This window comes from Manis pentadactyla, chromosome 9 (assembly GCF_030020395.1).
Source record: "Manis pentadactyla isolate mManPen7 chromosome 9, mManPen7.hap1, whole genome shotgun sequence".
In the NCBI taxonomy this organism is placed as follows: domain Eukaryota; kingdom Metazoa; phylum Chordata; class Mammalia; order Pholidota; family Manidae; genus Manis; species Manis pentadactyla.
Genome location: NC_080027.1, coordinates 123,168,449 through 123,290,344, shown reverse-complemented (window position 1 = coordinate 123,290,344; position 121,896 = coordinate 123,168,449). Strand labels below are relative to the sequence as shown.

At 46.2% G+C, this 121,896-nt stretch overlaps 2 protein-coding genes and 2 non-coding genes across 13 annotated transcripts; 2 read left to right on the top strand and 2 right to left on the bottom strand.

Annotated features, from left to right (window-relative positions):
- Positions 1-1,679: 1,679 nt before the first annotated feature.
- Positions 1,680-61,227, bottom strand: PIK3C2B (phosphatidylinositol-4-phosphate 3-kinase catalytic subunit type 2 beta). Of its 6 annotated transcripts, none has more exons than XR_005029704.2 (34): positions 60,493-61,227; positions 49,559-49,650; positions 40,469-41,488; positions 37,229-37,329; positions 36,504-36,658; positions 36,077-36,197; positions 33,145-33,256; positions 32,916-32,995; positions 32,468-32,531; positions 30,868-31,014; positions 30,210-30,243; positions 29,076-29,271; positions 27,911-28,033; positions 24,418-24,585; positions 23,863-23,974; positions 22,580-22,722; positions 21,108-21,296; positions 19,811-19,904; positions 19,552-19,646; positions 18,915-19,095; positions 18,013-18,120; positions 17,308-17,400; positions 16,327-16,456; positions 15,376-15,512; positions 11,968-12,137; positions 11,329-11,485; positions 10,892-11,001; positions 9,807-10,005; positions 9,256-9,380; positions 8,107-8,224; positions 6,505-6,586; positions 6,069-6,137; positions 4,267-4,395; positions 1,680-3,713 (listed from the first exon to the last, which is right to left on the bottom strand). XR_005029704.2 is itself a non-coding variant. In XM_036909672.2 (34 exons), the coding sequence occupies exons 3-34, from the start codon at positions 41,399-41,401 to the stop codon at positions 3,525-3,527; spliced, it is 4,902 nt and encodes a 1,633-aa protein (XP_036765567.2). In that variant the 5' UTR covers positions 41,402-41,488; positions 49,559-49,650; positions 60,493-61,220; the 3' UTR covers positions 1,682-3,524. The 6 variants fall into 6 exon arrangements, 5 of the variants coding, with proteins under 5 accessions (XP_036765567.2, XP_057364066.1, XP_057364065.1 ...); XM_036909672.2 differs by having other exon boundaries at positions 1,682-3,713; positions 6,031-6,137; positions 60,493-61,220; XM_057508083.1 differs by lacking the exon at positions 49,559-49,650 and having other exon boundaries at positions 1,682-3,713; positions 6,031-6,137; positions 60,493-61,220.
- A 6,482-nt stretch (positions 61,228-67,709) lies between these two features.
- On the top strand, positions 67,710-67,782 carry TRNAK-UUU (transfer RNA lysine (anticodon UUU)). Its single transcript has one exon. It is a non-coding gene; the product is annotated as a tRNA-Lys (tRNA).
- Positions 67,783-68,054: 272 nt separating this feature from the next.
- TRNAK-UUU (transfer RNA lysine (anticodon UUU)) lies at positions 68,055-68,127 on the bottom strand. Its single transcript has one exon. It is a non-coding gene; the product is annotated as a tRNA-Lys (tRNA).
- Positions 68,128-74,343: 6,216 nt separating this feature from the next.
- Positions 74,344-111,180, top strand: MDM4 (MDM4 regulator of p53). 5 transcript variants are annotated; one of them, XM_036909677.2, is made up of 12 exons: positions 74,347-74,485; positions 88,173-88,285; positions 89,899-89,973; positions 91,646-91,779; positions 92,782-92,837; positions 96,438-96,505; positions 97,234-97,333; positions 99,476-99,636; positions 100,844-100,990; positions 102,458-102,538; positions 104,501-104,550; positions 104,654-104,948. In XM_036909677.2, exons 2-12 carry the CDS (start codon positions 88,208-88,210, stop codon positions 104,733-104,735), a joined length of 1,032 nt encoding a protein of 343 aa, XP_036765572.2. In that variant the 5' UTR covers positions 74,347-74,485; positions 88,173-88,207; the 3' UTR covers positions 104,736-104,948. The 5 variants fall into 5 exon arrangements, 4 of the variants coding, with proteins under 4 accessions (XP_036765572.2, XP_036765571.2, XP_036765576.1 ...); XM_036909676.2 differs by having other exon boundaries at positions 104,501-111,180; XM_036909681.2 differs by lacking the exons at positions 104,501-104,550; positions 104,654-104,948 and adding an exon at positions 102,704-103,035 and having other exon boundaries at positions 74,348-74,485.
- Positions 111,181-121,896: the final 10,716 nt, after the last annotated feature.

Genomic DNA, 121,896 nt, shown 5'->3' with positions numbered 1-121,896 from the left:
ACAGGGTCCACACCTTTGTCACTTCAGTAGCCACCGTGCCTGGTGTCCCACCTGACCCGCAGAAGGCCGTTGGTGCTGTTGATCAGACACCTCAGACAAGTCCCAGCCATCAGAATTACCTCCCAACTTAAAAACCTGCCTGTTTTGACCCTTCAAGTCCAATCTCATCTTTGCCCCCCCAAACCCCAGCAAGTTCAGTCACCCCATTTTTTTGCCTCCTTCCGTTGAACTCAGACAGCCCTGCCTCCTGGGCTTGTGGTGCTCCTCTCCTCTTCCCCCTGGGCCGCCTCCCCCGTGCCCCCAGCTCTCATTCCCACTCCCTCAGGGTGGTTCAGGTTTTTTCCCCATTTGGCCAAGTTCCTTAAATTGCCAGATTTAAATTCTAACTTTTAAAAGGTCCGCTGGGACTTGTCCAGAACTGCAGTGAACCTCAAAACCACCTAGAAACACAACAGGTGGGGTAGCGCTTCCTCCTGTTTACTCGAGAGAGTCCCTTGGAAGGCCCACAAAATTTCCCAGCTTGAAATATGACTCCTCACTGGAGATTTTTGAAAACTTCTGGGTAAAATGCTTGAACAAGTATCACATCACCTTTATTTTCCATTTTGGGGGTTCAATTCCAGGCTATGGCTCTGCTCTTAATAGTTGCAAGGCATCTCGGAGGTTCAGTTTCCTCTCTTATATAAAGTGGAGTCGGTTAGACATCACTAGGCAGTGAACTCCTTGAATGCAGAGTGAACTCCTTGAACTCCTTAATTGCATCTTTGTAACCCTCAGCCCAGTACCTGGTACAAGACGCAGGGCACAACTCCCAGGGCTGCATGCTCTGTGAATGGAGGCATGCCACTGGGACATGCTGGTAAGCACAGTAAATGTTTGTTGACAGAATTAACAAATGAATCATATCTACATTCCAGGGTAGTTCAAATGAAAAATGACATCATTTCTATTAAAACACTTAAATATTTATGTTTAAAACATAAAAAAAATTTTTTTAACTTTGAAAACAAGTACTATACTTAGTTTTTAAATATTACACTAATTTAGTATAATTATGCTAATTTAAACTTTGCCTAGAAAGAGTGGCATAAGGAGTCAAACCTGGGTTCAAATTCCAGATCTGAGTCTGACTGGCTGTGTCTCTAGGCAAACTACTTCTCTCTCTGAGCTTCAGTTTCATCTTCTGCAAAATGGAGATAATAACACTCACCTGATCAAGCTGTTGTGATACCAGATAAAGCTGACAAACGTAAGATGTCCAGTGCAAAGACAGCAGCAGACTCACAGACTCCAAGAAGGGACTAGTGGTTACCAAAGAGGAGGGGTGGGGGAGGGCCGGTGGGGAGAAGAGAGGGAGATGGGGATTGAGGGGTATTCAGTAAGCATGGTATGTGTGGGTCACGGGGAAGGCAGTGTAGCACAGAGAAGACAAGTAGTGACTGCGGCATCTTACTACACTGATGGACAGTGACTGCAATGAGGTATGGGGGGGACTTAATATGGGTGAATGTAGTAACCACAATATTTTTCATGTGAAACCTTCATAAGAGTGTATACCAATGATACCTTAATAAAAAAAAAAGTCCAGTGCAGCACACTAGTGAATATTAAAGTTACCATTTGTAAAACCACTACTATTATTATTTTCATCTTGTACATCTTATGTTTTAATCTAAACATTTAAACATCAACCACGTGTTGCAAATGATAGTTTTGTTTTTGTCAAATGTCATTTATTAGAAAATACAATTCCACAAAAAGGAGGAGATACAAGGACATGTGGGAAGTGGGTACAGTACACAGACCTCTTTAGATCAGGGGCACAGAGGGTCAAAGAGAATGAGCTACAGGCCAAGAGCCAGTGGCGCATCTATGGTCCATTCATCTGGAGAAGTTCCACCCCTGTTCACCACTCCCCTAGACCCTCCCCACAGGAGCCATTTTATCCTTGGCATTTTTCATTTAAAATATATGTTTAAACTTCCTCACTGTCCTGTGGCTGCACTGAATGGAGCTTCTTTCTCCAGTTACGGAATGAGTCGGCAAAAGGGGTCATTTCTGATCCCTGGGGCAGGGCGGTGCAGAGTGCGTCCTGCTCCACTCGCCTTCCCAGCTAGGGCACATCCAGCCAATTCTGGTTTAAGAAGTTCATACGAAATTCAAAGGCTCACCCCTCTTTTTCCGAAGGAAGACACCCCTTTGAAGAGAAACACAAGAGTGAATTTCAAATCCGTCTGGCAGGGAATGAAGAGTATTAAGAGATGGGACCCAGCGTCTCCCCTCCAGCTCAGCCCCAGATCAATCGCTGCTCCAATCAAACCTCCTCGTGACCAAATAAAGTCACTGGAAAAAACCGTTTTGATGGAATCCCCCATCTCATGTCCCTTTCCTTCAGTTAGGGCATTCCTTTGGCTCCAGATCAGATGATTTATGGCCCCATAGAATGAGGGAAATTCTTGTTATAAAAAAAAGTGACAGAAATGGAGTTTGAGAGAGAAGCAGCACAAAAGAAAGTGGTGTGACAGGTGACAGGGCCAAGCTGGCACCTGCAGCCAAAGGGCCTTCCCAGGGCCCAGATGCCCTTGGGTGAAATGAAATCTAAGGGCAGAGGCAGCATATTATTCCACCAGAAAAAGATGAAGGGAGAGACCTATGGGGGAGCACCCCCAGCGTATTCACGGGGACCAGATGTCCCCAGCAGGGCCGAGAGAACAGAAGGGTAAAAGACAGGGCAGGTCCTAGCAAAGCAGGGGAAGCCGAGAGGAAAAACTCCTCCCGGAAGAGCACAGGTCCCTGACCCTGGCCCTGTGCCGAGCCCCACACTGAGGGCCCTTCTGTACACACGCAGGTATCACACAGCTCTCCTTTGGAGGCAAAATCAGAAAGGCCCACTGGCGCAGGCCTGGGTCCAGCAGGCGCAGCCCTCTGTCCCTCCGCGACCTGCCCTCGGAGGGAGGGCCTTGACCGAGGACCCACTGGGCCCCTCCCCAGATAATTCCTACAGATAGAAAAACAAAAACAAACAAAAACCTACGGAAAAGTCCAATAAGAACCTTAATCATACAAAAAGTCCAAATAGTCTTCCTCGTTTGCCATCTGAGGCATATGTGAGTCCCTTCTCACAAGGCTTCCTGTCCAGTTAGGACAACGTTACTATTTCATTTTTTAAAAATAAAAATAAAGATATCCACCCACCCTCCCCCAAAATACTACTTCACACAGCCCACCCCACGCACCCAAACCAGGCATTGCTCCCTTGACACAAGGTAAACTTAAAACTTTGCTGCAACCTCACAGCCTCTGAGGGGCTGCTCAGCACAACCAACCCAAATTCAGTCTGCAGAGGAGGAGAAGGCAGAGGGCATCTTTCTCTCCCTGCCTCCTATCCCAGAGGCCTGATCCATGGCCAGGGGGGCCCACCGAGGGCTCTGCCCCTTCATAAGGAAGGACCAGGAGAGCTGGGGTGAGTCCTCACCCCCAGCTCCACCCCCAGCCTGGAGCCCTGGGCTGGGGCTCTGCTGGGCTCACAAGGTCTCATGGTTTCGAGATCCCAGCGCAAACCAGCCAGTCTTCTCCTGGGCCAGGTCCAGTTCTCGAAGGCAGATGTGCACCTCCCCAAGGAGAACATTCTCCCAGAATCCTTGTTCGCTCAGCACGCTGAGCTGTAGCTCCCGCTGCTGCAGATCTCCCCTGGGGATCCCATCATACACCAGCTGCAAATGCAGGGAGTGGGAAAGACAGGGAGGGAGGGAGAGGGGCCTGAAGCAGCCAGAGGCAATGTGGAGGAGGAAGATGCTTAAGTCTGGGGTGGTTTCATCTGGCCGCAGTTAAGACTACTCTCTCTCCAACAGACAGAGTCCAAAGGGATACATAAGGCATACGGAACCCAAGAGAAGCTTTAGAGAGCTTTATTCTGGGTTCAGAGTTCAAGCAGGTGAGGGCTTTATTAGGCTCACTGTTCATTCTCATCAAAGGACCAGCGAGCTCCCCTCCCCACAGGACAGGACCCGGGTCCCACCCCAGCTGTGGAATCCCTACCTTAGGGTCAGCAAACTTTTTAATGTAAAGGGTCATGGGAAATATTTGAGACTCACAGGCCATGTAGTGTGGTCTGTGTCACAACTACTCACCTCTGCCGCTGCAACACAAAAGCAGCCCCACAGAGAATGCTTAATGAACAGGTGTGGCCATGTTCCCATACAACCTTACTCCCCAGAGCAGGCAGTGTGCCAGCCCCAGCCCCACCCGAGCACCTTGCCCACACACCATCTCATTGTAGGTGGGGTTGCAGGTTTTCCGGGCCACTTTGGTTTTCTTCTTAGTAGTTTTCTGAGGGTCAGGAAGGAGGTAAATCTTCACATAAGGGTCAGGGTCACTCCCATCCTGGAGCACTTGCTACAAAGGGAATGAGAAAAAAAAAAAGATTCTTGGAGCTGTTTCCTTATCACCATTCCTATGATCATACCCCGATCAACTTTCATGTCCCACACCTGGATTCTTTTTTTAATTTTTTTATTAAGGTATGATTGATATACACTCTTATGAAGGTTTCGCATGAAAAAACAATGCCACACCTGGATTCTTGCAATGCATAGTCATTTACCTGTCTGCTTCCCAGCTTACTCCTTTCTGGGAGAAAAATCTACCTCGATAATGATAAGTCTCCAGTCTGTACTTTTTTTATGCAAATGCTCAGGACATGCCATAACTTGGTCTGGTTTGAAGGAACCCTCATGTCCCCGGATATCTTCCTGCCTTGCCTAATGTCTTTGTCTATTTTGACATTTGATCCAATTAATTCCTAAGAGGTGGAGAAATGAGTCAGAGATTAAGTTGCATGCTCAAGGTCAGCCGATTAGTGATTCACCCAGCCTGATTCTTTTAAAACTGAAGTGAGATCTTGTCATGCCTCTGATTAAAATGCTCCAATGGTTCCCATCTCACTATGGGTGAAAGCCACAGTCCTAACTGTAGGAGTCAGGCCCTGGTCCGCTGTGCCCTCTCCAACCTTATCATCCACTATTCTCCCCTGTGCAGGCTCCTGACTCAGGGCTTGGTACTCAACTGCTCCCTCTGCCTGGATCCTCCCTCAGATGTATGTGCCTGGCTCCCTCCCTCACTTCCTTCCATCTTTGCTCAAATACATCCTAGGGGATGGTGGCTTCCCTGCTGCTCTAGGCAAACTGCCACCACCCTCATCCCCTCCCAGTATTCCTTCCCTGCGTGCTTCTCACCAGAATACTTAACACTATCTGACTTTTTTGTATTTTACTTATCTGTCTGTGTCTATCTGTTCCTACTAAGAATGTAAGCTCTTGTATCCAGGGCTAATGTATCAGTACCTTGGCACATAGTAGGCACTTGATGAACATTCCTTGAACAAATGAATATATGAATGAATGAATGGTGTTCTAAGAGTAAAATCCAGGTTTCTAATTCCAGTGCTTCTCCTGTCACATACCAACGCCCCAGCCAGCAAAAGTCCAGCACACCGCAGGTATTCAATGCAAGTTCCCCTCCTCTTCCACTCACAATGCTCTTAGAATCACAGCAAAAATTGAGTAATTATACACTGCCTTGGTTATGCTTGGAAGGATGTCACTGTGCCTGCTTTATCCCTATAACCCAGTAATAAGCCCCTAGAGCCTCTCCCTTACAACCACCACCATACCTACCATAATAATAATAATAATAATAATAATAATAATAATAGCAAGCACTATGTTAAGTGCTCTAAGTGCGTTACCTTCTGTAACACCTCCAAACAACCGTGGGACAGAGAGAGGTGGACATTATATTCATTTTAATGAGGCTCAGAGTAATTAGGCTGCTTGTCAAAGACCACAGGTAGTAAGAAGCTTTGTCTGGCATTGTTTGGTGACACCATAGGCCTGGCATGGCAGCAGGCCCATTGGTGGGCACTCAGTAACCCTTGTGGTTACTCTCATGAGGGGACAGAAAAGGTCTGACCAGTCCAACAAGTACCAGAAGAAAGATAAACAGTCACGTAGGGGCGGCGCGGGCACTTACCAGGCCCCGAATATGCATCACCATGATGAAGAGCTTACTGTTTTTATAGGAGATGGACAACTTCACCTCCCCTCCTGCCTTGCCCATGGGCGGAGCCCACGAGCTGTCTGCAAAGACAAAGGAAACAGAGAGGGTCAGGAGTCCAGCAGATGACTCTGTTTCCCTCCCTGGGCTCCCCAGTGTCTCCACATCAGGCTCCTGATACCCCATGGGCATCTGCCAAGTGGCGTCTGTGAACATGATTTAGAGGTGGGTTGGGATGGGTTTATCCACTCTGAGCATGTAATCATCAACTGAATAGCCAGTTGCTGGGGAACCTGTGCAAGGAGCCACAGACCCCACAACCTCAGCAGGAAACCTGGTTTTCTGGCCAGTAAGTGAAGGAACAGACAAGGGAAGAGCTGGGGGCAGGAGGAATTACCCTTGGGAATGGGCCAGAGGGGTCACAGAAATGTCACAGAGAAGGCTCTGTACCTGAGGACTTGGGAGCCGGGCTAGTGCCCGCGGCCTTTTCATCCCGGGGCAGGGGGTGGAAGAAGGTATACACCAAATCACTCTGGAATGGAACCAGAAAACAGGGTCATTCTTCAATAAGACAATGGCCTGGTAAATAAAGGAAAGGGACTGCTCCAGATTTAAAAAGGCTCATGAAATGTAACAAACAAATATAATATACAGTTCTTGCTTGGATCATGGCTCAAACAAACCAAGTGTAAAAAGAATTTGGGGGATGACAGGGAAATTTTGAATATAGACTATATACTGGATCATGTAATGACACTAGTTATGAAAGAATATGTCCTTATTTTTCAGAGATGCATAGTGCATATTTAGGGGTAGCATGTCATGATGTCCATGATTTACTTTAAAATATTTCATATAAAAATAGATGAAGTGAATATGGCAAAATATGAACAGCTTAGGTTACAGATATCTAAGGCATGCACTGTGATGTTTCTCTTCTGTATGTTTGAGCATTCTCACAATAAAAAGTTTAAAGAAAACTAAAACTAGGTCACATCAGGTCAAAAGCAGTGTGTTCTTCTCTACTTGTCTCTCCCCTACAGACCCACACACCTCCCCTCCAGCACTAAGAAATGCCTGAGTTAGCCTTGGACACAGAACACGAATCCTACTTTTGATAGGGATAACAAAAATAAAAACTAAAATGTGTGGAAAATACCTACTCTAGCATTAATAGTGGAAAAAAATGGACATAATCTAAATATCTTTCAAGAACCAAATGGTTAAGGAGATTATAGTATTGGAAATCGATGTATTACTTTGGTACAGGTATTTTAAGTTATGCTTACTATAAATGCTAAGTGGGGAAAAAAGGAATATAGAATTATATTTAAACTACAACCACTGTTAACATTGTAAAAGCCAAATTTGAAGCCAATTTGCATATGGACCAATAGGAAGGAAAAAATGGAAATTGATTTAGATAATTTGTCAGGGTGATTGGACACCTGATGATTCTATTTGTCTTTATACTCAATAATATGCCCAATGACAATAGAATTTGTTTAAAAAAATAAAACCCAGGTGGATACAGGCACTTGACCTGCTCAAAATACTCCTTTTCTTCAAGAACCCCTTCCTTCCTCAGGTTCTGGCCACTCCGAGCACTCTGGGATCGCATCCAACACGGAGACGTCTCTCCATCTTTAAAATACTTTTAAAGTCTTTTTAAAACTTTATTATGAGAACTTTCAAACAAGCAGCTTAAGGAGCGCTTAGATATCCACCACCTAACCAGTTCATATTTCGCCAAATTCGCTTCATCTCTTTTTTCATTAAGTCACTTAAAGATGGAGCATTTGAAGCTTGGTATTAGCTTCTTTCATTGCGTTTAAGCGCAAGACTCGGTGACACTTGAACCCTGACCCCCACACTCCCCTCCCGCCTCCAGACAGACCCAGGAGGGCCAAATCCCCTCCCTGATTGCCAGCGCCCCTAGACCCTTCCACCCACTCCCTGCACCCGAACACCCCGCTCCCCCGCCCCGCACCCCACACTGCAGCCTTCCGCACCAGCACCTGGCACAGACAACAAACGGGCGGGACCACCCACCTCCGCCACCTCTGGGGCTGCGTGCGTCAAGTGCCAGACGTAGCCGTTTAACTCCTCCCTCCGCCTCTCGGCCACCGCCTCTCCCCGGGAGCGGCCAATCCCGAAGCGAGTCCGGAAGCTAGGGGGCGGGCGCAGTGGGAACGTAGTGCGGAGGCGCAGAAAGTAAGAGGCAACAGGCTTTTGTTACCTGCGAGTGCATTTTCCGTCGCCGCAGCCGCACTTCTCACCAGCCTCCCTCCCCGGCCCGGCCTCCCCTCCTCCCGCAGCTCCCAGGTCTGTACCAGCCGCCCGCGCGCGCAGCATCTCACACCGCGGTTCCAAAGACCCCTGACAAGGAAGCCAGACTTGGACACAGTCCTGTGGCACCCCGGAAGTGCTTGCGGGGCTGTGGAGCCCGATTTTCCCCAACAAGGTGAACATTCATTAAAAAAAATCGGTTTTTAAAAAAGTTGTACTGAAGTACACATAACATCAAATTCGCCATCTTAACCAGCTTTAAGTGTACAGTTGGGCGGCATTACAGCACGCCCTGCCCTGCAACCATCACCAACGTCCATCTCCAGGCCTTTTCATCTTGCGAAACTGAAACTCTGCCCAGTGAACAACTCCCCATTCCCGCACCCCTGGCTGGCAGCACTCTGCTCTGTCTCTGTGAACTTGACTACGTGCTGCACGGCAGTGGACACTGTATTTGTCCTGTGACTGGCTTCTTTCACTTGGCATAATGTCCTCGAGGTTCATCCATATTTTAACATGTGCCAGAATTTCTTTTTTTTAAGGCTAATATTCCATCGTATGTGTATACCACATTTTGTTTACCTATTTGAAAAATGCCCTTACTCTGTAAAAGATTAGAAACTGGGAAACATCTCCAGATTGGGTCAATCCCCTGCCTTCAGACCCAGGTTGCTCTCCCTGCAGCAGGTGGGCTCCGGCTTATCTCAAGGCTGTTTTAAGAGCCCTTGAGCACCGGCAAGCTTGGTCAGCAGGGGGCGCACTCCTTATCAAACTCATTACCAGGCCAAGAAAACCAAGTCGATCTTTACTCTGAAAGGTTATTTTCCCCACGCCCGCAGTGCTGGCCACTCCTCATCCGGTTTCCCCGCCCTCCCCAAGGCCCCTCTGTGCATAGGGCAAAGGGGCAGCTACCTGGGCAAGAGGTTAGAAGGAAAGAGCAGCCGCAGTTTATTGTGTAATTCCTGGAACTCCTCAAACGTCCGCTGGATATAGGCGGCCTCGTGAGCGTTCTCTCGCATCACCTTTACCACATAAACCTGCAAAGGTCCAAATCTCAGTGTATACTTGTCAAACCGTCTGTGCTCAGTGAAGGAGGAAGGTAAGACACACCGAAGTGTGTGTGTGTGTGTGTGTGTTGGGGGAAGTACACCTTCCAGAAGGAAGAGGATAAATGTCTCTAATGGAGACAAAGATAATAGTACCTATGCAGGAATCTGAAAGCAAAGATTTCCTGCCCGTTTTGCAGGACCCTTGACTCGGAGGGAATAAGCATCCAATTCAGCTCTCCTAATTCGAGGTAGGCCCCTTGGGCAAGGGGTCGGGAGGTGGCCTGCGACTGCTGCCAGCACAGGACACAGGACACTCAGGTAACTTCAGCACCCACCATGTGCATGTGAGAAACCAACCCCAATATGCTGGGACTGTGGGGAGCAAGAGAGAGCCGGACTGGAGAAAACACTTACGTAGCCCTTGGGCTGGAAGGTCTTCTCATGGCGACAGAGGTAAACATCACTGATGCGGCCAGAGCTCTTGAGAGTGTGTATTCGGGGGGCAAAGGAAAGGGTCAGCCGGTCGTCTGAGCCCGTGAACTTCATCTGAGCCAGGTTATGGATGAAAAAATTGAGCTTTGTGGCTACACTGCCCAGGCTGGACTCAATCAACCTGTTGGTGCAGGAGGGTGGAAAGAAAAGGATGTACCATGGATTCGAGTCCCCCTGCACGGACAGGGCTATCTCAGGAGTACCCCATACCTGGGACTAACTCAGCTCAGATCAAATCGTTTTACCCGTGTAATATCCTCTATTACTGCCAAAGAATTATCTGCATGCAATTTATTCATCTGAGTCCTGGGGTCTTACCTCCCCTCGCTGCCCTCCTGAACCAAAGGCATTTCAGAGTTCAGCCAACGTAGGAAGGAATTAGAGATTCCACTGGTCACCATGTAAATGTCTAAACACTGTTGTCAAACTGAATTTCAAGGTGCAGTACAATACAACCTCACCAGGCACTGTGCAGTCCAGAGATTTCAGCTCAAAAGGAAAGGTGCTATATTAAACCAATGGAAGCAGTGCATGCTAAAACGGAGACATCCTCTACACAGACAAAACTGTAGATATTAGAACACAGACACTTCCCTGCTTTCCTACACGATGTGCCTAAACCTATTGTCAAACATGGGAAAATGGAAGTATGGAATTCCATGTTTTGATATGGGAGAATGTTCTGATCAGCAAAGTGAAAAACTACTAAAAATCCGTATTTGCCCCATGAACAAAGTCTTTGACCAAGACTTGGTGAGGATGCAAGAGTCAGATTATAATATGTCTATAAATAAATATTAGCACCAAAGTGCAGATGGGAAATTGAGTCTGAGAAAAGTAAGTGACTTATCTAAGTCAGAGGCAAAGTTGGGATGACAGACCCAGGCTGTCCACTCTCAGCCCTGCCATCTGAGCTAAGCCTTTCCTGTCTCCCTAGCCCTGCTCCTCCATCAGGCAGCCTGGAAGTTAATTTCTCAGGGTGAGCAGCATGTTTTATGCAGTGTTACCTAGTGAAGTAGGTGGTGGCATTGGCCTCTGTGTCCTGGGGCCTCAGGGCATCATACACATATTTGAGGTCCTCCAGGTCTGACAGTTCAGGGATCCCACAGGACAACATCTAGAAGGAGAAACAAGAGAGGGTGCCTGTAACAACCAGGAATTCTTCTTTCCCCACCAAGGCAAGATTTTCTATAGCTACGTTCCTTAACCCTCCTAGAGGGTGGCAGACAGATGCTGTGGGCAGTGGCTGAGGGCCACGGGAACTGAGGCTGGAGCAGGAAGTCAGACTCCTGCACAGACATCACTGACCCGGTAGTCTGGGCCCTGCCTTTATCTACAGCTCAGAGAAGTTGATCTCCAGAAATCCTTTGAATCAAGACAGGAGCATCTTAAAGATGGTGCCAGATGGTAAGTGGAGGGTTCAGAAAGGCACGGAGCTCCTCACCAGGCCCAGAAGGTTGAGGAAGAGGTGGGTGTGCTTGCGAATGAGGTTGTAGGCTTGGCAGCAAAGGTCAACAAAATCATGGAAGCGGCTGGAAGGCTTGTCACCCCCGTTGATGACATACGCCATGTCCGAGGTGAAGACAAAGGGGGCACGGTCCCTGGGCCAAGGGGAACATACAGGCAGAAGGTCAGCATGGAAGAGGAAGCCCACCTTGCGGGCTGCATCAGGGGATGGTTCCCTTCATCACTCACTACCTGCATGAAACTAGACAGACAGGGCCCTCTTTTTTTCTTTTCCTGTCTTAAGATCCCCAGCGACATCCTTCCCTGGTTCCCTGGATGTAAGTTAGTAATACTTTTTCCTGGGTATCTAACAGTATTCCCTCTTGATATGGTTTGGGCTCCTTTCCCTTTACTCAGCCCTCCGCAGGGAGGGAGAACAGCTGGGCCCAGCCTTCTGCAAGGCCCTGCAAGGACGTGACCTCTTTGCCAGTCTTCTCTTCTCCAAAGCTGCTCAGCTCAGGGAACACACTCTGAAGTGCAGCCGCTTCCTTCGTGGGCTTGTGTCCCAGCTCTGAACTGTTTCTGCTGATGACCTCCTGGTCCTACACACACATCCTGGCTTCAGGAGACGACTTACCGTTTGATGTTGCCAAACATCTGGGCGTGGCCCAAGAAACGTCCAAAATCTATATGGAACATGTGGCCAGTCGTCTTCAGCATAATGTTGTCATTGTGTCGGTCACAGATGCCCAAGACATATGTGGCCACACAGCAGCCAGCACAGGAATAGATGAAGTTCTCCACAGCCTGGGATAAGAGAAGGAGAGGATACAAAGCTGGCTGAGAAAGACTCCAGGGGCCACAGCCGGACTGAATTCAGCCAGCCCTGGCCTTTCTCTCATGAGCCCTGCCCCTCCCTGCCTGTTCACCCTTCATCACATACTAACATACACACATACACATAGAAACGTCTCTCATATCTTATGGGGTATAAGGAAATCAAAGGCTTATATGTGTATCTCCACCACTTTATCTGCAATTCACCTTCTTCTGTGCCTTTCTTTCTTAGGGAAATTGATTCAAAGACAGTGAAATCATCCTGGAGCCTAGATTTAACCAGCCCGGACAGGAAGGCTAATGTTTACAACTTCCCCAGCTAATGGTGACCACCTTAAGTCAAGCATAGCACTGAGACAGCTAACTTAAGGGTGCCTTCTTGCTCCTGCCCCCTATACAACCCCCATTCCCAATTCTTGGTAACAGCTACATGCTGATCTAATTAAAGTCACTTCATTCCAAAGAAGAGCTAAGGTAGCTTAACACTTCTAGGGAGTATTTTACACTTGAAAATCAGATGTCTCTGCTTGGTGAAATGTGTTAGAGATATTTTTCAGTTTAAAGCAGCAAGGGAGGAGGTAAGGGGTTATATCCATCTCATTTTATCTGGTCAACATCTGTCCCCTTAACTAACTTTCCAGGAAGTAAAAATACATGGAATTATCAAATGGACACCTTTCGTTTCCTAAATGCTCTTTGGGAGGCTCACAGAATTGCCAAGAACTCAAGAAAGTCGTCATCTGCCAAGGGCAAGAATTATCGTAGCCAAGTGGGAATGTACAATGCCAGGAATAAGACAAAGCTTCCCAAGTGCAGAACACGCACCCTCTCTGCCTCCCTCTGCAAATGCCCACCCATCCTTCAAGGACCTTGCAAAAGAGAGGGGGTGGGTTTTGAGAGATAGGCAGGGGGAGAAATGGTTCTCCAGGTAAAGGGAATAGCATCACATAAAGGCAACGAGGAAATGCAAGTAGCCCCTTAAGCTAAAGCATAAGCCACCATGGGATGGTGAAGGGCTATGGACGGGACTACAGGGCAGGCAGGGACGGATTACAAAAGGCTTCGCATGCAATGCTATGGATGTCGGACTTATCTTTTAGGATGGGGGAAGCTTTGAAGAACTTAGAACTTTAGAGACCTTCAAAGGAGTGACTGAGTGGTTTGCATTTTATAAAAAAGAACTCTGAAATCAAGCAGAGGATGGCAAGGAAGGAGGAGAAGCACTCCAGTGGTTCAGAGGACAGAGAGCAAACAGCTGAAAGGAACAGAAGGGGATAGACTTGAGAGCTATTGGGGAAGAAAAATCAACAAGGCTTGACACCGTAAAGGTGAGGCAGACGAAAGCATCAAGACGGCTCATGGCTCTGTCTTGGGTGACTGCACAGAGAATCATACCATTTACTGATAGGAAACACATAAAAAGCAGGTTTTAAGAAGAGAAGGAGAGACGAAAGCTCAGTGTTGCCAATACCGATTTTGAGGCATGGATGCACCACAAGTGGAAGGAACAACAAGCAGGTGGCCGTCAAATGTACAGCTCAAGGGAGGGATGGGGCAGTGGCTTTGGAAGGCATCGTATCAGCCTAGCGGTGGTAGTTAAGCAATGAGAGATGATGAGCTGGCACAAGAAAAATACAAAAAGTGTACAGCAGGCCAGGAATTAAACCCTGGGAAATATAAACATTTAAGACCATATAAAATCATCTAAAAGAAAACAAAATCCCTGACCCAAAAAGATATATACACAAAGATATATGCACCCCTATGTTTATTGCTGCACTATTTACAATAGCCAACATATGGAAGCAACCTAAGTGTCCATCAATAGACGAATGGATAAAGAAGATGTGGGACACATAATTGGAATGTTACTCAGTCATAAAAAAAAAAAAGAAAGCCTGCCACTTGCAACAGCATGGATAGATCTAGAGGGTATTATGCTCAGTGACTTAAGCCACGTGGAGAAAGACAAATACCACATGATCTCTCTTATTTGTGGGCTATAAAAAACAAAGCAAAACAGAATGAATGAAATACCAGTAGACTTATGGACACTGAGAAGGGACTGGTGGTTACTAGGGGGGAGGATTTGGGGTGGGTGGGTAGGGAAGGTGAGGAGGATAAAGAGGCACAGAAATTCTCCATCATAATGTAGGTTGGTCAGGGAGATAGTAGGGCAGCATGGAGAATACAGCCAATGATTCTGTAACATCTTCCTATGCTGACAGATAGTAGCTGCACTAGTGGGGGTGAGGATTTAATAATATGGCTAACTGTTGAACCACTGTGTTGTATACTTGAAACTAATAGAAGATTATATATCAATTAAAAAAAAAACCTCTACTCCCCCCCCAAAATAATCTAATTAGATATAAACAACATTCTGATTTAATTTGGCTGTCCATTAGGTTTTCCCTCAGAATGTTAATTTATATAACTTCAAATACTAATTTATATTGATCAATGCATAGTGACCTAAATACAGTGATTAATTAATTTAATTAGTATTTGGATCCCCTTGGAAGTTAAATTATATAAAGCATTCTGGCTTATAGTCAGTCTCTTAGGAGTTTGGTTATTACAACTTATTCCCTCCTCTAAACGTAATTCACCCAGAGACTAGAGCTGGGAAGCTGTGGACCAGCCATGGACCGGAACAAGTCCCCAAGGTCTGCACTTCCCAGGAGCTCCACCTGAGGAACCGATCAGCACCTTTTCTATCATCTCTGTCTTATATCAAACCTTAATCTTGGCTTCTAATTACAGCCTTGCCACAAACCAGCTCCATAACTAGGAACGACTGAGTAAATCTCAATTCACAGCTATGAAAAGAGGCCTTGGATTAAAATAATCTCTAAGGTCTCTTCTAACTGACTCTTGTTCTACAAAGTACCACCACACCCCTCGGTGGGCATAGGGGGAAAGGAACAGGATCCATGCTTAGGAGGGATAAAGGCAATTTCTCAAAAACTGGCCCCCTTCTCCAAAACTCAGTGAAGGTTTCTCACTTGAATACCAGGGGATTTTCTCAGCCTACCAATGACCATTTGACCACCCCGAGATACTTGGAAGCACCAGTCAAACAAGAAAGAGCATTTCTTTCCTCCCAACATAGCTGAGCCTGAGCAGACCTAGACCTGGTGGTGACACAGTCCTGTGCAGGGTCAGGCGCAGCTCCCCAGCCTTGTCCCCCTGCCCCCAGTCCTACCTTCTCGTACTCGTCCTCTCCGGGGTTGTGTTTCTGCAGCCAGTCAGCCAGGGGCCGGTCCTTGAAGGAGCCGGTCACCCCATGCTCCCCCTGAATCTTGCGCAGGGTCTCGGCATTAGGGATCATCTCCACCATCCCTGTGGGAGGAGGCGTTGGGGTCATCTCCAGAGCAGGGAGAAGGGACTGTCGGGAGAGGACTACAGAGCTTTTCTGGATGCTTCCCTAGAAATTCAGTCCAAGGACATCTGGACAAAGCCTGACAGTAAGGGGGAGCGATGTCATTCCCCAGGTTCCACAGCCCATGCAGACTCCTCATTTCAGAGCTCCTGCTCCTTTTTTAACTTCTACTATGAGGATATTCCAATACACATAAAGAATAAAGAGGATGGTATCATGAATTCAGATAACCATCACCCTGTGTCAAATGATTATCAGTCTTTGGCTAATCTTGTTTCATCTTTTTCACTCATCCAACCCTGCTTTACTCCCTAACCCTGACTGGACTGTTTTAAAGCAAATCCCAGACATGTCATTTCACTCAAAAATATTTCAAGTGCAACTAACAAACTAACAAGGTCATAACCACCACGCCATTACCACATCCAAAAAATTGACAAATCATTCTTTAAGCAAATCTAACCCAGTGTGTTATCTAAATTTCTCCCAATTGTCCAAAAAATACATTTTTATAGTTGGCTTGTTTGAATCAGGATCCAAAGTCTATATATGTTTGGTTGTTAGGTCTCCAAGTCTGTTTTATTTTATAAGAGTCTTTCTCCCTGCCTTCTTTTTTAATGGCATTCCACAACTTCTAATGAAATAATCTTGCTTTTGTCATTTGTCTGGAGAAGTACAACAGTTTATGTTGGGGGATGGGCAGAAAGGGCAGAAAGCAAAGAGGTGCCTGTCATCCTGGCGGCCAAGCCACAGCCCCACCTGCTCCCGACTGACCTCTCCCCCGGCCGGTGGAGAAGCAGCGGAAAATGACCATGCGCATGTCCAGCCCCTCCTGCACCCAGATCTTGCTCATGATTCGAATCATCTGCAGGGTGAGCATGTCCTGACGAAGGTCGTCCCCGCACTGGATGAAGGAAGAAAGTGACGAGCACCCATCCCACTGCCTCCCTAGCTCCCAGATCTCCCAGGAGGGCAGCCTTGGCCCAAACACCAGGGCCAGGGGCCTGCCCAGTTTCCCCGCCTCACACCTCTGACTCGCTCCCTCAGCTCACGGCCGGTCAAGCAACCAGAGATCAGCCAGAACCACATTTTGCCCACTTGGTGTTCCAGCTTTTCCCTCAATCCCACATCCCCATCTGAACTGAACTCGGGTTCCTCTTCTTCATGAAGCCCTCCTGACTAACAAGCCTTTTGTAAACTGGAATGTTTACACCTTGGATTTGGAACGTACAAACAACAAATATATATTGTAAGTTACGAAGTTATGTACGTGCGTGCGTTTCATCTCTCCTACTAGATTATATGCTCTGAGACTCATTTACTCCTCAGAGTCACGGATGTATCTATTAGAAAGGCCCTTAGGGTTCATCTAGTCCAACCTGCATCTGTTATCTTAGTTTCCTCTTCAGTATTGTTGCCAGTAGTCATTCAGCCTCTGCTTGAATACCCCCAGGACAAGCAGATCACCACCTTATCATTGCATCGTTGGGGTAGTTCTGCCTCTAGAAGGCAGTTCTGCACACTAAGCTGTCAGTGCCTTCCTACGCCTCTCGACATCGTGCTCCCAGTCCTTTGCTCCTAGTTCATGCAGAATTAGTTGACTGCCTTTTCCATAAAGAGTCTTTTGGATATTAAATGGCGGCATAGAGTGACAGGCAGAGAGCTGCCTGGTGGCTGCTTCTGCCAACCTTAGACTCCCTCCTCCCCTGCCCTCTGCCGCCGGCGTCCCACCGCGCTGCAGAGCAGTGTCCTCACCTTGAAGATGACACGGATGTTCTCGCCCAGGGGGTCCACATTTTGGAAGGACAGCTTGAGGGGGACTGCGTTGGAGTTGAAGTAGGAGCAGTCCTGCTGCGGCAGAGAGGGTGGCGACGAGGGTCGGGGAGGTCCACGCCCAGGAAGGAAAAGCACATGGGGTCAAGCTGCTGCCAGTCCCCCTGCTCGCTGCTCCTTCCCACTTCCTCAGGAGCCCCCATCCCTTCCTCCCTCCCCACTGCCATCATCCCGGCTCCGCTGGCCGGGACCTTAGCTTTGGCACCCGACCTCTCACCCCTTCAGTTCGTTCTGTACCCATCTCACTAGTTGCCCATCCGTACCTCAGTTCACTCCTCTGTAAAATGGGGCTCACAAGACTACCAACTTTGTAAGAGTGGTGAGGATGAAATGCAATAACCAGAGTGAGGCACTTAGAAAAATGCAGGGCACAGGGACCGTGCTCACAAACGAGAGATGCTGCTGCTGTCAGTATCACCAGCCTGGCCTCAGAGCCACCATCATCAGGAGAGACACTCACCAGCCCCAACCCACTTCTGCCATGCTGCACAGCTGTCAGGCAGAGGTCCACAGGCATTAGGGGCGGGGAAGAGGCCCCAGGTATGCCTTTCTTCCTCATATTTCTCAATAATCAGCTGCATGAGGACCCTCCCCAGTCTGAGAGCCCCAAAGCCACCAGTCACTCACCCTGGGCACAATGCCCTTCACCAGCAGACTGGGGCTGAGTGGCAGGCGGCAGGAGCCATTGAGGGCAAAGAACTGCCTCACCTCCTCCAGGCCTGTGCGGAGGATCCCCTGGGAAGGAAGGGAAGGGGAGAAGTGGGGTGAGGTAGGGGTCCCATTAGCTCCACTCGGAACCAGGCCTCTCGCAGGGGTGGATGCCCAGTAATGGCTGGTATAAAAACAACCACCTGAGAGGTGCAGACAACCTCCAGGAGACTATGAAGAAGGAGAACCACCCAACCCGTACCCCAGCCCAGCACAGTGCATGCAGAGCAAGCCCGACAGCCAGGGAGGCCGGGCAGGTGACAGGGCCATGTGCCGCAGGCCACAGTGAACCGAGAAAGCAGGCTGCATCTACCGGGGAGGTACTACTCAGGCTGCTGCCAAGAAAAGCCAACAATCGGGACTTTAAAATCTCCTAATTTTTAAATGTTAGCAACCAGAAATGCTGCTGGCCTAATACAGCCCCTCTGTGCCAAGAGGTACAGGTACCTCTGGGTGACAGCAGCCCTGGACTATGACTCACGACAGAGGGAACAAAGCATGACGGGATTTCAGCCTGCACTTGCCCCCTCTGGCTAAGTGCTCTTCTGCAGTGAACAGCTTACATAACTGTGCTTAGCCTTTAAGGCAAACAGTTAAATAACTGTAATACTTTTCCAGCCAAACAAAACACATCCATGGGCTGTACCCAGCTCGCAGACTGTCACGTGTGGCCTGAAAGTTACAGACAGAACCTCCTCCTTCCAGCCCCTAAAACAGAGGTTGTCAAGTGTCATCTGGCTGATCAGGATGCCTAAGAAGTTAATGACCGGCTGCAGAAGCCCGGAACCAGAAATGGGTAAAGGCAGCTTCACCGCACTCACCTGCCGTGCAGACGGGGCAGCCTCCCGGACCTGCTGGGCCAGCTTGGCCAGGGTGTTGACGAGCCAGCACTGGCGGTTAAACTCCTCTCTCAGCCCCTTGCCACAGCAGCAGAGCAAGGCTGCCAGCAGGTATTGGTAACGAATGCTGAACTGAGAGTCCTTGAGGCCGTCCTTCAGCAACCTGCGAGGAGAGAGAGTGGGGAGTCAGGACACCTGGGGGATCACAGGCCAGGCGTGCACGGCAGGAAAGGGGTCTAACCAGCTCCAGCTCCCTGGAAAACCCACCCCAAACTTGGGAGGGAAAACAGACTGTGTATGCCTAGTTCATACAGAGGTGCTCCTCTGTATCCCAGTCTGTGCCCACTTTGTGATTAAGAGGAGTCCAGAACCTCTGTGCATCTCATTTCTCCTTGATATTTCTGCCCTGTGTGGGTGGGAAGGAGGGTCGGCGACGATTGTCACCATGCCACATGGGACTGGGAGTCCCTGAAGGAAAGGTGCTGGCCAAGGCCACCTGCTACGTCGGTGCCACACTGGAACCCAGCCGGCTCAGCTCCCCACCCGTGCGTGCCTAACAGTGAAATACTTGCGAGTGAAGGACACGTGTCCACCTCCCACCTTTCTGCACATAGTTTACCAGAAGAAGTAGTGAGTCACTCTCAAGTCAGAGACAGCTCGTTTCAGGAGGAAGCGCACCAAGGGGCTGTCCAGGTAGCACTCATACTTTAGGGCCTGTTTTTAGGAGAAAGGGAATCCGAGGCTGCAGTGACTCCCTGCCATCTACACCTGCCACTCACTATCCCTCGACGACCTTGGGCTCTACGGGGCAGAATGCAGACAGACTGGGGCTTGGGGGGCGGGATCATCAGAAGGGGAGGGAAGGCTAGTTTGCCAACCTGCACCAGCTGGGGCAAGTAGTCGAGCAGCTCGGCGTCCGACAGGGAGCCAATCCACTGGACGGCCATACGGCGCACCTCCTGGTCCGGGAAGCTGCAGAACAGAGCCCAGGGACCCGATAAGCCAGCCACAGCCACAGGCCTTGCGGGGCTGGAGTGAGCAGGTAGCCTCGCCACTGTGCTTCAGAGGCATGGGTGGAGAAAGCACAATATGCCCCACGGTCTGCAAAAGCCACTAGAAGAACCCTCAGCACCTTCTCCGGACAACAGCGCTTGAGAATGGCCCTGCCCCTTGGTCAGAGCTGGCCTAGGGCCACGGAGGGATGAGGGGGTCATCTGTTTCAGTCCATATGATTTGAAGAAAATGGGACAAGGTCCTCAACCCCACTCCCTAAGATCTCTTCCTTGACTCCCTAAATTCCCAACATCAAAAAGCCCTTGTCTGAGTCGAAGCATTACTGTCTTGGTACCACCCTTTAACGCAAAGCTTGCCACCTGAGTCAGAGAAACCCGTGGAATTTTATATCAGCCAGTACACTCTGGCAGAATTTAGTTTAGCAGAAATTAGCAAAATCACTGCCCCAAAAGATCCTGAAGGCAAGACACATGGATCGAGTACCCTTTAATTACTAAGGGTGGTGAGAAAAAAGCTGAGAATACTGGGTACCATCTGGAAAAGGCAGCTCAGGGGTCTGAGACTGGGAGCCTTGTGTACTCCGGAGAACCCTCCAGAGGAAGATGGGAGGGAGGATTGTTAAAGTGGAACTACATGGTAAGGTTTGAGCTACAAAGAGGTGTGCATTTGTCAAAACTCGGCAAATGTACGGGTAAGTGTTGGGCATCTCCTTATATGTAAATTCTGCCTCCAAAGAAAAGTGAACAAATACTGAGCACTGAGCTCAAGTTAATGATACACATGGTGAGTATCTGGGAGACAGTTATGGTGTCTATAATTTACATTGAAATGCATGCAAAAAGTAAGATGGCCTGATGGATGGACGGATGGATACCCACACAATAAAGCAAATAGAGCGAAAGCTAACGGTTATCTAGGGGGTGGGTATGTGGATGGTTACTGTAGAATTTTTAATTCTGCTGTATGTGTGAAAAGTGTTAGGAAGATAACGTAGAGGAAAATTGAGACAAGGAAAAAAGCAAAAGAGGAGAAGCAGAAAAGCCTTGAGTTCCAAGCTCACTTGACTCTTTTGTCCAGGGCTGGCTCAAGTCAGGGATGGGCAGTGCCAAGCTCTGGCTTCTGGAAAGACGCGTGGTCGGGAAAGGTGGGCGTTACACTCACGTGGCGTGCAGGAGCCCCAGGGCATCTTGGCGGTTCATGTGGGTCCACTGCCTCAGGAGTGCATAGATGTCGGGCAGGCAAGCCCACTCCCAGCTGGGGGCGCTGGCGAGCACCAGGGGGAGTGAGCTCACCTCAGAGTGGCAACAGTATCGCTTCTCCCACAGGCGCTTCTTGTCCACATCAGTGAGCCTGAGGCGGGGAGGGGTGGTGGGGAGGTGAGAGGGCACAGAGGGCGGGGTATCCCCTCTCCAGGGGACTGCTTCACACTGTCCCACTCAGTGCTTCCCCAACTGCTGCACGTTAGAATCACCGGAGCAGCTCTGTAAAATCCCCGCCCGTGGCCACAACCCAACACTATTGAGTTGGGATGCGGGGGAAACCAGGCTTTGGTATTTTTAAATGCCCCCTGGGTGACTGCAATGTGTGAAGTCAAGTCTGGGAACCAGGGCCCATCTCATCTTTGATTCTGATTTAGGGATATCTCCGAATGAGGCCCAAGGCACAGGCCAAGGGCACCATCCACCCCGAGGATGCCCCTGGGCGCCGCTCCCAGGTGGAGCCACCAGAGGGCAGTGGTCCCCACAAGTCAGGGCCGGGCAGCTGAGCGGCCTCCCCGGGCCTGCTGGAGCCAGCTGGAGGTTTCCTAGACCCTACAGCTAATGAGGCTTGCCTGAGACCAGGTATCTAATGGGAGGAGGGAGCTGGGGGCCTAAGCAAGGGGTCAGCAGAGGAGTGGGAGCAGGGTCTGCAGTCACTCAGCTATTCCAGCTCCTAGCAGGGGCCTGGCAGGGAGAGATGAGCCCCACCTCTCACTTCTTCCGACCCGCCACGTGCACAGACACATGCAGAAGCCAGAGAGATGATATACAGAGAGGATGGGCAGGGAAGGAGTTCCCACCAGCATCTCCACCTCTGGCTCGTCAACCCCCTTAGCCAATCCTGGTGAGAGACGCAGCCCAAGGATGAGATCAGCTTGGACTCGCTTACCCCTGAGAGCTGCCAGCTTGCCTTGACACCTGATCCTTTTTGGAAAGTGACAGGGCCAGAGAAAGGCAAAGGCTGTGGGCGTGGAAGGGGCAGGAGGTGGGGGCGGGGTGGTGAGCATGGCAGCCAGCTGCCCCAGCGGATAGCAAGCAGTAGACAGCTTCTCTGGGGTGTGGGGCAAAGCTCTGAACCTCCCGGCAAGTCGCGGCCAAGTCCCCATTGTGGGGATGGGCATTCCCAGGTCCAATGTCCTGCCCCTGACCTTCCACTTTGCCTAGTGTCAACTCATGGAAAAGGCCTGGGCACTGCCCTAGCAGAACCCTCTCTCTCCACCGCTGCCTGCCTAGGAGGCTCTGCCCACCCCACCCCACCTCTACACCCTAAGTAGGAGGACAGGGACCTGCAGGGGGGTGAGAGATGGTCAGCTAGAAGGTGACAGATTGGTGGGGGCCTGAGCCGCACACAGGGAAGGACACCCCAGGCCTCACCAGTACAGGGACTCCTTCCGCATGATGTTTTTAAGCACACGCTGGTCTTCCTCTCCGAGGCTGCCAAACTCGTATCGGGGGCTGAACTTGTCGCCAGGGGGGCTGGTGAACTTGATGTCAAAGGCCGAGGTGGGGAAGTCAATCTAGGGGTGGCATCAGAGAAGCAAGGGGATGACAGACAGGTGAATGGGGGCTGCCACCCACAGGGTCACATGCCAGCGTTCCTGCCGTTCTCCCTGCCTCCCCCTCAGCCTTCTCTGTGAAATAACCCTGTTGGACTGGGTGATCTCTGAAGTCCTTTCTGGCTGTAACATCCGGCAAGAAGTGAGGGAAACAAAGAGAAAACAATGGGCAAGTGAGGGAGAGGTGGGCTGAGATGCTCTCGGTGAGGGACTGGCCCCAGGCCAGAACTCCGCATGGAAATGTTACCAGGCTGAGCCACTGGGTGCCTCCAAGCTGAGGTCGGGGGGCCTTCAGTGTGCTCCTGGAGGTCACCAGTGTGCTGCTTGATTGTGGGTGGGGGGAACAGGACATATACCAGGAGAGGGCTCTACCAACTCTAAAGCCTGCATGCAATACTGGGCCCCTTGCTCTATGCCACCAGATCGATGTCCATCCTCCTAAAATGGGCATCAGAGCTGAATGAGCCAGTTCTGAACAGGAGGCCTACATTCCCTCATTCAACAAATGTTTACTGAACCCTAGTAGGTGCCAAGCGTTGTTCTAGGCCCTGGGCACAGAGCAGTAAGTCAGACAGAAACATGTGCCTCCTGGAACTCTCATTCTGTGTCATCTTATTTAATTTTACATCCACTTTGATACTCCACATTCCATACCAAAGCAGCTCATGACTGTGGGAAAGGGGAGCTGGAGGACAGTAACTAGACCTTGGCCTGACCAGCGCCTTCTTCCCCCAGGGAATGGGTCCACCCTGCAAGACAGACTGGCTGGGGGAGCGCTTCCCCTCAGGGCCCAAGGGGGCGGCACTATATCAGATTTAGGCATAAGTGGGTTCAGTACAGAGACCCAGGAGCTGAGCCCTGGGACGGGATCCTGGCTTCAGGCTCCTTGGAACCAAAGTGAACCTCCAAGAGATGCAGCAGTCCAAGCACTTGCTGCCACCCCAGCTCTCCCCATGGGCATGCAGCAGTTTCAGTCACACCGCCATCCCATGCCCACAGACCCAGCACTTCCTCCTGCGGCCCAGTGCAAACCTCCAGGGGGACCTGGCTCTCCAGTGGTCCTGCTGGGTGCGTAGTGTGTGGACAGGGCTGGGGTCTCACCTGCAGGATGACACTATCCGGCTGGTGGAAATTAGGTGCACTCCAGCGGGCACTGGGGTTTTCCTGAGTTGCTGGCCATAAGCCAAGAAGCTTCCGGCCACAGGTCAGGACTCTGAGGAGGCGGGAGAAGGGGATGAGCCACAGACCCAGAGGCTGCGGAGATGGGTTTCCTCCTGCAACCCCTATCCAAAATTTTGCCTTTTTTACTTAAAACCACAACTTACCTCCCCTCATTCTCCCCTTAGCCCATGGCCTTTTCCTTCTTCCAAGTCCTATAAAAGCCCACCTCATCCAGGAAGCCTTTCTGAGCTAACCACACACTGGTCTGGATGACCTGGTAGCAGGGAAGCCTGGTAGCTCTTGGTTATAGTGACCGTCCTGGTCTGTAGTCTGCGCCTGGGCCCCTTCCGCCAGGGCTGGGACCTCCAGACCCTACTGGTGAGCCCTAGATGGCCGGACCCCCAAGGGGCATTGGCTGGCCCAGCAGTCAGGCCCCTTCCTCTCCCCTGGCTTCCCTTCCAAAGCCAAGAAGCGGCTGCCCTGGGGCCCACTTACTGCCTGAAGTTGAAGAGTGGGGTGGTGACCCAGCCCAGGGCCTCCGGCACCCTCCGCTGCTTATTGGCCTCAGAGGAGCACCCGGGCGGGGGGATGGGCAGAGCATAGAGAGTGGCGCACAGAAGGGTCTCCCGAGGCAGCCGGTTCACCTGCACCGGGAAGCAGATCCTGAGGGCACAGAAAACCAAGTCAGGAGGTGCCACCCTTGTGGCTTCATGGGATACACGGCCCAGAAGTCAAGCTGAGGCTGAGAATTCAACCTCCTTTTCAGGATATCGGACGTGCTGCTGGAAGGCTTCCTGCAGAAGCACCGCCTGGTGTTTCTGCAGCCTCTCAGCAGAGTGAGGCACCTTCCGATTCTGAGACTATCCATGCTGAGCAGACAGAACTCATCAAGCCAAAACCATCTCGGAGTTCAGGGGACTACATGTCCTGAACTGGAAGCCATACTCCTTCCCTTGTTTGAAGGCTTCTGCAGAGGGTCACCAAGAGGCGGCTGCTTTTGCCGATCCTTTTCCACGGAACGATCCCCATCCCTCACCCCGCTTCCTGCTGCTTAAAGCAACCGGAAGCAGCCCAGTTCTCTGCCCTCGGCTCATTCTCCCCACACTCCTCCCACCTGTCTGCCCTCTCTTGTCCCCTTCTTCTCCTCATCTCCAGGCCGAAGGATGGTTTGCTCTCACCCCAAAACATTTTCAAAGCCAAAGGGTTAAAGAGAAGAGGTCCCCTGGGAGTGCGAATGCAAAGCGACACGGCCAGAAGATGGAGACACAGAAGTCTTGCCACCACCCACGGCCCCAGTGTTCTCCCCTGGGATCCTCTGCCTGAGTCAGACCCAGCCACTCCCTCCAAGCTCAAGATAAGCAACTGCAGTGGGTGGGACAGAGAGAGGAGGGGAACTGTGCAAAGAGAGGGAGGATCCATATTACCTTTTGGGGAGGCTGCGCCTGGGCCAAAGTCCACACTGTCACACCCTCCTGGCCAGCCCAGGGCCCAGCAGCTTCTATGCCAGAGGGCACAGAGGCAGGGCGGCCATGCCCCAGGTTAGAAGTTTCATGATAAAGCTGCCTTCCTGCACCGCTGCCCCTCACTCCTCCCGCCAGGGAGTGGCAGAGCCCTGCTCTACCCCAGCTGCGTCTACCCTGGGGGGCCCACAGCTATAATTAGGGCCCCTCCAGCGGCCAGCGGCCAGGCCGGGCCAGGGCTTGGCTGGGGCAGCAGAGCGTGGCTGCTGGGCCTATTTTGAGAGTTGGCTGATCCCTGTACTGCAGCAGTAGGAGAGAGAATCAGGTGACCCCATAGCAAAGAGGAGAGGCAGCTAGTCCTGATCCTTTCTTTTCACCCAAGAAGAGGCTTCCAGCATCTGGAAGAAGGGGGAGTGAGGATACTTCCAGCTGAAACCATAACCCCTAGGACCAGCCAAGGCCCCCTTCTCCTCAGTCCTTGAATATATCGGGCACTCCAAAGCCTCCCCCATGGTCCCTCACCATGGTCAGGTAGGATAACCAGTACATTTGGCTGAAGACCTGAACCTCTTCCCTACCTGAGAAACCCCTCTGCTCTCCTTTGCATGCCATTCCTCAACATCGCATCACAGGGGTTGCCTCCTCCAGGAAGGGCTCCTGGGATGTGTGGGTTCCGGTCCTGGTTCTGCCACTCACAACTGTGGGCAACTATCAAACCTGTGCCCCTCAGTTTCCTCATCAGTGAAAAGGGGAACCCAGTAATGTGTGTGTACATTGTCTGTGTGCTTTTTGCTATGTGCCATTGTGCCTACTGCACGGGCAATGGGCTATACAGATAGTATTTTCATGCACAAATGTCTCCATGTATCAGCCACAGTGTCGGTCACCTGGAACTGGGCAAGCAGGACTGAGAGGGCTCCCCCAGCTACAGTGATGACAGAGATGAAGAAGAAAGCACTGATCATGTGCTGGGTATGGTGCCAAGGACATGACTCAAAATGTACCAACTGCTCTCAAACACCTGAGGGTAGGTCTGTTACTACTCCACTTTGGGTTGAATGACCTGTCTGTGGTTATGCCTACAGCAAGAAGGGGAGGCTAACAGCACCCACAGTCTGTGCCTTGAACCCTGCACTGCAGGGCCTTCTCCCACATGCCTTGGTCTTGATAAAAAAGATGCCAAGAGGTCTCCTGTGGGCATCCGGATGGGATGTACTGAGATGATGCTTTCCACGAGGCTCTGGGCAGGGGCCCAGGCTTTCAGGGCTTGAGGCAGAGATCAGGGAACAGGGGAGCTTTTCTATTCCTGATACCCTTGGGAAAGGACCTAAGGCCAATTCTGGGAGGCCCATCTGGGCCGGAGCACTCTGCAGCATCCCTCCCTTAGCAGCAGTAGTAACTGAGACCAGAGACTCCCAGCGGGATGGTGAAACTGCAGAGCCATTTAAGGTAGCCATCCTCTGCCTCCAAAGTGTCTCTCTGGCTGTGGTGGTTGTTTAATTAAAGCCCTTAATTTACACCTTTTTTGCTCTAAGAATTACACAAGTGGGAAGATAGGAGAAAGGGTCTGCCTCCTCAGCTGTCCATCTACAAAAAGACCCACCCCTCCCAGCATTTCCACAGACTCTCCATCTACCTATTTTGGCATCCTTGGCCTCCCCAAGGACCCTCTTGGTCTCTTTAATCTGCACTCCAAGCACTGAAGCTGCAGGTCTGCTCTGCAAATAAGGATGTGTAGAGTCAGTCTGGGGAAGTAAAGCTGGAGGCAGCAAAGGAGGGGTATTGTGAGTGTCTGAAGGGAGAAGAGAGAGCGGCACAGAAAAGGCAGGGGACTTTATCAGGACACTGCTTGGCTGATGCCTACCTGCCCAACTGCAAATTATTGCTGAATAAATGGTGATTAATCCTATCTTGTACTTGTGGTTTCATATTGATATTTATAACCTATTTCATTTTAGTGCCACAACTGCTCCTAGGTTAAAGCAATGTCCCCACTTTACAGTTTGAGAAACTGAGGCACAGAGAGGCCAAAGAGAACCTAGGACTAGAGAAAGGGCAAGATACACAGCCTTACTCCTGCGGCTCCAAGCCTTTTATTCTTCCCTCTGGTCAACCTTCCCCTCTCTACCTATAAGGGAGAGATCACAGTCCCCTCTCCCTATGCTGTGGAAGCTTTGGAAAAAGGAGAGGATGAGAATCACTCAGACTAGTTAAATCTTTTAAGGGAGAGCAGACCCCAACAATGAAATATTATTAAAACTAATACTTAACATTTATATGGTCCTTTATGGTTTACAGAGGGCTTTTATGGATACTTCTTGTTGGAGTCTCCTAATAACTTGAGCAGTAGAAATGATACTTGTGCCCATTTATGAGTTAGGAAAATGGACACTTTAGATGTCGAATGACTTGTTAGGGTTTGTGACAGAGCCCGGTTTGATCCAGGCGTGGACCTGTGGTCTGAGTCTGGACATTCGGGAGGTGGAGACCTGCAGAGGTCAGGGCACCGGAGTCTGGGAAGGGCTTACTGCTGGTCCCAGATGATGAGGTGGAAGAGGTACTTGGAGAAGTGAACCCTTCGGGTCTGCAGGGGGCTGCACAGCTCCTTGCCGCCATGGCTGAGGGAGCAGGAGAGGTAGAAATCTTCATAGCTGCAAGAGAAAGGGAGCAAGTCAGGACACTCAGCTCCCAAACCCCATTTCAGTCACCCAACCTATACCAAGCTCCATCACTCCTGGTAAAACTCCTCTGTCTCTGGGGGCCTGTAACATGGGGTTCCCCGGCAGCACAGCCAAATTGGATTTGCAGAGGTGTACTCCACGAGAAGCAACTCAATCTGGATTGCTCTGCCCAGTTTCAGGCTCCATGCCGGGCCCGGGGTTTTGCTTCCCTCTATTGGGAACCAGCCATGCGGCGTCCCCCTGACAGCCAGCTCCCAGCCCATCCGGTGTCCCCCTGCGCGCGCGCATGCGCAGGCGAGAAGGGTGCAGGATGAAAACGACATATGCCGACATGAATGCCAACACACGGGGGTCCCTGTGGCTCGTGACAGGTGCCTGACAGAAGAGGTCAGAGAAGGCCCCGGTTTCCCAGGCTGCCTCCTTTGTTCTCCGCCAATCGCCCAGAGGAATACATTAAGTGCGGAACAAAGAGAGAAGGGGAAGGGAGGGGGCGGAGGGGCCGGAAGGGGCGGTGGGTGGAGCTGACCGCCTGTTCCCCCAGGCCTTGGACGCCGGGACCCTGCAGAGGCCTGAGGATTTCCAAATGAACTCCCCCTCCACCCACCCCTCCAGGCTGAGGGAACTCCAGACAAAGGGTCACCTCCCACCTCCCCACCTCCTCCCTTTGTGCATCTGCAGGGGAGCACAGTCATTGGCCACGGGGCAGGCACTGGATCTGGGAAGCGGCCATCTGTCGCCACATCTCCATCAGCAGGCCTTGGTGGGAGGGGGCAGGGATGCCAACGCAGCCAGCCCTGGGGAGCCCACGTGATGCCTCTCCTCCAGCTTCCAGGGACCTTCCCTCTTCTGAGACGTCCCAGCCTGAGTCCCCCTCGGGCACTTGGCCCTCTCAGCCAGTGTGCACCACCTGCCACAGATCCTAAACTTAGGACAGCGGGGTCACACGCAGACAGAAGTTATCTCCAAGTCCAACTCAGCCCTCTCCCTAGAGGCGACCCAGCCTTGGGCCTACCTGGTAACCCAGGTGATGGGGATGCGGTGGGAGGCATAGACAGTGAAGGCCAGGGGCCCGGAGAAATGGCAGGCCTCCTGGACCAGATCGTGCTTGTGGCTCCCGGGTACCGCTGTCTGGAAGTCTGCGTTGAACGTGTTGCAGTACAGCTCCACCAGGTCCAGGATGGCGGCGGTCAGGGCTTCCACGATCTTCTCTGTGAAAGGAAGGGGTCAGGAGGTCAGGAGGCAGGGCTGTGAGGCCTCACAAGCCCCGTCTCATTGCCATGCAGTGGCTAGGATGGGATACTCTAGGACGGTTGTCCCCACATGCCAGTTGTTTTCTAACAGCCGACACGGTGTCAACCCACCTGTGGTGAAATGAGGAAAAAGCAGGAGTGTGTTTTGAGCTTCTCAGAAAACGACAGGCATTCCATTTTAAACACTGTCCTTATTTTTACCTATTACTGTTTGTGTTTATTAAATGTCTTTTTTTTCTCCTTTTGGAAAACAGAATAATAATTGTCCATTACTTTAAAAAAGTCACTGCTTGGCAAAATAAAAACTGACAAATTCTATGTCGATCCCTAAAATAATCCATTGCAGACATATTATTGGTCTATGAAATCCAAAAGACTGGGACTCACAGGCCAAGAATCCAGAGATATGAGCTCCACCGGGCAAAGTCCTGCTTGAGAGACTCAAGGGGAAATCCTAGTGACACACTCTTTTTCACCTTCTCCCCAAGCCCATCCTGAATTGGAAACACTAGGCTTATGAGCCAAGCCCACCTGGAGAATAATTACAACCTACCCAAAGGACAGTTTTCCCACCCAGAACCCAGGGCTAACTCTCTCTCCCTACCCCCAGTCTGATATTATCCCACCTCATCACCATCTCCCAGGGACACCACAGGAATAACTGGTAAAAATAATGAGAAAACATTTGTAGAAAGAAATGTGCTCTCCAGCTGTGTCCCTGCCTCAAACAGGAAAGCACGCGTGCGTGCACACACACACACACACGCACACACACTCAATCACTCACTGGCAGACCTGGGCACATAAATTAAGGGGCCAGGGGGAGAAAAGGTATCTGGACAGAGACCACAATTTTTGGCCACCCCTACTAGATAGAGACAGAGCAGTTCCCTTACCTCGGTTTTCCCTCACAGCCAAGACGGTGGGATCCTGTTGGGGATAAAGGAGAAGGGGGGAGCTTCAGGGCCACGGCCTTGTCCCTCACAGATGGAAGATGGGCTTTCCCAGCTGCGCTCATCTGGACAGACTGGACTGAAATGTGAGGCACAAGGATCCCCAAGGGAAGATAGCATAATGGTGTGTGACGGACAGAGGGAGCCGGGCCAGGATACAGTCACTGTGTCCGCCCAAGTGAGACCCCTCTGACCCTTAGGCCAGTCCGCTACGGACCACAGTGCCTAGGCTGCTGACCCTTCTGCAGGGCGCACAGCCCTCACCATGGAGCCCCGGAGCCCCTGGCTCAGGGGAGACTTTGGTTTTGCACCGTGATAGGCAGGCAAACTGCCAGGTAATGTCTCAGTGATTGTGAATAAAGCCTTTGTTGGCCTGGGCTCCTTGGCAGTCAGTCCCAGGGCCAGACCCTAGCCCATCCTTGTTCTCAGGAAGAGGGGACACATTTGGCATCCGTTTCCTAAGAACTCCTGTGGTTAAACTGTTCACATGTAAAAGATGGAGGTGGAATGATGAGCCTGTTAATAAACATACCCCTAATCACCCAGTTCTACATGACTATCCCTCTCCTCCCTCCCATGGCTCAGGCTCTGGGCCCATTACCTTCTGAATTTTCGGTTGCATGCGGGAGGGGCAGGGGGGCAGCTGGTTGAGGGCACTGGTGATCTCAAGGGTTTCCACAGCAGCCAGGGCGTTGCAGATGGCTTTGACAGACTGCACCACCCTGTCGGCCTTGAGGGGGAAGTCCACCTGTGGGAGGCGGCAGTGAGGCTGGTGGGCTAGCGCGCTCAGCCCCTGGCCCCCACGGGGTTGGAGGAACAGGTGGGGAAGAGCAGGGGCTCATGATGCTCAGGGGTGACCAGAGGGGTCCATGCGTTGTCTTCAAACACCCACCTTTGGCCAACACTCACTCCTACCGAGTCACGTGGGCTGTGCGTGGGTTCCCCAATTCTTTCGGCCATCCTTCCTGAACCTCCTTTGGTTCACAGCCTCCCACTGTCAGCTATAGTCTACTTACACTACATACACCCATACAGAGTCTTTCCTCAGAGACATCCAATTTAAATAAAATAAATCTGCAGGGAATGGCAAGCAGGCCAGAGACCACACAGGCCCCACTTGCCTGCACAGCCTGGTTTCCCACACTACCACCTGGACTTCCCAGGCGGACCTCATTGCCGGACCACAGACACGCCAGGCCCCCATGCCCCCCTCTGCGCTGTGGCTCCTGCCCTTTTCTCACCAGGAATTCCCTCGCCTGCCTTGCCCTGATTACTTGCATACATTCAAATCAAGGGCCAGGCTTAAATCAAACTCTTTCCCACAGGTTTCACTGACCAGTCCCCTCTCCATAATTCCCCAAGAGCCCTTGATCAACTTGTCGCTGTTTTGTCTCCTAGCAGCTTTCTGGTATGGCATTTTTCTAACAGGAATACAAGTTCCCTGAAGGCTAAGACAATTCTTATGGCTTCTCTCTCCCCAGCGACCACTAGCACAGGGCCAGACCTGCCCAGAAAAGATGTTCGGAGAACTTCCCCATCATCAAAGTAAATGTTCAAGCAGAGGATCCTGGAGCAGGGATTCTGGCGGCCGGTGAGTAGAGGGCTGAACTACATATAAGGCTGAAGTCCCCAGAAGGGAAGAGGCCATGGCCACTGTCCACTGGGTCACTGAGAGGGGGATGGCTTTTGAAGGGCACTACCTGATTTTCTTTAGCTTCATGACATTTGGGGCAAATACTGCCATCACGGTTTTGAGGCTTAAAGCTCCCTGTGGGTCCACGTGAGGGGTATCTGGCCCTTCCCTATCTTTGGGACCCACCACCTGCAGATGGGTTTCCACCTGTAACACCAGCGCATAGAACCTGTCAAACCGGAGGGTCCTGAGCATTACAAACAGGATGCCCGCTCCAGTGCACGTTTGAAAGCAGCTGGGGTGACCACTCTATGTCTCTGAGCTTTGGAGACACCCTACTCCAGAGAGAGAGATCAGGGCATGACCCTGACCTTCCTATACGGAGGAGCAGGGCCCTCTACACAGTCCTGCTTTGTCTGTGAGCCAGGAGAATAAAAGGGGTGCTTGGTTGACAGCTGTTCTGTGTCTAGTCCACAGCCCCTTCGAGCTGGCTGATCTCAGGAGGACTAGGGGAGAGGAGGAGGCTTGGACCTTGGGCAGCTGGGCCAGAGCCGGGATTTGTACTCACATCAGCTAGCAGGAAGGCATCCACCTCGTTGTGGTAAGTGTCAAACAGAAGACTCAGGGCCTGCCTGGGGAGTTGGGGAAGGGGGAAATCACAGGAGAGGTCAGGACAGACCCAGTGTCCTGGGAGACCCATTCTCTCCCTCCCTCTCCACAGCTCAGGAATCAGCCTCTGATTTAAAGGGTTCCCACTCTTTCTCTCTGTCCCATGAAGGCTGAAGGACAGTGAGTCCTTTCTGCCTGTCATCTCTCACCTGGAGAATGATGGCAAAGTACTAGAGGGAAAAGATGTAACTCACGTTGGAGTGGGGGGGGGTCTTCACCTGTAAGACTCTTGGGCCCCACCCCAACACATGAATCCTGGGTCCTGGCAGAAAAGTGAGCAGGGGCATCTGCTGGGGTCCCCTCACGGCTCCCGCCTGGTGCATGCCCAAGATGGCACACGCTCTCACCTGCTGATGGTCTGTTTGACTGGCCTCTCTTGTAGATGGATGAGGTAGTTCATAGTGGAGGGGCTCTGGTCATCATCCACCTGGGTAGGAAGTACCCTATTCAGAGGCGTGGTGCTTTCATGCCAGCCCAACATTCCTACCCCACTCCCACTAGATCCGCTCCTTATCGCCCTCTGCCTACTCCACTTCCCCCATTCCTGGGCAGCCATCAACCTCCCCGGGCACGAACCGTCCGGGCCAGGTCATTGCGCACGGCTTTCTGCTCCAGCAGCTGTAGGCGAATGTCAATGTCAAACTTGCGGCAGTATTGAATGTGCTCATGGCTGCCCAGGGCGTGCTTGCTGGTGGGGGAGGGGGACAAGATCGTTAGCATCCTGGGGACACGGTGGCATGGCATCCTCAGCTTTGAGCAGAGAGAAACAGGAGGAAGGGGGAGGGGGTAGTATGTGTAGTACACCCCCTTACCTTGGTCCTGGGATACGTCATGGGAGAATGAGAGACAGAAACAAGTTGATCCAAAGGGAATCCACCTGATACGCTTAACCCTTGATCTGTATAAACACCGAGTTCCCTAGGTTATATCCTAGGGATCATTATCATTGGTTCCCACCAGAGGTGTGAACTTCTGGAGGGAGCAAGGAACAGAGAGACTTCTTGGGGGGCTACGTTGAAACCCCATTCTCCTAGCTTCGGTGTACAGGACATGTAGAAGTCCAGCCCGTGCTCGGGCTCGGGTGTGGAGCTCAGTGAGTGACGCCGACCCCACACTGCGGTCCCTAGTCTCCCACCCACTACCATTACTGACCAGGGTGCCGAGGCCACCAAGCAACCCACCCAGATCCCAGGTCTGTTATCCCCAAGCGCCTCAAAGGCTGCTTCTCCTCTCCCTCCGTGGGTCCTGTCTGTGAATGACAATGTCAAACTTTCTGACAAGCACCCACCTGCGTGCCATTCCCACTGCTCGAGCAGCCACAGGGGAGACTCCCGCTGCCCCCCAGGTTTCAGAGAAGGGATCCTAGGGAGGCCTTCCACGACCCGGCTTCTCCTCCCTCCCAATCACAGCCCGGTCAGGAAGGAAACCCAGAGGGGGCAGAGGGAGTCCACCTGCAGGTCAGCACGGCAGGCCTGGGCCAGCTCCCAGTAGCTGGGTAACAGAAGCCGGAAAGAGACTTCCTTCCTCAGCAGAACTGGGAGTCTAGGCCAGAAATGGAGGGGAGGGGAGAGAAGCAAAGACGAGCGTCGGTGCAGAAGCTGACAGAGGTGCACAGGTCTGGGTCCAGCTAGGACTTGAGGGGTTTCTGTACATCCCGAGGGGCCAAGCCTCTGATCTAGGCCCCAGCTGCTAAGACTGAACTGCAGTCAAAAGCTGGGGATGGCTCTGTTGGCAGCGCTCTGGGAAGAAGGAAGAGTGTGTGGGGCGGGGGGAGGTGGCAGGAAACCTAACCCTCCCCTGAGACTGTCTCAAGGTTCTTATCTGAGAGCCGCCTGCATCCTGGACCCACCACTCCTTCAGCATCAGCCCCTCCCTGCTAGGCAAGGGTAGGAAAGCACAGGGCTTCCTTGGGAGTTAATAGCTTTCTGAAGTCCCCAGAGGGTCCCTTCCACCCCTACCCAAGGCAGCTGTCTTGTGCTCAGGGGTTTGGACTTTTCTGTTGGGTGGGAGGGAAGAGAAGAGCCTCAATAAGCATGGGGGACAGGGATGCAGGTCCCGTGGGGACTTGCTTGCCCTCTGTGGAAGACCTCCTGTGTGCATTCAAGTTAGAGGGGAGGGGCATGACCCCACTCCCACTGACCCTGTTCCACCTGCTCCTGATGCTTCTGGACCCATCCCGGTCCTGCAAGAAACAAGCACCTGGCAGCTGACCTATCACCTCTGGACTCGGAGCTGACGGACTAGGGGAGCCGCAGGGCACATGACAGTGCCCATCTGATCCAGACCCCCATGTATTCCACTTTGGACCAGTCCCTCCTGACAATATTTATTGATTGCTCATTGGGTCACCCTCAGATTTAATCCTCACTACATTTTAGGGAAGAAAAGAGGCTCAGGGTTTCACAACTGGAAAGCGGCAAGCCAGGACCCAAACCACCTGTATTGGGGTGTCCCTGTCCCCTCGGTGCTCTCTGCCAAGAGACCCAGAGTCCGGGGCCCCTTATTTTCCCGGAGGAAAGCAGGTACACATGGAACATGTTAGAATGGTGCTCCCCAGAGTTGTGCCATGCGGGACCCTGCCCCTCTTCTCTCCCTCAGCTTTCTGGTGGAAGGCATAAAGCCAGAAAGGACCCGCAATATCCCTTAGACTCAAGAGACCAGCCAAGGACTGCTCAAGCCACAGGTGAACCATCCTTGCACCTAGACCTGGAGGTAAGAGAAAGAGCAAGTGGTCTAGTACTCAGCAGGCACTCCTAAGAACCGAGATACAGGCCGCTCCACGGCCCGCTTCCTCTCAGTGGCCAAGGGTAGTGGGTAGGGCAAGTGAAAGCTTGGGGGTGGGGGAAGCAGACCTCTAACCTTCATCTGCTGTCCTCCGGCTGGTTCTACAGCCTGCCACACAGCTGCACCCCTGAGGGGTGAACTCCCCTCCTGCCCCAGCACTCCAGAGCCCCAGGGCAAGTGGGACAGGGACCGCAGCAGCTGGGCCACATCAGACCTTCCAGACGGGCTGGTTGCTGCAGAGGGCACTGGGTGGAGAGGAGCTGGAGGCCAGCCCTTGGTGAGGAGGGCACATGCTGGGGGAAAGGCTGGCTGGCGGGGAAATAGAGAGGAATGGGCAATAAGATTGCTCCTCTAGGTTCCACAGCGGCACGTCTGCCCAGTCCTCCTGGCCTTGAAGACTAGTCCAGGGGCAGAAGAAACAACCCCACACAGCTCCCCACCTCCACACACACAGCCCTCCACATGCAGATATGACCTAGTCTTCGCCTAATCCCTGCTCCAAGCTCTTTCCACAGCAGATTTGGCTCAGGAAGCTGGCCAACCCTGCTGGAAGACAGAGCTCCTGGGGAAGCTGCAACGTGGCTGAGAGTGTGTCCAGAAAGCAGCAGTCCTGCCTGTGGGATTGGGGTGGGGCTGCCAGCCTAGGCCTGGAGCCCAGGGCCACCCCTGTGCAGCCCCCTCCCACTGCTGCTGCCTACCCGGCTTGTCCCGCCAGCTCACTCACTTCTGCAGGAACTCCTCGAGCCCACAGGGCTTCAGCACGAAGTCACCCACGTCTACATCCCTCAGTTCGTCATGGGTGTAGCACAGTGTCTGGTAGATGAGCAGGTCTACAGTGGAGGAGCCTGTAAGGGATGGGGCGGCGGAAGCCATGGTGGGGGGCAGTGGGGCCGGCGGGGCTCAGCGTCCCCACCCTGATCCCCCATTCCTGGCTAAGTGTTCACCAGCATAAGCACCAACCAGATCAACAGGCAAACACAGCGCTTGGAGGTGAGAAAGGTGATCAGGGCCCTAAAAACTGGCCCCAAAGGAGCTTCCCCGCTCACTGAGCTATAAGGTAGGGTGGGAATTGTAGCCAAAGGATCCTGCAATCCAAAACAGTCATCCCTGCCCACCTCAAGGGACGCTCACCCCTTCCCCCGCTAACTTACAGTTGCAGGTAAAAGTGAGAGGCTCCCTCAGGCTGTCACACAACACAGTCACCTTCAGGTTGACCTCGTCCCCAAGGTGCTCTGGGCTTGGGGTCACTGCACTCCAGACACAGCCAGTGAGGGTGTAGTCTTGGATGTCACAGCCAGATCGAAGGCTGTACAGGAAGAGAGGGAGAAGGACCCTCGCTGTGCCTTCGGGAGAGGGCACTCCACCGGTGTCCTGCACGGACCCTCCCCACTGGGGCCCGGGGGCCAGCTCTGTCCCCGCTCAGCCCCACAGGCCAGGAGGGGGCAGTGGGAAGGCAGCACTGAGAAACCATTCTCTGGACACAGTTGCCACGGTTGCAAAAAGTTTCCCAACAGTAGGAATAGTTCTAAAATGACAAAGCTTTCCATGCTTAGTTCAGTGGAAAAATTTTCTGAATCCATTTCCTTTCTTTTAGCTCCAGATAACACTCTTATCTCCAGCTGGGATGCATTTGCGCATCAGGGCAGCTGGGCCTGAAGCAACTGGGATTGTCTGTCAGATCCAGGTTTCAGGGATTTTGTCAAAAATGCGAAACTTCCAAGATTTCACAAACACCTGCTATAGGATGCATCCCACACCTATGAACTGAGATTTATTAAATGTGGTTCTTTGTCCTTCCTAGAGAAAGTTCTGGAAGGGGTGACCCTCCTCCCCAACTCCCACAACCTTTCCCAAGCCCCCATTCTGTAACTCTTACATATCCAGCATGTGGCAAAACGCAGCAACTTCCTCATCTCTCTCCTCTGAGACCTCAAACAACTCATGGCCATTGGTGACGGCGTGGGGCCGGGAGCCCATCTTTAAGAGAAGAGCATCTGACTCAGTGCCTTTTCCCTCCTGACCTCCCCTTTCCCACGGGCTGTCCCCAGATCTAAATTCTTAAACTCTAAGGGTCATAACTTTCTAGGCATTCAACATTGGGTGAAAGGGGTTACAAGAAAATAGAAGAAATCCAGAAATATGTATCGATCTGCTGTCCTAGGAGAACAAGAGCCAGGTTGAAAAAGAGAACTCAAGAGCCTCAACTGAGTCTGGAAACCCAGGTGAGATGGAGCCGAGCGCAGCCACACCTCCTTCCCGAGGGGCCAGGTGCAATAAGCTCCATCCGGCAGGCGGGCAGTGTGCAGCTTCCTGGTGGATCCTCCCAGAGGCACGCAGGCAGCTAGCAGGCAACTGTTTTTCCCCACTGCTGAGGCCAGGGTAAGTGTTTGCCCAAACAGTCCCCAGGGCAGCCGGGCCCTGGGTGAAGGCCTCAGCAGTCACATAAGCCCTCAGGACCCAGAGCAGAGAAACCGAGAGCCCGCAGACGGAGGTGATGATTCAGATACACATGCCTTCCCGGTCAATGCTATTTGAGGAAGAAAGTATCAAAGGAGAGCTCTGCGCAGGAGAGAACCTGGTAGAAGGCTTATTAGCTCCTTCTGGCTCTGGAGTCTTCTGGTTCTGAACAGCTGAAATGTCAGGGGACCTGCCTGGGCCCCTGCTTCCTGTCCAAGAAAATGCGTGTGGTGGTGGGGATTCTCTCAGACAAGACCTCCAACTGTTGCCCACTGAAGAGATGTCCGGTCACCCCTGAGGAGTTTCAAAGCAGCCCTCAGACTAGGCCGGCAGCCCAGGGGAGGAGGAAGTAGGCGGGTAGCTGGTGCATGACAGGTTTCTGCCTGACAGGCCTGCCCAGAGCTGCTAGGGGAGGCCACCCCCAGGGAATAAAGTTGCAGCTCGGATGGAGGGCCGAGCTGCATCCGGTAAAGGCCGCTGGTGCCAACAGCTGCTTCCGGGTAGTAGGCAATGCCTCACCTCTCAGCCTCCCCCGGGCTAGTCTCCTGCCCTCCCTGCCCTCCAGCACAAAGCAGCAACCGAGCTCTTCATTTGACCATCCAGATTGTTTCCTCTGAGTGACCCCTCTCTCTTTAGGCGTGCTCCTTGGGGTGAGCATGGAGGGGGCACAGAGAGGGGAGGGCAGCAGTGAGGCCAGTTGGCATGTGAGGCCCTGGCTCTGCCAAGTTCGTGCCTGTGTCCCAGTCAAAACAATAGTACCACTGTCAGCAATTAACCCACAGAAGTGAGAGTGAGGGAGCGATAGAGACAGAAAGAGGAGGGGAAAGTGGGGGTGGGGGAACAGTGACTACTGAAGGCCATTTTCATGCCCTTTCAGTGCCACTCACTGGCTGCACACAGACACAAATGGCACTTACGTTCGCCCTGCTGGCAGGCCCTGCTGGCACTGCCCGATGCTGGCTGGGGGCGTCTGCCAGGCAGAGGCTGCCAGTGGGGGTACCAGGCTGGCATTTGGAGCCAACCAGTTCCAGAGCTGGCTCCGCAGGCCCAGGATAAGGAGGGTCCCTCCGGCTGGAAGCCCGGCGAAGGCGGGGTGGTGGTACAGGCTGAGGACCCAAAGGGCCCCCGCTCCTGGTGGGATGAGCCCCCACCCCGAAGTGAGGCAGGGCCAGCCAAGGCCGCATTTCCAGCCTAAGAACCGGCAAGCGCTCTTTGCATTGCCCGAGCTTCTTCAAGGCGACTCTGGCCCACGCTCCTTCTCAGAACTCTGAAGACACGCGGGATGGGGCAGGGGGCGGGGAGGGAGTGGTGGGAAGCGGGAGAGAGAGGGAACGACAGAGGTGACCACCTACCCGAGTGGCTGGGGAACAGGCCCAGCTCTGTGTCAGGAACTCGGAGCTGGGAACAGGAATTTCTGTCCCTATAAATAGCGGGAGCAGCCCCACCTCTCAGAGCAGGGCCTTTAAAAAGCCCGGAGCTCCAGCGCTGTGACATCCCCGGAGCTGATTCTGCTTTGGGGGACTCTCAGCAGAAGCACAGGAAGGAAGGAAGGACCACGTGGGCTTTTGCAGAATCCTGAAGGATCCCCATCACTGGGACACGAGGTGGGAAAGCCCCAGAGTGGCTTAGACAATGGATAAGGAGGAAACAGGGATGGAATGAGGTGGAGTGCTATTACTACACAAGTCATCAGCCAGGGGGTGCCTCCTGCCTCCTGGGGCCAGGGTTTCCAGGGCTCAAGGAGGAAACACAATGTGGCCTCCGGGTCCCACCCAGGGAGAGGCTGCTGATACTCTTTCAAGCCAGAAAAACGACCAAAGGTGCTCTGGACCCCACCCCGTGCTTCTGTGTAGATACTTTGCTATTTTATACTGTGTACTGATACAAGTAAAATTATGATTGTCACACTGCACAGTTCTTCTAAATGTTTTCACTGTGAAAAGAGCTGAAATGGTGGTGATGGTTGCACAACAATGTGAATTTGTACTTAATGCCGCTGAACGGTGTTACTTAGAATTGGTTAGGATGGTAATTTTTATGTTATGTATATCTTACCGCAACAAGAGAGACAGAGTGGGAGACAGACAGAGAGACAGACACAGCATGAGATGGGCTAGAACGAGGGAGCTTCGGAACAAGGGACACCAGGGCTGTGCCTGGGTCCCTGAGGCAGGGTCGCTGAGGGATCTGGGCCGTAGTCTGCAGCAGGCCTGAGTTTCAGTAAGCACTAAACAGGTTAATATTGATTGAGCCTCATCCCAACGCAGCACTTTTTGGCAGAGCAGAAAAGTCAGCAGGAGCAACTCGCTCTAGTCCACAAGGCCATTCAACCACAGTCAGCAATGAACCCCCACCCCAGGCCAGTCTTTGTATCATGAAGCCGGCACACATGAGGAATTGGAGTTGCAAAACAACTGTCCCCAGGAGGGCCATTTGGCCAAAATACACAACATTCTGCCCTGAAAAGGAGCCATTTCCCTAGTGGGGTCCCTTTTCCTCCACACCACCAGGGCCTGGGGGCCTCACGGCCAGCACACAGGGGCGGAAAGGACTAAAGGGTGAGTAGATTTGGGCTTGGAATAGCAGAGAAGTGGGACTACTCTTCTTGTTTCTAAGAGCATGGGGGGTGGGGGGGAGAGAGACACAGTAAGGTCCTCACCGGAGCGGCAGAAATCCGGCGGTTCTTGCCAGGTGTAACATTGTTTCGATTGGCGTAGCGGGAGGTGTAGGTGCGGGGGGGCACCTGAGGGGGCATAGTCTTGCTTCGGGCCACAGGTTTTCCAGGAGTGTCCTTGCTGAAGTCCAGGTGCCCCCGGCCCTCCTTCCAGACCCTGGTGGCATCCCACAGTGTGTCTGCATCATAGGTTGACTTCAAGTTAAGCCGAGTAATTGCATCATTGATACCATCATAGTCCACAGACCCAAGTAGGCGCCCTGGACCCCCACCTCCTGGCTCCTCTTCCTCTTCCAGAATCCGATGCCCCAGCAGTTTGCCTGGAGGTTGTTCAACCAAAGAAAGTGTGTTGATGTCATTGGGTTGGGAGATCTTGGAAGATGAAGGGGACCCCTTTCTGGGAGGCAGTGGAGGGGTATCCCAGATAGAGACTCGGGGAGGCAGAGGAGGTGGGGACAGCTTCTTGGAAGAGCCATCTATATCCCCCAATCCTGGAGACAACGAGGGTCCCCCATCTGAGCCATCAAAAATGTAGAGACAGTCTCCAGCCAAGGAGCCTTTGGGCCAGGGATCTGGGCCAGGCTGGCAGCCCTGGGAGGTAGAGTGGTTGGGCAGCCCTTCCTGTGGGGACAGCGAGTTGTAACTGAGGGTAGGGTCGGAGCCAGAAAGCCCACGCAAGAGCTTGAGGTCCTTCTGCCCTCCTGCAGGCTTGCTGTAGAAGTCGAGGACGGGCTCATCCCAGCTGATGAGAGAGGGGGCTGTGTTCTGCTTGGCTCTGCTTTCCTCCTTGTCCCGCCGGAGCCGGGACAGGGCATCGTACTCCATCTGCAAGGCTTCAGCCATGGCCAGCTCTTTGCGGCTGATGCCCACCGACTCCAGGGACTTCCAGTGTTCCCCACTGCCCCGAGTCGAAGACATGGTGAGGAAGGGGGCTGGAGGAGACAGGAAGTGTCCTACTTCCCGCCAACGTCAGGCCTGCAGAGCTGCGGCATGGTATCTGGGCACCTGCAGGCGAGAGGCAAAAATATCGATCGACTCAGTCAGAAAAAGAGATGTATTAATAATCTCACTTAGGTGACATCACCTGGGCCACTGCCTGTGTCTTGAGTGCCTGTGACAGATGGAGAGACACTGAAAGATGGAGGAAAAAAGAGACACCAAGACAACTTTATTCATTTATCTATGACATCCACCCACCCTCTCATTCATCTGTACACCTCTCCATGTCTGATCCTCAACTCCCATCCTCAACTCTCTCACGTGTGCCCCGAGGCATAAAGGAGGCACCTTGCGTCAGTCAAGTGTGGAGATGGAAATGAGGACAGCCTTCATACACCGCTGGTGGTGAATGTAAAATGGGACAACCAATTTGGGGAACAGGCAGCTTCTTGAAAAGGTAAACATCCACCTACCATGTGACTCAACCATCCCACTCCTAGTTACTTACCAAGTAAAATGAAAGTGTATGTCCATGCAAAGACCTGTGCACCAATATTCCCAGCAGCCCTATTTGTAATACCCCAAGACGGGAAACCACCCAAATGTCTGTCCATCAGCAGGTGAATGGACCAAACAAAGTGATATGGCCACAGAACTGCCTATACTACCCAGCAACAGAAATGAATTATTGACACACGGAATAACACAGACAGATCTCAAAATACCTACGCAGAGTGAAAGAAGGCAGACTAGTAAGAATATGTAGGACTCCATTTATAAAAAATTCTGGAAAATGAAAACTAATCTAAAGCAACAGCAAGCACACCAGTGGTTATTTGGAAAAGGGTGGCAAGAGAGATGGATCACAAAGGAACACAAGGAAACTTTGGGGAGAATGCCTATGTTCATTATCTTGATTGCAGTCATGGTTTCACAGGTATACATTTGTGTCAAAACTTATCAAACTTTAAACTTTAAATATGTACAGTTTATTGTATGTCAATTGTGCTTCAGTAAGGTTGTACATGAAAAGGACAACAGAGCTCTGTGAAAGAGACCGTATCAGTACTCAGACTTCACTAAGATCCTCCCCAAATACACAAACATGGGCAGTACAACAAAGCTTGCCAACAGGTGAGACTCAGCCACCTGGTGGATTACAGGTGTGCCAAAATATCGATTCCCGTCGGCCCTCAGGAAGCTACCTGAAGGCGCCACCCCAGACCCAACACCTCTGGCTACAGGCAGCCCCCTTCATTTACTCCATTTACATCCTTTTCTTTAGAAGCCATGACATGAAAAAGTCACAATGGTGGTAAAAGGAAATGTAAACAGAACAAATGGTTGTAATGACAAGGTTAGCCTGGCCTGAGAACCCTGGCTGCACATTAGAAACACCAGGGGACTTAATAAAAATAATGATACCCATGTACTTTCTGGAGATTCTGATTCATTGGTTTGCAGTAGGGCAGTGGTATTTTTTAAAACTCCCCAGGAGATTCTAGTATGTCGCCAAAACTGACCTATGTGTACAGCCGTGTTTCAGACGAGGCTGGGAGAGGTGAGTGTGAAGTAGTCAATTCTGACCCTTTGTACCAGCAGCCGGGAAGTTCAAGATTCCATCAAACGATCAAAAATTGTTCATTCTATTATACTGCTGTACCCAGTGGGTAACAAACCTATGAAGTATGTTCTTCTTCACGATTAGGAAGTTGGGAACATCCATTGGAAAAGGGTTCAGATAGATTTTTGGGTGGCAGGTTCCATCAGATTGAAAATGAGTTAGGACAAGAATATCCCTTAACCTGAGGTGCCCACCGGGGCCCTGTTGCATCCACCAGGCACAGATGAAGAACCCTGACCTGCTTCAGTGAACCTCTGGGAATAATTTCCCAAAGATAGAACCGCCCAAGCCCAGCCTCAGGGCGGACAAGGTACTCTCTGCTGATTTCAACATCTTCTTACACATTATCCGCAGAGAGTAAGAGGGAGTCTTGCTACCTGAAATTTAAAGGAATTAGATAAGCAGTTAGAAATACGCAGAACTTAGCTAATCAGAGCTCAGGAACTGATCAAGAGAAAGAGGTCCTCGTGTTTTAGAGAGGAGACACTAGATAAAGGTTCCAAGAGGGGCGGAGCTGAAGCCCTTTCATCCAGGGAATGACTGTGACTGTGCTTTCAGCCCTGAGCTGGGACAAGCAGAGTATCACGGTTTGCCTTCACGGGGCACCACGGTGAAGAGGAAACCCCAAGGCCACTGGAAATAATCTCTCCCCATTTCCTGCCTCTCCTCCCACTGACTTACCCACATTGGTGTTCGGGCTCCCTCCCTGCCTTTTGGTCTTGGGGGAAGCAGACACCGCCTCCTGCTGAGGTTCAACCCTCCTGTGCTCTTGCCCCCAGGATGGCCTCCAGGATAGAGCACCGCTGACTTTCCCTTCCCTCTCCTGCGTCTTCACCTCTTCTCCTTATCTGGAGCTCTCTCCTCAGCATATAACATGTTCAAGCTTCCTGCAGCCTTAAGAAGAAAGAGAAACAAAACAAAACCCTGCCCCCCAAGCACGTTCTCTTGACTTGTCCTCCAGCTAATGCCCTCTCTGTTCTCCTTTCCCTCCCCGGCTAAACTGTACTAGAGCAGATGACACAGGAGGGTCCCCAGTTCTCCCTTCCCATTTATTCTTCAATTCACTGTACTCTGGCTTCTGCCCTCAGCACCCCCACGAAGAGCCGCCCCAGCGACAATGCCTGGGCCGCCCAATCCCACAGGCATTTCTATTTGCCTCCACATGGCTGTGCCGTTTGGCTCTACGGATCATCCCTTTCTTCCTAAACCCTGGACCCGCTGGTTTCCATGACACTATTTTTTCTTATTTTCCGCCTCCTTCTTTGTCCACCTCTGAAATGTGGGTGACGACTCAGGGTTCCGTTCTCAGCCCTCTGTGAGCACCAAGCCCTCTGTGTGGCCAGTCACACCTGCTCCCGTCTCCTGGTCATTCCGCTCGGATAAAAGGATTCCAAATGTGTTATCTCTCCCCTCAAGTTGATATGCCCATCGTATCTCAAACCCCAAATGCCCAAAATGAACCATCTCCTTCCTCCTTCCTTCCCCCAGCGGCTCCCCACCTGGGTGAACAGCCTCCCAATCACCAGATGAGAAGCCAGCAGTCACCTGGATTCCTCCCCCCCCTCAGCTCCCCCACCACCAAGGCCTTCTCCTCTTCAATACTTCCTTCCATTCCAGCCTCTGGCGCCCTAACTGAGGCCCTTGCTTCTCCCACAGGCCTGTGACAGTCGCCTTTAACAGCTCTCCCTCCTCCCCACCTTTGAGGCGTCTCCACAGAGCAGCCAGAGGGCTCTTTCCAAAGCATAAATCTGACCACCTCACTGTAACCCCTTCAAAGATTCTCTGCTGGCTTCCCTTACAAGGCCTTCATCACCAGCCTCCACGTCCCTCTCATCTCCAGCCATTCATTACCTTATATCAGTACCTCTGTGATTTCGCTCAATGGCTTCCTCCTCCTGGGCACACCCTTCCCAGCACTCTTTGCCCAGGAGACTCTAACTCACCCTCCTCAGACTTCGCTCGGACAGCAGGTTCTTCAGGAAGCCTTCCCGGTGCCCCAGGATTGGACTAAGGGCCCCTTCTTTCTGCTCCCAATAGCAACCTATGCATATCTCAAACATAATCTTAAAATATTTTATTCAGAATTAAATGTGTATGGATCTGTCACTTCCCATTAAGTGCCTTGAGCTCCAAATTCACCTCATTTCCATTGAGAAACATGTACTTGAACTGAGATTAAGGACAGACCTTTCTGTTGGTGAGAATCTTTAGACACAGAGATGGGTCATCAGGACGCAAGAGGTCCTTAGGGTCCTTCAAACCCAGGACTGGGTTTCAACTCACTGGGCCAGGTTTGACATCTGTAAGGGCAGGTGGGTGGATGGACAGGACCATCACATACAGTGCCTTCCGGCTCTGGTATGCTCTGATTCTGACCTATTAATGCCCACCAGTCAAAGTTCTCAGAGGACTCCAAAGTCCTATCCCAGGGCCAGGGCCTGAGCCTGCAAAGAAAGAGAAGAATGGCTGGAGGGTGATCAACAGGCTCAGCTCCTGAGGCTCTTCCCAGACTGGAGTTAAGAGGAGTAAAGCCAAGCTACCCCTCTCTACCCACTGTCCCCCTGGCTCACTGGCAGGACACCACCAGACTGTCACTCATGCAGAGAAGGAATCCCAGCTCACTGACAGATCTTATGCCCTGCGCCACACTGGCAGCTGCTCCTTCCAAAAGGCTCAGTGCCCTGCTCCCTCTGAAGCTGAGGGATCCCTGGTGAGGAAGCAGGACAGGCGGCATCCCCCGCAGGACCGGGAGGACCACCCTTTAGAGCAGAGCGATGGTTCTGAGCAGCAGCCAGCCACAGAGGAAGTCCAGAGAGGGAAGGAGGGAAGGCAGGAGCAACAAGCCCCGACAGCCTGGAGCTGGATCGAGCTGGCTTCCTTTAAGAACTCAAGACTGGATTTAATTCTCACTTTCCAGGACAGGCCGGGATCCACAAAGTATTTTGGGCATCAGAGTCTCCCATTTCCTGCCTCCCCCTATATCCCACCCCAGTCCAGTTCCCTCCCTGCCAGCCTCTGATGATTTGACAAATTAGGAATTGTTCCATTCGTTCAGTTCTCAAGGGCTACAAGGGTTCTGTAAAAAAGGAGAAATCCACCTAGGTCCCAGCAAAGAGGTGGCATGGAAGAGGGCCTGGGTCTTTGCTATTCAGCAGCTCCTCCAGGGAGAGATGGCTGGGGCCAGTACTGCTGTGTCACACAACTGCAGGGAGCACCCACACATTGCATTGTGTGAGTGACGCCCTCTGACCACAGCAGAGAGAACCTTGTCAATGGCCCCGGATCTGTGCACCTTGGTGGCTTTGGCTAGTGCTCTTCTAGGATGGCTTTCTCAGAGAGCAGAAGGAAATCATCTGCAAAGTCATGTTCTGCCAGTTTCCTTTCACCATGCGTGCACTGAGTTCCCATTTCCCCACATTCGTGTGCTCTTTCTCTGCTTAACCATTTGGAAGTACGATGCGAACACTTCACCTCTAAATACTTGAGCCTGAATCTCTGGAGAACTAGGACATTCTCCCACATAAACACAATGCCATTAGCACTCCCTCTAAATTTAATGTTGACATAATAATAGCGTCTAATACATAGTCGACATTTGAATATTCACAATTGTCATCTGGGATGTTTTCAAACGTACAAATTCCTAGCCCCTCTCCTGGAGCGTCTGATTCAGAGCAGTGAGTCTCTGGACTCTGCATGTTTCAAAGTTCCTCAGTGATTCAGATGCGCAACCAGGTTTGACTCTGCCAACTAGGGTTTCAGAGCTCCCAGGAAGATATGGGGGAAGAGATCCCCAAAAAGCACCAAGTGGGCAGCTGGTGAAGAGGGCATGTTTATGGCCGAGCAGGTCAGTACCAGGGTCTAAGCAGCACCAGGCACCAAACTCAATCCACACAGCTGCCAACACACGGCTGGAGGAGAGGAAGCAGGGTCAGGGCAGAGCCACACAATGGTTCCGAGTCAAAGGGTGGAGAGAACAGGGAGGGCACTCCCTCCCGGGGAGCTGTGCCAGTGGGAGGGGCCCCAGGGGCCAGCAGTGATTCCGGCTGTGGGTGGAGAGGGCTTCCTGCTGTCTTCCCGGAGGGCACCGTTATCTGGACTGCTCTACATGGGACAGCCTAATGGGTCTGTGTCATCTTCACCCACATCCTGAGCCACAGAATTAGATCCCAGCAGGTATTGAGTACCATCTACGTGCCAGGGGCCATGCTAGACCTAGAAGTATTCAGATTAGTACGGCACAATTTCAAGAGTTCCAATCTAGCAAAGGTGATAGACATATCCACAAATAACTCAATCCCCCCCCTTTGGAGCACAAAGTGGGGAACCCTTGAATGTATCAGCCCATGTTTACTAGGCAGGGAAAATGAAGAGCTATCAAGCAAGGTGGTGAAAAATAGGGAGGGTCTCAAGCCCCCAGCCTTGGGCATCCCATCTCTTAATAGTTTTTATTGAGGGAAGACAACTCAGTTCTAGGACTGCCCTAGGAAGGGACCTTCAGCCCCTCCTCAAGGGTCTAGGGGTTGGAGACCATAAGGACTTACACCCTTTGACTTCCACAGTTTTCTCTTCAGAGAGGACCACTGCCCCTACCAAGCCCCGAAGCCCACACTCACACCCAAAATCCCACTGGATTTGCAGCCAGGGACCCATCCCCCACACCTCACTGCACACACCTGGTACCCTGCTCCCCCTCCCCCTCCCCCCAGCAGCTCCAATAGGGAAGGTCAGCAGGCCCTGTACCGGGGGCTGGAGTCCTCCAGCAGGGAGGTTTATCACAAAGAACAAGCAGGCTAGCTCCTGCCTCACACAGATGTGCCCCTGACCCCTGCTTCCATATTTGGCACAGGGGGAAGGGATCGACGAAATAGGGGAAGGGGATAAAGAGGTACAAACATCCAATTGTAAGATAAATTAGTCACAGGGATGAAAGTACAGCAGAGGAAATATAGTCGATAATATTGGACTATCTTTGTATGTGGACAGAAGGCAATTATAATCATTGTGGTGAACGTTTAGTAATGTACATAATTGTCGAATCAGTGTTATATACCTGAAACCAATGTAATATTGTACATCAACTGTATCTTGGTTTTTAAAAAACCTATAGGTTTTATTAGCTTTATAAGCTTTATGGATGTCATGCCCATCACTGAAACACACTCATCTCCAGGGTCTGTCTCTTACCTGACCTAGGTAAGAGTCCCTGTGTGTGGCTCTCACCTAGTTCCCAATGTGGGGAGACAGAAAATGACTGCTTTTGTTTTTTTCCCATTCATAAAGACCCTCTCCAATGTCCTCTTAGCCAAATTCAAGCAGCTCCACAGGTTCAGTCTTTGCATTGCTACTTCACTGTCCACCTCTCGATTCCCTGGGCTTTCCACTGTGGGTGTGAGAGTTAGTAGAGGGCTCTCTGGTTTGAGGAGAGCAGAGGGACAGGTGCTAGGAGACCAGGTGACATGGTTAAATAGAGTTGAGTTTGCATTCAGAGCATCCCCGGTCCCGACTCTGAAACCATTTGCACAGTTGGTTCTGTTCACACACAGACAGAATCCCTGGAGGCCACGGCTCCTACCACCCACCCTGTAAATTCGGGATCTGAGCATGAAGAATGACAACGATGGAAGAGATGAGACAGCTCGTGGCTCCTGTCAAGACTTTCCTTCCTAGAGTGGGTGATTAGATGGCCGGGCCAGTGGCCAGGCACTGAATGGAACCTTTGGCAAAGACGAAAGAAAGGTCTTGGCAGTGTGTGGATGCCCAGCCCAGGAGCCATCCCTGGAGCTGAGCAGCCCTAACTAACCTCTCTCTGTCTGGCCCACACGTCCTGCGTTCTGCCCGCAGCCACCACAGCCCTAAGAACTGGCCTGGCCAGGTTCCCTGCAAGAATCATTCTTCCAGCTTCCTCAGCCCTCCGGAGAAAGGCAGTGGCACAGGATAGCAGGGAGAAGAGGAGCGCCTTAGATGACGTGCCCACACCGATCTGGGCCTCCCGCCGAGGGGACTCCCTGTTTACGGACGACGTTCACATCTGCCCACCCCACATCAGAAAACAGCCTCAACACTTCCACACGGTCCCATCTAGGAAACCCGGGTCTCTCCGAAGGTACTGTAGACCCCACGGAGCATAAAGGAAGCCCCTCTGGAAGGTGGACATGGGAAAATGGGTGGAGTGGGGATGGGACAAAGCAGCCCACTCGGTCCTTGCCTCTCCCACCTTTTCTCCCCTCCTCAGCTTTGCCTCTTGCACTGCTTCCTGCAAACTGACAGCCCGTGCAAGGCCCAGACTGACGCCTCTGCGTCCTCTCCCTGAACCCACGGTCCAGTTTCCCCTGCCTGTGCCCTTTGGAATCCGGTTCCCCAGGATTCCTGCGTAGGCTGGGAAAACTCCCTGGAGGAAGCCAGCCCATTAAGCAGAATCCAGAAAGCAGGTCACAGCTGCTCCCATCCAGCTGAGGCACCAAAGCCAGGACAGAACATACAAGAGGCTCTGCTTTGCCTGGGGGACTCACCGGAAGGAGGGGACGAGAGGCAGCGGTATCCGCCTCACTGTCCGGCCTGTGGCCCCAGGTCCTCACGCGCTGGGCAGGGCCGACCCATCAGTCTGCAAGGAGCAAGGAGAAGCACCTCAAGTTATGGTCCCAGCTCATGGCAAGAGGATGGAGGTGTATCTCGGGGTGACACCGACCCACATGAGAGCACCAAACCATGCCAGAGGCCACCCCCCACGACTTCTTTGCCACAGAGCATTGCTTTGATTTTTAGGGACCGTCTCCAAGTCACTTAATTATAACAATTCTTCGGTTGTTTTCTGACAGTGCCTTTCCTGGACATCTGAAAGGGTCTCTCGCTACTCCATGGCAGCGTCCTCCTGTCTGTTAGAGAGGAGTGAGCGAGGCCCACCAAAGGTCAGCGACTTTGCCCGAGGTCTCACGCTGGAGACACGGCAGAGCCGGGAAGGGTCCACAGACCCCTTGCCGCGAGGTCATCACATGGTGCCAACACTCAGAGACAACCTCGGCCCCACGCCTGCGCTCTCCCCTGACAAGGACACCACAGGGGAACTGGTCCCCAGAAGGATCCCACACAGAGACCGCAGTGCCGTGCTGGTACTGCCTGTGGGAAGGGAGGGGGCGGCCGGGCAGGGACATGCTGTGTGGACTGTTGGCAGCTGACAGCCACCTGCTCGGCTCCGAGGAGGGTGGAAGGAAGTCGAGCAGAAGGGTGAGCCAGCCCCTACCCCATGGCAGGGCGAGCTTGGTGCCCTGCTCCTGTCAGGGAGGCTCAGCACCGCCCACACTCCCTACCCACTGTCCCTAAAGCAGCAGTCCAGGCATGTGGTCTGATAATAAAGAATACCTTTGATTAATGCTAACTCCCCGAGTCAAGACAGTCTATAATCCTTCTCAGGGACCCCAAGTCATGGTGATCACGTCAATCACAGACCCCCACACCATCCCCTACATATCCACCACACACGCACTGCTTACCCCACACCCACTCCCTTCCCTGTGCACACCCCTATACCCTTGAGACCCCTCCCACCCCACACACACCCATACACCCCACACACTCCATGCACACCCTTACCCCTCCCCCCCACCTCCGTACCCAGCATACGTCCCACAGCCCCACACCTGACAAAGTGCCCTGTCCTCTCCCCCATATCTTCCCAGACACCCTACACCCCCACCACCTACACCCTTCTTATACACTCCCTCATCAGCTCCCTAAGGACAGGAGACAAGAGGAAGCTGGCCTCGATACCATAGGTCACAATCTCAGTGTCACTGGTAAAGAAGTCTGAGAAAAGCAGATGGAAGGCTGAACCCGGAAAGACTTCTCAGCTCCAGGGGCAGCTCTGGTCTTCCCAAGCAGGCGCTTCCCTGTCCACATTCCAGCGTGCTGCGGGCAGGCCCAGGCCGCCAGAGCACCAGGGAACAAGAATGCTGGGAAAGGGACCCCAGGCTGAAAAGCCCAGGAGGGCTTTGCCCCAAGGCCACCTAGTTGCTGGCAGGCCCCAGGGGTGGCCAGTTGTTTCCTAAATCAGGGCAAAGTGGAGAAGCCCTGGGGTCCCCACAGACCAGGGTGGGGAAAAGGGGAGCCAGCTCTCAAGCAGACCCCATCTTTTAGCCCAGAAAACACACACACACAACCACCACCACCAAACATCTCTTACTAACTTACACAGGAGTGTTAGAAGCCAGGGTGTTATTTCCCCCCAGGGTCCTTTGCATTTAAAAAGCAGAGTCTGAGAAGAGGGGTGCCCAACCCAGCCAATTCTGGAAGTGGTAGGGGAAATTTCCAGTGGCCTGGGAAAAATCCATCGAAGAGTAGGCAGGGTGCCTCTCCATGGCCTCCTCTGGTCTCTGCTCCCGAGCCCCAAGAATCTCCCGGCCCTCTCTCCAGAACGCAGTGCTGCCTGCCAGGCAGTAGGTCACGGATCCCTCCAATTCCCAGCCTGGTCTACTGTGAGCCCAGCCTGACCCAGGCGGCCACCAGGCTGTCCCCAATTGTCACGCAGTTCCACTCCCCTCCCCTGGCAGCAGGCCGGAAGGACATCCTGCTGGGGGCCAGCCAAGGACACTGACCCAGGGAAGATCTTACTCAGGCCAAAGGAGAAGTCCCACTTGGGATGCAGGGCCCTGAGAGGGCACTGAGCACCCAGAGCCTCCCAGAGATGGCCTCAGAATCTCCAAACCACAGGGAAGGGGACTCCTGGCTGGGGGAACCGGGAAGGGGCAGCAGGCAGGGGTCCTGATGGTGCCAGATGGCAGGGTACCCGCACCAGGTCTCCCACACCAGCCTGGCCACCCCTCCCGCTGCCCTGGTGGTAGGTCCAGAGTCCTCAGCCCCACTCACCTGCGTGGACTGGCACCTGGTGTGGCTCCCCATGCCCTGGTCCCTGTCCCACCTGACTCTCAGGGTCTCCAAAGCCAGGTGCTGCTGAAGGCGCCTTCTCTTTCTCCTGCTTTCTCTCTCCTCTTTCCACTATAACTCAAGATCCTTGGAAGCCTTCGCAGGCCAACCCTTTCCATCTCTCCTTACTTCTTTTACTCCCACTGTCTCCTTAACACTCTGATGTTGTGTGTGTGACATGAAAGATTAAAATGGTCGCCCTGGCATCTGGGACAGAAGAACTACACATTCACTTTGATGGTGTTGAAACAACCATTTTGCATCTCCATGCATGGATGGGTCTAGAAGACTTATTTTCTAAGTAGGAAGTGACGTAGCAGGTGGGGGAGTAGAGCAAGGAATCATGTCAGTTCCGTTTGGCATTGCTCTGACATGCCCTGATGCTTTTCTTTCTCTTAAGCCCCAGTATGTACAGGAAGGTCCCAAGGGAGACAGAGGGCTCCTAAGACAGAGCCCAAGTCTATACCCAGCGGAGAGGCCACAGAGAAGAGAGGTGGACCAGCTGCCCACCTGGCATAGTGTAGCCCACTCACATCCCATCAGCCTCCATGGGTCCCTGGCCCATGTGACCTTCCCTCAGGGTATACCAGGGTAGCAATAGTCAGAGGCCATTCTCAGAAGGGATTAGCTGGTATTGTTTGCAGCTGGATAGACACAGACAGGGTTTCAGCACATGCACAGGCACATCGAGGCTAACCTCCCATAGACACCTTGCTAGATACCTTTATGATGTATGTCAACACCACCACGAAGTCTGTCAATTACTACCTTCAGGGATATGTCCACTGTCCTGATGGTCATAAGAGTATCACACTTTGTTTTGGTGAAAGGGAAAGACAAGGGAGAGGTGGGGAGAAGCCAGGTGAAAATGAGCAGCACAGAAATGGAAGGAAACAGGCCTCGTTTCCCTCTGGTATTTTGTGGCAGGTATTGTCTTGTTGAAGCTTCACAACAATCTTTAAATGTGGATATTATTATCCTTATTCAACGGATGAGGAAACTAGAAAACAGGAAAGGGATTGAGTAACTTGCCCAAGGCCACACAACCAGTAAGGATGGAATCAACATTTAAGCTGAAACTTGTCTGAGGCTGAAATTCAGTCTTTTCCCCATCCTGCCATGGAGACCCAGGCACATCACCTTCTACCAGCTGATATTGGTGATTATTCTGGTACACCTCAAAACACTTCTTCACCCTCCCGAGGCACTCAAAAAGCAAGCAAATAAATACAAAAGCGGGAAAAAAACGGCCCACAGTTTTGCAGAAAGAGGGGAGAAATGATTTGTCTGAAGTCACATAGCTGGTCAGTGGCAGCAGGGGGACTAGAAGCAGGTCCCAGGCTCCCACTCCAGTGCTCTTTCCAGATGGAGCCACACCAGCCTATCGTGCCCATTCTCACAGTCCTCCAGGGAAGGAAATCCCCCAGCCTTCCTCTTCTAGTTGCTCTCAAAGGCGCCCATCCTTTCCAAGCTTGGATTACTTTAAGTGGAATACCCTATAGAAAACACATATCGGGCATCAAAAAATTATTTCTTCCTCTTGCCTGAACAATGGAAACAGCCTCCTAAAGTGAAATACCCTATAGAAAACACATATCGGGCATCAAAAAATTATTTCTTCCTCTTGCCTGAACAATGGAAACAGCCTCCTACCTAGTCTATGTCTCCTGCTGACCTCCCCATGGCCAGGATAGCCCTGCAGCGTAACTCCCATGTCACTCTTCTTAGGAAAAGGTTTCTGTCTCTCCCTGTTCTTATCAGATACTCAGGACTCCCCACCCTGAGTCCCAGCCCAGTCTCCTGCATGCCCCCCAAATGCTGATGGTCATTAACTGTCCCCAAGGCCTCAAGTTTCCCCACAAACCTCTACTCACACCAGGGCCTTCTGGAATACTCTCTGGCTTGCCCTCTACAAATGCCTGCTCTTCCACTCAGAGCCTTCTCTCGTCTCCTGTGACTGAAAGTGACTTTGCTGTCTTTCGAACATCTCTAAAATTTGTGATGTGTCCTACTGCATTTTTATTGTTTTGTATTATCCCTACTTGTGATTAGAATAATAGACTTTGATCCATGCAAGTGCTTTATAGTTACAAAGCACTTTTGCAGACATAAGCCCATTGATCTTAAGAATAGAAATGCCCTCTGATTTATCTGTCTTCCCCACCAGGCTCAGCACAGTGTTTCATTTTACACAGGACAGAGCTGTTAAACACTGCATTCTGAGGGTGGTTGGACCAATCCAAGGAGAGAGTTAACAACTCCCTGTTATAGGATCAGAGATTCTGAGGCTGGATGAGGAGGACAAAATTGTAATTGATTTTTCCAGGTTGATACCTAATAGTATTTATTATATTCTGAGTTTAGAGGGCCCCAAACTATTAAACACTCTGGTTCTAGCTTCCGTACTTCAGGGAGATGCTGCCTAAAGATTATATCACCTCTTGGGGCAGCCATCTAACACCTGACTACTATTAAGCTTATAGGATTACCCCACTCCATAAAAAGCGTCTCCATTCACAGGAATGTTTCGGTGCACAAGTGGTTGCCTCAAGGTCAGGGTCCATATTGAATTGAGGTTTATATCCCTAGGGTTTAGCACAAACTTGCTATTGAAGGATGATAAAATAATTCTAACAATCACCATTTACTAAACCCTTGCCATGCATCAAGTCCTGATCTAGGTAGCTCATTAATGAGCCCATTTCATTTTTACAACTGCATTTTTTTCCCTAGTACTGTATCTTCCCATCATCTACAGGAGGAAATGGAAACATTGATAAGTTGAATAACTTTCCAAGGTCAAAGAAGTAGTACATGAGAGAGCCAGGGCTTTGAACCTATGGACTCTGGCTCCAGAGCCACACTCAAGCACGTGCTGAAATTATACGGACCCTCAGTTGAGAATGAATGAATGTAAGAACGAATGAACAGAGGCACTGAAGGTATTCTTGTTGAATGAACAACTAACCAGCCATTAATTAACTCATTTTGTCTCCATTCTATATTATCCATAGGAATATCACAAGAATCTTTCTCCAACTTTCCTTAAATTCAGTCAGATTATAGCTAAAAATAATTCCCTGATCTACCAGTATTGAATCCTGTTGGTAAAATAAAGAAGCTCAGTTTAATTTATTCTCAGCGAACCAAGTTGTCCTATAGCATTAACTACAGAAGGACAGGGATGTGGTCCTGAGCACTGGGAAGAACAGCATGTATATTGTGTACACTCAGTGCCCAGTACGTGAATGAAGGGATGAATCAAAGAGAAAATTAAAACTACAGTGGCTCTGGCCAGATTAAACTACTTACACCTCACCTTTTGCCATTCACTTCACCTTTCCCTGCACTCCAACTTGTACTCACTGCTCAGACCTCAGCTAACTCCGAATTTCTTTCAGGAAGTCTGACCACCCCAAAAGCCCCACACTTGTGAGTTCTCAAAGCATCCATACTTCCCCACTATAGTCTACTGATTTCTGCATTCCCCACTCAGCAAACAGTAAGCTCTGGGAGGTTCTCTGTCCTGGTATTTGAAAATACCCAACTTCATGACGAAGCCCTCGAAAAACATTTGTGGCATGAAGGAATTCTTTTTAAATATTATCTGACAGACCTGCGTCCCGTTGTGACAATATCTTCTCCCACAGGCGACTTTGAGAACCAGTTCTATTGTCATCTGGCTCTTGGGGACACCCCATCTCATTCAGAACTTGCACATTGTTGACGTTTTTTTCTCAGGATCTATCTTTTTCTTTTTAGCACAGCACAGAGGGAATACAGGCTGTAGAGGTATCCTGGCCAAGATTCCAACGGTGGCTCTTCCCTAGTTAGTTGTACAATCTTAGGCATGTTTCTTAAGCTTAGCTTGAATTCAAACCTAATCTAAATCTCAGTTCTCCCATCTGTAAAAGGGGAAGAGACAATTTCCTCATTATCCTTTCCCGCAAGGGCAGCGGGAGCGGGGATTGAGATATGTTTGAGAAGCTATGGCTGGACAGAAGCCCCGTGGCTATTCTTCTCCATCACCCGCCTTTCTCGGTACTTGAACTTTTTGCTCAAGTGGTTCCTTCTTGCCTCCCTGGTTGGGATCATCTGCAACAGCAGAGTCAATATCACACATTAGACAATTTGTCAGCACTCTGGGACCACTCTATCTTTCAAAGTCTCTTGTCTGGGAATGGCATCTATCTTTTCTTTAAGTTAAAAACAAACAAACAAAAAAACTGACTTTTTGAGGAAATCTAGAGTGGAAATCTGACATCACGGCTATAATATTTTGAGGGAAAATACAGTTACCCTCTCCCAGGTGCCCACAGTATCTGATTTGCAAACAATCTCTCCTTACTTGATCAGAATTAAACGCACTCTGTGCTCCTGGTCACTTTAACTTCCCTTACCCTTTGGAAGCAGTATGGCAAGTCCTTCTGACAGACCTTCGGCTTTCAGAAAAGTGGGGCTCCGGCTAGATGTCTTGGCAGTGGAAGGGCTCCCCAGGACTCTTCTCTGGGTTCTAGGTGAGTCTGAGACCTGAGACAAGAAGAGCTTCTATCTATCCCTTCTACCTAGCAAAGCAAACGGTTGTAATTCTTTATAATGGGATCTCCTTGCTTCTCTGCTCTTCCCCTCTCCCTGTGCTTCTGGGTTTGCTGCCAAGGGAACCGACTAGACTGAGAGAGAAAGACAGGGCTACAGAGAATGCCTCCAGGCCAGTTTACTCCTCATGGGCCTGGTTCAGTGGGCACCCACCTCCACCCACTGTGGGCAGAGTACAGGGACGGGAGAGGAGATGCAGTGGAGTCTAACCTCTAGGACAGAAGCCCTGAAGAAGGCAGAAAACATAGTCAGAGCTGCTGAGAAGAAAAGACCTTTGCCCAGGAGACAATCTCAGTGACTAGGGTTGGCTAGGGTTAAGAGAGAAAGGTCCATGAGGAAGAGAGTTGAATGTTTTCAAGAAAGAGTGATACAGTTACGGTGAAAGGAAAAGCTACCAAACAGTCAAATGATCTTGGCTTCTCTTTGAAATACTATGGAGCCTCTTACAGCGAGTTCTGTGGAAGAGGAAGGAGTGGTTGTTAAAGACCCCTGCAGCCCCATGTTGTGTATCCCGCTTTAGGACCACTGGGAATCCCTGTCCTCTTCCTTCTCCATACTTTGAGGCTCTGCCCCAAAGCACAAATGGTGTTTTTGGTGTCTTTAATCTGTTTTTGCGATGAGTGAATCCCATCACTAATATTCTGAGAAGAGAATTTCCCAACAATGAAGCCACTGACAGGGTCGAATTCAGTTCTAAAGTGCGGAAGGACACCTTTCCATTGGTCACATTGTGATCTGTGGGACAAACAAGTTCCAGCGCTGCTAGTACCCTTGTGACCCTGGGAGAGTCACTTCTCAGGGAAATGATCTCCAAGGTCCTTTCCAGTTCTAAAGCTTTATGTGACCACAGGAAATGCAAGAAGAGTCTCCTTTCATTTTATTAAAGAGATGCAACATAGAGCAGATATAGAAATACCAAACAAAAGCTTTGCCTCAATTCTCCCAGGGACCCCCAAATCCCAAACCTCTTAGTAGGAGTTGCCCAGAAGGTAGCAAAATTAATTTGATTATCCCTGGTCTTCTCTTTACACTGAAGGTAGGAATCTGAATGAGAAAGCAAAGAAAGGCCAGTAAGGCAGGAAGCTAAGGAATTCACATACATGTGGCTTGACCTCAGAAAACTGGGAATTAAGGAGGCACCTGGGGCTAGGTGGGGGAAATTTGTCCTCCCAGGCCCCTGTTCTGATAGCAGCACTGAGGTCACCAGCACAGGGTATGGAGTGACATTGCCTGCTTCAAATCTCCCTGCTGTCATTTACCAGCTGGGGACACCAGTAAGTGTTAGTTATTATATGATTTGTCTGCTCAGCACTATTCTGACTATTGACAGTAGCCAGCCTTTGGGGGGCTGTATGTCTCTCCCTAATTCCCTACAAATAGCCTTAGCAGCCTTTCCTTTTCTCCCAGTTCCCATCATAACAACCCTATTTAAGGAGAAATACCCAAGGAGTAGTTACCATGGAATCATCACATCACTCTTTCCTCAGCCAGAAAGGAAAGGTTCCAGAACATTCTCTATTCCATATCCCTTTCCTCCCACCTCTCCCCTGATCCCCACTAGCTCTCCCTAACTTGTCACCAAGGCGAAACTTAGGATGAATAACCCACATTTGTACAGTACTTGGCAGTTTTCAGAATGTTTTTGCATACAGTATTTTTTTCAGTTCATGGTAAGCAGTAGTGTATTTTATCCTTAAAATAATCCTTAGAGCCAAAGTATTATTTGTTCCCATTTTACAGATATGCAAACTAGGTCTTAGGCAAGTTCACAAGTTGTCTATGCTCCCAAAGCTAGGAAGCAAGTCACACCAGGACTTCAAAGCCAGCCCCCCTCCCCACCTGGACACCGAACCCACCCACGGTTTTCTCTACTACTCTTCATTATCATGGCCAAGTTCACATCCTGGGAGTATGAGAAGCCTGAAGTTTATGGCCAGTTACAAATCTCCAAGGGAACATCTCATTTTCCTCAAAGAGAATATCTCATTTTTCTCCCTGCTGGCCCAGGGAAGGGCTGTCCAGGCTGAGGGACAATACACATTAGATATCTGCAATGTGCCAGGCCCAGGTGGGGTGAGGAGTGCACAGAGAGGAGACCACAGCTCCTCAAGAGTGTAGGGTATCTACTGGATACCACCTCATCAAGGCAAAGACCACAGGCACTCCAGGCCAGTGGGCTATTATCTAAAGGAGCTACTGAGGGACAAGCCTGAGGCCCCAGGTAAACCGAGCCTTCCTCACCCCAGCACACCCCCTGGCCCTCCCTCACCCTTGCTTCCAGGGAGAGGGAGATGGACAAGCTCTGTTCTGGCCAGGGCTGAGAGCTTGATCAAATTCACACACACACACCCATGCACACTCAGCAGTAAATTCAGAGCCATGGAAATAAAACCTTGGGCTCACCCAAAGGCCAAAGGAGAAGCAGCCATGGCTTCAGTCTGTGGCTCCGGCTCAGAGCCACCATCTCCTCAGACACTGGCTGTGAGGCAGAGCTATAAAATGTGCCTCGACTTAATTTTTCCATTGACACAACCCCAGATGAGACCGCCAGGCTCTGCAGGAGCTGCAGTTCAGAAGCCTTATAACCTCTTTTCTCTGGGATCCACAGCTAGTATTGGGAGTGGGAGGGGGAACATCATTTGGGGATCAGGTTTACCACCCCCTGGACCATTTCTCTTCCAATATCTTTCCAAGGCCTAGTGCAGCAATAGGATAAGTTCTCATTCGGCGACCGATACGGGGTTGGAATTCAGTGCAAATTGCTTACATCTGCTTGGCTACATCGCAGTCAGGTAGTTTAGAAAGAGAAGGAGGGGCAGTGCTGGCCTACTTCTGGGAGGCTGGGTAGCTGTGCTGAGGAATCTGGTGCCATGCTGGGACCAGCCAGCCCAGGGTACAAAATTCCCCAACAGCATTGAGAAAAAAATACCAGGGCAGTGGGAGACAATAGAGATTCCATCCTAGGCATGGCTGGTGGGACTGGGGCAGGGAAGCTACGAAGACCCCATACGGGGGCAGAGATGGAAGGAGAGAAAGCTGGCCTTAGGGAGCAAGAGCAATAGCAGATTGCTTACACACATCAACACACACACACAACAACAACACACACACACACACATACACACATTCTCTCTCTCTCTCTCTCTCAGCCAACTCGGGTGTGTACACTAACGAATCTCATACATTTGGTAACCTCTTCCCAGAGCCCAGGAGCCCGCCAAGCCCCTGGGGCTCCCCACCCTACCCCACCTCACCCCAGCTTGGCAGCCTCCCTTGGGCTTGCTGCTGCGATCGCTCCCCAACATCAAAGCCGCCGCTGTGGGGAGCTGCAAATGAGAGCACAGGCCCGGAGAGCAGCGCCTCCCTTGAGGCCCCAGGAGCTCAAGCTGAGGGTCCGGGTCCCTCTCCGTCTCCCGCAGGGTCTCCTTTTGCTGCGGTGTCCTTATAAGGGAGAAGCCAAGTCTGCCATTCGTCTGGCTAAAAAAATGTATATACTTCCCAGGCCATGTGCTGACTTTTCACCCACTACAAGAGAAAGCACCCCCCACCCCCACTTCTGGGCAGGTTTTGTGTTATATTTCTCATTTTAACCGAACGAACCCCGAAACCATTGGCTGGTTCAGATCGCTTTGCAGCTGTGAGCCAGGAAGTGTGGGAACGGGGTGGGACGGGGACACCCGGGGGCCCAAGAACCCCCGAAACTGCGAGAGTGGGGTGGCGGTGGGGTCGGCAACCTGCTGGGCACCGCGGGCCGGAGCTCTGGCGCCCACGGCTCCGCGGCTCAGCCAGCGGCCGGGAACCCGCGACTCCTTCCATTGTTGCACCTCGGCTGTTGCCATGTTGGAGGGAGAGCCCCTTGACCTCGGCTCCCTCCCCTCCGCGGGCAGTCTGCAGCCCCCGGCCTGGGGCTCTCCCCGGCGGCGCGTCCTACCTGTGCTCGCCAAGGCTTTCCTGCGAGACCCGACGTGTCTTGTACTCCGCGGCGCGGGGTCCGTGCTCCGCAGCCCCGGCGTCTCCGCACCCGCGCCAGCCGGCCGCACACCTCCTCCGCGCGGACCGCTCCCCGCTCGGGCTACCAGCGGCCGGCGCCGGGCCCGGATCCCCGGGGCAGCGGGGAGGCAGAAGAGGCGCGAGGACCAGCTTGGAGCGGAGAACGTCCTCTCGGCCGAGAGCGTGCGCCGGCCCCACGGTCAGGCAGCCCCGGGCGAGACAATAGCGGGAGCAGCGGGCGAGAGGCGAGAAGCCATCTCCCGGAGACCCGGCGCACTGCACGGCGACGCGCGGCTCAGCCAGACCCTGCCGGGACGGGGAGCGCCGGGCCGCCGGCTCCAGCCCGCAGCGCCCGGTCGGCCGCGGGCGGAGGGCGGGGCGGGCGCGGAGCCCTGACCGCACTCCCCTCCCCTCCGCTCCGCTCGCCTCCCCGCCCGCCCTGCCGGCCCGCGGGGGGAGAGAAACGCGCTGGTGTCTAGTTGTGCTTCAGGAAGCCGGGAGCCGGCATTTCCACTTCCCACTTGGGCGAGGGCTTTTGCAGACCGTCCTTGCCTTTCCCTGCTGGAACCCTGTGCTCTGTGGCAGAGGAAGCCACATCACTGGGCTGGAAATGACTGCGTTTCGAGATCCAGCTCTCGGTTTGAGGAATTCCCCCCACGGTTAAGACAGCGAAGTCTGGAAGAGCCCCTACCTTGAGGGCGGAGGTGGGGCTGGGAGGAGCTGTCTCCGCGCTTTGCACCCTCAACCTCATTCGTTTTCCTGTTCGCTGGAGCGGCTCGTCCGACCTGAGCCCCAGGGAATAGCAATCAACGACCCGTGGGGGAGGGAAAGTAGAGGGTCCTCCAACCCAACGACGGTAGGAAAAACTTCTTGCATACAGTAGGTTATATTTAACATTCTGACCCCCAGTGCCTGTCTTTGAGCAGTGGTCTCTAGAGGAATTTTCCTAAAGCTTCCACCCAGAAGACACCAGTCGTTGGCCAGGTCCTCATTTGCATCAGGTTTGCATAGTAACTATGCTCTCAGATCTCAAAATACATTTCCCTCAGTACCGAATCCTGTTCTCACCACGGCACCCCTGTCTTACTTGGTAGGCTGGAAGATCAACACCTGATGCTCACCTTCCCTCCTCTGCAATCCCCTTCAGGTATCGGGGGGTCTGGAGACCTGCACCTCCCTCAGATGCCCAGGACTCCCCAGTCAGGCTTCTGACTGCCATCCTTCCCCTTCCCTGAGGTCAAGGAAGTGTTTGTTAAAATGCTACTATTCCGGTCTGTCTTGGGTTCACTGAGTTTAAAAAAAAAAATACAGAAGTATCAGAAAGGTCTTTTAAACAAGATATGGGGCTTTTAAATTGTCCTCAATATGAAACTGCACAACGAACCCAACACAATTCCTGGATTCACAGAGTTGGGAGAGGCTTTCAGAACTCAAGGAGAGGACTGTTGGGAAAGGAATCTGAATAACCAGGGGAAGTACTACGTAGGGGAGAAAGCCATATAAAGTTCACAAGTCAAAGGATTTCTGGGGACCTTGTTTTGTTCTCCTGCAAGATAAATCCAGCCAAGTGCAAAGGACCCGTGATTGCAGGGTGCATGAGAAAAGGGGAAAAGAAGCCCAAGAGAGGGAGGCCTTGCTCATGTTTCTTCTCTCTCCCCACGGCAGTGTGACCTTGGGTAGTCCACTCCACTGACCACTCGGGGCTGTCATGAAAATCAAATGAGAGGATATAAAATGAACCATTTTGATGACCAGACAGCCTGCTCTGCACACATATCATAATGTGTATACAATCCTATTCCTGATCCTCAACAGCCTCGGGGGACAAAAACACGCATGCATTCCCTCCTTCCCTCACTGCTTGTTCACAGTACTACTATTTATGGCAGCCTACTCTGTGCCTGTCATAAGGCTAAGCTCAGAAGCCTGAGAAAAGAGTATCAGGAGCCATCACTGTTGATGGAGTGAAAAGTCTAACAGGAAATAGGCCTGGGCTGTTGGGTTGAGAATCATGTCAAAGGCTTTATGATGCAGGTCAGTAGGGGGAAAAATTTGCCTTTTAAGAGAAACCAGGGCATGTCAAAAGTTTAGATTTCATCCTGTAGCTAACAGGAACCCAATGTGTAGACGGGTGGAGCTGGGAGTGATCTGGTCAGAAAACACTTTCAGGCATATGACACAGGAGGACTTGGAAGGTGCACTGTATGTCTTCCCTTTGATCCACCTCCAGCCCTGTAGCTTCCTAGTAGGGGTTGGCCAATGGGGAGCCATGGCGGGGTTGGGAGGAGGGAGGTCAAGGAAGTCTGGGTATTTATTCCTCAGGGTTCTTCCCTTTGGGGTCACTGTGGGCTAGCCCCCTCCAGGTGATTCCCTCTCCCTCTTCCTCACTTTCCCTTTTCCTCCTTTCTTAACCCAGAAAAATCACCCACTTCCTTTGACTTTCTGGGCCTGGGACTGGAAACTCCCCTACCTGCTGGCCTGTGTATTGCACACTGCTCCTTGTGCTGCTCTATATCCTGTCGACTCTTTGTAAATTGTCTCTTTAAATTGGAGTGTGTCATTTGCTTCCTGTCAGGTTAGGACTATAGGCGGAGAGCTCAACAAGGGGGCCATGGCTACATTGAGAGTGCAAGGTCAGAAAATCTCAAAACTGTGCTGGGGCTCTGGCAGTGGGGAAAATAGGAAAGGAGAGATACAAGAGAGAGTTAGGCAGTCAAATAAATAATATTCCACAATGTATTGAATGGAGAGAACCAGAGAGGGGGAGGAATCTGGAATTAGTCCCCACTAGTGCCTTAGGAACTGGCGGCAAGGGGTGGCATTCATTAACTGAGGGACCATAGTAAGACTAGGCGCGGGCACTGGGGAACAATCATGAGTTTACCAATTGACGAATGCATCTGCTTGTGCACCCTTCCCTTCAAAAATATCCCAGGCACCTTCACCCCCTTGATTTTCACCCAGTGGGGCCTTTGGTGGGCTTCTGATCTGCAGAACTATCAGATAATAACTGTGTTTTTTAGTCCATTAAATTTGTAGTAATTTGTTACAGCAGCAATAACAACTAATACACCCTGCAATTCGTTTCCCAAGAAGCTTCCCTAAAGAAGCCCCTAAGGATGTCTAGGCACACCTAATAGTTGCCCAGATTTTAACACTAATCACGGAGTGTTATAACTGCTTGTTTGCTATTTTTCTGGATTGAGGAGGAGACAGAAGAGGAGAATAACTAGCCTATAAATTCCTTAAGGACAAGGAAATCTCTGCTGGGTTTATCTTTGAATTCCTAGGCCTAATTCATTGCCTGATTCAAAGCTGGTACTCAATAAATACTTGGAGAATGAGAAAATGAATGAAGGCGTGGCTTTAGTTTGTTGGAAGAGAGACAATGACAGGATTAGACAATGGAGAGTTTGAGAAGTTAAGATTTCAGTGATGAAAAACAAGAACTTGGTCAGGGAGCAAGCGATTGAAATGAATGGGAGGAGGAGGTAATTGAATCTGTTTATATATGTTTTCTCTGTGTTCAGCTCTTGGCTGGGGCTAATCTATAAAACAAATTGGGCTAAAATGGAAAAAGGCAATATTTGTACCATTTTCATTTAAAAATCCTTCAAAAGACTTTCTTCATAGACTACCATCTATGAAAGATGAATGGATATTGGAGAGGTAGGGGAGGTATTCAGTAAATATTTGGTAATTAGGTTGACTTCTTCAAACCTATTGATCCTAACTGGCTTTGAAATCAGTCCTGCTTCTCCCTTATACCTTTTCAATGACCCAGGACATTTGATGACTGCCTTGTTCAGGGAGTACTTATCTCAGTGTCCGAGCTCTTGCTGCTGTGCAAGAATCTTGGGCTGCAAGCCCCTCTGTGCTTTCAGAGAGGAGGGTGGTGGGAGACCAGCGGGCGGGCTCACCAGAAACTCAGGCTGCTCTCAGTTTGGAGTTTTTACGTCACAAACACCAAAGGGGACTTCCCCAAATAACTTCTCTGTACCATGCATCTTCCCAGTACCTGGCAATGGTCTCAGCTCCAAAGGCTCTACCTGGTGATGAGGGAGGAGGCAGCCACACCAGGCGCTGGTTTGGGGAGCCCCGGGAAAGCATCTTCACATTAAACCTTTCTAAAATTCTAGCTACTGGACATGTGCTTTCTGGCTCTTTAACACAATTATGTTCAACTCACAACTATCCTTGCACTAGATACCCGGCTATGTACCACTGTGGGTCTCTCTGGAGGAGGAAGACAAGACTTCCCCATCCATGTAGGTGCCCCCCAATTCCTGTGAAAACAGTTATGGCTGCAGGGTGCAACCAAGTGAGGCAAAGCTTGTGGGCCAAGATAAATCTTTCTTGCTCCACAGCTGTTTCCAGCTCTGTTACAGAGTTGATGGTGGTTTTCTAAGGCTGATGATGAGAAGGGTAAAAAGTATTCCTTTAAAAATTAGTGGGGGAAATGAAGTTACAAAAATGGAGTGGGGAGGAGGGCCTCCAAATATAAAATATGTGGTGTTACATTGCCCTCTAGCGGGAGGCCTAAGGTCAACAGTCTATGTGACGTCAGAAGCTTGAAGAAGCAATCCGGAAGACTGCCTGCTGAATAAGGTACAAAACTCCTGCTGGTGGTGTTTGTAATGCAACAACAAAAAAGCAGATTCAGTTCACTGTACCTCAGGTGGGACTTTGAAATGTTAACAAGACAAACTTTCAATTCAATTTTCAAACTTTGCTATTGCCTATATGACAAAATTATTCTCAGCCTGAAATAAACCTGGTCAGCTCTCTTCAGTCTGGCACTGCCTCTCTCCATGCCAGCCAGATTAATTTATTTATCATCCCCCAAACACAGCTTGCACTCCCCACTTTCCTGTCAGACTTAACCATTTTCCTTCCCACTGTGCCTAGCTTCCTCGTCGTGGAAATAGTAGGTGCTCAATAAACAACTTGATGAGTTAATCCCATTCAATCTGTTTAACTTTAAACAGCTGGTTTATTATCCTGACAGCAAGGGATTATGATGCAACAAAGCCACTGGGCAGGAAGAAGACCTTGAAACCCCCTTTATTCTTGCCCCTTTGAGGACACTGGACGGATACCATTTCCCTTCCTTAAAAAAAAAAACAGTGAGGTATAATATATTTCCACATTTCATTCGTAAAAACAAAGCAAGAGGTTTTTCCACATCTGACACAGTGAGTGCTCAAGAAATGTCTCATTAAATAAATGAATGTCTGTCTGGTTCATTACAATTTCTTCTGTACATCTCTGACAGTTGCTTGTGTAAACTTACCTCTGATCATGTCTTTTTCTTGCTGAAAACTCAAGGGCTCCCACCCTCATTTTATAATCCCTGCCTTTCTGTCCATGTTTACCTCCTGCCACTCTATACTTGAATTCTTACTACTGTATTTATTACTTTGTTAAAATTGTTTGCTTAAATGTCTACCTTCTATCCTAGACTGTGAGCAGGATCCATGTTCTGCGTATCTCCATCTCTGCAGGTAGCATAGAACCTAAACCATAATAGATGATCAATAAATATTTGTTCAGTTAAATCATTCCTTCCTGTTGCATTTTGAATCTGTTCTTTCTAAACTCATTCACAGTGGGAAAAGTAATAGAATGGAAACACTTTATGTATTTTACAAGTCATCTAACCAATTTCCCTCAATTTATAGATGTGGAAACACAGGCCTGTTCAGGATCACCCAATTTGTTGGTCATTGTTTTAAAAGAATCAAACAATTGTAGGAAAGAAATTCCCCTAACTGAGGCTGAGCTATTTTGTTGTTCATTGTGTTCAGAAGCCTCAAGTTCCCAGAAACAAAAATGAATTCCCTTATCAGTCTTTGAAATTTTGTAATCCTGTATTCCACACCCTATGCGTCAGGGTTGATGGAACTGATTTTAGGAAAAAAATAGACTGATCCACAGATTCTGATTCTTAAAACTCCATGTTCCTTTCATTAGTGTACACTAATACTGCTTTAGAAGGATTCATTTTGTGAATCTGACTTAAAAACTGCACCTTGCCTGAAACAGAGGGAAAGGCAAATATTCAATCAAAATCTAAATGAAAGTTGTCTTGTCAATGGGTTTCAGCCCCAGGCAAGTTCGGTATGGATTCAATGAGACCGAAAAATGACAATGGAATGTTCTTGTGGTGAAAGGGTTTATACCCAACTTTATTCCCACGGTGGCAGATCAATCACTAGAATCCCCTCCACTCAGAGCGAGTCTGCACGCAGCAAGCCGGTCTCTGCCTCTGGGCCTCTGGGCCTCTGCAAGCCGTCTCAGTCCAGTCTCTGCTCTCCTGCAGCGGTGCAGCCGTGCCACCGTGTAGCCCAGAGCACTGGGTGGAGCTCTTTACATAGAGCCAATAACAACGCATTGCCCACACGTGTGTAGTGAGCCAGTCGACCACGGCCAGGTGAGAATCCTGGCCACAGGAACCTTTGCTTTCTCCACAAAGGTCTAAGTTCCCTTTCTCCTAAATTAAATTTGAACACAGCTTTCCCATCGATGGTAGCTCTGTCACTTTCCCCTTCTCTGGCTGGTCTTCTCTTCTTCCCCAGGTGTAGGTGGTCTGTTCTTCAGTCTTCAGATCGTTTTCAGGAACCCACCTTTCCACAGTCACTCCTGTTTTCCTATATTAGCTCTTCTGTTGATAAATCAAATGTGTCTTTCCTTCTTTTGTGCCAAGGACTATCAAACAGCTACATCATCTAGTGAAGGGAAATGTGTATTTTGTTAAAGGGAAAATTACTGTAAACTGGATCTGTAGAATAACTAAAATTAAGAGATCCTATCAGGGAGGTGATAGAAGATGGAAGAATTGTAATACAAATAGTGCAACTCTATGTCAGAATTTTTGTTATTCCTCTTGGTTGCCCATTTTTCTGTAATTTACTACCATTTAGTTTTAGAGAGTTTAGTATATATTGGGAATTTATCAAATATGAGATATAAAAGAACTTGAACATATGTCTCAAGTAAATGGAGAAAATATAGAAGCGAGCGAGTGTTTTGTTTTTTCTTTATCTTGCACGGAGGAAAAGAACTTTTAGATCTGGTCAAAATCTAAATTGAACTTCATAGGAAAGCAATTTATTAGAATTATATCAAGTATATTGAAGAGAAACCGCCTAGAAGAGCGCCCGGATAGCTCAGTCGGTAGAGCATCAGACTTTTAATCTGAGGGTCCAGGGTTCAAGTCCCTGTTCGGGCGTCTTTGCTTTTGTATTCTCACTTGGACCACAAATTTTATATGAGAATCTTAATGTGGAAACGTACTTCTGTTTTCAATTCAATTCATTTCATTTTCCTTTGATTCCAAAATATGCTAGATAAACATACTCTCCGGGGAGAAAAATGACTACGCAAAGTCGCTTGCTTTCTTGGCTATGACGGTTTTGCACGGTAGTACCCTACCGAGAAGGAATTTGTTTTTTACGATTACTTCAAATCCAAGGAAAAATCACGTGAAAACTTAAAGAGGAGCGCCCGAACAGGGACTTGAACCCTGGACCCTCAGATTAAAAGTCTGATGCTCTACCGACTGAGCTATCCGGGCCCTTTTGGAGAAAATCGCCTTTCTACTACATCTTACATAAGAATGCGGCACCTTCTGTAATCGACTCCTGCTCGCATTTTGAAACTCAAAAGTTCGGGATTCCCGAGCCAAAGAAAAACAGACCTAAATCATCCACTTTTCATCAGCATTAGCAGCTAATTAAAAATTGAGAGATATTTACATACACAATAAATTCATCAGGTAGCCTTCTTTCGTAATTTGATAGATCCAGGATTAGGAGAACGCGACATAACACCATTTTGGAAGCGCTGTAGCGTCATTACGTCTATTTTACTATTAATAATAGTGTGGATATTAGTTCTAAACCTACCCGACAGGAAAAAAAGAGACACAGAAAGAGAAAGACTAAACGAGAAGACAAATACGCTGTTCTGAAGCTACTGGATTGCCCTGTGTAGTACAATGCAGGAGAAAGGACCCTGCAGAGGGATAGTGAGATTGTCCTGTGACTCCCTTGAAGGCGTTCAAGTAATGTCAAGTGACGCAAACCCTGGAGGTGGTCACCAGCTTGTTCTCCTTTGGGTACAAAGCCCTACCAGGCACGAGAGACAGGAACGCAGAACAAGCCGGCAGGGAGAGATTTTATTGACCTTGGCCTTGAGGCTCCGCTCTTCCTCAGCCTCAGTAATGAGCGCTGCTGCCGGCTCCAGGGCTGGCCTTGAAGCATCACCCATGGTGAGGTTTAGCGTGGGACAGGGAAGAAGAAGTCTTGTTAGCTCATGTTACTTTCCCTTAATTCCGGAAGCTGTCCTAAATAAATGGTCAAGGATGTACAAAAAGACCCGATTACAGGAGAGATGGTCACTGCATTTTAGCTGGAAAACACTTGAAATGACAACTGGCTGTATAAATTATGGGACAGCCTTAATGTGGAATGTTATACAGCCGTTAATAATCATGTTATAGAATACAACTTGGGCAAAGTATTGTTAAGTTAGGAAATATTTCAGATCAATCTTGTTTTTAAAGGATAAATGCTTGCACATAAAGCCTGGATTGAAGTTAGGTGCCCCTGTTGAATCTTTACTACCACTGTGTGATCTTGAGCAAGCTACTTCTCTGTGTCTTGGGACAATAGGTGACTGTGAGAATGAAATAAGATGGGTTATAAAAATTGTTTAGAAGTATGTCTGACAAGTAATAAACATTCATGAAGTCACACAGAGACTTAATGGCAAAATGTTCAAGAACAGACTCTATGGATTCTGCTCTATTATTCTCTGACACTTATCCACCCTTCAACAAATGCTTAACATATTTTTTAAATTAGTTAATTTTTATTGAGGTATAACTGACATACAACATTATGTTAGTTTGAGATGTACAACATAACAATTTGATATTTGCGTATGTTGTGAAATGATCACACAGTAAGTCTAGTTAATATCTGCCACCACAGAGTCCCAAATTTTTTCTTGTGATGAGAACTTTCAAGATCTACTCTCTTACAAACTTAAATATGCAATACAGTATTATTTATTATACTCACCATGCTGTATTTGACTGGAGTGGTGGAAGAGGTAGAGAATTTTGAAAGATGCTAACAGTGGGATGTCATCAATTGATGACAACAATTCTGGGCAGAAAGAATAACTTTATCCCCAAGCAATGGAGAACTTTTAATTAAAGGTTTGGCTCATCCAATTCATCCATTTTGTTTCCATTTCCCACTAGAAGGAGCACACATTCAATTTGCTCCATTCATGTTACAATAAAAACAATAACAGGGGCTATGTTATTAAGTATTCTTTATAGGAATCATATCACCAGAGGATCTACCCGGAACTAATGGCAAAATTGGCTAAAATATAAAATTGTGTGTAGATGGGATGCTGAGTCATCAAATTAGGAATATTAGACTGCCTTTTCTTTGCTCAAAACCCTTTGATTCTTCCCTAATACTTACTGAATAACCACTCAGAACTTTTAATAGCAGCATTCAAAATCCTCCGCAATTTGGCCCCAGCCTACTTTGCTAACATTCCATACCAGTGCACTTAACAGTAACGTAATGTAAACCACCTATGTAATTTACAATTTTCTAGTAGCCACGTTAAAAAAAGTAAAAAGAAACAGGTGAATTAATTTAATACCATATTTTATTCAACCCAATATATCTAAAATATTATCGTTTTGATATGTAATCAATATAAAACATTACTAGCGAGATATTTTACATTTTTTCCTAAGTCTTTGAAATCTGATGTGTATTTTACACTTACAGTACATCTCAATTTGGACTAGCCACATTTGAAGCTACATATGGCTGGTGGCTGTTATATCAGACAGTGTGATTCAATACAATGCCAATCTTCTGAACAGTCACCAACCCTTCAACCCAAGTGAACTCTTCTCAGTTTTAAGACTGTGTATTCTAATTCCTCATCCCTTTCATCACCTCATTATTTATGTCATGTCTTTTCAAATGACTTTTCTCATCTCTGCCTCTTGAAATCCCATTCATTTCTGAAGGCCCACTCAGATGATACCTTTTGTACAAAACCTTCAGTGATTATGTTTCATGGGAAGGAAAGATTAATTTGAGAGACTGTTGCTCACATTCAGTTTTTAGATTAAATATCACAGCCATACATTTATTATGCAAACTGAAAAAATGAAATTGGATCCCATGTTACAACATGCACAAAAATCAATTCCAGTGAGATAAAGGCCTAAATGTGAAAAGGAAATCTTTAGAACTTTTAGTAGAAAATATATAAGAGCATCATTATGAACCAAAACCAGGAAAGAATCTCTTAAATAAAATACAAAAAAAAGCAGTGAAACAAAGAAAATAATTTAAAACTTTGATCTCATTAAAAAAACTTCTATTCATTGAAAGGCAACATTCAGAAAGTGAAAACAATACATAGATTTGAACATGCTATTTGCAGTATATATAATCAAGAAGAATTAATATTCAGATTACAGACAGAACTACAAATCAATAAGAAAAAGACAAACCAACAGAAAAATGGGCAAAAGATACAAACAGGCAATTCATAGATGAGTGACTATAGTCAACAAATATGAAAAAATACTCAACCCTACTAATAAATCATGGATGTATAAATCAAACTATCATGAGAATCCATTGCCCACTTTTCAGATTTTTAAAAAAATAATCTGACAATACTAAGGATTAACAACGGAATTCTTATACACACCTGTCAGCTCTGTATACTTCTACAGTCACTTTGGAGCACTCTGTCATCATCTAATAAAGTTGGCAATGTGTATGTAACCCAATAATTCCACTTCCTAGGGTGCCCAAAAAGGCAAGTAAAGGAATGTTGACAGTAGTGTTGTTTGTAACAGCAGGCAACTGGAAACACCTAAATATTTATTAAAGGAGGAGATAAACTTAAAAATTGTGGTGTGCTCATTACTGTTATGGGATGAATTGTATCCCCCTAAATCTGTATGTTGAAGTCCTAACCCCCAGGACCTCAGAATGTGACTGTTTGAAGATAGGCAGTTTCAGAGGTGATTAAGTTAAAATAAGGTCCTATGGGTGGGTCCTGATCCAATATAACTGGTGTCTTTATAAGAAGAAGAGGTTAGGACTCACACAAGGCACAGATTGGGGGATAAACATGTGAGGACACAGTGAGAAGGTGGTCATCTGCAAGCCAAGGGAAGATACAGCAGAAGAAATCAGATCTACCAACCCCTTGTTCTTGTATTTCAAGCACTCAGAAGTGTGAGAAAACAAATTTCCATTGTTTAAGTCGCCTACTTTGTGGCATTTTGTTAGGGCAGTCCTCAAAAACTAATACATTTGTTATATAACAATTCATTATACAATTACACAATTCAATATATTATTGTACAACAGTACTATTACAATATTGAAAATTAACTAAAACTACAAGTTGACTTCACAATGATGAGCAAAAATGTAGATTTATACACACAGTGCTGTTTATAAATTTTTTTTAAATGTAAAATATTTTTAAGGAATATATACACATGTAAATTCTAAAAGTCTACATAAATGTATGGCGGGGTAAATTCCAAACTCAGAATAATGGTTTCCTCTGGAGTTGAAGGAGAGAGAGATGTTATAGGAGAAGGCACTTTAAAAAAATTGGTATTGTTCTTTAGGAAGAGTGGTGGAGAAAAGAAGATTATATTCTTTTTTATTCCTTTTTGTATGTGTGAAGTAGTTCCTTATAATTTTTACAGAAAGGTTATTGTCCAAAAACATGTACTTCTAATTCCTTTAGAACTATTAGGGGCCTTAGAAAAATCATCTCAGTCAGTCTTTTTTTTTTTTAACAGATTGGGAAACTGAAGAACTGTGTAACTTTCTGGTTTGTAGAAATAGCTAGACTAAACCCAGATTTCCTGCCTCCTTATTAAAAAGAGGGTTTGTGAGTACAGTTCTTAGAGAAGGAAGTGATAATCACTGAGTCAGCTGTGACCTTACAAGGCCAAATTTCATTTTCTTTTTTGGTAAGGTTACTTGACTGGTAGGAGAAATACTATAGTTAAGGTTTATTTTCATTATAGCGAGTCATTTGATGAAGTTTTATGAACTCCTTGGGAAGGACAGAGAAATGTTGCCAGATGTTGACCACGATTAGGTGGGATCATTGCTGGTTTAAGAACAACACTGGAAGATGAATGATTAATTATGAATCACTGTCAAAGATGAGGGGAAAAGCTCAATTCTTAATCCATTTAATTAAAGCCTTAAATGAAGACAAATTAAATATGTTGATCAAAATTTTGCAAAATGCAAAAGTCACAGAGCTAATCTCTCTTGTCCTTCCAGGCAATACTAACTAGCTCATCAGCCACTGCACTTACCACATTCTCCTTATCTGGACAGCCTGACTCCTCCACTGGACAGATCCTCGTGTTAGTTGTTTTGGAATCCTCTAGGTTGGTGCTTGGCACAGAGTAGGGGTTCAACAAATGTTGACTGATCTTAAAACAAACCGAACTGCATGACAGGATAATTCCAAGTGTCCAGGAGACAGTACGAAGGAACCTCAACTAACCAGATAGAATAGAAAAGACACAAGTCAAATTCTTGTTTGGAATTAAAAAAAATAAAATTTCACAAAAAGAGGAGAAATCATTGATAGTGGGTCACAGTCCTTCCTCCCTATTTTATTTTGAGAGGTGGTTGCTGACTTGAAACTCTTTGGGAGCAACTGTGAAAAGGGAATTAATTCTTCAGTTCATTTACAGAACGCTGGATCTCCCAGCTATACGCGAGGTTACGCCATAAATAGAGCAAAGTGCAATGTGCAAATTGAAGGAGGTCATTGCCCCATTTTATTTTGCATGGGTCTGTATTTAGCTCCGGGAGCCACATTTTAAGCAGGACAAACAGGTACTTGTTCAGAAGATAGCGACCAAAGTGGCCAGAAGCCATGACAAATAAATAGCTGTAGGCTACTGAGGGGATTTTTAGCCTGCAGAAGAACAAGGGAGAGGGTTTGGGATGGGACATAGCAGCTGTCTTCAAATAACCGAGTAGTATTCGTATTGGAAAGAATGAAGCCTTACTGTTCTCCCAAGTGCAGAACTGAAACCAATAGAAAGTGCAAAGTAACGTGTTTCAACTCAGAAAATCCGCTAACGTTTGGAATCATCCTGAAATAAATGAAGTATTAGGGAGAAGTAATGCCATTTGGCAACAGCAGAGGTTGAAGACAGCCAGCCTGAGAGGTTCCCTGAAGGCACTTCCATGTTGGGAGAGACTAGATGACCGGATTGCGCTCCCAATTAGCTCCATTTCATTGTTCTTTGCACCTGTCTTTTAACATTTACCACGTATCTTGTAGTTATTTGTGTATAGACTAGTCTTATCTCCCCCAATTGACGACAACACTAGGATGCTTTTTCTTCTTTCCAGCCTCCTCTGGGGCAGTGAGAATGAGCAAGTTAACACGGAGGAACAGGGAGTGGCATTTTCCTGGAAAGCTGAAGGCCGCCTCTGATTATGCCCTTAGGTTTCCCCCCTTCCCGCGTTTTGATCTCCTAGGACACGTCTGTAAGCATCTCAAGACTCTAAGATTTCCTGAAACCTTCCCTCTTGAATCCTCCCAACTCTCCCTTGTTCAGGAGCTGCGACTCTCCCCATTTGGGATCTACTCTATGGTAGGGGTGCTCAGCCTTTCTAGCTCTCTAGCGCGCCAGCTGACTCATCTATGGTTTCCGGAAACCTCACCGGAAGTTCTTGTGAGAGAAGGGTTGGGAGGCCGGAAATTGCGTCCTCATTGCTCGCCTTTTCAAAATGCCGCTGGGGCCTTAGGGACTGCGTCTGACGCCCCCTCCCCCCCGGGCTCGGCGGGGGAGCGACTCATGGAGCGGCCGTGAGGTGTGGCTCTTGGGTTTCGTAGTGGGGGGAGCCGGGGGCTGGAGGCGGGGGTGCGGGGGGACGGGGAGCCGGCGGCGGTGCGGCCAGTCGTGCGGGCCCGAAGCCGGGGTACCGGGCGGGAGGGGCTTGCGGCACGGGTGGCGGCGTTGGGAAGGCCGCGCCGGGCGGAAGAAGGGCTGTGGGGGAAGGGTTAGAAGGTGAGGACCCGCGGAAGCTAAAAATGGAAGTAGACTGACGGGAAGCAGCGTGGCCAACAGGGTACTAACCTCAAATGAAAGTAGTCGGATCGACGATGTTTCACTGGGCGCGAAGTTTTGAGGAATGCTGAGGCAGTTGGGAGGAAGGAGCGGACGGAGGGAGGCAGGAAAATGACAGAGGTGCTCAAGTTTTTAAGACAGTCATTTTCAAGGCTGCGGCCCTTCCGTTTCAGAAGAACTTGAGCGCTTATTTGAAAAATGCTCGTTTGGGGGCCACACCCAGACCTCCCCAAACAGTATCAGGAGGTGGGGCTCGGGAATACGTATTTTAATCAGCATGCCTCCGAACTGATTCTTGTACACCCTAAAGTTTGAAAACACTGTTTTAAAGGGAGACCGGGAGAAAAATGCTGCAGTTTTTGCCACAGGAAAAACTCTTGTGAACACAGGAAAGCTCTGTGTTAGGAAGCTTCTTGTCTTGGGATGTTCGCAGGCGGAACAAGTATCTGTCAAAGATGTTTAGTACCTTTGGTGTTAAGTATGACTACATCTCAGTTTAAGTTAGGCCCCACCCTTTTACACATTCCTGATATGAAAAGGTAATTTAGTTTAAAAGTATTTATTTCACAATATTTTGTTCCACAGTACTGGTCAGGATCATTTCTAATAGTTTTTAAAAACAAGGAAGTGTGTGCCTGTTGTTAAAAAATGCACACAGTACCGAAGTGTGTAAAGTTAACTACTGACCGTCATCCCTGACCGGTCCTTTCCTTAGCTGCTGTTAACTGCTTGATGTTATATCTCCTGATTTTTTTACATAGTCACATTTTAAAGCAACAGTTGATCCTTTTGTATGTATTGTTCTGCACCTGAAGTTTTCCAGGTAGTAATCAGGGACAGCTTTCTGTATGTATACAAATAATACTTCCCTTTAAAGGCTTGCTTAGTATTGCACTATGGGGTTGTACAATGGCTGCTTTAACCAGTTTCCCATTGATGGGTTTTTAGGTTGTTTCCTGGCATGTTGCTTGTTTTGCAAACTGTGCTGGAGTATATTCTCCTGTACACAATTCACTTCTGTAGGTGTGTAGCAGACCTAGTAAGGACTAAAACAGTGTCTGAATAGTAGCTTATTTTTTAAAAGGAAGAAGTTGTTTTGATTACTCTAAAGTATATAGTTGACTGAGTATCATTGTTTAATAGAGGTCCTTGGGGTTTTAAAGAATTGATTAGAATGATTAATTATGCTAACTTCTGACAAGTTTTTATTTTACGTTTAAAATCACAGTTGTCTTTAAAGGTAGAGATTTGAAGATGAGGGGTAGGAGTCCCTTGGACTAAATGTAGGGTGAATACCACACCTTCATCATTGATAGATGAGTAAGACTGTTCTGCTGTCTGTGGTTTCAGTCCAGGAGAGTGCACAGAAAAACGTAAATATAATATGTTAAGTGTTTTAGTAGAGGTGCTCTGGTGTCATTAGCTTCTGTTGGAGGGTTAGAAAAATCTTGACCACGGAAGTGACTTCTGACCTGGGTGGGAGAATAAGAGTTTTCCAGAATAGAAAATAGCATACAAGAGTAGATAGGACAGGTGCTAAGGCAGTGGCTTTCAAACTTTTTTATCTTTGACTCCCCCAGTAGAAAACAACTTTTATATTATGACCCAGTACACCGGAGGGGTAATGGTTAAGAGCTCTGCAACCAGAGTGCTTGGACTCTAAGACTTTGATTTTGGGCAAGTTATCTTCTTCTCTGCCTCAGTTTTCTCTTCTGAAAATAAGGACCATGATATATCTACCTCATAAGGCCTCTGTAAGAGTTAAATCAACTCTGGTATATAAAGTGCTTTAAAGAGTACCTGACACATGGTACTTAATTATGTTAAATGCGGGCTGTTTTCAATGACAGAAACGATTCCACAGAACAAAATTTTGTTACTTTTATCTTCAGTTCTATCTTGTTAATGGAGGGGAGGAAGTAAGACCAACTGTGATATAAGTTGAAGTTTGAAAAAACTCAGTACTAAAAACATTGTGAGGTGAGTGGTAAAAAGGCTAGGCAGATTCAAGAAACTGAGTTCATCATGGTGGGTGCTGCTTGGAGACTTGGAGAAGAATGCCAAGAAGGAATAGAGAGTGAGTTGGAGACAGATCGTAAAAGCTTATGTACATGTATACCCAGTGAGGGGGTGAGTTTCTAGAAATGGAATCCTTACTGCATGAGCTCTACAGGCCCATGTAAGATAGTTCCTCACTTTTGAAATGCCCTAAAAAACAGGGTGTCTTCACCTGCCCTGGCGTATTCCTAGTTCTGTTGTGTTGTGGAATGAAGTGAAATTGGCTTCTCTTCTAATAAGTACATCTCTCTTGAGTGAGAGTCCTTTTGAGAGCAAGCAAACTGCAAAAAGGAGTTTTCTTCTCATTCATTTAAAAGCAGGCAAATTGTTTTTAGCTCCCTATCTCATCCCTATGTTTATTATTAGCTGGAAAGAAACACATCTCCAGAGAGTCAAAGCAGTGCAGATTACTGATAGCAATTTTTAAAAATATAATTGGGATATTTTCCAAGCGTACTAGTGTTTTCAAGATACAATAAACACAAAATTTTTATAATTTATTCCACATTTGTGTGTATCATTCAATAAAGTAATTAAAACATGCTGTTTTAATTCAGTATTTTTTTTTTCTTTTAAATGAAGCATTTAAAAGTGTGTCACAGAAAGTGTCATTTTACCTTTAAATATCTTAGGATGTATCTCTTGTCAGGTCAGGATTTTAAAATTATCACAGTGCCTTTCTACTACAATTAACAGTTTATTAATAGTATCTAATACATAGTACATCAAGATTTCCTGATTGTTTAGGAAAAAATGACATTTTACAGATGGCTTTTTTGAATCAGGACTTGAGTGAGGTCCACACATTGTATTAGGTTTATGTGTTTTAAGTGTCTGTAAGAGTCTCCCCACTCACCCATATCCCACAGAGCAGAGGTCCTGTAGAAATTCCTACATTCTGGATTGGTTAATTACCTGCTTTTTAGTATTGCTTGCTTACTTCTCTACCGTCCATTTTTCTTACAGACATGTAGTTAGTAGTTAGATCTAGAAGCTTGATCAGATTTGGATTTTTCTTTGGGTTAAGAGTATTTCAAAGGAAGTACTGGGTGCTTCCTATTGCTTCACATCGGAAGTACATGATGTGTGAATGGCCCTTTCTTAGGGATAAGTTTGGTCAGTGGGTTGAGTGCTGTAAGCCTGTTCCATGTGTTTTAAAATCCTCCCTCTCCCAGCCATTCACGTGAGTGGTTTTAGCATCTATTAATGATGTTGAAGAGGTGATGTTTAACCTGAGGTTGGAAGGTCTAGGATGAGTCATTGTACAAAACTCACGATGCTCCAAATAAAGAAACAAGGTGCAAAGGCTCTGTTTGAGAAACAGAAAGATCACTGTGCCAGTGGTCTGGGAAATGGGGAAGACAGCGCAAGTGGATAGCCTGACAGGGTGCTAAGGCACCAGCTCTGTGTGTATCTTTAGAGCGGTCCAAGCTCTGGAGCCTGGCACTGTAGAATTGGGTTTGTTTGTTATGTTGTGACTTTTTAACTCTGGCTGTAAGGTGGAGTTTGCATAAAATGCGCTTGGAGGGATCAGTGGAGAGTCTGTTGTGATGCAGGCAAGAGTTAACACTTTGGTTTGGGGAAGTGGTCATGAAGATGAAGAGGAGGAGTGATTTTGAAAAATTTAGGAGTTAAAATCTATAAGGTTTGATAATGTAATAGTGGAAGAGGGAGAGTTCAAGATGACTCCTAACTTTCTGGTTTGAATAACTGAATAGTAATACTAACTGGCAGCATGGTATAGTGGAAAAGGATAAACTTTATAGTTGGACAAGTTACTCCACTTCTTTATGCCCAAGATTTTTCTCTTTTGAGAAGTGATAACAATGTCTAACCCTGCTGTATTTGAAAGAAATTCTAAGTGGAAAAGAGTCAAGATCTTGCTTTGGATTCAAAGCCCGTCAGCTGACTTCATTTCTCACATACATTCTTAAACAGTGCTTTTGTTCATAATGTTTTCCGTCCTATTCTTTGCAGTACTCTCCCATTTAAAAATTAGTCTACTACTATCTTCAGCCCCTCTCATTCCTCCTGTGTGTTACAATAAGTAATTTGTCCTGCTCTGAACTTCCATGGCCCTTTTATCAGTACCATTTTTAATGGTACAACACTTCCTACCAGGTGTTACAGCAAAGTAAGAAAAACTTCTATTGAGGTTTAAATTCTTCAGCGCTGCCAAGTGCTCAGTTCCTGTCCCTACTGAGATGCTGAACCAGCATGACTGGTGGCTTTCTTCCCCCAATCATCCCTAGAGTGACCGTGAAAGGAAAATACTGTGAGAAACAATGGGTGATGTGAGCTGTTGTGGTCTGGTGTGTGTGTGTAAGGGGGTGCTGGGGGTGTTAGGCTTGGAGCAGGAGTCAGCCAGTTATGGCTGTAGGAGAATAAACCCTGGGGGAAGGAAACTGTTATAATACTGCTATAGTTTATCCCCTCTTGCATTACCTTGGAATTACCTTTTTCTACTCTTGGGGTGACTCAGAGCCCTAGTCCAGCTCTCTCCAAGAGTAAGTCAGGGCATTACAGAAGCCTATACTTGTGAGGAGTTCAGAAAAACAGGTGATGACAGACTTTAGGCAGTCACTTCTCTGTCCCTTACTTTCTTTTTAAAATTTATTTTGGTATCATTAATATACACTTACATGAGCAACCTTGTGGTTACTAGATTCCCCCCATTAGCAAGTCCCCACCCCACACCCCATTATAGTCACTGTCCATCAGCGTAGTAAGATGCAGTAGAATCACTACTTGTCTTCTCTGTGCTTTCCCTTACTTTCTTAATACCCAAATCCCCATCACAATGTTGCTTCTTCCTGGGGAACAAAGGGTGAATCCTTGATCTGAGTATTGATTTTATGGGATGAAGAGTGATTGTCATTTTCTAATGACTGTGATTTTCTGGTGCTTGGGACTTTCTACTTTAGTGTTCATTTCCTGCCTTCCTCCATGTCGCTGTGACCGATAGGGGCGGGAATCTGGTTTTCCCCATTTGCTTTGCTTGTCGGAGTAGCTGCTGTCCTCCAGGGAAAAACAACAGAGACCCTTGAAGGGCACAGGTATTTCAAGAGAAGAACAACATACAGGCTTCACTGGAACAGAAATAATGGAACAGATGGACCAAGGGTTTAAAGTTAGGCTGATAAGCAACCTAAAAGAAATAGGGAAGATAGTGAAACAAGAATAAGCAGGGGCTGAGAGAACCAAGCCGAAGTAGTAGGCTTGAAAAATATAATGGTTAAAATAACATGACAGATGGTACAAATAACATAAAGAAATTGAAGAATGAATTAGAACTCTAGATGGAGAGTATCTCCCAGAACAAAGAAGGAACAAAATATATAAAGGAAAAGCTAACAGATACTCACATGTAGGTACTCACATCTGAATAAGAATCTTAGGGAAATAAAAATGAAGGAAGTACTTGAAGAAATTGTGGAAAAACAAAAAGTTTTTTCTTTTATTTTAATATCTGTAAAAGTTCTCTTTTGGAATTAAAGAAAGGTAGATGAAAGCCTCAGGTAGAAAGATTCCTTAGAGGGCTAAAGATGGGAGATGAGGAAAATATCAATTTTAGGCACGTTATAGTGAAATGTAAAAATATCAAAGCAAAAGAAAGTTATAGGAGCCTCAGAATGGATTACATACAAAGAGTAAAAATGGAATTGACATCAGAGTTTTGAGCAGTATCACTAAATACAAGAAGACAAAAGAGTCTTTTCAGAGTTTTGAAGAGAAACTTAGAATTTTATACCTAATCACATTCATTTAAGTAGGTGATAATATTCTCAGGTATATGAAATCTTGAAAGCCTTAATTATTTGTAGGTCAAACTGACAAGCCACACAAAGACCCACAGTGAAGACAGTTCTCGAAGTACTATGCAAAACCAGGAAAAGTTAGTGTTACTTTCCCCACAGTGTGGCTAAGTTAGGAGCTATTCACAAAAACAAATTTGAAAAATATACACTGCATAGACACAGCTATAAGGCTCATGGATTTAAAAAATTATCATGGAAGTTTCAAAATAGCTAAAAAGTAAAAAAATTCCTATTCAGATACAAAGTAAAGGTAATCATATTCCTTGGTATCATTTATTGCTGAAAAGACTAAGGCCTAAAAGACAAAAAAGGAAAGAACAAAGGAGAGAAAAATATATCTATCTCAGAATTTAAAGTCCAGATGATATTGTGCTGAGTTCTTATTAGCTTGGAGACAGAGATACAACTTCTAAGAAAGGCAATAACATACTAAAAAGCACAGGGAGAGTAAGACAAACTGGAATGCTAAGGTAAGATAGAAACAGATCCATGTGTATCAGTCACAATAAATGGGCTAAATTCACCATTTACAGATAAAAATTGACAAATTGGATTAAAACCCAAAGTCCAGATATGCTTTTTACATGGGGCACATTAAAAGTTTAAGGGTATGTGAAATGGAAAGTAAAAGATTGGGAAAATACATACCTGGAAATTCTAACCGAAAGAAAGCTGGCATGAGCATAAAACTTACTTTAAGACATGTCTTAACTGGGATGGAAAGAATCATTACATAATGATAATCGCTATATAATGACAGTTCACTGAGAAGAGATAGCAATTTAAAGCATGTATGCCTCTGATTAAAAATCCTTAAAGTAGATGAAGCAAAGTTGGTAGAACTACAATGGGATAAATGAATAAATCCACCATCACAGTGGGAGATTTCATTTCATTTCTCTTAATTTTTGTATGTCAGGCTGACAAATGAACAGATACGTAAGGTTGTAAAAAACCAATGGGCTTAACCTAATGGACTTAGAGTTTTGCAAGTGTATTCTACAGAATTGATCATTGGTTAGACCATTGTGGAAGCCTTAACAGTTTCAAAGATGAAGTGTTATGCAGGGGATCTCTTCCCATAGTGCTGCTAAGTTAGAGTTAATCACAAAAACCTAAATTTGAAAAATACAGTATGTATAGGCATAGCTATAAAGCTCGTGGATTAATTTAAAAATTGTCATGGAAATTTAAAATACTTAAAGCTGGTGATAAAACTATCAAAATTTGCTGGGGTAGAAGGAGGAAGGAATTTGCAGCTCTAATATTCAAATTATAAAGGAAGGAATAAGTTAAATGTCTAACTTAAGAAATCAGGAAATAATCAACAATACATTTTAAGAAGTAGAAGAGTTTATAAGAAGATATAATAATATCATGAATGGAAAGGAGGGTGTATCAGTGTACAAAGTAGAGCTTAAAAGAAAATACTATCAACTATATGCCAGTAATTTGAAAGCTTAGACAAAATGGGAGATATAAAAAGCTTTAATAATCTAATATTTATTAAAGCAGTGAAAAAATCTTCCTACAAAGAATACACTGGGTTTTGTACTTTTTACAGGCAAGTTGTATCAATCTTTCAAGGACCAGAGCATCTCACTTTTATAAAATTTTTATCCAGACCAATAGAAAAATAAGGGTTCCTCAACAGTTTATTCTATTAGGCCTGCTAACCCTGACAATCCAAACAAGAGAAAAACTTGACATTAGAAAATTACAGACCCATTTCACTCACTAATACAGACTTTTCAACCTGAACAGAATATTAGCAAATCAAAACTGTGTACAAAAGATAATACCCAAAAAACCCAAATTGAATTTATCTAAAGTGCACAGGGATTTAATATTAAAAAATCCATTAATGAAATTCAAAAATCACCACATTAATAGATTAAAAGACAAAAGTCATGATCATCTCAGTAGATATAAAAAAAGCATTTTATAAATCATTCTTCCATGATATATTCTTAGTTTAAGAGGTAGAAAAGGACCCTTTCTAAGCTGATAGAGTGCTATTAAAAAAATTAGAGCAAACATTGTGTTGTTATATAGGGAAATATTAGTACTCTCTAAAATCAGAAACAAAGATGCCTGATACCATTATATATATTCAGTATTGTGTTGACAGTTCTAAACAGTAAAGTAAGACAAGTAGAAGAAATTAGAGGCACAAGGATTGGAAAGGAGGGGATAAAACTTCATTTATACAGATGATATGGCCATTTACATAGAAAACAGAAGGATCCACAGATTATTAGAAATAATTATGTGCATTTAGTAAGGTGACTGGATAAAAGATTAATGAAAGTCATTTGTGTTTCTGTACTTATGCAAAACCACTAAAAGTGAAGGCATGGGAGTAGTAGAATATCAACTTTAGAAATAAGTCTAGCACACATGTGCTAGACTTTTAAAGGGAAAATTATAAAACTCTGCTAAGAGATATTAAATAAATTCTTAATAAACAGAGGACTGTATCATGTTAATGAATTAGAAAACAATTCGAGCTATATATTCAATGTAATTTCATTCAAAATCCCAACAGGGATTTTCATGGAACTTGGTAAGACACCAAAATTTTTATGGAAGAGTTAAGGAGCCACTTAACTAGAGTTAAGAACTAGTCACTTCTAAGAAGGAATGGTAAGAAGACTTGCTCTACCAGATAGCAGGACTCATATAAGGTGTAGAAATTAAGACAGTGTTGAATTGAGTAAACATAGATCAACCAGTGAAACAGAATATAGAACTCATAAACACCCATGCATGTAAGGAAAATTTGGTACACAACAGATACGGCTGTTAGTCAAGAAAGAAAAACATTTCAGTAAATTGAGCTGGAAAAAATGGCCGTTCATATGGAAAAAGAAAAAAATTGATCTCTTAAAAAAAAAGTCAACTCCAGATGGATTAAGGATTCAAATGTCATGAATAAAAATAAAAAAATTTTAGTAAAACCCCCCACTCCCCAAATCTTAGTAGAAAGTATAGGTGAATATGAGACCTTGGGGAGTAAAAAAAGATGCTTAAGCCAGCCAGAGGTCATTGATTTAAAAAGAAGATTGATAAATGTAAATTGGATTTTATTAAAATTAAGTTTATGCTTATAAAAGTACCTTCTGGAAAATGGAAAGAAACATTACAAATTGGGAGAAGATATCTGCAGGACACCCATCTGACAAAAGGTTACTATTAAAAGTATATAAAGAACTATTATAAGCAAGTAAGTGTAACAAAGTCAGAAAAATATTCAAAAGATACAGATAACTTCCCAGAGGAAGAAACACATATGGCCAATAAGCATATAAAGAGATTCAGCATCACTAGTAATCAGGGAAATATAATTCAAACCCATACCTATTTGATTGGCAACAATTAAAGTCTTACAACATCAAATATTGGAGAGGAGGTGTATTCACAGCATATCATACATTGCTGATAGGATTATAAAATGACATGAGCAATTTGCAAACAGTGTGGTGTCAGATCCTAAAGTTAAACTCATATTTGCAGTGATGCAGCAGTTTCTCTTGTAGATACAGGAATGCCTCGGACATGTTGAGGCTTTGCTTCTAGACTATGGCTAAAAAGCAAATGTCACTGTAAAGCAAATCATATAAATTTTTTTTGGTTTCTCAGTGCATATAAAAGTTCTTCATACTATAGTCTATTAAGCATGTGATAGGATTATATCTAAATATACATGCTTTCATTAAAAAACACATTATTGCTGAAAGTTAACTATCATCTGAGCTTTCAGCTAGTCATATCTAGTGCTGATCACAGATCTCCGTAACAAATATAATAATAATGAAAAAGTTTGAAATATTGCAAGAGTTACCAAAATGTGACACACAGACATGAAGTGAGCAAATGCTGCTGGGAAAATGGTGTCAATAAACTTGTTTAATGTAGGGTTTCCACAAACCTTGAATTTGTAAAAAACATAATATCTGCAAAGTACAGTAAAGCAAAACACAGCAAAGCAAGGTGTGCCTGTACAACCAAGGGATACTTTTTTGCACATGTACAAGAGTATTAATAGTAGCATCATTCATAATAGTGAAAACTTAGAAACAACTTAAATGTCCATCACACACTAGAATATTATACAGCAGTCGAAATAAATGAAAAATAAAGTATGCTATAACATGGATGAACCTTGAAAACATGCTAAGTGAAATAAGCCAGACACAAAAGGACAAGTATTGTGTGATTTCACTTCTGTGAGGTACCTAGAGAGGCATACTCATAGAGACAGCAAGTAGAATGTTGGTTACCAGGGCCTGGGGAGAGGGGATAATGGAGAGTTACTGTTTGATGGGTACAGAGTTTCAGTTTGGAATAATGAAAAGGTTATGGAGATTAATGGTGGTGAAGGTGTACAACATTGTGAATGCCACTCAATTGTACACTTAAAAACAGTAGATTTTATATTACATATAGTTTGCCATAATTTTTTTTAAAAAAAGGACTAAAGTGACACTGTAGTAGGAATTAATTTCAGTGAAACAAAAATCCCTAACATTACATGTATCTACTTTTTTAAAGTTTAAAGCAGCTAAACTAAAAATACATATTTTTTAGGATTCCATTCTGATTCAGTAACATACATAAAAAGGAAACGAAGAAAAATTAAAATAGAGGATTCAGGTTGATTGTTAGGGGTAGGTAGAATGGGATAGGGGATATTATGGTTAAATAGAGGTGGTTGTCAGAGTCCCACTTTGCGGATGCTTATTGCATTATTAAAAAGAACGCAGCAAAAGTAGGCCATGTATGCATGAACAAATGAGAATATGTCTTGAAGGAAAGGGTTATGATTAATCTATTTCTGTGTGCTTGAAAAAAATACTGCTAAGTGGGGAATTGAAAGCTTTTCTGAGTTTGAAATCTTGATTCCAGTGATTTATTAAATATATGTCTCAGGCAAATAATATTGCTATGCTCTTGCCTCATATGTAAAATAAAGATAATAATAGTACCTACACCATAAGATTGTTTAATTATATGGGTTAATATATGTGCCTGGTACAGAGTAAGCTCTATGTAAGTCTTTGTCATTTGTTTTGATTATTTAATGTTATGTAATAAATCACCAAACAACTAGTAAGTTGAAACAACAACCATTTTATTTATTTATTATGATTCTGTGGGCTGCATTAGATGGTCCTGGTGGTTTCACTTGTGGCCTGTCATGCAACTGTAGTCAAGTGTCAGCTGGGCTGGAATGTCTTAAGGTGTGTGGATGTTTTGGAGGCTAAGACTGGGCCCAGCTGGACAACTGAGTGCTTCCACGTGGCCTTTCTGTGTGGTCTCCAGTAGGGTAGCCAGATTTTCAGGATTTCCAAAAGCACAAAAAGTGAAGCTGTTGGGCCTGGAGTTGGCACATTATCAAGTCTACTGTATTCTATTAATTTATGTCAGTTTGGAGATGTGGGTCATTGGGCTAATTTTTGGAAACCATCAATTATTACTATTATTTTTCATATCTGTCATGTTGCTCTACCAAGTAATTCTCAGGTTAAGCACTGGGGGATAATATTAATGCACAAGTAAATACAAATGTCTGCCCACTTGCAGCTTATGTTTTACACAATAATTAACATGTGTTGGTTGGTGACAAGAACAATGAAGAAAAATAAAGCATGGAAGAAGATGGGCAGTACTGGGGGCAGGCAGTTGCACTTTTAAAGTGGGTGGTCTTGGAAGGTCTCATTGATGAACTGACATTTGAGCCAAGACAAAAGGAGAAAGTTGGAAGCTAGAAGGGCAGGGGTGGGACCAAGAACACCTTTGGGAAGCTAATGCTGTTAAGAGATGGGTGGCTTGGATTAGTGTAGTAACAAGGGAAGTCGTGAGAAGTGGTTAGACTTTGGGCATATTATGAAGATAGAGAGAGCTTCAGAATTTATGGACTGGGTGTGGAGTGAGAAACAGGAATCAAGGATGGCTTCAAGGTCACTGACCTGAGCAACTGACAGGATGAAATTGCCATCTGCTGAGATGGGGCAGACAACAGGACTAGCAGGTGTGGGGAGATCAGGATTGATTTTCTGTTTATAAGGTTTGAAATGCTAGTTAAAAGTAGCTGAAGGGGACTTAGTTTTTTCCCCTAGAAGTTAATTTTATTTTTGGACCCCCCCCCTTAGCATAAGTGCTGCCATTTCAAGGATCCTACCTCAGCCAATCAGGACCCGGATCCTACTCCAGCCAATCGGGACCTGCATCCTACCTCAGCCAATCGGAGCTTCGGCTCTCTCCTCACCAGTCAGCAAGAAGCCCACCAACCACCCTTAGACCCTGCCAATCGACCAGAGCTACGACCTCTTACCCCACCAATTACCCCTAGACCCAGCCAATTGGCCAAGGCCACACCTCTACCCCACCAACTGCCCCTAGATCCCCAATAAAACCTTTGTACTTTTGAAACTCGCTCTCTTTCTCTGCCATCTTGCCACTGCATTGGTGCAGATGAGAGATTGAGCTCGAGCTAGCTCGAATAAAGGCTCTTTGCTTTTGCATTGGTGTTGGCTCCTTGGTGGTCTTCTGGGATTCGCGACTTTGGGCACAACAAGCTGCTTTAAAATAGTAAGTTATACTGTGTCCTGTTTGACTTCCCATGTTGTAGCAAGAGAAGCTGATAGGGTAAGGGAGGAAATTATAATTTGTTAGGAAGTCTTCTAAGAAGAGTGAGGAATCATGTTAACTTTAGCCAGACTGTTTATTTTTCTAGGCTACTTCACCTTTTTCCTGATGTGACTTGTTTCTCATACATTTCACTGATTTTTACTAGAAAAAGGCCTGAAGGTAACTCAAGCAAGTTTATTTAAAAATTCATTTTCCTTCTCTATAGGTTTTTTTTTTTCCTAAGGAAAAAAGGTGGAAAGCGAAAATTTTTAATGAAACTTTACTCTGTATGGGAATTCAAGCTATATCTCTTCTTGGTATGTCCACCTTGGTTTACCCCCCTTTGTAGGTATATAGTTTGTCGTCACATTTTAAAAGCTGCTTTAACTGATAATGAATATACTGAATATTTTGATTCTCATTTTCCTGTGGTCACTTGCCAAGACATGTTCCAACATGTTGCAGAGGTTTTCCCTGATTTGTGCTTGCAATCTTAAATCTGTTACTTAATCTTGGTAATCCCTCAGCCCTGCATCTTGTCTTCTAAGGGCTGCTCTGGAGTGCTTGTCCATGAGAGGAGGAGGGACTGAAGAACTATCTGATACCCCTGGGGAGATAATGATTGTAAATTTGACTTTCAGCTGAAACAATTTACTCATTATCATCATTGTCCTGGAGGTTGGAGCAAGCCTGTACCTGTTTCTTTTTCGGTCTTCTAAGGGAAGCATAGATTGTTTTTCTTGTTTTTTGCATAATCTGAACTAGAAAGTGGTTAGAAGGGTGTCAAGGACTTTAGCGTGGGTGTATTGCATTTGTGTAGAGTGTGCCAATATATGTGTCTTTTTTGCGTTTGCTGGCTGCTGTTTTGTAAATCCTAAAGAGAGTTTTCTACTTCAGAAGAGATTTTATTATTTCTTCTAGATTTATCAACAGACTGCAACTTCTTCACTGCCAAAATGACATCATTTGCCACCTCTGCCCAGTGTTCAACATCTGACAGTGCCTGCAGAATCTCTTCAGAACCAGTTAATCAGGTAAATCGTTTTTAGGCACCACTATTTTTCTTTAAGAGTTTAAAAAATTGAATTGGGGCATGTAGATGACCTCACTGTAGGATTTTTTTTTGCAGAGCAGAAAGGACTATATTTTGAAATGTCATATTAGGGAAATTAGTAAACAGTATCAACACTCATAAATTTTGAGTTGATCATTGATTAAACAAATATATGGAGGTTACGTATTACTCAAAGTGGTACATTTTGAAACTAGCGTTTTTAGGGTGTGGGTGTCTAGTGGAGAATTTGAACCCAAGTCATATAAATTTGTTTTCTGTCTCGCTCACTTCATTGCAACTAGTTTTTCTTTAAAAATCTATTTTAAATTGAAAATTTAGCAAATGTATTCTTAACAAAAAATTCAAACTTTATAATGTATTTATCTGTAGAGTCTCCTTTGATCATCTCCTTTTTACCTCCCAAAGTCCCTTCCCCCTAAGATATACACTATTAACAATTTGGTGTGTCTTGTTCCAGATCTTTCCCTCTAACATATAAAACATAATTTTGTTTTGTATTTTCATAAACATTACACAATATATAGTATTATCTACCTTAATGTATAATAAAGGTGGAATTTGGATTTGGTAGGTGAAAATGTGGCTTATATAATAAATGATTTTGATATAATTGGCCATCTCTGGAAGGAAACAAATGAAGACCTCAAACCTTGTACAAAAACATTCCACACAGCAGAAGATATAAGTGTAAAAGGCAAAATGATAAAAAAATATTGGAAGAAAGTTTAGGAAATGTTTGTGAAACTTTGGAAAGAGGAAGACCTTAAATAAGACAAACAACTGGAGGGGACTGTAAGAGGAGAGATGAGTTTGACTATATAAAATTAAAAAAATAAAATTGTATGGCTAAAGACAGACAACACAGTTGGAATCAAGAGATGTCAAAAAAAGCCCCTCTTCCGTGTATGTATATATCATACCTTGTTTGTTCATCTGTCAATGGTATTTTCATTGTCCATATTTCATCTGCTGTGAGTAGCAGTCAGCTGCCATAAACATGAGTGTACAAACTGAGTCCCTGCTTTCAGATCTTTTGGGTGTTTACCTATGTTAGGCAGGAAAATAAGAACTGAGGAAAATAATGCCCCGCTAACACCTAGGAGTGAACTCCTGGGTCATAAGGTAATTCTGTGTTTAACTTTTGAGGAACTGCCAGATTGGTTTCCATAGCAGCTGCACCATTTTACATTCGCACCAGCAATGCGCAAGGGTTCCAAATTCTCCACATCCTTGCCAATACTTGCTGTTTTCTTCTGTTTTCCTTTTATTATAGCCATCATAGTGTGAATGTGCTGCTTTTGAAAATGTGATTTTTCAGGACAGAAACAAGTAACAGTCTCAATCATCACACAAAATGTGATTTTTCAGCCTCAGTCATCACAGAAAATGTGATTTTTTTCAGCATAGAAACAAGTGGTTATTTTATGTGTTGGAAGATTGTATGTTATTAAATGGTAAATATCTACCAGAGTTCATTAAAAAATTGTTTAAAGAGGGTCTTTTGTTCCCTAGGGTTTCAGAAACCAGTCTAGTGGAAATGTTAATAGCAAGTTTATTTTATATTTCTATCAGGTACGACCAAAACTGCCTCTTCTGAAGATTTTGCAGGCAGCAGGCGCACAAGGTGAAATGTTCACTGTTAAAGAGGTAAGCCGTCAAAGCGGATTCCCAGTTTTAAGTACAGCTGAGAAGTAGAAGCCAGTGAATGTGTAGTTCTGAAATCATGCCAAGACAGGAAGTTCTACTCTTGAGGTAAGGGAGGGGCAACATTTGCTCTGTTGTAAAGACCATCAAGCGAAGTTGAACTTCTTAGTTCCTTTAAATTTGCTTTTGAAGAGTGTTGTCAGCTAAACACAAGATTAACTGTAAATTCATTGATCTCAGGGTTAAAATACAAAACATGTACAAGATTAAAAATGACCATGTCTATGATTTACAGAATATACTGCCAGGCAAGAATTAAATGTAGTTTTTCATTGTAAATGTGTCAGATACTTTTCTGAGCACTCTGAGTTATTTTAAACACTTACGTATTTAAAAAACTTCTTTAGCATGAAGTTTTTCTCTTTTCTTCAAACAAAAGAAAATGTTAATTCTATAAGTGGAAAAGACTCAGTATTAAAATGTTAACCTCTTCCAAACTGCTTGCTATCATGGCAGAATTTGCCTGGGCTTAGAAGAAATTAAGTACATGCCTTTCAGGGAGAATGTTTTACTGGGGAAAACTGAACAGAGTCAGTTTGCATGATAAGCTCTCTCTTTGAATCTTGACCCTACCTGGTGCATAAAGAGGAATTGCCTAATTTTTTATTTTTAAATATTGGTTCTCAGTATGTGCATTGAGGCAGTGTGGTACAATGAGAATACTAGTATTATATATGAATTCAGAGTAGTGTTTTAGAGGATCTTATTTTGTATTCTTAGAATAGATATGTTTTTTTCTGAATATTGGGCAGACATAAATATAAAACTTCTTTGTCCTAGATATTTGATTAGATTTGACAGCTATTAATATTGGGACATGTTTCTTGGGATTAGGGGCAATGTAGGTACTTGTTTGCTCTGGTATAATGGGAACAGTGTTTGAAAAATCTATGCAAATACTTAATAATTCTTGAGAAGTTGCGGGGGACCTAAAGATAAAGATCTGCTTTGGTCTGCTTATGATCTGGGAGAAGATTGTTACTGTCATTAAGTGACCTTAATTAGTAATTTAAAAAAAATATACTACTTTCCAAACTAGGAAAAAATTAGTTTTAAAGTTTTGAATCATGAACTTGTGTGTGCCCCTTCCATTTTGTGAACTCTGTGAAAAAAGGCAGATACACTAAATTTTTTTTTGATAAACATTATGTTTTATGCACTTATAGTGCTGATGGCTTCTTAACCATTGTACTTCATTTGCCAAAAAGAATTAAGTGAACACACATCAAAAGGCTAGAGAAGTCTTGCGCTGCTGGACTTGGAAAATATTTTTATGACCCAGGCAACTTTGAAATTTAAAGAACAGACCCCTTATTTGGATTGGTGAGAAAAAACTTAAGGGGATATTAGGTAAATTCACCACTTTTTCTTCTTGTCAGACCAGTACGTTTCCATTCTAAAATGCAAGGGTCTCTTAATGTCCAGAACGATAATAAGTGGTTGAAGCTAGTAGCTGGGCCAACTCTCTGGTTGTAACAGCCCTTACACAAGCACTAATGGTCATCTTCAAATACAGGTTTCCTCTTTCTCTAGCAGACTGACTTCTCCATAATTAATTTGTGTGTTTTTGGCATCAGCCAGACAGACCTCTTCCTGGTATTTTACTCCCATGCAGGTCATGCACTATCTAGGCCAGTATATAATGGTGAAGCAGCTTTACGATCAGCGGGAGCAGCACATGGTACATTGTGGTGGGGATCTTCTGGGAGAGCTACTAGGATGCCAGAGCTTCTCCGTGAAAGATCCAAGGTGAAAAGAATGAGGACTTGTTTATCTTTTTGGGGGCTTATATCTGACCGCTTAGTTTGTGTAGGTCATTAATGGTTATTTATTCTGTTAGTCCACAAATATTTAAGGGCCTAAATATGTCAGGTGGCCTGTGAGACACTGAGAACACAGTAGTGAGCAACAGACTTGATTTTATCAAGCTTAAAGTAAATGTTCTTCCTTATCTTAATCAAATGATCATACCAGTGCAGGTAGAATTATACTGTGGTCAATGTTATAGAAAGAGGTACAGGAAGCTGTGTTGGGGGGTGCGATTTAGGGCCTTAGGGGTTAAGGCAAGATTCCTTCAGGACATCGTGTTTGAGCTGAAGGATGGTCAGAGAGTGCAAGGGGCTGGATGAAGTGTGTCTGACAGATGGAACATTAATGTATACATGCCTGGGTGGGAGGGACCTACTCCCTGGGTAGGACGTGGCTCTGTTAGAATTCTGGGAAATGCTTACTGTAGAGTGGAGAGTGAGCTGATAGAAAAAGGTGGAATTGCTGGGCAATTTGGGGTTGGTGCTAAGCTTGTGTCTGTTTTTCTCCCGCTGGTGGGGGTATGGTCATTAAATTATGTAGTCAAATGCTAATCAATAACTATAGCTTTGTGATGACTGTTTCTTCTGAGCTCATTTTGTCTTACAGCAGTAAGACTGCCTTCCACCCCCACTCCCTAATTAAAATGTAAAACTTAGCTCCTAGAAATAAGGGATAGTCTTCAAAGGAAATCTCCCCACTTTCAGTTACCGATAGCTAATGACATACAATGTAAATTAATTAGTTTTTAATGGGGGCAAAGTAACACAAGGGCTTATCCATTACCGTCTTGATACTTAAATAATTTTTTTAAAATCTGGGGAAGAACTTCTGCCTCTCCATATGTTATAGAGACAAGTTGGAAGATAGCATTTCAGAAATACCCTTAACACTTTAATGGAAACCATGGGGTTAATGTTTTTTTTATTTTATCTTTTATGACAGCCCTCTCTATGATATGCTAAGGAAGAATCTTGTCACTTTAGCAACTGCTGCTACAGGTATGTCTCATCATATTTCTTCAGTCTTTATCACAGCTTTGAGTTCAAGGGGGCAAATGGTGGGAAAACAAGGAGAATGAAGATGTAAATGTGATACTGCCTTGGCTTGACTGGGAGGGATACCTGTCACACACAACATTATTACTATGTTATTTAACTTGTCACTGTGAAAACTTTCAAATATACCGAAAAAGAGAGATTAGTATAATGAATGCCTACTCTTAGACTTAGTAATTATTAACATTTGCTATATTTGCTTCATCTAGACATACATTTAAAATCTCTAACAGATAAGGACTTTTTTCCTTCAAACGTAACTACAATGCCATATTACACCCAACAAAATTAAAAATAATGAACTAAATAATAACTCCATAGTATTATTCAGTAGCCAGTTTATAGTTATCCTAGTTATCTCAGAAATATCTTTTACATTTGGCTTGTTCAAATCAGGATCCAAAGTCCACACATTGCATTTTGTGATATGTCTCTTGAGTATCCTTAATCTATACAACTTAACCCTCCTTTGGTTTTATGTCATTTATTTGTTGAAGAAATGGATTGTTTGTCCTGTAGAATTTCCCACATCCTAGAGTTTGCAGATTGTATCCTTGTGATGTTGTTTAATGTATTTCTCTATCTTCTGTTTTTGGTAAACTAGTAGTACTTGAGTAGATTTATGTTTAAATTTTTTGCTGAGGTTTCAGAGGTGGTATGTTGTATATCTGTTGTGTCCTATCAGTCATGTAAGGCCTGCCTGTCCCTTTCAGTGATGTTAAGATTCTGTGGTGTCATGTGACATCACCTGATTCATCCGTTAGAAAGGTCCCCCAAGAACCTTCGCCTAATGGTTTTAGTTTTCTGTTATTTGAATGCCAGTTTAACCCTTTGCTTGATTCCGTATTTTTTAAAAAACTGCCTTTGAGTTTAATTTATTAAGTACGTGTAGGAAACTGGCTGTTTTGGGGTCTGAAGTGTGGTGTGTTAGAGATAAATGAATAAACTGGATACAATTGAAATGTAACCCTGCCTCTCACTAATTTCCAAAAATGAACTTTTTCTTTCTTTATTCCTACATGAAACCCTTTTGTGAGCTTCATTTAGATTTTAGGTAACATTGTCCTTTGAAGAAAGCCTAAATTTGTAATCCCTTTGGATTGTCTCTCAGTAGTTCACCAAAACAAATAGGTTGGAAAAAAGTATTTCCTAATGAAGGTTTACTCTTTAAAGTGAGAGCAAGGACACTTTGCTTCATACTGAAAGGTGCTTTTGAACTTATATTGAATTTGAAGCCTGTTAGTTTCATTGAGCCATTTGCCCACTTCACCCAACTGTAAATGTCTGTCTGAGAGGGAAGGCCTTGCAAATGATAATGGAGCTTTACTGAAATTCAGTCACTTGTGAAATAGAACGGCTTTCCTGGATAGTCACTACAGGCTTGAAATACCCAGAGGATTTATTTTATGTTTGCTAATCTACTCTTTTAGTAAAATCTGTTTTCTCATTGCTCTGTTCTCTGAATATCTAGAGTGGGTGTAATTCTCACGTTTTCTCTTCCTCATTTTCTTCCTTGCACTTCCTGTGCAGAATTTTACATGCCTTATATTAAAGTGAACATTTCTGTAAGAAACATTTCAGTCGATCCTTAAAACAGCCCTGTAAGAAAGGTCTGGAGAAGAAGCTGAAGTTTTTTTAATAGAATGAGTGATTTATCCTCAGATGCCACTGATAATTGATAGAACAGGTATTTCTGACTGGCCAGTCCTTCTTTCATTGTGCCACACACTCATTGGTGTCTCCTGAGCCCTTGCTTGTAACAGAATTTGCCCCAATTCTTTTAACACAAATTTTCTCTGAACATTAAATCTTCAAAACATTCTGTTTGTTCTCTAACTTGAAGCTTAGAAATAATTTCACTTACAAAAAAAGTTGCAAAAGTGTTAAAAAGAGCTGCATAGACTCTTTTCCCAGATTCCCCCAGTGGTAGTGTCTTAAGAACCACAGTACAGTGATCCAAACCAGGACACTGCCCCACAGTAATTTTGATTGGTTGTCTGCTCTGACTTGAACTTATGTTGGTGCATATGGTTGGCCGTCTCTGCTGATCTTTGTAAATTGGAATGCGTGTGTCACATTTGAAAGGATAGATGAGAAAAGTGCTTTTGCAATCACCTATTTTACACTTTTGCAAGGGAGTTAAACCTTATGTTTTGATGGTTGAAGAAAATGCTGTAATTTAAAGTTGAAGGTGGTTCTTTATAAACCATTTCTCCAAATTTCCACATGTATACTAATAAAGTGAAATACATATGACAAACTTTGTATTTATTTAAAAATTCCTTTGTACCTTGTAGTTTTCCCTGATAATTTCTTTTTGCTGCTAATTATTTTAACCCAGGTAAGGTAGTAAGGCTTTAGAACTATAAATAGCAGTTACCAAATTGACTTACTAAAGAGATACTTCATCTGCAGTATATGTTCATTGATTTTTGAAGACCACTGTGGTTAGAAAATGCTGTCTCTTGAACTTCTTAATATCAACATTTACTTATAAAAATGCTTCTAGAAATATTGCTCTTTGTAATTACAATTTTGGAAATGTTTGCTTTGTGTAAAACAACTGATTTGTCAGGCGAGTGGTAGGATCTGTATTCCCTCCCTGGCAGTCTTTATTAGACAAGGATGATGTTTTGCATTGGTATCTTATCTCTGGACCTGATAGTAGCTTATGAACTCAATCCATGATAGACTTATTTGGGTGCAGTTCAGTTACTTATAACCTTATATAATGAGTTATTCAGTTCTGTGCAGCTTCTTCTTTCTCTGTAGCTAAGTTTTCATCTTCTGGTCTGCTTGAAAATTTTCCAGCCCTTGAAATACATTTCTCTCAGACTATCTAAGAAATGCTCTCAGGTTACTGTTTGCTTTGCTTTGTTTTATTGGCCTTGAGAAAAACTTTGTCTGCCTCTTCTTCCTTCTTAGGAAACGTGTATAGTAACTGGAAAAAATGAGTTATTGACTTAAAAAGATTAATCTATATTAAGGTGATGGGAATTTAAACTATGAAATCATCATTGACACTTAGAATATAAATTTACATGAAGGTGCCATTGCATTAGAAGCAAGTGGGGAAAATTCCAGATTTTCAGATTTCGTAACCCTCTGTAACTTTTAACACTTGAAAGTAAAGATTAAATTAAAAAGCCAGACTCTTTTTGTCCTTATTTACAAGTTAGGCAAATTTGGTAATAAACACCTATAAGGAAAAGATGATAAAAATACTCTCCGTTTATTCCCTGCTTGGAATCATTTTTCATACTAAAGTTTGAAAGCTTGCTATGAACATTTTTTTTAGTCATTTTCCATTTTTCCCCAGATTATATTTTGGTAATTTATTTTGAGATAGCCTGTCTTGGTCTTTGCCATTTTTAGTAGTTTTGGTCTTTCTGTTCCTTTTGGATGAGAGCCTTGTCTAGCCAATATGGAGAAGTACATCTCTAGGGACCAAACCTGGCTCCAGGGTTGTTTGCTGAGGTCCTTTGTGTGGAAAGAATGGTTATTACCAGGGAAGGTTTTCCTTTTGTTTTACTTGCTATCCAGATGCTGCTCAGACTCGCGCTCTCGCACAGGATCACAGTATGGATATTCCAAGTCAAGACCGACTGAAGGTAAAATCACCACACGGTGACTTCTTTTGTTGTACAGAGTGGCCCCTTCTCTGTACCTATGGATCTTGGACTCCCACGACCTTTCCTTGAATGTGGTAAGAATTTAATAAGAAAGGTTCTTGGGAGTTCACAGACCAGGGACAGAGTGAACCTTCTCTGTTCTGCCCATAACAGAGTTCCAGTCTCTGAATTTTCCTTTGGGATGTAGCACTTCTGAATTCAGTTCTTCCAGCTGCAGTTTCTTTGGAGTTTGTGTGTGCCTGTGTGTGTGATGTGTATGTTCAGAGGTGTTTGAGGAAACGGCTTTATTAGATTTTACAGGCTTGTTTCAGTTAAGTTCATGTTATGCCATTTCTTAAAGATTCCCCAGACCCGGGACAACTATGATCATCTTGGTATATGGTGAGGGTTTCTCACATGTTCTCTGAATTACACCTAATTTTGTAGTAGGCTAGAGGCTTTGTATTGATAGCCCATTTTTCACAGTATGCCTTGGTCTTTTGTGCAGAGACTTCTCTCCCCCAGGTTTGGGAGTGTCCTAGCTCTGCTCACAGTGGGATGAGGAGAGGTGCTGCCTTTATTTGATGACTGTGGTGAACTCCAGAGTTCTCTTGCTTGTGTGTAACCCTTTGTGTCGCACACTGACTGGTGAGCTAGAATGGAACTGCTACATCCCCTGGTCTCAGTCATTTCTGTTGAACTGATAAACACCTTTCCTTTCTTTTCAGCAAAGTGCAGAGGAAAGTTCCAATTCTAGGAAAAGAACGGAAGAAGGCAATATTCCTGTACTGCCAACCTCACAACGTAAATGCAGAAATTCTAGGGAAGGTAGGTTTTGGATTAAGACTAGGTAGACTTTCTTTCTTTTTTGTTGATGACTTCTAGAAATGGCATCTATCCACATTAAGCACAAGTTGTAATTAAGACCATTATATTGAGGTCTTAAAAAATAATGCTGTCTCTTCAAATGTGAAGTAGGAGGGGCGTTATGTCATACTTATTTCTCATTCTTTTCTGAAAATCTTTTTGCCCTCGTCACCGTTGTGAAGTTTGAGGAAGATTGTAATGCTCATTGAGCAGCCATGGTGACTGGGATAAAGCAAGGCCTTTCCTTTAATGCACTAATGCAAGATAACTGCATGTTTATCTGTTCTGCCACCTGGTAACCTGGCTGCCTTGGCCTTTGGAATATTGGCACCCATGTATATATTCAATCTGATTAGAATTTTTATTTTGATTTGACTGCTTGAGCTAATTTTCAGTTTTTTGAATTTTGCAAAGATGATAAAATATTCTTAGTATCTTAGAGGCAAGAATGAGACATAAGAAGCCGAGTGTAGTTGTTCCTCTGCCCTTGGAAGGGAGTCATTAGATCTTTGCCATCCATACTAGAAATGGAATGCATAGGTTAAATGAGTTAATTGATATTTTGGAAGTTTACCCCAAACCCTACTTTATAAAATGTCTTCTAAAACTTTTTTCTGCAAAAATGTATAAAATCCTAAATTCCTCACAGGTATTAATGGCATGATGGTTTTTAGTCTAGGTACCTGGCTCACATTTGGAGCGATGGTAGGTTAAACTTAGGGTGACATCGCAGGAAGTTATGCTGCTGAAATATTGTAAATATTTAAATTAAAATGGAGTCAGTTTAAAAAAAATTGAATCAGTTTATCATGCTGTGTTTTCTTCAAATCGCATTGAAAATATACACTGAATTTTGGGCTACGTAATTACCCTGGGGGTTGTTCCACTCTGTATGGCATTAAATCTGTAATTTTGTTTCTTTAAATGCAGGTCCTTATTTTTTACTCAGAAGGCTGTTTAAAATATAAAAACAGCCAATTCAAGAGACTATATGTAGTTTGTGATGTAAATTTTGCGAATAACATTTTCAGGAAGGTATACAGACAGAAATGACAGAATTTCTATATCTGGAAAGGATGGCCTATTGCCATTCTCTTCATGAAAAGTCACAGAGCTTGAATACGTGGAGGTGACTTTAATGGGGCGCCATCTCAGGAATTTGGCTGGTGATTCTGGCAGGGACCCATTTACTGCAGACAGTTTTCCAGCTGTGTGTACTGCAGGACATTTAAACACCGTGGTTGCCATTGGCATGCTGAGTGCCTTGGGAAGAGGTAGAGGGAAGTAAGGTGGTAGAAAAAGAGTAAAGCACGGCCAAAAAGACGGGACAACGGGGAAGAAGAGAATTTCATGTGGTAGCAACCGACTTTGTTAGTAACTGTCCCAAATGTCATTTAGATGTACAACATGTGGTCTTTTACTTGGAATATTGTGGGGCCTTAATATGTGTTAGATTTGCAATATTTCTAGATTTTAGATATCTTAACTCTGAAAGAGCCCATTGATCCAGAAAAGACATACGTGTGTATATTTATTTGAACAACCTAGAGTTCGGTGTTTTATAATGATTGTTACCTGTCAAAATGTATGAATTAACTGAGAAATGTCCCAAAATATGTGGTACCAGTGAGAGACTGCCTTGACATCCCTGTTATTGCCTGTTACGGTCTGGACCACCTTGTTTCTGTCTCAAGGGTTTGGCTATGATGCTATCACCACATGCCATCCAGTGGGTCAAGCCATTATCAGACACCATGTACTAGGGCAAGTTGTTCCTCAGTTTTTACAGTGGTAGAAATCTTTAAAATGCCAGTAAATGACCATTTAGAAATCCTTTTAGAACAGTGTCATTGTTTAGATGCTTTCAGAGTTTAGATTTCATGATAAATGATCATTTGCTTCTAGTTTCATCACTTGCTAAGGAAGCCTAACAAGGGGAGGGGTTTGGGCTTTGCATTTGAAACAGATGTTTGTTTTCTGATTCTTTCTTACTGGGAATAGTAATTTGTTTTTACCTATCTTATAAAGAGATTATAAATATTATTAAGAGAGTCTTGAAGTGCTGTGTACGTAGTTATCATCCTTTTCATTCGACTTCTGTAGATGAAGACTTTCTAGAAAATTTAACCCAAGATGAGACATCTAAGCTGGACCTTGGGTTTGAGGAGTGGGATATAACTGGCCTGCCTTGGTGGTTTTTAGGAAACTTGAGAAACAACTATACACCTAGAAGTAATGGCTCAACTGATTTACAGACAAATCAGGTAAATCTCACATTTGAAGAACTTTTCTTTTGGAGTAATATTCTTGTTACTCTTGACCGCGTGTTGAAGTCTCTGAAGAATTCTCATTGAGTGCTATGACTTTAAGTGCCATCTGTGTGTATATGATTCCCAAATCTGTGTTTCCAGCTCTGACCTCTTCCTAGGTGCCCAACTTCCATATCCCAGCTGCCTATCAACACTTCTGCTTAGATGATATGACATTTAGCATGTTCAAAATAGAACTCCTGATTTTTTTTTTGTTTAACTTTACAAAACTCTCTTATCCCCCCTTTCCTTTTACCCAGTTATCCAAGCCAAGTATTAGGGGATATCGTTGATTTCTTACTGTCATATGCCACATTCAGGTTCTAGATATATCCAAAATCTAACTGACCACTTTTTATTACTTCTGCTTTCGTTCCTTAATTCAAGCCATCATCATTCTGTCCATTATCTTGTTTTATATTCTCCACTGCACTTCTCACTTTGTAAAACTATGGTTGTATTTTGTTTTTGTGTCTGTTTTCTCTTTCCCTTCACTGAAATGAAGTCCAGGGCTTTGGTATTACTCAGCAGTGTCTCTTAGTGCTTAGCACCCAGCACAGTATCTGACACACAGTAGGCGTTCAGTGAGTATTTGTGCAGTAAATGGATAGACATGCAGTGGCAAAACAGTAAGTTTTTCTCTTGTAAGTATTATAGAAAGCATGTCATAAAATGTCCATAGTTGAGTGCAGAAAGTAAGTTATAGTTGAAGTTTTTAAAGAATTCAGAAAGAGGACAGAAGGTTTGAGTAACCATTAGTATTTCTCATTTTCTTCAATAAATATTGATCATTAAAGGAAAAAATGTGTCACAATTAACAATGTTTTCTAGCTTCTCAGAGGGCCACCTGTGGAAAGGAATGTCAGGAATGGATCCTGTTTGGTTGAGCTGTTCTGAGTCTTCAGCTTTTAAGCCTGTCCGTACTGTTTCTAAGGTGTTATACCTGATTTACTGTTAAAATAGAAAACTTCTTTCCGGTGCCCTAATATCCAACCATTAGCTTATCCATAGTAGGTGCCAAGAAGGTATCTGTTGAGTGAATAGATATCCATTGAAGAAAGGCTAGGTGTTCTTTGGAGATGTGTGAAGACAGTGAGTTTTGGGTTCATCTCTGATAAGTTTCTGACTAGAAAAACTCAGGTCTTTCTGTTTCTTCTGTTAGGATATAGGTACTGCCATTGTTTCAGATACCACAGATGACTTGTTTTTGAATGAGTCAGTATCAGAACAGTTTGGTGTTGGAATAAAAGTTGAAGCTGCTGGTACTGAGCAAACAAGTGAAGAAGTAGAGAAAGTGAGGGACAAAAAGGTATGTTCTGGAAAAATTTCTTGTTGATTTTATATATGTATGCACAATATAATTTATTCCGATCTGGTGACTTGACCTATACCTCTTCGAACAGCAAATGACTCACATAATCCTCCCTTACTTCTTAATGTTTTCCTGTATCCAATTTTAAGATTCACATTAATTTAATCAGGGTGGCTTTAAAAATAGGATGGGACTTCATGGGTAAGGCCTCCTATTTTGTTAGGAGCAATAAACTACTATCTTTGTGCCCTTCTAGTTTCTCATCGTGGAGATATTTTTCTTCTGGAGGCTTTGCTTTGCTAACAAGGAGCAAAGTTATAAATGGTCACAATAGCCTGTAGGAAAAAAGTCCTTATTTCTTAGACATCTCAGTAGCTCCCATAACCATTTTATATCTAAATAGAAATGGATTTTTCCACAGAGTTTAGAGTTTAAGTAGGGGGAATGGAGAGAATTAGAACTCAGAGTACACATGGTGTGAGTACACAGAGATGACTTGTGCGGCCAGGTGCTCAGGTCTCAAAAGAAATTGGGCAGCAGATCCAGTGCCCCATGGATAAGATGCTAAGCAAACGTGCACTGAGTAAATATAGCAAAAAGAAAAAAAGGACCTAAATTGGGTCATCTTTTAATTAAGGGATTTTGATAGTAATTTGGTTTCCTGAAGGATATTCTGAATGTTATGTGGTAGATAGATAGATGCTTGGATTCTGTTAGACTGGTTATGTGGGTAGCAACAGAAGGGAATGCAAGTGGCTGGAATGAAGACAAAGGTGACATTTGGGAACTTCTCTAGGGAGATGTGACCTAAAGTACTTGAACTTCTGTGAGAAAGTTGTTATATGGAGGTTCACAATTGTATCATAACTGGCTTTATTCCATTAATTGGATCACAAAACTAGGATTTTAATTTTTAGAATTTCAAAATCTGAATGTAAAAATTTAGAAGACCAACATTTCTTGACTTTGTTTCTTTGTCCAATGGCATGTTTTTATAGGATGGCCGAAATATCACCTAAGTAGTTTTACTTTAAAATATGAAAAGTAAAATTTTTAAATTGTTTTCCTTCTTCACATCCAAGTATATTTTGTGCAGAGATTTTCACTTCCATTCCTGTGAATGCCTAGACATAGACTCCCAAGATTGAAAATTTCCACATTTAATAATTTCGTAGCTTTTCTACTCTGATATTGTTCATTTTCTTTAAAGTCATACATTTGGACAGCCTCTCCCTTCTAAATTCAGAAGATACTTGGTAACCCTTCTGGGTGCTTTTCAGTCATTCATTCTATTGAAATGCCAGTGAGGTGTGTACAGAATCCTGTTTTTGGTCTCACATTTAAGCTGTCTTCTTTAAGTACTAGTGATGGAGACAGAATGTGAGTTTCAACTTGAAGCTCTTTCATTTTTGCTCTCAGGTAATTACCTCATCTAAAATAGGTGAACCTTACTTGCTTTCACAGGTGATTGAAGTGGGGAAAAGTGATGACCTTGAGGACTCTAAGTTCATAAGTGATGATACTGATGTAGAAGTTACCTCGGAGGTATGAATGTCTGGTCAAAGAGTTATTTTGCACCTCTCATCTCTTCAGATGTTAATGTGTTAATGTGCCAGCAGTTCACTTTCTGTTGAAGAATCCTCCTTGCCCCCATTTCTACCTTTCCTAGGTGTTAAGAGATGCTGTTGGTTTTTTTACATCTTGTTCCAGGTTCTTACTGGAATTTGAGAAGAGAGGGGATGAGTTGATCTAATCTCTCCCCACCTTGAAAAGGGATGAATGACTCTGTGCCTTTCCCCTTGCTGTCCAGACTCTTTGAATCTGATGTAGTGGGTACAGTTACTCAGAATAGTCCTGCATACTTTGCCCACTAAGCACCTTTGTGTAATTCCAGAGAGAGACCTGTGAGCTATTAAAATGCTTTTGTCAAATATAAAAATAATATTTTCGATGCTTTCTTAAAAAGGAACAGATGTAAAATAGCTTAATTTCCACATGGGTTTATATTAATGGAGAGCTAATAAATGAAGATTCATTGTTGAGCTGTTAGGTAATGGTGTGGATTTGTCACAGTTTGACATCTTGGGTTTTATACTCCAGTGTGTACTTTTTCTCTTTTCATGCGAATTCCCCATTTTCCTTATAGTGTGTATGTCCCTCATCTAACTCTCAGTGGGAGGAAGGGGGAGGAGAGGCTAAGGGGGGATTTTACATTTTGCTGCTTGGGGATAGAAAAATTTAAGGTTGTCTCTGGTGTTGCTCTCCCCCGACTCCCGAACCTCTTGTTGACTGTTAATGGTAATTCATTGCAAATTATCTGGCTGTGTATAGCTAACTAATAAAGTGGAATATATTGGTCCATTAAGTGTTCTTGACCATAATACAAATAGCAGAGGTAAGTGTTTCCATCTTAATCAGACTTCTGTGGCTACTTGGCCCAGAAAGCCTATTAAACAAATAGACTATTTCATCAATCAAAGATGCCATTGAATTTAATAAATCCTATTATTTTATGTACTATTAAAAAAAGAAAAAGTGATGCCAATTAGACTATGACACACCATCAGTTATGAATTCCAAATCTTTGTGAAGTTCTTTTGAGAATTTGTATAGCATTTCAGATGAGATCTGAGGATCTTAAATGGGCAAGAATGTTTGGAGGCTCTTTGGAGAACATCCCAGTTTACAAATGGTCATGTCGCTCCCTCTCTGTCTAGGTGAGTTATGGCTTCTAAACTGAAGTGCTTGGCCTCTGTTCTCAAAGGAATCAAGTCAGCCTGTGTCAAATCATTGATCCTGTCAGAGCCAGGCAATTATCCACATTAAATACTCTTGATTTGTTCCAGGTAGCTATGTTTGAATTAAGCAAGGCATTTAAAATTCACTGAGCTCTAGTATCGCCTAATTTGAGTATGGAGACATAGGGAAAAAATTAATTGGCATTCAAGGATAAGAACATACATTTTTCAGACTGCGTTTTAGGCATACTGTTAGCTACCTGTGATCCTAGAGCAGTGAGAGAGTATGAGTAAATTTAGTAGTTTTCAAATCTCATTTTAATTGTAGCTTCCTTTTTGCCAAATTTTATAACAGTTTTTTAATTAGTAGGAAAAATGACAGAGTATTATCTCTTCTTCACTCTTTAACCTCTTGCTCAGTTGAAGAATAAGTTGTGTGAAGACAAATGACCTAAAAAAGAGGTATTGGGGGAAAGCAAACAATGTAAATTCCACCCAGAATAGATAGAAAGCCAAAATAATTAATTTAACTTAAAGATAGCTATGTCAAATTTTGGCTTGAAATGGTAATTGCGTCACTATCATTGTGCACCTTCTCCAGACGGGCTTACACATAGCTGCAGAGTTTACTTCCATTCTAGGCTAGAGTCCTGCTGTGGAATGTCAGGACTCTTGGCAGCATAGTGAGAGGAGGAGGTCTGGCCTATGCTCTCTCTCCTTGTCCTCGGGCTCGCTGCAGAGTGCTCACTGGCTGCGCTTGTCTTTGCAGGATGAGTGGCAGTGTACTGAGTGCAAGAAATTTAACTCTCCAAGCAAGAGGTACTGTTTTCGTTGCTGGGCCTTGAGGAAGGATTGGTATTCAGATTGTTCTAAATTAACCCATTCTCTTTCCACATCTAATATCGCTGCCATACCTGAAAAGAAGGAACATGAAGGAATCGATGTCCCTGATTGCCAAAGAACCATATCCGCTCCTGTTGTTAGACCTAAAGGTGCATACTTAAAGGAAGAAAATCCCAAACTTTTTGACCCCTGCAGCTCAGTGGAATTCTTGGATTTGGCTCACAGTTCTAAAAGCCAAGAGACCATTTCAAGCGTGGGAGAGCAATCAGATAACCTTTTTGAACAGAGAACAGATACAGAAAACATGGAGGATTGCCAGAATCTTTTGAAGCCATGCAGACTGTGTGAGAAAAGACCACGAGATGGGAACATTATTCACGGGAGGACAGGCCATCTTGTCGCTTGCTTTCACTGTGCCAGAAAATTAAAGAAGGCTGGGGCCTTGTGCCCTATTTGCAAGAAAGAGATTCAGTTAGTTATTAAGGTTTTTATAGCATAGCTGAATCAGTGAATTGCTGAAAAATAACAGGGTCTGTCAGGTTCATGTATCAAAACATCAGTATTGAGTATCTGTACTCAGTGTGACCAATTCACGTAAACCTCTCTGTTCCAGGATATTTTCGTGTCTAAACTTATGTGGAATTTGAGATTAAGTTCTTCAGAACTAGGTTATCAACTTGGAGTCTCCTTTAACATGAAAAGATATATTAATCATTTCATCTTCCCTCAAAGATGAAGATCTGGGAGGAAGCACCTATCAGTACAAACAAAAATACATTCATTCATTCATTTACCAAATGCCTTGAGGATTTATCTTCATTTAGTTAATTTTATTTTCTTCCCTACTCTTCTCTTCTGTTAGAGAATGTTCTTAGGCATCAAAATCCAAGGTGGCTGTTAGAAAAATATTAAAGCTAGCAGTGAAAAAGCATAAATAATTTGATAAGTTATGTAGAGCTTTATGTTGCAGTCAGGCTTCTTGGTTCAGAAAAGCCAAAAGAAAAACAAGATTTCTTCCATGTATGCCTAGAGTAATAGTATCAAACATTTTGTCTAACGTACCCCTTAAAGAATTTTGAAGAAGTATTTAACAATCTTTTGCACAGTTCAAACATTGAAGTATAAGAGCAAATAAACTGTTCCCTTCTGATGAACTGTAGGCTTCTGCATAAGTGCCTAGAACAAGCTGTCCCCTCAGTGTTCCCTGTGCCCCTTCCCAGGTAGTCCCTCCACCATCTCACCCTGGATAAGTTTTCCCTCTGCATGTGTTTAATTTGACATCTAAATCTTTAGATCTAAGTACTTACAAAAGATACATTGTCCAATATATTGTATACATGCTTTAAATATATTTTTTATCAAAGCCTTGGAGCTATCAATTTAACTAATTTTAAAAAGTCCTGTCATATAAAGTGGCAGCACCTGTTCTCATTATAAAATTAATCAGCTAAATCAGACTTCACTTTCAGTCAGAAAATGTTTGACTTTACTGTTAATGCAAGTAAATATATTAAGCTATGTGTCTGCCATGACCTTCTTAGTTAAAGTTGTAAGGTAGGTAGACAGGTAAGGCACAGTATCTGTAACCAAAGCTGCTTTGCTTTCCTCTGTCCTCACGGTCTTTTGAGAGTCCTGTGGGGGTTTTCTGCTGGTTCTTGTCCGTTTCATGCCTCTGGAGGTTTTTTTTTACACCCTGAGGCAGTGCCCCCTGGTCAGATTCTAGATGGGTGAGGGGAAGCCTTTTTGATCACTGAGGTCTGGGCCAGGGATTTCCATTTGAGCAAGTGTTCTGGAAGCTGATTCAAGTGGTTCACAGACCATTCTTTGGGAAGCCCTGCTCTAGAAGGAAGGGTTTTTCCAGGTACAGGAAGTAGAACTAGGCCCCTGTATTTAGTATCATATTTAATTTCTAGAGAAGTTTTGTTAAAGTTACAAAATTTTAAAACTAAAACACACTCATATTCCACCCCTTTTATATTGCACATGAGGATAAAAGGTTGAATGACTGCTGAAAGTCACAGCTAGTGATAGAGCTATTAATGGAATCCAAGTCTCTTGGAAATCTTTAAGCTGTACTTCTCATTATTTGTTAAATACTTGTGGTGCTTGTTGAATTTGGGACAACTAATAATTATAAAATATTGGAGAGTAGGATTTGCAACCAAAATAAGACTTTAGATAAAAAGTAACTTTTAACAATTTTTTTCTCCCAAAAGAGAAACAGGGCCAGTAAATGTCAGGCATCCTTACAGAATCAGGTAAATTACTCCTCCCACTGGGAAGGCAAGTAGAGGTGGCAGAGGAACTGAATCATTTTCTTCAGTATTGTTCCTCTGGGGAATGAAGCTCAGGTTACTTTGGCTTTCTCCAGGCATGAGGGACAGGGTTTTTTCCCCCAGTAAGTTGAACAGTCCTTTCAGTTCACTGGTTTTTCAGTCTGTGGTCAGTGCTCTGAAATTTCAGAAAGCTAGATTATTTTCCTCCTATTTACTCCCTGCTTCCAGTACTACTATGTTCATAATGGTTTCATAGCCCTTTCTTTTGTTTTTATTAGTAAAGTGCTTTTGCAAGTCATAAGGGAGAGGCAGGAAGAAGTTGGGGCTCTGCCCTTGGACCCCATAATTCCATTTATGTAAAGTTGCAATTTTTTTAGAAAACTTAAGACATTTAAGAATTTTGTTATTGTAGATGTTTGGTGCTAATGTTGGTACATCCTTGCCTAGCACAGAATCCTCTTAGGCTACTCAGCTTTCCTTCTCCTTTTTGCTCTCCTGGGGTTTTCACTGACCCCAGTAGCGCTAAGAGCTTTGCTTAGAAGATCCTAAGCTGTACGTTTGAATGGGAAGTGTTACAACAAACCTACATGGGGTTTTACTTACCTCTGTCGAGAACCTTTTGAATGCCTTGAACCTGTTACGTAGAAGTGTACCTGCAGAAAGAGGTATAGGTAATATTCCTGGGTAGCCTGTCTGAAATCCAAGGTGCTGCCTCTCCTGCAGACTGTTTTCCTTCATCCAGGAGCCTTATTAATGTCTTCTGGGAGCCAGCACAGCAGGTAGCAGTCCTCAGTTCTTGGGGTGCGATGGGTCAGGGATCCTAAAAAGAAGCAAATAGTCTATCAGAGCAATTCTTTATCTGCAGGAAACTTAAAAGCATCTTCTTGATCTGTTTTTTATTTTGTTCTTCAGTGCCACTGCAGTACAGATGTATATTTTACTCACTGCCATAAAGCAAGGGATAGTTGCTGTGTGAAGTCTTCATAGTTCACTACTGTGAGATAAACTATTGACTTGCAAACACTACCGCATCTTTTACTGCAGTCAGGGTGACCTTATGTTCTCGTTTTCTGGAGACTGCATGCTGGCGTACCACTGCTTTTCAGCATCCTGTCCGACTTGTCTCCATTTCTCCCTTTCACTCTCAAATGTCTTCACTTGGACGCTCAATTATATGGTCTTCCTAGTTATAGGTGAGCCATGCTTGAGTTGAAATCCGAATTGTGAGGAAAGGATCTGTTAAAGTAGGTGTCAGTGGAATTTATTGTACCTGCTGCTTACAGATGTATGATTACTGAAATCATCCCATACTAGCATCTGATTTCTTAGTTATCATTTAAGTTAATATTTATGATTGTGTTATCCTGGAAAAAAGTTCAGAGCAGAGATGACAGATGCTTAGGAAAGCAATTTCTAGGTTACAGCAAAAATGTCTCCTGGCTCTAATATTAACTCTACTTGCACTGTACTTATAATATTGGATATGCTTTTGTATTCAATACTTAAATTAGACTTTATAAATGAAATCTTAAAGACCAAGCCTTTAAACAGAAATTACCACAGTCCATTTATTGACTAGCATAGGTTCCCAATTCTAGGCTTGAACAGGGAATTGGCACCTAGCTAGGCCAGCCTCCATACTGCCATGAGCTTCTCTAATAGAAGGCCGAATCACTGCCAGTATTTGAAATATACAGGTGTGTTTAATAATAATTTATGCATATTTAGATGTATATAAATCTTGTGGGATATTATTTTGTCTGTAAGAATTTATTGTTAAAGGTCATGCCCATTTGCAGCATTTAAAATGTTAATTCAACATAATGTTGACTCCCTTGAAAATACGTTAATGAGATACTGGTGACTTAGATCTTGGGTTCTACAAAGCTATTGCATATCTTTAGAAAAGAGGGAACTTGTTAACCAGTTCCTTTTTTTTTTTCAAGAGAGATATGAACTGAAAGTATATGGCTTTAGATACTGTGAATCTGTTGTTTTCCATTTACCCACATTCCATTTACCCATGTATCTGCATAAATTGTTCAGACCCATGTCCTGCAGAAGAATCCATTTGGATGGTTCTCCTATTCATGGGTGTACTTGCGCACACTTAGACTATTCAGCTGTGTTTAGCATCTGCCCTTCAGAGGTAAAGGAACTTGCAGGCTGTCCCCTATGCCAAAAGTAGAATGTATATCTCCACATTTCTGGGATTGTGCCCTGCGGGGTTGCTGAGGTTACTTGGCTGGAATTTCTCAGTTGTAATGAGTGGACTTGCAGTTTAACATATGAGGAGAACCTTTAAGGATCTTAGAGCTCAGCTGGAAGTGAGGAAGGAGTATCTGAGGTAGTAGTTCAAGTGGCTCCCCAGACCTAATCTGGGGACAGTGTTTCCAGATTGCTTTGAGATGTCCTTTCTGTTGACAGCTTTCCTTGATGACTACTGCTATGTTCTTCCTTTATAAGAGCCACCAGGTCTCTTCTCTTCTGTGGGCCAATGTCCCATAAGCATTTTGTGATCTTTCTATGGAATGAGTGTGCAATCCCAAGTATTGCCATTATCAGTGAACATCGTATTGTTAAATAAACATTAGAATAAACGTACCTTTGGGTTTACCTACCTCTGTCAAGAGCCTTTTGAAGAACTGTTACACTGAAAGAAGTGTACCTGCAGAAAGATGTAGTTCATATTTCTGGGTAGCTTGTCTGAAGACTAAGGTGCCCCCTCTCCTACACACTGTTTTCCTTCATCCAGGAGCCTTATTAATGTCTTCTGGGAGCCAGCACAGCAGGTAGCAGTCCTCAGTTCTTGGGGTGGGATGGGTCAGGGATCCTAAAAAGGGCCAAATAGCCTATCAGAGCAGTTCCTTTCTCAGAACAGCTGCTGTAATATGGCAAATGCGTTATTAAAAATTGGCCTCATTGTAACACCGAAAGTTTATCAGAGCATCTAGCTCATTATCCCAAGGTGTTTTTTTAAATCAGTAAGTACTCTGATCTCAGACATTTCCCTCCTCCCTCCCTAACTGTTTGTTGCTCTTTCCTCTCGAAGGTCAGAGGTATTAGCTACCTCTGGGTGTTGCTTTTATGTCAAAGGCCCGCATCTCTCCTTGGATGGCTGTAACTACAGTACCTTCAGATGAGACCCCACCGTGCAGGCATTCCTGGGGAATGCTTCTGTTGCAGAGGCGGATTAGGAGGTGGGCTCTCCTAAGACAGGAGGCTGTGACACCAGAGCTACTAATGAAAAATAGCTCTTAGTCGGAGCTTTGTGAGCATAATGGGCAAATGGGAAACAGCTCCCCGTCTCAGCGCTGAGAAACTGAGGTCAGCCTTCCCTCTTCCTATGGAAGGACTTATTCCCCCCTGTAGTCTGTCTTATGTTTTCACTTCCTTTTAAAAAAGAATCAGAATATTGATTTTTCCTTTGGCTTTTTCTTTCCTCCTTTTAAAAGTAACAAAATGTTTTAAAGGGGGACTGAAATGTCTGGCCTCCTCAGCACTTGGCGAGAGAGGTCTTCAGCGGCCTCTGAATAGGACTCCGTTGTCTCTAGCTAGGTACTGTCAAGTCCCTCTTGGAAAGAGATGCGGAGGAAGATTGTTCACTGTCTTGAGTCCCAGTCTTGACCTTCTTAAACTTCAATTTTTTCATCTGTACAATGAGCGCACCCACTACCCTTTCTACCTCATAGTTTGTCGTGGGAATTAAGCAAGGCGGAGCAACTTAACCTGGAGTTGCCTCGCATAAGCTAGTAGTGGCCATGCCCTTGGCATAGCAAGGTGTGGGGTATACATTCATAAGACCTCATCTCCTGGAAGCTGAGCACGAGCTCCCCTTTCTGCCTGCCCAGCGCAGCCCGCTTTTCCTCTCACCTGTGCCTCTAGATCAGATGTCTGCCTCGAGATGAGGCTCTTGACTAAAAAAAAGTTCTGTCTCTAGATTCTGAGAGTAGTGTGTATAAATTGGACAGTAGACAGGACTGCCATGCTGATATACAAAAATTCTCTTCCTATATGCACTTGAGTAGGTGGCATAAAATGCACTGTCAGTATACAGAAAACATACAGTTTTCCAAGTAACAAACCTGATCAGGTAGTTATAATAACATAGCGAATATGCTTCGTACATTAGGAAGAAAAAATAATAATTTAAAATAACGAATCAGCCATCTCACTAAAAGAGGCCAGGAGACATTTTCATGTGTTCTCACCTAGTTTTTGTCAGCTCCACTGATAGCTGTGTATTTTCTGGTGTTTGCACTATGTTATGCTTTTTAATACCCACTGATGCTGTTATGCTTTTTTGTGTATTAAATATTTTTCATTTTCCCATTTTGTGGTGTCATTATTGGGGAAATAAGTACTTTTTTTTGTATACAGTAAAATTTCATTTTCTGTTTTTATATGCTATATACAACTTTTGATCTGATGTGGGGACAGAATAACTTCTGTAGTAGAAGTTACTGAACTTAAAATCAACAGTGACTTTTGGTATTAACCCCCAGCTACCTATTAGAGTAGTAGGGTTTCATTTTTGGGTTCCCAATCCTGAAGGAAACCTCAGAATTTTGCAGTACACACACACACATACCCACTTTTTTTTTTTTTAAAGGAGCTCTGACCCCTTTAATTGGAAAATTATGTTTAGAAACCAAGATGGGTACTGCGATATATTCATGCTGTGGAATGTTAGTTGCAGAGTGTATTTTAACAATGAGCTAGTTAAGCAGAGTTGTGGGGGTTCCTCATTAGGGCCCTTGGGAATTAGGGAATATAAAGCACATGCTTGTCTAGAGTGAAGACGAGCCCTTTCTCTTGGCACAAGTTGGTACCTAACTCTTCTGAGCCTGTGATTACATCAATGTGTCCCCCCCACCCCCTTGCTACTGAAGAGATTTTAAATGGTGAGATGACAGATTTGCTTGGTTGAGTTTACAAAGAGGTGTGCCAGGCATAGGGTCTTACCTTGTTGCCTTTGCACTGGGGCTACCGTGAGAGGTCCTGAGAGTGTCACACAGTACACATTTATCATTTACAGGCCTAGCATCTGCTAGCGTCTCTACCATGGTTCCTAAATATTTGGGGATTACAGCCATCTTGAAAAATGAATGAGACCTAAGAAATGTCTTAGAAAACACAACATTTTATATTCACTTTCAGGAACTTCACCGAAGCCCCCTGTCTGTGGCCCTCAGGTTCTGTTCTTTGGAGGAATATCAAAGACAAGTGAACCTGTACAAAGAGCTTGCTGGCCCATGCACTTCTCACAAGGTCATTTCCTTATGGCTAAAGCCATTCGGGGGAGCGAAACATCTGGTCAGTTGTCCTGAGCTTACAGCCATCACATAATTGGTGCAGGTTGCAGCGTACTGCACAACTTTTGGGAACACCCATCAGAAATGGTATCCCCTAGAGAGAATGTGGGATCATCCGTATGAGGCAGCCCTGTGGGTGGGGTCAAGGTGTTGCTGGAAATAGGAGGGTTAGCTTTGTAAAAGTGAAAACTGAAAAAAAGTAAGAGGGGCTTTAGGGGACAGGATGAGGCCATCTTCTGTGTCCACACAATGCTTTTCACGTTTTGGGACCTCTTCAAGGTACTTCTTAATGATTCTAACTGCACAACATTTAGTTTGCTGGGTTTTGTGTCCTGCTTACCTGAGTCCTGGCTGCAGATCTGTCTTTGTGGAATGTAGTCTTGAGGCAGGAGGAAGGCAGGCGGAAACTAGGAACTGAGCTGAACACTTGTTAGCAGGCAGATGCCTCATCAGAGCTTGTTTGCCAAAATTTGCACAAGTCCAACTTCTAAAGGTCTTAAGAGAATCAGTGCTATTAGATGTTACGTCATCACAGGTTTGGGGATACAGCGATGACTTGCCATGTACACCCCCAGCCCTGAACTCACTTGATCACTGGTTTCCTTTTTGCTTTTGTCTTCAAAATTAAGGATAGGGGCTAAAGTCATTCAATAAACACCTATTAAATGTTAACATGAGCCAAAGCCTGTTTGGTATTAGGAATACCACCATGAATAAGGAAGCCCTCTCATGTTGCCTGTGGTCTAGCAGTGGCATTAGGGAAATGAGACAGTTTCCACATGGGCCAAGGAGACAGGAAATGTAAGGATCACAGGTGGCTTGTCTTGGGTACGGCAAGTTGTTCTGTGTAACCAGAACAAAGGATGTGCTTGAAGAAGTGATGAGGGCCGGAGCTGATGTGTTGGAGAGGCCAGATGATGAGGGTATGTTGTGCTAAGCAAGTAAGTCAGAACCTTCTTCTGAAGGCAGTAGAGAGCCATTAAAGGATTTTAAGTAGGAGTTTGACATGATCTTGAGAATTTGCATTTTTGAAAGATCATTCTGGCTGCATTGTTGAGAACAGATTGGCCTGCTGGCTGGACCAGAAGCAGGGAGAACAGTTAGGCTGTGGCAGCAATCTGGGCTGGAAACAATGATGCTCCCACGGTGGTGCAGTGGGACTGGAAAGCATAATAATAGATACCATTTCCTGAACACCGAGTAGGTGCTGACATGGCATTTATCATCCCATGAGGCATTTAAGGCTTAGAGAAATTCAATAATCTGTCCAGGTAATGAAGAATCGCAGAATCAGTCAGTGGTTGAAACTACTGTGTCTGAGATAAAAACCTAAAAAGAAGTGCATGGATTTGAGAGAAATCAAGGCAGAAGTTAGTTGCAGAGTGTATTTTACATTGAGCTAGTTAAGCAGAGTTGTGGGGGTTCCTCATTAGGGCCCTTGGGAATTAGGGAATATAAAGCACATGCTTTTCTAGAGTGAAGACAAGACAGGCTTCAAGAATGAATGGGTGTGAGGAAAGGGAGGAGTCAGATTGCCCAAGTCAGTGGCTTGCCATGTACACCCCCGAACCCTGAAATCTCTTGATCGCCGGTTCCTTTTGCTTGCTGAGTGCCTCAGGAGGAAAAACCACACGCCTGTGGGTCGTTGTCACTACACATTCATGTCCCCAACCTGCGCTCGCCAATCTACTTGGTCTTCCTGCTTCCCTAATAGTTGAAGTGATTGTTCTAACCTAGAAGACAACAAAAAGAAATAGAGACAGATTATTCAACTTCTCTAAGCTTCAAATACCTCAGGGTAGTAGATGTTAAGTCAGGCCCTGCGAAGGGTTCAGCAAATGTTACCGACTGTCATTATTTCCAGGGGGCTGATGGGAAATGAAAGGCCTTAATGAAATGGAAAGAAGGGTGTATAGTAGGAGTGGACCAAGAGCAGAAGGGACAGGTTGCTATGTTCTGAGAGAGACTGGTATTCTGATAAAAGACTTCCAAGACTGTAGTAGGCTGTATTGTCAAAACGTCTTCCACTTCTGTCCACCTGGCCCTGGGGAGGATTGCACTGCCTGCCCCAGTGGTATCAGGTTTGCCAAGGAAATGTGAGTGGAAAGAAGTGTGCTACTTCTGAGCAGAGGTTTAGGGACAGAATGGGGGCTGCTTCTAAAGCCTGGCTCCACGATTGATGAGAGCAGGCAGCAGAGCTCCAGCTGTCCTGCAGTGGGCAGAGCAACAAACATTCTGTTGGAAGCTCTGGAGATTTGGGGGGCTGTTACCCCGCAGTGACCTAGGCTAAGCTGTTGGTATGGAGGCGGAGCAATCCCAGGTGAGGGCAAGTCGCAGGCAGGGCATGAAGTGAGTGATGGAAGCATCATGGAGGTGAACTTCTTTGATGTTGAGGTGGTTGGCGACAGTCCTGTGAGGCTGGGGTATTGGTTGTTCATGTGGCCTTGGCACCACCCACGATGATGGCAGGCATGTAGGAACCCAAAGTCTATGATGAATGAGGGAAATATCTGTGAGGGCAGCAGATGACACAATCAAGGAGGAGTAAAGAATCTCCAAAGAGCAGAGATCTTTGTGCAGAGGTACAATGGTCTGGTGCCACACAGGGAAGGCCTGTCTCCTACATGGAAGGTACATTGGGTGTGGGCAAATGACCACCACGATTCTTTGGGAGAAAGCCAGGTATCTTTTATGGCAAAGAAAGTGGAGGAAAAAGAAGAGTTTTTGAATGCAAGCAGGGGATGTTTGCCCTGAAACAGAAGTATAGTGTGTTAGTTCCCAACTTGTTTAGAGTCAAGAGGTGTGTGTTGTGGACCCTCTCTCCAGAGAAAGAATACACACCGTGTAAAATTGTATGTGCAAACTCAAGAACCTCAGGCCCCCCAAAGCCCTCTCTGGACTCTAGGTCAAGAACCTCATTCTAGAGCAGTAGCTCTCAAACCTGAGCAAGACTCCAATCACCTGGAGGGCTTGGCCAGCAGATTGTTAAGCTCTATTATCAGAGGTTCCTTCCAGCGGGTCGGGGTGGAACCCAGGCATCTGCGCTTCGGTTGGCTTCTCAGGCAATGCTGGTTGCTGGTCTAGGAGCCACACTCTGAGAGCCAGGCTGTGTCTCAAACTGACAGAAAATTTCAGGACGGAGGGGGGCAGTGGGAAATGTCAGGGACAAGGTCGTGGGGATTAAGATGGACTTCAGTTTTGCTCTACTGGACTCCTAGGTTTCAGCCAGGCAGATACTCAGATGTTTCTGCCATGCACACACGCACAACCTTTCAGGGCTGGAGAAAAGAAGGGAGAGAGGACTGAGCACTCGTCTCAGGCTTGGGGCCACCGGACTGAGCACTCGTCTCAGGCTTAGGGCCAGGTGTCTCCCCACAAAATAAAACTTTTACATTAACCTGTCCTTAAAGATCATTTTCTTCAACTCTCTTAACTTTACAAAGAGGGGAAGTGGTATCAGGTGTTGCTTGCCTGATGAATGTATTTGGTCTGGGTAACCCCATGTCACTTCCTTTCACTCTGGGGCTCTTTCCCCTTCATCATTCAACTGTACAAGAATCTGGTGCAAAACGAACCATGCATTCGAATCAAGTTAGACATGAAACTTCCAGTGCCCTAAATTGGGAAATCTTCCCTCACATGCCAGCAAAGTGCCCAAAACTGGGTAAAGCTGCTGCCTAAATATGGGACACATTTTGGGGATAATTAATTCTGCTTTCCTCATTTTCTGTATGTGTGTGTGTGTGTCTGTATCTGAAACTCTCATAACCAACCATTAGGATTTACGGGATTCTTGGCACTTGACTAGGATCGCCAGTTAGCTACCTACTGGGTGAGTTAGACAGTTCCCTTGATGTCTGTAGGCCTCGGCTCCTGAGCTGGGAAGCGTGGTGTGATGGAGAAAGGCCGTGGTGCATGTGAGGTGCTCTGCTTCGTGGGAGCTGGGCTGCCCCTTCCGCAAACCTGAGGACCAATCAGATCTGTCTTCTAACCAGCAGCTATTACCCTTGTCTGCCACCAGAGGGCTCCAGTAACCCATTAACGAAGAAGAAGGGCCCATCGCCCTTAACTCATCGGCCTCAACCCCTGGGTTCAAGTCTTTATTCAAATATTTTTACTCCTGGTGCTTGGAGGGATCATTTGTAAGATTTCTCTAAAAATTCAGGAGGGAAATCTGGAGTAAATGGTGCTCTAACCCCACCCCAACCATTTAGAGAATTATATTTCCATTTATTATTGTGTCCATTTCTACCATCCATCCTCCATCTCCAGACAACCTGTAACCTAGTTACAGATTCTTCTTGCAGTAAGAAGTGATTTCAGCTCCTTTCTTCCTGGTTTATTCAAGTGAAATGAGCTGCTGTTTTTTCCCTTTGATGTACAGCCTCTCCCCTCTTCCCCTAGTCATGGTCGGCCTGCCTTTCAGCAGGCAGAGAAGGGTCTGAGTCTCTCTACCCTACTGCTGGGCCTCAGAAGTTGTTCCCTGAGTCCCTTTGTGGTGAGGGTCTAGTGATAGACAGGTGCCCATCACAAGAGGCTGTGTTTTGGGGAGAAAGCTTTCTTCATCTGAGGAAGGGGGACAACTGGGAAAAGTTGAGGCTCCTAGGTACCACGGCCACCCTCAAAACATCACAGACATCAGGGAGCAGTGATACCCAATGTGTGTCTGTCCTGTACCCCCTGTTTATTCTTTACCAGTCTTTGTTCTTTAATCTGGTGGGGGAGGAAATACAGCCTCAGGACAGCTTTCACCTGGTGCCTGGGAATGCTGGCCCAGATAGGCAAAGCCAGAAATATAACCAAAAGGGTATGTCATGCGTTTTGTCAGGAACACAGAACCATAGAATATTTGGGATGGACAAAAATCTAGTAAAACCCCTCACAGTTCAGAGAAGTGAACCGACACCATCAGGGTCACGTGATTGGTTAACACTAATAAGGAAAAATTCTGAAATGTCCTACATTAGGTGACATAGGGCTGGAGAATGAGTGAGAGAGACAAGAGAAGGTCGCCGGTCAATAGCCATGAGCCATAGCTAACCAGGAACTCCATGTTCCTGGATGAAGTCATTTCAACAATCACCTGGAAGGTCCCCCAGACCATTCTATCCCCCTTCTACATGACCAGTGTCTGACCATCGGGAACAACCAATGTACAAGCCTCCATGGACTAACGGCCTGTCCTCGGCCTTTCCCCACATCGCTTTAGCCCTCCCTCCTTATCTGTAGCTAGTGTGAATTTAAAGAACTTACTTTCTTTGAGATCCCTTATAATGAGTCTGGCGGATAAGTTGTTTCTGTGAGCTGGCCTTGCTGCCAGTGAACCAGAAACTTCCCGTCCCAGGACTCAGTCCTTATTCTGGCTACATCTGTAAAAGGATCAATAAACCCTTTTATTTCAAAGATCTCTGAGTCTCTAGACTTTTTGACTTGTCGATGCAGACTGGCTCTCCTAGCAGGACTAGAACTCAGATCTGTGGGCAGACACATAGTTCTTGTCTCACCATTCCATTTTCTAAATCATCATCGCTAACATTTATCATGTGCTTAGTATGTGTCCACTATCTGCCTGCTTTTATCCCATGGATTCCCCAGAACAACCCTGTGAGAGAAACGTCATTCTGCCCCGTGAATGAAATATGTTATCCCCATTTGACAGACACATGGAGAAATTAAATTTAAAAATACAGGAAAAAATTAGCCAGTGCTCCATTTCAGTGTTTTTGCATGTGGGTTAATGACATTCTGCATGGGACAAGTCTTGCTTTGTTTTATGGGCCTGTCCCTGGCATAGCAGGATATTTAGCACCTGTATCCCCCAAGCACTAATTGCCTCAGTCAGTGACTGAGAACTAGGAGAGGTCAAATGCTTTGCCCAAGGTTATACAGCTAGGAAGTTGTCGCACCACGACTTAAATCCAGGGTCCGAATCCAGAGCTATAGATATGAGCCATGAAGTAGTCCCTCTGTTCAAAACTCTTTCCTCCCACAAACCCGTTACCACTGCTGAAATCCATAGCCAAGTGTTAGACCTGGGCTAAGACACTGCTGCCCTTTGAAGCAGAAATGACCTGGAAGGCATAGCGTACTTGCCATGAAAATAATGTCAGGAAAAAGGTTTTGATCCAAGGGTTAGGGCAGACCCAGAGAGGAGCAGCGCCAGGGGAGAAGGGAGCTTACCTCCAGCAGGGGGCGAGGTGCTCAGTGGGGGCTGAGGAGTGGGGTGCATGTGGCAGGAGGAGGAAGCTGAGGGAGGTCAAGTGAGCACTGAGCGCCTTCTGTCCGAGAAAGGCCAAGCCTGGCAAACGATCCTGAAGGTTAACCAGCCAAAGCCGCTGTGCTGGGCCTGGGAGAGCCCATGGCCTGGGGAAGATATGGTGGGGCACGCGCATGCCGGGACGGCCCCGAGGACCACGGACCAGCCCCTGCAGCATCTCTGCCAAGCCGGAACACAGGACGCCCAGCACATGGAAGTCCGGTGAGTGGGTGTCTTGGAGATGGATGGGAGTTGCGCAGCAAGCGTGACCTTTCTCTTTGTCGAGTCCAGACCCGCTGGCTCCAGGGTCCTTTGTCATTCACTGATTGCTTTGTGATTAATGCACAAGTCACTTGTCCCACCTCCTGTCCCTGCTCCATGCTCCACCAGCTCCCATGGTGGACCCTTCTGCACTTACGCAATTTACTCAGAAATTAGTTTCTAGAATTTCAGCATGCTTGGTGTACAGGTAGTGACCAGGGTCTGTGAGTCCCTTGTGGAGCTCTAATCAAGGACAGACAGATGGGTCAGAGCATGGGGAGACTAAAATATCTGCAGGGAGTAAATCAGGGTCCAACTGAGGCCAGAACCTGACCTGCAGGAATCACCCCCTTCCCTCCTGCACCCTTCTGGGCTCCGCAGGAGAACAGTGAGTTCCCACATAGTAGCCATTCCCCAGAGCCACCTGCAGGGACCCAGCACCGCTCCAGTTGGATGCGCAGCCTGGCCCTGGTTTGTCTGGGAACCAGAGAACTGCAGTTGGAGGAGGGGAGGCCACTCTCCAGTGTGCAACACCAAGCCAGGTACACCCTCCCCCTGCCAAATACAGAAAGCGAATGGTCCCAAATGTACATTCTTACTTTTCAACAAATTTTTTTTTTTTCGCTTTAGCCTGGGGTACCAAAACAAAGACTGCCTATAAATTAGGTTTAATGATGATTTAGCTGCATGGACTTTATAACCTATCAGAGCAGGAAAGACAGAATCCCATGCTGTTAACAGCCACTCATTCCACAAATATTTACTGAGTACCAGACAGGAGAGGTGTTTGCGTTAACTCACCGGGGAGAGCAACAGATGAATAATGCTCTGTGCTGCTCATTCACTCCATCAGCTCCTACCCACCCATCCCCACTTGCCTTCCTACTTCCTCTCCAGCGCAGATTAAAGTGTTTTTGCTCAATCTGCAGAATATTTGCAAGGTAAAGGATGGGGAAACAAATGCTGTGTGTGCAAAATCAGGCCAGAATTCTGAGTTCTTGGGAGATAAAGTTGCAATAGTTGGGGGACTGTGAATTCCTCCAGTGGAGCAAGTGGGAGCTTTGAAAAGAAATTAATCTTCTAGTGGCAAGGTGTATTTGATATGAGACTGTATTGGGAAGCCAGCTGCTATGACAATGAGAAGCCGCATCTGAGGGTTCAAGGTCGCCTCCTGCAAGGCCCTGACCTCCACAGAGCCAGCAAGCGTCCCCTTGCTGGTGCCACACAGAGCACAGGACTTCTGAGGATGTCCCGTGTGCATACTTCCTCACTGCCCACCTCTCCTGCCACACTCCTCCTGGAGCAAGGCACACCACCTGTCTTGTCACTGAGCCTGGGGGTGAGGGGACACAAGGGGCCCCAAGCTTGGCCTGGCACCCGGTGCTCTCCTGGCCTGTGTTCCTTGCACACTTTCCTACTCCCAATTCTCCTCTCTTTCCTCATCTATTTTTTGTGTTTTTTCCCAAATCGTTTTCTTGCTTTCAGCTCCACTGGAGAGCAAGTGCTCGTGGAGGGAGCTTTGATCTGCCTCCGGTCTCTGGGAAGGGCTGTCTCTCGTACAGATCAAATATGTAGCTTGAATCCATTGCCATATAAGTCTTATTCTTTTAACTAAAGACTCTGTAGGAGGGGGTGCTGTGCCAGGCCCCAAGAGCTGGCAGGGCTGGGTCAGGAGAGCAGAAGGCTCCTTTCTTAGGGGGCGTGGTCTTTATCTTTTCCCCCTTTGTCGCCTACCATGGCCACTCCTGCCAGTTTTGAAATCTGAGTTCTCCTTGAATCTACATGGTGAACTGACTTAGAAGGCAGAGGCCCTCTTCCCCACAGCTCCCCACCACCGTTCGGCTGCAGAGCGGGGCACAAGGCGGCCTGGTGACCTGGCTGGGTGCCTGTCAGACACTGAGTGGCTTCCTCCACCTGCTCCTGCGTGTGAACTTGAGCAAGTGGAAACGTCCTGGGCTTCTGCATCCTTAGCGTGTCAGGGGCAAAGCGGTTTGTGACTGCTGCTCCCTCATGGGGGGCCATTCAAGGACAAATGGAACAGAGGCGACACAGGAAACACGGGTCCAAGCTGTGCCCCCTGAGGTGCCCAGGTTAGAGGGCTCCCCTTTCCTAGCAGAAGGCCGCATAGTTTGCCCTGTAAGCCGTTAGGTCCCTGCGGTTGGTTGGGGCATGAGGTACAGGGAGGAGGGGGAGACTGGAGGTGACACACAGCAGAACAAATCGGGTTGTGGGGGCGAAGCCTGTGGGTGGCACTCGGTAGACATGGGCAAGGCTCATGTCCGTACATCCCTTTCCAACCCCCCGTCCAGCCAGCTGCAGTGCTGAGAGCAGGGGTGGCTGGGCAGGGGGCAGACCCACTTGGGAAGCTGAAGGCAGAGGGGAGGGGGGCAGGGCAGTGAGCGGTGTAACCAGCCAGCTGTCCCTGGGGCCTGCATCCTGCGTCCCCTGAAAGACAAGGAGGTCCTGGCTTGAGATTTGGCCTTACACACCCTCTGCTGAATGCCTGAGAATCCAGGGAGAAGGAGCTGGAGACCCAAGGGCAACTGCCTCCTTCCACCAGTGTGGAAGGGAGCCCTAGAGCAGGAAAGGGACGCGCTCCAGGTCTCAGAGCTTGCAAGTTGCAGAGCCACGAACTGAACTATTTGCTGCTTGTTTTAGACATTTCTGATCATCCCCCAGAAGTATCTTCCCCAAACTTAACCAACACCTTGTTCAGGTAGGTTGGCTGTAGGTGTGACTGCTGATGGCTGTGGCCTTGAGCCTTCGGCATCACGCCTATTAGATGGTAACTGCAGCAGAGGCAAGAGGAGGCACCTACTAGCTCCCTGCGCAACCTTGGCCAGATCTTTTCCCTGCTGTGGGCCTGGTTTCCTCATCTGGGGTAACTATACCTGCCCTTTTGTGCCTCATGGGGCCAGAGGTTAAAATGAGAACATTCCTTTCAGACCTCTACAATTTAATTACAGACAGTTCTTGACCCAGCCCAATGGGAGAGATTCTTAAGTGTGCCTGTAACATTTAGGAGGTCTGGGCTTTGCTAAGCCAATCATTTTTCTGGGGTCCCAGGAAGGGCCTGAAGACCAGAGGGAGGGGCAGGGCTGTGTATGTCTGGGTCACACAGTGGTCAGGCCTGGGGTGCCCACCTCTGACTGAGAAGTGCTGCAGTTTTGTGGATCCTAGAGGTAAAAAGAGTTTGTTGAGAGACTTTTGTTTT

What these genes read in the sequence shown, in the direction of transcription:
- PIK3C2B (XM_036909672.2), bottom strand. Translation starts at nt 41,401, where the DNA reads ATGTCTTCGACTCGGGGCAGTGGGGAACACTGGAAGTCCCTGGAGTCG. An exon ending in ATGCCTTCCTGCTAGCTGAT is followed by an intron (nt 31,015 to 32,467) that starts GTGAGTACAAAT and finishes CGCCTCCCACAG; the next exon opens with GTGGACTTCCCCCTCAAGGC. An exon ending in ATGTTTGGCAACATCAAACG is followed by an intron (nt 11,486 to 11,967) that starts GTAAGTCGTCTC and finishes CCCTTGGCCCAG; the next exon opens with GGACCGTGCCCCCTTTGTCT.
- MDM4 (XM_036909676.2), top strand. Translation starts at nt 88,208, where the DNA reads ATGACATCATTTGCCACCTCTGCCCAGTGTTCAACATCTGACAGTGCC. An exon ending in AAATGTTCACTGTTAAAGAG is followed by an intron (nt 89,974 to 91,645) that starts GTAAGCCGTCAA and finishes ACTCCCATGCAG; the next exon opens with GTCATGCACTATCTAGGCCA. An exon ending in TTTAGCAACTGCTGCTACAG is followed by an intron (nt 92,838 to 96,437) that starts GTATGTCTCATC and finishes CTTGCTATCCAG; the next exon opens with ATGCTGCTCAGACTCGCGCT.